This window comes from Cervus canadensis, chromosome 8, assembly GCF_019320065.1.
Source record: "Cervus canadensis isolate Bull #8, Minnesota chromosome 8, ASM1932006v1, whole genome shotgun sequence".
In the NCBI taxonomy this organism is placed as follows: domain Eukaryota; kingdom Metazoa; phylum Chordata; class Mammalia; order Artiodactyla; family Cervidae; genus Cervus; species Cervus canadensis.
Window position 1 is genome coordinate 10,583,286 of NC_057393.1, and position 144,179 is coordinate 10,727,464.

General features: G+C 42.8%; 2 long non-coding RNA genes across 2 annotated transcripts; both read left to right on the forward strand.

Annotated features, from left to right (window-relative positions):
• Positions 1–40,552: 40,552 nt before the first annotated feature.
• On the forward strand, positions 40,553–71,580 carry LOC122445863. Its single transcript, XR_006270709.1, has 5 exons — positions 40,553–40,746; positions 41,505–41,612; positions 44,950–45,056; positions 59,558–59,763; positions 71,521–71,580. It is a non-coding gene; the product is annotated as an uncharacterized LOC122445863 (long non-coding RNA).
• A 24-nt stretch (positions 71,581–71,604) lies between these two features.
• LOC122445862 lies at positions 71,605–100,502 on the forward strand. The gene is made up of 3 exons (XR_006270708.1): positions 71,605–71,656; positions 92,018–92,117; positions 98,586–100,502. It is a non-coding gene; the product is annotated as an uncharacterized LOC122445862 (long non-coding RNA).
• The last annotated feature ends 43,677 nt before the right edge of the window (positions 100,503–144,179 follow it).

The window sequence follows — 144,179 nt, forward strand, 5'->3', positions numbered from 1 at the left end:
ATAGGTAAGAAAAGACCACCCCCATTCTAAGAAAGCAGGGAGGGATTCAGTTGCCTGCTTTGTGGCATTCCATATTATGCTTAAATTTATGATGCTGGACTGATAGACTTAGCACTAACTTCATAAGTTTTTTTCTGAATCTACATGTCTGCAATTACACACTGAAAAAAAATTAACGTGTTTTTGCACTTAGAATCCTAATAATTGTCTATTGAATTTAGCCTGTGCATAGATATGATACTATAGTAATTTTGAAAAGACCTGGATTATCAGTATTATGCCTTTATTGAAAAATTGTAGTAAAACTCTTTCTTGTTACCTACCTTCTAATATTGAATAACTTATTGTTATATCTGCTTGGTGGGCACTTTCAAGACAAGTGATAGGTTAGAATAATATCAATTCTATCAAATTCAAAATGAGTGTCCTTAGAGTTGGGTTTTTTTTTTTTTTTTTTGGTATCCCACTTTATAGACCCATCAGCTTGATCCTCCCTGTGAGTATGTTTTGCTTGGTCTCTATACTGTTTAAATATTTTCTGAGTCAATATAGAGGAGATTTTAAAAATAAAATCTGGATTTCCAGCTTCTCTGAAAATAGCAAAAGATCTATCACATAGGGTTTATCCAGGACCAGTGCTTACCCCTAATTCACAGTCCCCACCACTTCCTATTATTCCTGCCCCTGAGGCTGAATGTCACTCTGTAATTTGTTATTACACTCTTTTTTTTTTCCCCTTAAGAGTAGAGAAATATTGAATCGCCTCAAAAATTTCGTTTGGGTTTTCTGTACAATGGCATGGAAATACCCGAATGAACTTTTTGGCCAACCCCATGTTTCTCTGTATTTGTGTCTGTATCCAAAATGGAAATTTAGAAAATTTACCCTTGGGAATTCCCTGGCAGTACGGTGGCTAGCCGGCTTCCCAGGTGGCTCAGTGATAAAGAATCTGCCTGCCAATGTAGGAGACACAGGAGAAGTAGGTTTGCTCCTGGAGTGGGGAAGATCCCCTGGAGCAGGAAATGGCAACCCACTCCAGTATTCTTGCCTTGATAATCCCATAGACAGAGGAGGCTGGCGGGCTGCAGTTCATAGGGAAGGAGTTGGATGCGGCTTAGCCACTGAGCACACAGATGCACACAGTGGTTAGCAAGCCACTCTTCCACTCCAGGGGGCACAGGTTTGATCCCTGGGCAGGGAACTAAAAACCCACGTGCTGCACAGAGTGGCCAAAAAAAAAAAAAAAAAAGAAAACAAAATTACCCAGATGGCTGTATGCCTGATGAAATGTGGAGTGCTTTGCGTTTCTTATGTCGATAGATGTCTGGTGACCAGGCTCATCTACAGGGCTTGCTGGGACCTTCAATTCATTTGTCAACTTCACACTTTTATTTCCTCTACAAGGAAAAGGCAACCTTCCCGACCTTTTCCTTGAGTTCTCAATTTAAATGTCACCTCTCCTTCCCCACCTTCCCTGATTCCTGTGTCAGATTAGGTGGCCCTGCTCCGTGTCTGGTATGGGTTGACCAAAAAGTTTGAATGAACTTTCTAGCCAACCCAATCCTTTCCCCAACCTTTGCTAGGCTTTCTTGTAATAATATTTTAGACATCATACTTTAAGTTTTATGAGGTTGAGAATTGTCTTTTCATTGTCAAAACCCCAATTCTAGGACATAGTAGGCATGCAAAAAATAAAAATATTTTTTAAAGTATGAATGATGTCACTACCATCTGCAGTTTGAATAAAAACGAAATGTAGCCTCATTTCATTTGAGTCCTTGTCACAAGCTTTTAAACCTATTCATCATAGTTTCAACATACAGAGTCTGCTTCTGAGAAGAGAATTTTTTCCTCTTCTAAGTCTACAGCAGAAAGTTATTTAAACAACTGTTATAGCAATAATGCTATTCATGTGATAAGTATTAATTGATCACCTATTATGTACCTTGTGCTATTCTCATTGTTGCAGATTCCTTGATCTCTTGTGAAGCTTTTACTCTTGTAGAGGTGGTGATGTGCATGCAATAAACGTGTAAAACAGATGAGATAAGCTCAGAACTGCAGTTGATAAACACTGCAAAGAAGTTAAAATAGGCAAGTGGACTAGACAGAAACTGAGGTGGGGACAGCTGGAGATGAAGCTCCGGCTGCTGATATTGTCAGGGAATGGCTTTTCCTTCATTTGTGTTTGAACTCAATTTGAATAATAAGAAAATGCCAGCTTTAGGAAGACCTGGGAAAAGAGTGCTCTAGTTGCAGCAGGGAGCAAGTGCAAAGGCCCTGGGGATGGGGAGGAAGCTTTGTGTGTCTGAGGGATGCACAGGGCTAATGAGGCTGGAACTTGAATGAGGAGCTTGGTGTGAGATGAGGTCAGAAAAGAAGGCAGGATCTTAATAGACACATTGTTGTTCTTCAGTCACTAAGTCATGTCCAACTCTTTGCATAAGCGCATGAATTTTAATTCTAAAGATTGGTGAGCCTCTCATAGACTTGCAGACTCTAGATTTCTCTTGGCAGACAGACTGGTGACCTGGAGACACCGTGGGCTTGAGAACGAAATGGACTTTGGTTTGAATCTCCTCTCTGCCTTTTACCAAACGTGACCTTCAACAGGTCTTTCCTTCCTCTGAGCTCAGATCCTAGCTGTGAAAAAAGATTAATGCTTTCAGTGTAATTGATTCATGTCTTTGTCCATTCATCCCACAAACACTTATTGCACTTCTGTTGTGTGTTAGGCCCTGGAGGGGTGTGTGTGTGTGTGTGTGTGAGTTGCTCAGTCGTGTCTGACTCTTTGCAACCCCAGGAACTATTATCCACCAGGCTCCTCTGCCCATGAGATTTCCCAGGCAAGAATGTTGGAATGGATGGCCATTTCTCCTCCAGGAGATCTCTTGACCCAGGGATCGAACCTACTTATCCTGTGTCTCCTGAATTGGCAGGTGGATTGTTTACCACTGAGCCACGTGGGAAGCTCATCAAGCCCAGAAGGTAGATCCATTAATAGAACAGATGGGATTTTCCTATCTTCATGGAACTTATGATGTACTTAGAAGTGACAGTAGATTGATAATAAGCAATATAAGTCAACTTGAGGTAGTGGCCAGTGCGATGAAGGAAGGGCACAGAATAACAATAAACAAGACTGGGGAAGAGTTACTTGGCCTAATAAGTTGTCCTCATTTTACTTGTGAGGACACTAGGGTCAGAGAAGTTAAGGGACTTGCTCAAGGTCACTATGACCTTAAGAGGCAGAAGCAGAAATTGAAGCCTGTCCTTCTGGTTCCACAGTCTTTGTTCTTTCAAGACACTACATAGTTGTTGGTTTTACTCCTAAGACAGCTGAATCATAAATTACCTTTTTTTTTTTTTTGGATGACTTATATCAGGTAATTGAGGACTGAGCTCTCCATCTCCACCCTAGATCTAGTTCAGCCCCCTTTTAGTGCCCATGTAGTTCTGGTAGGTACATAGTTCTCTCCATTTCTGTCACTAGCACCCTGGTCCAAGCTGCTCTAGCCAGAACACATCCTCCCCACCTTTCCATTACTATCACCACCATCATCACTACCACCAGCACCACCATCATGACCATCATGTTGCTCTTAGCTCTGGTGTCAGAGTTAGACAGTTGTTATTTTCCTATTATGGGACAAAACCAGTTGTTCATTGGTTTCTTGGGAACATCTAGAGTTGTGATGAAGTTGCCACAGATATTTATATATATTTGTTAGTTATCTTTTTAATGTAACAAAAGTAGTGCTTTTGCTTTAGGTTTTAGAGAACTTAGGCATCTAGACTGGAAATACAAATCCTCCCAACGGTAGGAACTGGGATCTCATTTATTCATGTAACAAATATTTATTGAGTGCCTAATATGTATAAGGCACTCTATCAGGGGCTGAGAATACCAGGCCCTCAGGGAATTTATAGTAGAAGGAAATAGGCAATAAACAAGTAGATGAAATATACAACTATTAGGAATATACACTGTACTGAAAACAAGGAGGAACAGTAGAGGCCGAGGGGGCTATTTTAGATTGCAAAGTGTGGTAGCGTATTTTACAGTGTAATAAGCAGCCTTAAAATCTCAGTGGCTTATTTCAACAACAAGGGTTTATTCTGAGGTTCCTCCTCTGTTTATGGGTTCTTCATTCACCTTGGACCTGTGATTATCTAGGCATATTCTTCTTAGCAGAGGAAATGAGTGAGTGGAAACATGTAATTGATCTGAGGGCCTCAGCTCAGACCTGGCCCACAGTCACTTTCACCCACATTGCAGGACCGAAGCAAATCACATGATCAGTATCAGTGGAGAAATGTTCTCTGCCTACAGTGAGAGGCACTGGAAAGACACCTGAAGGAATGTGGATGTATAATCCTCTTACAAGGAACAAAGAGTTGGGAACCATGATCCTGTCTACCCTGGAGAGCTCAGAAGCTCTCAGTGTAGGTAATGTGCCAGTTGAGACCTACACAAAGAGAAGGAACCAGCCCTACAATCATCTCAAGAAAGAATTCCAGGCAGAGGGCCCAGTGGGGAGGAGGTCCATGGCAGGAACAAGCGTGGGGGATTGGATGAAACAGAAAGATTTAAGTATGGCCAAAGGAGGGAGGCAAGAGAGAGATTCAGAGTCTGCAGAAGCTTGATCTCAGAGGGTCTTGCAGGTCACAGTGAGGGTTTGGGTTTGCGATGAGAAGAGTGGGCATGACAAGTGTACTTATGTTTTCTAAAGAAAACTCTGGCCGTATCTGGTACCTACTGTCTGGCAGGTAGTCAAATAGCATAAATCAGCTTTGAAAACCTATAAGATGGATGACCAGAAACCCCCAAGGCTTTTTTTCAAGTGATTTGAATGCTAGCCTAGGAAACTGCAGGTTAATGTAGCCTAGATTCTGGTTCTTCACCCTGGAGATGGGCATTTGTTATTCAGTCGCTAAATCATGTCTAACTCTTTGTAACCCCATGAACTGCAGCAGACCAGACTTCCCTGTCCTTCATTATCTTCTAGAGTTTTCTCAAACTCATGTCCACTGAGTCAGTGATGCCATCCAACTGTCTCATCCTCTGCCACTGCCTTCTCCTCCTGCCCTCAATCTTTCCCAGCATCAGGGTCTTTCCCAATGAGTTGGCTCTTCGCATCAAGTGGCCAAAGTATTGGAACTTCAGCTTCAGCATCAGTCCTTCCAGTGAATATTCAGGGTTGATTTCCTTTAGGATTGACTGGAGATGGGCATGGACTCTCTGTTTCTTGGGGCTGTACCTTCCCAGGGAACCAGTGGACTTGTTAGGGAGAAAGAGAGTTCAGGGTGGGCCCCAGATATGTACACCATTCTGACACAACCTCCTAATTCAGAGCAGAAGCCTCAATAAGGAATCACTTTAGAAGAAAGGCTGAGCTTTAATTTATTGTTTTTTTTTTCCTCTAAAGTTTAAACATTCTCTGCACTTGAGTGGCTGTTGCTTATGCATCTGACTTATTTAGGCAATTTGCTATTGTGTGTGTGGTCCAATCCAGCCTGTTTCAGTAAAGCGTATGTTAGACTCTTGGAAATTGTCCAATGGGCGTTTTGTGCATTCATAGATGTGTGTATGTGTGAGACAGAGAGAGAGGTGGGGTGGGCGCGGGAGGAGAAAAGATGGCAAGAAAATTTTTGACTAGCAACCCAAGCATGATGTTCACAGATGAATAGTATACACTTAATTTGAAGAATGAATTCTTTTTTTGAAATTTTGGCTATTGTCAGTCATCTTGCAAGCACATTGACATGGTTTAAATTAGCGTTGTGGAAGCAATATACTGCAAAGGAGTGCGTGACTAAATTATTAAGAGCAAATCCATGAGGACCAAGCATAAAAACATCTTAGCAAATAGAGAAACTTTATATGGAGCTTTTCACCAGCTGCGTCTCTGGTCATTGAGCACAACATGTAACAGTTTGCCCCGGGACTATTTTGGGAAAAACAGTCATTTCATCAAGGATCCAGCTTAGGTTTGAAATTTTGTTTGGATCATTTGCCAAGAAATTGACGTCCAAAAATTCAATATGACAGACATTAAGAGAGTTGGAAACTAAGGCAGGGAACTCAGCTTACCAAGTTTTAACTCTTACTAACCTGTTGGAAAAGAATATTGCTGAGTAATTCTGTCACATTACTAATTTATAATTTGTTCCTAGCCTAGTATTATCGTATGGCTCTGATGGGTAAGTAGAAATCTTGGAAGCTTTAAAAGTAAAAGGGCTGCTATGAAATCTTGGCTTCGTGACTTATGGATGGTATGAGCATGGGCAAGTCATCACACTTTGTGCCTACATTTACCCATCTGTAAACTGGAAGGGCAATGCACACCCCACAGGCTTAGAAGAATCAATAAGTTCACGTTTGCAAGAAGCCCTTTTTAAACTTGCAAGCAGGCACAAGCATGCATTCTAACTTTTACTGATGGCAAAGATAGGGGGTGAGGGTCACTACTGAGCACTGCAGATATGAAGAGTTCAGAAGTAATCTCAACACTTTTGAAAATTCCTGGGGCTCTTTCATTGAACAATCAAAAGAAAAAGTCAGGGCAAGCATTTCAGCTCTGACTCGGGGGGCATGGACTTGGAAGATGTTGGGAAACAGATTGCAACCAAAGGCAAAGAAAAATAAAATGAGAACAAGTCTGCAAGCAGGTTTTAGTCTGATGTTTTGCTGAAGCTCATAAGCCAGTGGAGGACTGTGAGCCCCTCATCTTGTTTTCATTTCCTCGGATGATGGGCACATCAGCTTGGGATGATAACAGCTCTCTCCATGGAGAGAGAAGCATCCAATGATTAGGGGCAGCTCCAGGTGAGGGAATGGGAAGGGACTTGGGGACCTAAGGCAGGTGTGAGGTCTCTAGGATAGACACCTTCCATCTCAAACAGGGGCCCAGCAAGGCTCCTAGCATGATACAATCACTCAGGGTCTGTTTATTGCACTGATGAATGAATGGATTCTTGGAGACAAAAGCAGGAAATGGGGGCCTTGAATCAAATTCTGCTTCTTCTTGAAGTCCTAGCTGAAGTTCCATCTTGTCCGTGTGGTCTTTTCACCACGTATATATCTTTACACCTTGATTCTTATAGTCTCCCACTGGGGAGAATTTTTTGGGCCTTTCTTTACTCATCTCTTTCAGTCTGATTTTAAAATAAGAGAGTTTTTTTTCCTGGGGTGTTTGCCATTACCAGTGGCTGCTCTTTGTACTGGAGACCCAAAGAAGTCCATTGCCTAGGAGGGAGGATAAAAGTCCATAACCAAGCCAACAGAAAAGCCAATTTCTCCAAAGAAGATACGCTGTTATTGTTGTTGTTCAGTTGCTGAGTCATGTCTGACTCTTTTGAGACCTCATGGATTGTAGCCCCAGACTCCTCTGTCCATATCATTTCCTAGGCAAGAATATGGAATAGTTTGCATGTTCCTTCTCCAGAGGATCTTCCTGACCCAAGGATCGAACCCACATCTCCTGCATTGGCCAGTGGATTCTTTACCACTGGGCCACCAGGGAGCCCAAAGAAGATACACAAATGATCAATAAGCACATGAAAAGGTGTTCAGTGTCTTTAGTCATTAAGAAACTGCTTGTCAAAACCACCGTGAGATACCACTTCATACACACCAGCCTGGCTATAATTAAACAGAAAATAACAAATGTTGGTGAAGATGTGGGGAAATTGTAATGCTTATGCAATGGAGTAGGAATGTAAAATAGTGCAACCACCACCGTGGAAACCAGTTCAGAGGTTCCTCAAAAAGTTAACCATAGAGTTAGCAGGTAGGGAATTCCCTGGTGGCTCGGTGGTTAGGACTCTGCGCTTTTACTGCTGAGGATGCAATTTCCATCCCTGGCTGGGGAACTAAGATCCCACAAGTCATGTGGCACAGTCATAATAATAATAATAATAATAATAATAATAAAAGAATCAACCTGCCTGACTTCAGACTCTACTACAAAGCCACAGTCATCAAGACAGTATGGTACTGGCACAAAGACAGAAATATAGATCAATGGAACAGAATAGAAAGCCCAGAGATAAATCCACGAACCTATGGACACCTTATCTTTGACAAAGGAGGCAAGGATATACAATGGAAAAAAGACAACCTCTTTAACAAGTGGTGCTGGGAAAACTGGTCAACCACTTGTAAAAGAATGAAACTAGAACACTTTCTAACACCATACACAAAAATAAACTCAAAATGGATTAAAGATCTAAATGTAAGACCAGAAACTATAAAACTCCTAGAGGAGAACATAGGCAAAACACTCTCCGACATAAATCACAGCAAGATCCTCTATGACCCACCTCCCAGAATATTGGAAATAAAAGCAAAAATAAACAAATGGGACCTAATGAAACTTAAAAGCTTTTGCACTACAAAGGAAACTATAAGTAAGGTGAAAAGACAGCCCTCAGATTGGGAGAAAATAATAGCAAATGAAGAAACAGACAAAGGATTAATCTCAAAAATATACAAGCAACTCCTGCAGCTCAATTCCAGAAAAATAAATGACCCAATCAAAAAATGGGCCAAAGAACTAAACAGACATTTCTCCAAAGAAGACATACAGATGGCTAACAAACACATGAAAAGATGCTCAACATCACTCATTATCAGAGAAATGCAAATCAAAACCACAATGAGGTACCATTACACGCCAGTCAGGATGGCTGCTATCCAAAAGTCTACAAGCAATAAATGCTGGAGAGGGTGTGGAGAAAAGGGAACCCTCTTACACTGTTGGTGGGAATGCAAACTAGTACAGCCGCTATGGAAAACAGTGTGGAGATTTCTTAAAAAACTGGAAATAGAACTGCCATATGACCCAGCAATCCCACTTCTGGGCATACACACTGAGGAAACCAGATCTGAAAGAGACACGTGCACCCCAATGTTCATCGCAGCACTGTTTATAATAGCCAGGACATGGAAGCAACCTAGATGCCCATCAGCAGATGAATGGATAAGGAAGCTGTGGTACATATACACCATGGAATATTACTCAGCCATTAAAAAGAATTCATTTGAACCAGTCCTAATGAGATGGATGAAGCTGGAGCCCATTATACAGAGTGAAGTAAGCCAGAAAGATAAAGAACATTACAGCATACTAACACATATATATGGAATTTAGAAAGATGGTAACGATAACCCTATATGCAAAACAGAAAAAGAGACACAGAAGTACAGAACAGACTTTTGAACTCTGTGGGAGAATGTGAGGGTGGGATATTTCAAAAGAACAGCATGTATACTATCTATGGTGAAACAGATCACCAGCCCAGGTGGGATGCATGAGACAAGTGCTCCGGCCTGGTGCACTGGGAAGACCCAGAGGAATCGGGTGGAGAGGGAGGTGGGAGGGGGGATCGGGATTGGGAATACATGTAAATCCATGGCTGATTCATATCAATGTATGACAAAACCCACTGGAAAAAAAAAAAAAAAGAATTAGCAGATGACCTAGCAATTCCACTTTTAAGTATGTACAATAAAGAATTGAAACAGGTGTTAAAAACTTGTACGTGAATGTTCATAGCAGCACTATTGATGATAGCCAAAAAATGGAAACATCCCAAATGCCTATCAACTGATGAATGGATAAAACAAAAATGACTAAAGGTGTTGAACATCTTTTCATGTGCTTGTTGATCATTTGTGTATCTCCAAAAAATTGGTACATATCCGTACAGTGGACTATAATTCAGTCATAAAAAGGAACGGAGAACTGATACTTACCACAACACAGATGAACCTCAAAAAACATTAGGTTAGGTGAAAGATTTAAGACACGAAATCTACCTATTGAGTATTGATAATTCTACTTCCTTGAAATATCAAGACTAGACAAATCCATAGAGACAGAGTCATTAGTGATTACCAGGGGCTGAGGGGAGGACGGAAGGGGGAGTGACTGCCTCATGGGTACAGGGTTTCATTTCAGAGATGAAAATATCTAGTACTGATGAGTGCACTGTATTGTGAATGTTCTCAATGGCACCAAATTATGCACTTTAAGTGGTTAATTTTATGTGATGTGAATTTTACCCCAATAAAAATAAGTTAGCTAAACAGAACTTCAGTAACTATACATGGCCTAATGAGGGCTATAAGAGATGTGTGGTCCTTGTACAGTGGGAGCATGGGTAGAGAGAAACTGCCTCTCTCTGGGGGTGTTGAATGGGACAGTGGTGTGGGAGGAGGCATCCTCATTTGGCTAGCATCTTGTAGAGAAAGGGAGCGTGCTCCAGGTAGATGGAGTGATGCAGGTAAGATATGGAAGTCTGAACAAGTAAGATTTGTTTTGGGAACATGAAACTTCTTGCAGACTTGATGAGTAGGACAGGCTGGAAACTGTAACGGAAAGAAAGCAAGCACACACTTACTGAGCACTTACTTTGTGCCAGGCAGCAAAGCTAAGGGCTTTGCCATGAGGTCATTTAATCCTCCCAACAACTCTGATATTTTTTTCACTCTTACCTGGAATGAAACTGAGTGTTAGAGGAGGTAATTTGCCCAGTGTTGTATAGAACCTCCACCTGCACACCTACACACAGAAAATACACACAGTCAGGAGTTTGTAAGAAAGAGTAGCTTGACACTCTATTCCTCCTAGCTAATGCCGTTTTATTAGATGTTCAAAGATGGATTCAGGGATAGCAGGAGAAGCTTTGTTCTTGGAACCAAACGTAAACTCACATTGTAATAGTCAGCATTCTCCAGTGAAACAAGACAAATAGGTGATATGTGTGTGTGTGTTTGTGTGTTAGTCACTCAGTCGTGTCTGACTCTGAGACCCTATGGACTGTAGCCTACCAGGCTTCTCTGTCCACGGGATTCTCCAGGTAGGAAGAAATTTAGTATAAGGCTCATGAAATTATGAAGGATGAGAAATCCCCTGATCTTCCATCTACAGCTGGAGATCCAGGAAGGATGAGGGTATAATAAAGTCTGAGTCCCAAGGGCTGAGAACCAGGAGCATCAGGGCAGGAAAGATCCATGCCACAGCTGGGGCATTTGGGCAGGAGGGACCAGATTCTGCCCCACCCCTCCTTTCTGTTCTGTTCAATCCCTCAGCAGATTGCATGATGCCCACCCACATGGGAAGGCAAATTGCTTTCCCGAGTCCACTGATTCAAAGGCTAATTTTATCCAAAAACAGTCGTAACACATCCAGAAATAATGTTTGGCCAAATATCTGGTTACCCCATGATCCTGTCAAGTTGACACATAAAATTAATCATCACATGTGTGTTATAGATCTCTTGAGTATTAGATTCTGGAAAAGAGTCGTGATATTGTGTTGCTTTTCATTGCAGTTTTTAAAATAGTTAAAATACATTTAAGCAGATCTAGACCAGACTCTTGTGGGTCACTTGCTTTCAACAGAACACAGTTTGAAAACCACTGCTTGTCTGATCAGAAACCATTTAGCTCTATTTAGTCATATCATGTGTGCCTTTATGCCTTTGAATAGAATTCTGTCTCCTTGTGGCCCATTTTTTTTACATGTTATATGTAATATGTGGTCAAAAAAGTGCCAAATCAGTAACAGGACTGATAGAACTGCTGTGACTCAGACTTGATGAATGATCATTTTTCCAGTGATTATATATTTCTGTAAAGTCTCTATATGAGCAATTTCATTTTTGACTTTTGTAACCACTGGAAAATTCTTTAGAGTTCTCCTATATCCCCATCTCAATTTTTAAAGAAATAAATATCTTATTTCAGAATACTTTTAGATTCACAGAAACATTGCAAAGATAACATATATGTATCTATGTATATATATTTATATTTATATATATATCCCACACCCAGTTTTCTCTTCTATTCACATCTTACACTGGTGTGGTACATTTGCCACAATGAATGAATTGATACAAATACAGCATTATTAAACAAGTCATGTTTTGTTCAGGTTGCCTTTGTTTTTATTGAATGTCCTATTTCCATTCCAGAATCCCATCTGGGACACCACATTCCGTTGGTTGTCATGTCCCCTTAGGCTCCTCTTGGCTGTGACAGTTTCTCAGACTTTCCTTCTTTTTGATAACCTTGACAGGTTTGGGTTTTTTTTTTTTTTCTTCCATATTTATTTTTTTGGCTGGACCAGGCCTTAGTTGCAGCACTTGGGAATCTTCACTCTTCATTGTGGCATGTAGGGTCTTTAGTTGTGGCATGTAGGATCTTTAGTTGTGGCTTGTGGAAACTAATTCCATAACCAGGGATCAACCCAGGCCCCGTGTATTGGGAATTCAGAGTCTTAGCCTCTGGACCAGCAGGGAAGCCTCACCTTGACAGTTTTGAGGGATTCTGGTCAGGTGTTTTGTAGAATGTCCCTCAACTGGGATTTTTCAGATATTTTCCTCTTGGCAAGACTGGGGTAATGGGCTTTGGGAGGTGGTGTCATTTTTATTGTGTCTTATCAGAAGTGGAAAAAAGTGAAAGTGTTAGTTGCTCAGCCATGTCTGACTCTTTGGGACCCCAAGGACTGTAGTTTGCCAGGCTCCTCTGTTCATAGAATTCTCCAAGCAATAATACTGGAGCGAGTAGCCATTCCCTTCTCTAGGGGATCTCCCCGACCCAGGGATCGAACTCAGGTCTCCTGCATTGCAGGCAGATTCTTTACTGCCTGAACTACCAGGGAGGCGTCTTCTCAGGGTCCGTGGTAAAGAACCACCTGTCAGTGCAGGAGACGCAGGAGACCCAGGTTCAGTCCCACGGGGGAAGATCCTCTGGAGGAGGGCACGGCAACCCACTCCAGTGCTCTTGCCTGGAGAATCCTATGAACAGAGGATCCTGGCAGGTTCCAGTCCATGGCGTTGCAAAAATCTGAGCAACCGAGTGACTCAGCATGCATGCACCAAGGTCCATACTGTCAACATAGCTTCATCACTGTGGGCGCTGAACTCGACCACCTGGCTGAGGCTGCGTTTGCCAGGGCTGTCTGCCGTAAAGGTACTCTCTCCTCCTTTCCATCTTGTACTCTCAGGAAGGAAATCACTATGTGATCTGCTCTGAAGGAGTGAAAGGTTACATTCCTCCTCTGAGAGCTCCACACCACCTTCTACTGCTCTCCTTTCTGTTCTCGGTGAAGGAGTAGAAAGTGGAAATTACCTACATGGGGATGACTGTGTTTCTCTCCAGCCTTCCATGAGGGCAACGGTTCCCCACACTGGTCCTACTGACATTCGGGGAAAGATATTTCTTTGTGGTACCATTTACCCCACCTGGTGGGCTTCCCTGGTGTCTCAGATGGTAAAGCGTCTGCCTACAATTTGGGAGACCCAGGTTTGATCCCTGGGTCAGGAAGATCCTCTGGAGAAGGAAATGGCAACCCACTCCAGTATTCTGGCCTGGAAAATTCCATGGATGGAGGAGCCTGGTAGGCTACAGTCTGTGGGGTCGCAAAGAGTTGGACACGATCGAACAGCTTCACTCTCACTTGCCCTAGTGAGGGTGTTTACCAGCCTCCCCGCCTGCTGTGCAGTAGATCCAAGCAGCAAGCCATTTGCAACCACCAAAAATGTTTCCGCACGTTTCCAAGTGTCACTTTGGCATGGGGCAAAATTCCTCACTACTCCTGGCCCCATTTGAGAACTACTGCCTCAACACTCTGATGGCACTGTGAAGATCTTCCAAAAAGAAAAGAGAAAATATAATAATATAAAATATTCCTTCTCTAGGCACAAAACTATTATACCCCAGGAAGAATGCCCCCATTCATAAGTTTAAAGAACTCAGGAAATACATGCATTTTTTTCAGTGCCAAAGTACTGCCTCATTCCAGGGGCAGAACGTAGAAGACAGAGTGAATGGTTGTGCTCTCTGCATGCAATGCCCATAGAATGCAGCTTAAATGGTGCCCCGCCCCCCGCCACCAGAGTTGAGAAAGGCAAAGGCCCTGAATTTACAGACCCTGAAGAGATCTAGTGTGTGCCCCTCTTTATGTTAGACAGGATGGGCAAGGTTATGCTGTGGTAACAAACATCCTGAAAAATCTCTGTGGCTTAAAACATTGAAGCTTTATTTTTTATTCACAGCACATTTCCTATGTGGGTCAGAGATGACCTGCTCTTTGGTGTCACTCAGGAACCCAAGATGCTAGGGTCTCAACATATGCTTCCCCAATCCTCATGGCAGAGAGAAGTGGGCATTGCCACTCCTCACACTGGCAATCATGTTTCTGGAATTGACAGTCATCATTTCTGCATACTTTTTACTGGCCAGACCAAGTCATGAGGCCATGCCTAACCTCAGGGACTTAGGAAAGGACAATTTTACTTTGCACCTGGGAGGAAGCATGTGAGAATATTTGTGAGCAGTCCTAATGACCACCATGGGCTTCCCTCATAGTTCAGTTGGTAAAGGATCTGCCTGCAATGTAGGACACCCCGGTGTGATTCCTGGATAGGGAAGATCTGCTGGAGAAGGGAAAGGCTACCCACTCCAGTATTCTGACCTGGAGAATTCCATGTACTGTATAGCCCATGGGGTCCCAAAGAGTCAGACATGACTGAGTGACTTTCACTTTCACTTTAAATGACCACCATAGCTTTGAAGTACAAAGCATGGTACTATTATGGCCAAACTGTCACTGAAGAATCAATACATAAATGATTCATCCATGCCTTGCTACTTTATGACAGGGCCTCAAAAATATTTGTTGGATAAAATGAGTATTTCCAAACATCCAGGTTTTTTTTTTAGGAAGATAAAGTTACACAGGAGTCATCTGTGTAGAAGATGTTCCAACCAAGTTTAAACCAAGATAAAGATCTGGTTGTGTATGAACTGTGCCTTGTCCATGTCTCTTACCAGAACCTACTAATGTCTGTCTGTGTTAACAGAGGGCGAGGCAATCAGTGTTTTTGTTTTGATTTTTTTTTTTTTTGGCTGTGCTCTGTAGCATGTGGGATCTTAGTTCCCTGACTAGGCATCAAACTCATGCCATGCCCCCTGCATAGGAAGCATGGTGTTTTCACCACCAGACCACCAGGGAAGTCCCACAATGAGTTTTGTGTAAAGAATTTTGTATGTTCGTCTCTGGAAGATTGTAGTGACCTGTCCCCTATTTCCCAGCCTGGCTCTGTGGATCAAAAGATCTGAGCCTGCGGGAAGAGAACAAGCTATAAACGGAGAACTGAAGGAGCGGGTTTGATTTTGAAAGATTGTGGATCTAAGTAGTATAGTGTGGGTGACTTGATGATGATGGAACATTGTGGAGTAGGAAAGAGGAGATGCCTCTTCACGCCTCATGGATATCCAGTGGGGTCCCACCAACAGTGGAGTGACATCTTCCTGGCAGCGAAGAAGGAAGAGTGATATGGCTTTTTCAGGTGGCTTAGTGTACAGTGGACAATGATAAGGAGGCTGGGGTGGGGAAATAGTTGAGCTGCTCCTGTGGTCTCCCAGGAGTAAGACCAAGGCAGAAGGCTGACCTCTTGCAAATAAGCAGCTGAAGTTTTGGAACCAGTAGAGTCTGGGCATTAACTTAATATAATCTCCTTCATATCCAAAGTCTTGTGAAGCCTGGGGGAAATTCTAATTATGTGAGGATTTACAGACGATTTTAAAGATCTGTGAAATTGCAGTCTCTGAAAAGATTATAGACCTTTGATTTAAATATTGGTTCTCACTGAGCAAAACAGCTTTTGTGTGTCAGTAAAGCAATAACATGGACAGTTATGTTTAAAAAAATGAATATTGAATAGCTTGGTTTGGTCACTGTTTTCTGAAAGTGTTGCTGTGTGTGTGTGTGTGTGTGTGTATGTGTGTGTGTGCAGAAACTAATGTGTGTGCAGAGCTACTAATGAGGTATATCTATATGTGAGCTTCCCTGGTGGCTCAGTAGTAAAGAACCCACCTGCCAATGCAGGAGATGCACATTGGGTTGGGAAGATCCCCTGGAGAAGAGAATGGCAACCCCCTCCAGTATTCTTGCCTGGGAAGTCCCATGGACAGAGGAGTCTGACAATCTATAGTCCACGGGGTCACAAAGAGTCGGACATGGCTCAGCGACTTAAAACAGCAACAGTGATATCTGTATGTGGTATACATGTGTGAAATTATTTATTATGGGCACATCTTGGCTTATATACATTTGCTTAATGTGTACCTTCCATAATACTTAGAATCCTTTATGGTCACAAGTGCCCTGCTATTTAAAAAAGTGTGGTTTGGGAGTTGGGTCAAGTAGCACTCTTGGCTATCATTAAGCAATGAAATGGGATCGCTTATTCCCTGGGAATGGTGAAACATTCCCTTCTCACCCATGAGGTGTCCAAGGCTAACGTATTATTTATGATGATTTGATGTTCATCCACGTGGTAAAGTTTATTTTTGTTAATTGCCTGTGAATCAACAACTATACCACGCTTTTCCAGGAGAAAGTAGCTCATTTTCTAGTGTACACACTTTCAAGATCTTTAAGAAGGAGGAGCTAGAGAAGTGTTTTTGAAGTCATCAACCTCCAGCAGAGAGACTGATACATGTTCCTAGGACCCCCATCGTTGACTTGCTTAACAAGACAGAATTATAATTTGATATTTAATGAACCTAGAGAAGATGGGCTGGGGGAGGAAGGTGAGAACAGAGGCAAGTGAAGGCATTCCATGGCACTTGTTTTGTTCAGGATAAGATGTAAATATTGATAAGGTTAAGCAGTGATTGGGAAAAATGTGATGGTGAATCTTCGTAATTTAGGAACAACTATCAGAAAACAAAAATGGGTCATGTAGTTTTCAAACAGTCCAAGAGTTTGATCTATCTAATGGAAGTCAGGAAAGGAGAAGTAAAAAAAAAATGTTGAGTAATTAAGATAAAATTAAAGTTAGATGGCAGAAATAAATCCTAATGTAGAAGTAATTACAGTAAATAGTAACTCACCAATTAAAAGGCAGAATAACTCAGGTTAGATGTAGAACATAAAGTCTGGCAATATTTTGTCAATAAGAGAGTACTGAAGGAAAGAAATTGGTTAGACTAATAACAAAAGGATGAAAGAATATATATCCCAGACAAATGTGAACCAAAGGAAAGTTGGAAGAGTAATATATATATCTGATGAAACAGAAATAAGGGCAAAGAGGGATGTGATATACTTGCAAATACAACCATAGAGTAAGAATGTGTATATATATATATATATATATATATATATATATTTGTGTGTGTGTGTATGTATATATATATATTATATATATATAAAATGAACATAAACTCACCTGATAATATCATCTTGAAATACATAAATGACAACTGATAAAACTATGAGAAGGAATAAATAAGTCAACAAAATTACTGATGGTAGAAGTTTTAAAGCAGCTCTCTCAAACTACTTAAGCAAGCCAAATATAAGCAAAGAAATGGCAACCTGTTCCAGTATTCTTGCCTGGAGAATCCCATGGACAGAGGAGCCTGGCAGGCTACATTCTGTGGGGTTGTAAGAGTTGGACACAACTTAGCGACTAAACCATAATAGGTGTGAATAATCATTAAGGTGAGGAACTAGAGATATGTGTAGAATTCTATATCCAACAAACAGTAAAGGCATTTTTTTCAGACTGGATTATTTTTTAAAAAATGACAATCCATCAAGGAAGGCTTCTGATTACAAAGCAGTCTATTTAATGGAGAGTTATGTTGTTTAATAAAAATGCAATAAAATGAGAAATCAATATCAAGAGAAAGCTAAAATATAAGCTCATATCTGTAGTCTAACTAACTCAGAAGTCATAGGGAAGTAATGAAATACTTAAAACTAAATAGAGCTAAAAAAACTGCTTATCAAAATTAGTTAGCTAAAGTAGCACTTAGAGGAAAATAGAGCTTTAGATATGTTTATTTGAAAACAAGAAAGATTGAAAACACAGTATCTAAGACTTCAAGAGGAGAATTGGAAAAAGAATAAACACAAAGAAATGATAAAGACAGCTATAATAAGTTTAAGATAAGAAATCTAAAGAATACTAAAAAATAATAGAGAAGATTAATGAAACCAAAATCTTGTACTTAACAACAACAAAAACTACAGTAGAGACACTCTTTGGCTGGACTGATCAGGATAAGTAGAGAATGAACAAATAATAAACTTACAGAATGAAAAACAGGGAAATAAAGCAGAGATAGCTGAAAAAGTATGAAAAATTATTATGAATAACTATCAATATACTTGAAAACTACATGTATAGACAAATATAAAATACCAAAATAGTGTAAGAGAAACTAACAATATTGAATAGACCAATAATCAATAATGAAATTAAAATGATATTCAGACTCTTTTCTCTCACTACAGCTCTAGATCCGGTGGTTTTATTAGTAAGTTCTACCAAAATAAACATAAATAAAAATAAATAGCTCTGGGAAATAGAAAAATGTAAAAGCATTTGAAATGACTTTATAAGACTAGCACATTATTGATTCCAAATTCTGTAAGAGTCAATACACAAGGTCATTTGGCTTTTACACATAGATATAAGAATGCACAGAGAAATATTAGCTATAAAACAAAAGGATAAAAGTAGCAGGTGATCATGGAGAGTTTAGCCCAGAAAAGCAAAGATGGCTCAACCTCAGAAAATGCACTGCTACATAAATCCAAGGGAGAAAAACCACTCAATCATCTCAGATATAAAAAGCCATCTTAATAAAATTCAACATCAATTTGTGATAAAAAATATCTTGCAAACTATGTCTAGAAGGGAACTTCCTTGATGTGATAAAGATTTATGCCTCCAACCTACAGCAGACAACATACTTCAGAGAAACTCTGGACCAGTCCCCTTTATGATTAGAAACATATGCTGCTGTTTAACACAGTGCCAAAGGTCCTGGCCAACTCTATAAGAAAAAACCAAGTCAAAACAAAACAATACAGTCTAATGATTTGAAGGGAGGGTACTAAATTGTCATTTGTTGATGATATGATCTAAATAAAAATCTATAAGAATCAACAGGAAAAGATTAGAATAGAGAGTTGAGGAAATTTGCAACACATAGATAAACTTAGGAAAATCAATTGTGGTGGTATGGTTGCTCTCCGTACCACCAGCAAACAACTGGAAAATGAAATAGAAAACAAGATGCCTTCAAAATGGCAATAATTATCTAGCAATGAACAAAGAATATACATCATATCTATGGATAAAGTTTTAAGAAAATATGAAATGGTGAGCTTCTCCATGCTTATGAATGTTGTGCTTTAACATTATAAAGATATCAGTTTTCTTTGAATTCACATACAATTTGAGTGTGATCCAAAACAAAGTTCTAATTGGTTTTTTAAGGGATGTGACAAAGTTATTCTATATACAGAAGAATGTAAATCCATGAATAAATATGTTAGTTTGGAAAAGAAGAGGAAGAAAGCAGACTTCCACTACTAGATATTAAGACACAGTACAAAGAAAGAAAGAGAGAGAAAGAAAAACAGTGTGCTATTGGTAGAAGAACAGAGAAATAGACCAAATGAACAGACATAATTTACATTGGTATGATAAAGGTCAGTGAGCTATCAGACAATCATTTAATAGAAGGTGTTGAGAAAACTGGCTCGTTATACAGAGAAAGACAAAGCTAAATCCCTACCTCACACCATATAGAAAGTGCATCTCAGATAGATGAAAATGTTTAATGTGAAAAGTAAAACTAGTATGTTAATAGAAGATGTAGGACTGATGGGACCTAGGGGGAATGAGGGACTTCTTCAACATGGCCTAAAGAACAAATCATTAGATGATAATTAATGTTTCTGATTATATGCAAAAAGAGTTCTGCTTAGAAAAGACAACATAGACAAAATTTGTAGATGAGAGATTAGGAAAACAAATCTGCAATGTGTAAGACCAATGAGAAACCAATATGTAGAATACAAGAAACTCTTCCAATAAACAAGAAAGAGAAAAGTCTATAGAAAAAAATGGACAAAGGATGTGAATAGCAATTCATAGAAGGGGTAAACCTAAATAACTAGCAAACATATAAAGAGATGCTCAAACTCAGCAATATTCAGAGAAATGCAACTTAAAATAAGAATAGAATAACCTTCTATTCCCATTTTAATTGCAAAATTTATAATCAATTTAATTGGCTAATGGATGGGTTGGATATGGGATGCTAGGAACCCTCCTAACCTATTGGTGGGAATGGAAACTGGCCAGTCACCCAGGAGAGTAACTGGGCAGGGCTGACTTAAATGATTTGTGTGGAAGGATGTAGAGACTCAAAAACCCACTTGTGAGTGATTTCAGAAAAAAGTCTTTGCATGAATCCAGAGGAAGACACAGATGCAAATGCTCAGTACATGGTGTTTGTGTCATCCTACACGTCAGAGCGGAAATAATTCAGCACAGCACGGTGAGCAGATAATGAAATGCCATGCAGTAGCTACAGGACACAAAATCGATGTGCTCTCAGCAACAGGGACCAAACTTGAATACACAAAACTCAACTGAAAAAGGAGAAGTATGTGGTTCATAGCCCAATGCTATTTATGTAAATTGCAAAATGCATATACACACAATAAACAATTGTACACCTTACAGAGCTATAAGAATAGAATAACCTTCTATTCCCATTTTAATTGCAAAATTAAATGGTCCTATTTTTCCAATAGTCATGTATGGATGTGAGAGTTGGACCATAAAGAAAGCTGAGCCCCAAAGAATTGATGCTTTTGAACTGTGGTGTTGGAGAAGACTCTTGAGAGTCCCTTGGACTGCAAGGAGATCCAACCAGTTCATCCTAAAAGGAAATCAATCCTGCATATTCATTGGAAGGACTGATGCTGAAGTTGAACTCTGATACTATGGCCACCTGATGCAAAGGGCCAACTCACTGGAAAAGACCCTGATGCTGGGAAGGATTGAAGGCTAGAGGAGAAGGGGATGACAGAGGGCGAGATAGTTGGATGGCATCACTGACTTGATGGACATGAGTTTGAGCAAGCTCCGGGAGCTAGTAATGAACAGGGAGGTTTGGCATGTTGTAGTCCATGGGGTCACAAAGAGTTGGACACGAATGAACGACTGAACTGAATTGAAAATTTTACAGGGATACCTACAAATTTGTGGATACATATAAAATGCATTTGAACTGTTGCCTGTGAGCAATAATGGGAGTGGGAACTTTTTTTAAGGAAGTCAATAAGTAAATAAAATAAGAGAGCAGACTTGCCTGGATTGATGAAGAAAATAGACCATGAATGAGATGTAAGATAAATTCAACCGTCTGTCTCTGAAATCCAGAATGCCAGGAGAAATAACTCTATGTGCACACATTTCTGCCCACATATATTTTCTTTGTTTCCTCGTTTGCCACTAAATACAGACAACCTAATATGAGAGGTTTTAAAACTAAGTCACCTTTGAAAGGAAGAACTAAATTTCCGGCTCCTGCAATTTGGAGGAAACAAGTGGTCTCCATCCTTAATTTAGAGGGGTTCAGTCCAGTGTTCATCACCTGTTCCTCACACCTGGTTTTACTTGGCCTCTTGTTGTAGCCTACAGAAGAATTCCAGGGAGACCTTCTGTTTTCAAAATCAAGGCTTTAGAGCAGGCATCTCCGCCTGCCCTCCTATTTTGCCTACACAGACTTTCTAATTGATTGATGCTTTCCCTTCCATCAAGCTGCATCAGTTATATTAGCGGCTTTATGGTCTGATATCTGATCCCTTGGCAATCCCACAAGGCGAACGTAGGTTGTTACAGGCAACCAAGTCCTCAGACAATGTCCAGGTTTCCCAGATAATAACTTCTCAAGATTTATTTTTTTTCATTAAGAGTCTGTTAGATTCCCTAAATTTTATTTGTAACACGGTACAAAGGAGAATTAATTGAACGTCAGGGACTTTTCCTTCTGAGGTGGCCTTTATGCTTGCCTAAAAGTAAAAAAATAAACCATTACAGGGCCCCAGATAGACCAGCTCAACTAACTCCTGCCTTCAGCTTTGGTTACAGCTATCTTGGTTTATTGGTCCTATTTTCAGAAAACTCTTGGATGTAATATTTTCCCACCTCCATTTGGCCTCCTCGTGAGGGAATTCCCCTTTATAGTGATTCCCACATCCTCCACGAGGCTGGTTTCAGCTTCAGTTATTATTTTGTCCAATGAAGACAGAGCATCTGGAAAATATCCTTTGTTCAATAAATGTTCATGAATCTAAGCCTCTTAATAGCTCCCCAAGCAGTCTTTATTTCTCTCCCTAATCAATTTCTGTTATAGCAACCTTTCTAATGGTGATAATTCTGAGGGAGGCTGTAATTCTAGGTATTTAGCAGATTTCCTATTAATAACAGATTTCATTATTATGGGCATACATGGAATCTGTCTCAATATAGAGCTTATCAGAAGAACCCAATGTTCTTCCTATAGATTTGGTGTTGACTTAGTCTGTCATTCAAGTAAGGTTAGTAGATGGCTGTTTCTCCACAAATTACCAGTCTCTTGAGTAGTAGAAACATGTCATTAATGTAGAATACTCCATTTATTAAAAGTATTAAATTTTGCTATTTCTCGGTATGACAAGTTCAGGGGTCACAGAGATCAAGGCCTTTAGTGTGCACACCTGTGCTGCAGGGACTCTGGGTAGAATAATTGGGAATCTTGACAGTTTCCAATTCCCTTGATCTTGAGCACATCTCTGTGTCTAATTAAACTTACAGAAACATATCTGTGTTTGGAAGGCAATTTTACCTCTAATTAGTCGGATGGCCTTGAATATATTAATTCCCCTCCTTAGCCTCAGTGTCCTCACCAATGAGATGAGAATTCCTTCATTCATTTAGCAAGCACTTATTTTGTTAGTTTTGTTTTGAATTTATTTATTTTGAACTGGAGGGTAATTGTTTAACAATGCTGTGTTGGTTTCTGCCATACGTCAACATGAGTCAGCCTTAGGTATACACATGTCCCCTCTCACTCATACCTCCCTCCCAGCCGTCTAGGTTGTCACAGAGCACCAGGCTGAGCTCCCTGCATCACACAGCAACGTCCCATTAGCTATCTGTTTTACGCATGGTAATGATACGTTTCAATGCTACTCTCTCAATGCGTCCCACCCTCTCCTTCCTCTGTTGTATCCATAAGTCTGTTCTCTAAGTCTCTATTCCTATCCTGCAAATAGGTTCATCAGTACCATTTTTTCTAGATTCCATATATATATGTGTGTGTGTGTGTGTTGATATACTATATTTGTTTTGTTGTTGTTCAGTTACTCAGTTGTGTCCGATTCTTTGTGACCCCATGAACTACAGCACACCAGGCATCCCTGTCCTTCACTAACTCCCAGAATTTGCTCAAACTCAGGTCCATTGAGTCGATGATGCCATCCAACCATCTCATCCTCTGTCACTCCCTTCTCCTTTTGCCCTCAATCTGCCCCAGCATCAGAGTCTTTTTCAATGAGCTGGCTGTTTGCATCAGGTGGCCGAAGTATTGGAAATTCAGTTTCAGCACCAGTCCTTCCAATGAATATTAAGGGTTGATTTCCTTTAGGATGACTGGTTTGTTCTCCTTGCAGTCCAAGGGACTCTCAAGAGCCTTCTCCAGTGCCACAATTCAAAAGCATGAATTCTTTGGCACTCAGCCTTCTTTATGGTCCAACTCTAGCATCCGTACATGACTACTGGAAAAACCATAACTTTGACTATTCTGACCTTTGTCAGTAATGTGATGTCTCTGCTTTTTAATACACTATCTAGGTTTGTCGTAGCGTTTCTTCCAAGGAGCAAGCATTTTTAATTTCATGGCTGCAGTCACCATCCGCAGTGATTTTGGAGCCCAAGATAATAAAGTCTGTCACTGTTTGCATTATTTCCCTATCTATTTGCTATGAAGTGGTGGGACCAGATGCCATGATCTAAGTTTCTTTAAATGTTGAGTTTTAAACCAGCTTTTTCACTCTCCTCTTTCACCTTCATCAAGAGGCTCTTTAGCTCTTTGCTTTCTGCCATAAGTGTGGTGTTGTCTGCCTGCATGAGGTTATTGATATTTTCCCTGCAGTCTTAATTCCAGCTTGTGCTTCATCCAGTCTGGCATTTCTCATGATATACTCTGCATATAAGTTAAATAAGCAGGGTGACAGTATACAACCTTGACATACTCCTTTCCCAGTTTGGAACCAGTCTGTTGTTCTGTGTCTGGTTCTAACTGTTGCTTCTTGACCTGTATACAGATTTCTTAGGAGGCAGGTAAGGTGTTCTGGTATTCCCCTCTCTTTAAAAATTTCCCACAGTTTGCTGTGATCTACCAGTCAAAGGGTTTAGCATAGTCAATGAAACAGAAGTAGATGTTTTTCTGGAATTCCCTTGCTTTTTCTATGAACCAATGGATGTTTGCAATTTGATCTCTGGTTTGTTTTAGCAAGCACTTATTAAATACCTACTGTGTGTGAAGCAATGTTTCAGAAGCTGTGTAAAGAAGTGCAAACAAGGCAGGCAAGGTTGCCCTTTTGTGGAGTTCACATTCTGGTTGAAACTTAAAGCACCAACAAAATACGAACAAAAAATACAATAGTGACATAGTACAAATATAATATGTACAGTTAACCCTTGGGCAATTCAGGGATTAGGGGCACCAACCACAAGCATATTTGAAAATCCATGTACAACTTTGATTCCCCCCAAATTAGCTACAAATAGCCTAATGGCAACCCACTCCAGTACTCTGGCCTGGAAAATCCCATGGAGGGAGGAGCCTGGTAGGCTACAGTCCATGGGGTCGTGAAGAGTTGGACATGACTGAACGACTTCACTTTCACTTTTCACTTTCATGCATTGGAGAAGGAAATGGCAACCCAATCCAGTGTTCTTGCCTGGAGAATCCCAAGGACAGGGGAACCTGGTGGGCTGCCGTCTGTGGGGTCGCACAGAGTCGGACACAACTGAAGCAACTTAGCAGCAGCAGCAGCAGCCTAATCTTTTATTTAAAGATTTTTTTTATGTAGACCATTTAAAAGTCTTTACTGAATTTGTTACAATATTGCTTCTGTTGTTTATGTTCTGGTTTTTTGGCTGTGACACATGTGGGATCTTCATTCCCCAACCAGGGATTGAACCCACACCCCCTGTACCTACACTTGGGACAGCCAGGGAAACCCCTAGCCTATCGTTGACTGGAAACTTTACTGATAATAGAAACAGTTGCTTAACACACATTTTGTATGTTTTGTGTACTATATATTATATTCTTCAAAGTAAACTAGGGAAAAAATGTTATTAAGAAAATCATAAGGAAAAGAAAATACATTTGTAGTATTATACTGCATTTTTTAACTTATTTTTTTGTATTTTTTACTAGTATTTATCGATACTGTAAGTTTATTTTGTTCCTCTACAAAATGAATCATCTGTCAGTACTTACATCAATACTGCTTTATAATATACAAAACATTAAGATGTTATACATATTACTATCACTAGACATCAAAAATGAAAAGATAATGTGAGAGAGAAATTCATATTTACAGGTATGACTATTCATGCATTGAGAATGAAGGAGTAGCAATACGATTATTTCATAGTAGCCTAGTGTAATCCATATAATTGCTTCACAGTAGCCTAGCCTGTACACTAATAAAGGAATTGATATACAACTTTTATGACATACAGTATTGCAGTCATATTCACAATACAGAATTGGAAACATTATTACATTAAATATCCCCACTCAATGTGATCATAGGCTGATATGCAGTTTTTCTAATTACAATCTGATTATGCGAGAGAGGCACACTGTATGATGATGTAGTTCTTTGAAAGCAAAGTTATAAAATAGTAAGAAAACTACACATTATTAGTTTTATATTAAATATCACTCATCTTATGCCTTTGTAAGGATAGTCTAGCCCCTCTCTACCTCTATTTTACCTTCATGACATAACTAAATTTTCTTAATTTTTTTTGGTATTTCTAGGCAGCAGGGTTTGTCTGAAATTTTTTTTTTCAAGTTGCCACAAATCTCCAAGAAATTTTTCATACATTTATTGAAAAAAGTCCACATATAAGTGGAATCACTCAGTTCAAACCCATGTTGTTCAAGGGTCAGCCGTACTTACCTTATAGAGCAATAGAGCTACTTATTCAAGGGACATGTTACAAGGACTAAATGAGGAAACACACTTGTGTAACCAATGGTATTGGGTTGGCCAAAAAGTTTGGGGTTTTTTGTAACAACTTACAGAAAAGCCAGAATGAGCATTTTGACCAACCCAACAGTCAGCTGAGCAGAATAACAGTAGTTTAAAGGCCATTGCTTTTTCTGTCCTCTTGGAGAGACCAGTGGGTGTGTTGGTGAAGATGCAGCAAATACTCTTGAAATGGGGCTAACATGCCCATGGAAACTTTTTTCATGGAAAAAATTGTTGCAAAAGAAACACTAGTGTCCCTTGGTTTCCTAAAACAGAGAGTGTGGGGGATGCATATGGAGGTGGGTATAAACTCCAGTCTGTGTAGCAAATCTCCTGCCTGGCACCTCCCTTCCCACCCCATGCACTTCACTCTACCCAGAGAAGGCATTAGAATTATTTCCCGGCAAGCATCAGAGCAGACAGACCTTATCTGATTTGAGGCTCACTTATAATTAAGTTGCAGCACCCATGCGTGCATGCAGTTGGGTGGGTGGGAGGGAGAGGGGGGCAGCCTCCCCAGGCCAGTGTTCTTCCTCTGTTGTCTTCCCTGTATAATCATTGAGGATTTTTTTTTTTAAGTCTCTAGTGAATTTGTTACAATATTGCTTCTGTTTTATGCTTTGTTTTTTTGGCCCTGAAACATGCGGGATCCTAGCTCCCAGAGGAGGAATTGAACACTCGCCCTCTGCACTGGAAGGTAATGTCTTAACTACTGGCCTACCAGGGAAGTCCCTTCTCACTGAGGATCTTGCAATTTTTTTTTTTTTAAATATCATGGCCCAGCCTCTGTTTCCTTGGACCAAATAGGGGATGTCCTAGGACCTCTCCAATTGAGACATGTTCTAAATTCTAGGTGGTTCTTTTCTTCTTCATCCCTGTAGAACTCAAGCTTGGAGAAGAAGTTACTCTATCTGTTGAGACTGAGCTGGGCTTGGCTGTGCAGAGTGGCCTGTCTTTGTGGAGCCCAGACTGCTCCTCGGCATTGTTCAGAAGCCTGGCTGAGGCTCCGGCTTCATAAAACCACTTAATATATAATCACTTGACAGACTGAGAATATCTCTGGTGCTATACTTCGTGGTCCTTCTGGAAGGGACTGTGAAATATGATTGAAAGGCACTTCGGAGGAAGGAAAAGAGAAGTGAGGTGGCTAAACAAGTCAGCAGAAATCAAGTTTGAATTTGTGAACCACTCAGCGGGGCACAATCCAGGACATTGGAAATAAATCAAAATGAGCCAATACATTTTTATATTATTCTTATTCAAATATTTGTTACATCCATTACAGCACTGAGGCCTACTGACCTTTCCTTGGGGATGTTGATTCTCGGGTTGTTGGCTTTTGTTTCCCTAAAGTAAGTAATAATCGCTTGAACTCCCTGGCATTGCCATTGACCATGAAGCCAGTGGGATATATGTGGAGAAACAAACGCTTTCTCTGACTGCCCATCTCTGCCTGAACTGGCTAAAGCTCTGAGCCTTGAAGGCTTAACAAGCCAACACAAACATGCTGATTCCCCCAATCTGGTCAAAAGGAGTCTGATCGGGTTACAGTGAATTCCACTTCTTGCTCCTGGAAAATGCAGCCAGGTCGAACAGGTTCAGATATGTTACAACAGACTGGATGTGAGTGTCCCTTTTAAAAGACAAAATGCTGACTTGCTTGTAGGAATTTGACACGATACAGATTTGAAAATATTCTGTGCAAAGATTTTCATGTTGGGTATCCTGACTGGTACCTGGTAAGGTAAATTCATTAACCAGATTGTATTTCAAGCCCAAAGAGGTATGTCCTAAGTGAACATGATTTAAGAGCCCAGGGCCACGTGGACTTCTTGAAGGAGCTGTGTTAGACATTCAAGTTAAGTTGGGGCATGAGTGACCTCTAACATCTAAAGGAGCATTTATTCCTTGTAAGTTTATCTTCCAATTTTTAAAAAATAGTGTTTGCTGACATACAGCCTTCATTAAGCTACCAGAGACTTAAGATAATAGCAGGAAGTTGTATACAGATAAACCCAATGTGGTTGTCAGGGAAGAATGGGACTTAGTCAATTAAAATCATTAAAGGATATTTGAAATGCCTTTCTAATAGGGTGCCTAAGCAGTCCACACATTCAAATAAAGGAGAAACATCTTATCTCGTTCCACACTTCTTCTTGGGGCCAAAAGATTCTCCCTGAACTTACTCTGTTTATAGATGGCAAGGAAGGAGGTTTATTTGAACTGATTTTGTTTTGAGTTTGTGTGGGTTTTTCCTCTCAACTGCAGAATGTATTCTTTCAGTTCCTGAGTCTCTGAGCCTGGTTTTTTTTTTTTTTTTTTTTTTTTTTTTTTTTTTTTTTGTAGCAGTGCCAGAGTTTATCACCACTCACTTCTGGATAGTGTTAATGCAACAGTCACTTCCTGTCTGCAAAACAATCGTAACATTCACCAGAGTTCTGGGTGTTAGGGCCACGTGGGGGATTGTTACCTGAAATGGCTAAAAACAAGTTTTTAAGAAGTTAGTGCAAGATGCTGACACTGTTTAGGGAGAAATATTGTTCTAGGTTCAACACGTGCCCATCAAACACATGGCAAGGATAAAGCAGACCCAAGAACAGACCAGAGGGGACCACTTTGTCAGTGTTTACTTAAGAGTGCCTTGTGGAGCCATTGCTCTGGGCGTCACTGCATCGAGAGTTTGTCTGTAAGTAGCGGGAATTCCAAGGAAGGGGGTCTGTTAATGTAGAGCAGGGGTTCTCATTCTTCAGCCAGTGTCAGCGTCCCGGCGTCACTGGGAACATTGATGAAAACGTGCACTGGAGGGCCCATTTCCAGAGTCTACGATCAGTCAGTCACAGCTGGTGGGGGGTGCGGTGGAGGGGGTGGTGGGAGTGTTCTTGAGAACAAGCATTTCTAACAAGTCCCCAGGTGATGCTAATGCTGCTGGTCCAGTGAGCACATGTAGAGAACCACTGCTGTGGAACCACAGGGAGGTCAAAGGGGGATGAAACTCCACGCTGGACTGAATGTTGGCTTGGCTCCAAAATTCTTTTGGGTGTTTCCAGAATATCTTGTGGAAAAACCCGAACAAACCCTTTGGTCAACCCCATACTTCAATTCTTTGTCCCCTTTAAAGGCGATAACATCTTACAAAAGATAATTTTGTCGTGGCTTGAAAGGTGAATACAGTCATTCCTGGCTTCATAGAGTAGATGTATTGTAACAAAGCAGCATACAAACAAATGAACAAATGCACGAAGTATAGATGAATCCTATTCGCTTGCTGATCTTGTCAGTCAAGTCAGGGACAGAGTCTCTTACGCGGGATTTCCCTGGGAGCAGTAAGTAGGAGCGCTTAGTTAAGGAAGGGGCTCCGGGGCTCATGGCATCCTGGGTGTAGGATTCTGGGTTGATACTGTACCATTTTCTCAATTCTGCAAGCGTTCCGGCCAGCCTCTTTGCTACTTATCATTCTACCTTAACTCTTGGCACTCCCCTCATCTGCAGAAAATTCTCCTTTTCCTGTAGATTGATTGATTATATATTTCATACTCTTGGAATTTAGCTTTCCAATTGTCACCTGAGCATTTTCATATCCGATGTTAGCAGACATTTCAGAAACTGTCACCTAAACCTTCCACTGTACCCTGAGACTGCCTTCAGCTGAAGTCTTCAGGGTTATGGAAAGTAAACCACACACCCAAAATGAAATCATATGAAATCAAGGTGAAACGTGTCAGGTCTTCCACTTTGTAGTATTTTTAAGTGGGAACAAGTAGCAAAATTGACTCGTCATGAATGCAATAGAGAATTTCACTGCTTCGTCTTTCTCAATTGAAACCCTGTTTTTACTGGGGAGAAGTAGAAACAGGAGTGGTCTGTGCTTCCCAAAGTGGGGGCAGCACTCAGGAATGATTTCTTTGGGAAAATTCAAAAGGAATTTGCAGACTGTGAATGATCCATTATCTTCATGATCCAAAACATGGCAGCAGTGTCAGGCATACGTATTATATGCTAGGCTTGTAGTTCAGTATCAGATTAGCTACAGATAAAATCACATGTGTTGCTGCCTGAGGCTTAGAAATTGGAAAGAAAGAGGAGAGGTGGTTTTAGGAGGGGAATAACTCTTCGTGTACAAGGACAGGGGTGGTGGGGGAGAAGGGAGGGGGGAAAAAAAAAAAGACTGTTCCATCTCTTCCGAGTTATCATTTTGGCCTCCCAGGCTTATCCATTTTTGGAAGCCGCTGGCACTTCTAAAGAAGTCAGGATTGTCTTTGCCTTCCTCCTTTACTGTCTCCTTTTTCATCTCGTTTCATCCCTGCCTCTGCTCTGCTCTATCCCTTTTATAGCAGAGCTTCCATGGAACTGGCCTTCTGGCTCCTTCTCCCTTCCCTGCGGGGAACCACATGCGACAATCCCGCTCATTGCCCCAGTCCACCTGCTCTGAATGGTCTCACCCATAACGCCTTGGGCGCCCCATGCTTCCTCATAAATGTGCTCCAAAGGATAATTGTGGTTTCTCAGTTACAGGCTCGATATGAGGCGACAGTTTAGTGGTCAGTCCAGCTGTATTGGGAGTTAAAATTATCCACGCTTGTCTGCACTCTGCTTACCGAACTGTACGATTCCACCTTTTTCCGGTTGATTTAGCCTTCTCTCCCCTGTGGCGTGTACAGCCTGGATCCTTTTGCCTGCTCAGAAATTGGCTCCCGGGGTCTTTAGGAGTTTGTCAGACCGAGGGGATAATGAAGAGGTCTGGTGTGTGCAGATTTCTCCCTTTGATGAGTTGCAAGAGACCATTGTTTTTAATGTGGCGAAATGACTAGTTGCTCCCCTCCCAGGAGGAAAAGGATTACTAAATTATATTCTTTCCCCTGTGCTGGTTCCTTCTCTATTTTGTCTCTGAATTTTGCTCCAGGTAAAATTTCCATCTTTGAGGAGCCTTGTTGTATAGCCGTCATCTAGTTAAGAAGTGGAAATACCACATGAAGGGTCCATGGATCGCTTGGTTTCAAACTTTGTGGTTTCAAACACCATCCTATGGATTTCAAGAGAAGCTGTGCTTAGGATCGACATGCACTTTTCTCTAAAAGACTCATCCAGGAGGCATATTTTCAGAAGTTAGTCAAGTCCACCTTTAAGCGCCTTCCTTGTGTGCCATCTGAATGGTTTTCCCTTACCTTCCTCGTTCATCTGTCCTGCCTGTGTTTTCCTTCTTGAAATCCCGTGTGCACTTTAATCAGGAAAAGAGAAGGGGCAGAAGAAATAGCCCATCGATTAAAGCTATGCCTTCATTAGCTTCCTGGGTAGGGGAATGTTTATGATTTTACAGAGTGTATTTTTTCTCTGGCTTTATCAGAGCTTTGTGTACAATATTCTGGAGTCTCTAGATGAAATGCTTCCGAATGTTTTTCAAGGCAGCACTCCTCCAGTGTTTTCTCACTTTCTCAAGTTAAGAAATCAAGTCACCTCCTATAATATTCATTCCTTTAGTCATAAAATGTACTGGAAGTTCAATATTGTGCTAGAGACAGAAATGAGTCAGACAGCTTCTACTCACCAAGGAATTTGCTTTCTAGTGTTGTGGGTAGAAGGAGGTCCAGGGTACAGTGAAAATACTAGTTAAAAGAAAAAAGGTGGTGGTGGGGGACAAGTCAAGTTCCAAGTGGAAGAGTTTGAGTGGAAAATTTCCTAGAGAAGATGCTCCACAAGCTGTGTTACAAAAGATGAGGTCCTGCTGACCTGGAGACAAGAAGAGGAACAGGTATCTTGGTGGGTGGGAGGGCAGAGCCAGGATGAGCAGACGCATGGGATCATGAACCCAGCTGGTGAGCTTAGAGGCAGCCTGGGATGCCATATGCATGAATCTTTCCTGCTATTTAGGTTTGGGCAGCTTCAATCATGAGCAATTTTGTGTGCACTTAAGGGCAGATCTTCCTCCCAGTAGAGATTTGTATCCTCTTTCTCGTAATGAAACCCAGAGTCTCTTTTGGGCTCATCTGTAAACTAGAGAAAACACAAAGTCAGGACTCATCTCATCCTCCTCCACACACCCTGGAACTCCAACATAGAAACCACTCTCTGCTGGATTCTCTGTACTCCCAACACCACCAGCATGTGGGGTGAGAACTGTGTGCAGCTGAAGCAGGGGCTGCAATTATGATGAAAGTTGATGACTCCTTCGTGACCTTGATCTCAGCATGCCTTGATGGAGCCCAAGTTGGTCTGTCTCTCCACAGTTGGAGCCTGGCCCCGATTCTAGCAGATTTAATAGCTCCTCATTTATTTTTCCAGTCTTCATCAACATGCTTCTAAGTAATTGTCTTCACATCCCATTACCATTTTCTAGAATCTTCCCTGCAGAGGAAAACCAACACACCAACCCGCCTCTCTAGTTAAACGTTGGCAGATGCCTTGTAAAGTTTTCATAAAACACACATTAAGCAATTCAGAGAAAGCCTGTTGTAACAAGCCATTTGATTTTCATGAGCTATCTGCACTGAAAGTGTGTTGTCATATTTACACTATGTCTTTCACTTACTAGTTTCCTTTTAAGCTAAAAAAGAAAAAGAGAGAGAGAGGAGAAATAAAAAAGGTGAGTTCCTTTTCAGGGTAAAGACAGAAATTTTCTTGTTCACAAAGTCTTCCTGTAGCCATGTGGCCTATGCCATATATAACGGACACATGAGCCCTGAAAGACAAACCCTTCTCTGCCCCTCAGGAGTACTTCCTCTTTTTTTGTATAACAAGATGTTATTAAGATAAATAAATAAGAGCATTTCTTTTTTTTTTTTTAAAGTAGCTACTTTTGTGGAGGTTGAGGATTGGCCAAACCTTGGCACCCAACGAGAGGTGAAACCAGAAATGGTTGGTGCTTACCACAGGTTGCTGTCTCGTCAGTATGGACTTGAAACTACTTGGTAACTCCCTGCCCAAGGAAAATAAAATAGTCATTCAAAAGCGAAAATCACAAGTTTTAAGCTCTTTTTAGATAAGATAGATGCTTCCTGGAAGACCTGTTCACCCATGGATCATCCGGTTGTCAGTCAGTGGCAGCAAAACCAATGGTACAACTCAGTGACCCGACAGTTCTGGGGTTGAACGTAGTCCAGGGATGGGTTTCTTATTTATGTGGAAAGGCAGTGGTTCTGATGTGGGCGTTGGGTCATAATTCTTGTCATGTTTCCTATCAAGGTGTGTATCTCAGCAAGAGCCATCGATCTCTCTCTAGTTTATACGAGGGACAGCATTCCAGGCAAGCAGCCAGTTGAATAAGGGGTCTGTGTTATACAAAGTTGCAGCACCCAGGGAAGCGTTTGTGTATGTAGGTGCATATTTCTGTGCGTATATATTCACAAGCCTTGTTCAGCCTCAGGTCCCCTGAAAACAGAGCCTGAGACGAAGGCTTGCACACAGATGGTTTGTTTAAAAAGTGATCCTTCATGGCAAATTGATAGGGGAAAAGTGAAAACAGTGACAGATTTTATTTTCTTGGGCTCCAAAATCACTATGGACAGTGACTGCAGTCATAAAATTAAAAGATGCTTCCTGGAAGAATAGCTATGACAAACCTAGATAGCGTATTAAAAAGCAGAGACATCACTTTGCTGACAAAGGTCCATCTAGTCAAAGCTATGCTTCTCCAGTAGTCATGTATGGATGTGAGAGTTGGACCATAAAGAAGGCTGAGTGCCAAAGAATTGATGCTTTTGAATTGTGGTGTTGGAGAGAGTCCCTTGGACAGCAAGGAGATCAAACCAGCCGATCCTAAAGGAAATCAACCCTGAATATTCATTGGAAGGACTGATGCTGAAGCTGAAGCTCCAGTACTTTGGCCACCTGATGCTAAGAGCTGATGCTGGAAATGATTGAGGACAGGAGGAGAAGGGGGAGACAAAGGATGAGGTGGTTGGATGGCATCACTGACTCAGTGATCATGAGTTTGAGCAAACACCAGGAGACAGTGAAGGACAGGGAAGCCTGGCGTGCTGCAGTCCATGGGGTTGCAAAGAGTTGGACACGATTGAGTGACTGAACACCAACAAGGCAGCAGGAGTGAAGGATGGAGGGTTCAGTAAAGAGATGTCTAACTGAGTTGACCACTGTATGGACAACTGGTGCTGCCTCCTGAGGGGCCTTTTGAGGAGCTTAGGAAATGCATTGCAGGTGTGTCTATACAGGCAATGCAGAGGGATGCAGTGGCATGCCAGCTCCCACCCGGCACTGGTCAGGGTGGCCCTGAGAACTCCAGCTCATCCGTACCTCCTGGATGTACTTGCGAGTCCTAGATCAGACCCCAGGGCCTTGGAGAAGCTCCGGGGCAGAAAGTGGAAGCTGTGAGGTGTAGGGCATGATTCTGCAGATGTTGAGTGTTTAGTTTTATCAGTTTTGATAAATGCATAAGCCTGTGTATGAGATCCCCACCCCTAGCAAGATGTAGTCTACTTCCATCTTCCCAGAAGTATCCTTGGATGCCTTCCTAATCAATCCCTTGCAACTCCAGAAGCAATCACTGGTTTGATTTCTATTAGCATATATTAATTTTCTCATCTAAAACTCCATACAGATGTGATCATCTGCTGTATACTATCTTATATGTGGTTCCTTTCACTCAACATGATGTTCTGGACATTCACCCATATTGTTTCATGTCTCTGCATTTTGTACCTTTTTATTCCCATGTAGTAGTCCAGTGTATAAATCTATCACCATTTGTTTAGCCATCCTTCTATTGATTGACACTTTAGTGGTTTCCAGTACATCACTGTTATGAATAAAGTTGCTATAAACAAGTCTTTTTCTTGACATGTGTTTCTATTTCCCTTGGGTAAATACCTCGGAGACTGCTGGGTCATCAGATAGCTGTATACTTAACTATATAACAAAAATGGTTGTAACTTGTTACACTCCCACCAGCAATGTATTGGAGATCTGATAGCTCCATAGCCTTGCCAATATCTGGTGTTTTCAGCCTTTTTCACTTTAGCCATTCTAGTGAGTAGGTACCATGATTTCGTTGCAGTTTAATTTATATTTCCCTGAAGACTAATGACGCCGTGTGCTCTTTCAAGTGTGTATTGGCCATTTGAATATTTTCTTTGGTGAATGTCTGTTCAAATCTTTTGCTCATTTTTTATTGGGTTGTTTGTCTTTTTATTATGGAGTTCTATGAATTCTTTACATATCCCAGAATCAAGTCCTTTATCAGATATATGTGTTGCAAATGTTCTTTCTCAGTTCCTGGCTTGCCTTTTTATTTTCTTAACAGCGTCTATTGACAAGCAGAATTGTAAAATTTGACTTCGTTCAATAATTGTTTTTTTCTTTGAAGTTTAGGGCTTTCTGGGCCCTCTCTAAATCATCTTTGCCTATTCCAAGGTCGTAAAAAGGTAGTCCTAGGTTTTCTTGTAGAAGCTTTGTAGTTTTACAAGGAACATGCGGAATTGTTCTCCGTAGTGTAGGCCAACTTGTATTTCTTACCAAAAAAAGTTGGTAGTCAGTACTTTTTATGAGGGCTTCCCAGGTGGCTCAGTGGTAAAGAATCTGCCAGCCAATGCAAGGCACAAAGGAAACATCGGGAAGATCCCCTGGAGGAGGAAATGACAACACACTCCAGTATTCTTGCTTGGGGAATGCCAAGGACAAAGGAACCTGGCAGGATCTAGCCCTTGGGGTCGCCATGAGTTGGCCATGACTAAGCAATTGAGCATATGCACTTTGTATAACTTCTGAATATGGATGGAGGCATCACCTTGCAGACTGATGGATTACAGAGAGCTTTAAAAATCCCCACGAAGTTCCCCATGTTTACATCCTGATCTGCCCTTGTGATGGTATGCGAGTCGGGTTGGGGATGGAGGGATGATTTCTGTATGGTCCTTGAATTTACTCTGGGTGATGCTGTTTGCCTTATCCCAGCCCATATGTGCCTGTCACCATACACAGGGTCACTCTGCTGTTGAAACCTGACATATGTTAAATGCCCGTGTTGACACTTCTTTTTTTAAATGAATGGGCTTTTTATTTAACTGGTGGCTGCTGAATTTGTGGGGGCTGCCAGGTCATTAAAATGATGTTTGTTTGAATTTGGCAGAATGAAAAATTGGACTTATATTTACTTTTTTTTTTGTTCCCAAGGCTGTTCTCACCATTCACCACTAACAATACTCTTTTGATTTTATGAAGAAGCCTTTACAGAAAAAAAATGAAGTGCAGAAGAGGTTCATGACATGTTCTAGGCTTCATTGGTATGTGGGGCCTCTCTTCTCCAGTCCCTACAAGTAAAGAAGTGAAGAGGCCCTGGATTATACAAACAAATTAGGGAAGGAACTGTCTTTTCTGAAATTGCATATTAATTGTACAGATTGTCATTGGATCCCAGATGGTCAGTAATTTATGCATTCAGGGAACATCTTCATTTGGGTCTTAGGGGGAAAAAGGCTGGAATCAGAATGCTTGAATTATATTCTGGGTCCTGCTACTTGTTATCAATGTGATCTTCAATGGCTTGTCTTCTCTGTGGGTCTGGATCTTCTTACCTGTAAGATGGAAACAATAACTGCTAGTGTGTCCATCAGAACAGGCTAAACTCTGCTGAGGTCACCAATACCCCTCCAAACATTTGTGCTTTTGTCATAAAACCTTAATTTTTTTTCTTGAGTAAAATTTACGTATTTAATTCTTGAGCGTTCCCTGCTGGTCTTTAGGGTCTCTTCCATGTGGTGACTTAGAGATTAAGATCTCTTTGTATTTTCTTTGTCATCTCACCAAAGGGCTCCCAAAGTCACAACAGTGCAAAAAGGGTTATGGAAGAATATCACTGCCTGGCACCTGCCTTGCCTTGGAAGTGATATTCATCACCTGTCACAGGAGCAAGTCACACTCCCCTGCCCCCACCAATGGGAGGCTGGGAAATGCAAGAGGCCTCACAATGCACTGCTGGCCGAGTACTTCCTGTTTTTGCTGTGACTGTCATGTATGTTCTGTGATGCTCAAATGAAATCACAGATTAAAATACTTTATCAATTTTTCACAGTATTTATAACAGGATTATATTACTTTGTATTTCATTCAGGTTGTGCTGATTTTGATATGTTTGTTGCCACTTGTATACACTCCCCCCCACCCCGCACCGCCCCAGTTGCCTCTCTTCAAAGTAGAAACAGCAGCCCTGAGGTTTCTTAAAGGTTGGTTGGCAAACAGCTTCTTCCACTCTCTACCTTTTTGCACCTAAACACTTGGTCACCCATCACTTGATTAGAGTAACAGAGTGAAAACACATTGGAATGAGTGGAAGATTTGAATTTTAGAAGAAATAAAAAAGACCTGTAGAAATTTGAACTAGCTGCTGACAACCCTGCCAATTTTGTTTTAATGGCAAAGACACCTCTACAATGAGACGCTGGCATGGCATGCAAATCACACGTGGAGACCTTCCTTGAGTAGCTTCAATAGGACCCCTATCAATCTTGTTTGTGTTACTGATTTGCTTAGGGAAGCCACTTCTCAAAAAGAGTACAAAGGCAGGCTTCAATGCAGCTTGAGCCAAATTATAATTCTGGAATGAGTGGAATCTGAAATAATGAGGTTTTATTTTCCTTTGCCCTGGGGGTTTCTATGTAGTATTGGAAGAGGAAGAAATATTTGTTTTATTTGAAAGACACACAACTTTCATTGTGTTCAAAGCGGAGTTAGAAAACAAGTCAATAAAACAGCTTCCTAGTACAATGGGACTTGTTCTGGTATTAATTTCATTGTTCAAGGCATTTAACTCAAAAGATCTGGGGTTTTTCCCCTTCACTATTTGGCTCATTTAATTTTGAACTCGGGGCTCATAAACATAACTGCAAAGTCACTGTCTTTGTTATGAGTTTTTTTTTTTGTTTATTTGTTTGATTTTCTAAAGTTCTGAGCCACGGATTCTGTGTGTGGTGGATATACTCAAAGTCTTTTCTCAGGAGGGGTGACCCACACATATGGCCGTAATCCAGAGAAGCTTCCATAGACCTGATAATAACTCTTGCTCTTGTTTTCTTTCTGCACCACATCTGTATAAAACACTGCACGTGCAACATGTGTTCTTAGGCTTGGAATAAAGAAGGGCTATTGATTATCTTCCCACCTTGGATCCATTCCCCCTCTTCGGTGACATCCTTTCTTCATTATATGCAATCTTGGTGGGACTTTCACTTGAGATGCTCTCCCCTTGCTCAACCAGGATAGGAACACATGACCAACCTAAGCCAATCAGAATTCTCTCTCCTGGGAATCTGCATATTGACTTTAAGGATGGAAGCCATTAGAATGGATTCTTCTTGAAAGTTGCTTCCTGAAGAGGTTATCATTACTTCCTGCTACCTGAACTCCCAAAGGTCCTCTGAATCTTTGGTTTCTGACACTTGATACTTCATCCTTTTCTTTAGTTCTGTGTGCTCCCCAAACCTTCCCAGTAGTTTTTTTCTTTTTTTTTTAAATTATGCTTAAATTAATTCTGGTTGGCTTCTACTGCCTGCAAAAACAAATTGTTTCAGCATATTATTTATTTGCCTTTGCCATAGAATCACAGAATTTCAGCAGGATGGAAACTTAAGCTCAAAATGCATTGAAGTGGAGTCTGAAAGGTTGGCCAAGCTCCTTCGTGACATTATAATTTCACTTATTAAAAGTGCTCAAATGAAAGTTATCTGAAGACTGAAAATATTTTTCTCTCCTGGATTGTCCGCTGGTCATAAGAGTTAAAGTTGAAAGAATCCTCTTTATTGTAGACTTACAGTCTCAATCACTCACTTGGTGTTGCTACTTGTGACTCTCATAGGCACCTCAGTCACAGAATGTCTAAAACCAGATGCAATTTCCTCCAAACCTGCTCCCCAGGGAGCCAAACAGAGGGGAGATCAGGATAAGAAACGAGTTCTCATTTTCTTTCCATTGCAACTTCTCATCTGGTGTCCTTACTAGAAGGGTGATATCTCATAGAATAATTTAGGATTGTATTTTTTCCAGAAGCTTCTAAAAACTCTTGTCTATCTACCTATATTCTTCATTTTAAGTACATTACTAAATTTGGAATATAGAGAACAAAAAAGATGGCATCCAATCCTAGCATGCAAAAAAAACTCTTATTAACATTTTGATCTGGTTCCTTTCCTGTGGATTTTAATGCCATGTGGCTAATAGAAAAAAAATGCATTTTTCATCTTGCTTTTCACTTAGCATTGTATAATAAGCAGTCTCTGTAAGGCAATACGGCTTTCATAACCATCTTCCAAAGGGGGCTACATATTATTCTAATAAGTGGCTATTCTGTATTTACTCAGCTTTTTCTCTTCTGGACATTTAAACATGTCGCATAAATATAGAACACTCAGGTTTTGTACTTACACTTGCCCTGGTTGAAGAACAATTCAGACAGCTCCAAAGTTTGCCATGGTGGGGGATTTGTAAAACATTTTCAATTCATTTGGTTCCTTTACCACTAGAGACTGGACTGCTCAGATATGATTGCTTATCACAACATAAGTATCTGTAGTCACAGAACAGTGTATAATTCACATTTGTTGCTTACCCATGAAAGTTTGAAAGCACAAAGGACTCTTTTTACTCCTAGGCACTAGCATTGGTAAAATTTTAATAATTTGTATTTAATTTCTCCCATTGAGTTTATTGGGTTTAAGTTTTGGATCTCAACCACTTTGGATTTACTTCTGCTCCCTCCCCTATATTTCAGCAGCGAGTGATTATGTTTGGGTTTCCACTCTTGGAGGGCAATCCTTGGTCTGAACTGTTTTCATTTATTTTATTTTAAAATTACAAAGACATTTCCAGTTATATTTGGTTTTGCAATTCATTCCTCCTCTGTTTCACAAAAACCATAAAACCCACATTGTCTGAAAATGCTGTGTTGAGCAAAATGGATTCAGTCCTCCTTGGAGAACAGAGAAGGATGGAGCCAGTATGTGTTATAAACATTTCCAGGGAGATAGTCTCTTTCCCAGAATTGGTTTTAGTCAAAGGCTGCTGACCAGTTGTGTGATTTCATTTGGGGTTGCTGACCCTGGACCCTACTTGAACTTGACTCTGGATGTCATGTAGGCATCTACCCACATCGTATCTGTGTCCTCAATCTCCATTCCTGCTGGTTCAGCCCCTGCTGTTATTTTTTAAGGGCCCGAGCCATGTAAAACCAAGACTTTGGATTTCTGAATGAACGCTTCTAATGTTAAACTTGGTGGTTTCCTGTCACAGAAGCAAAGACTCAGTGAATTCTGATCGTTCTGCAATGCGGAGCTTTCTTTTCCGGTTAGATTAAACATCCTCATTCCCTTCGATTGCAACATTTGATCTTCCATGCTCAGAATCTGCAAATTCTTTGAACAGTTTACTTTCAGTAGATTACAACTGGCCTTTCATTTTCCAATCTGAGGAAAACCAAGTGGAAAGTGTGGGTTTGCTGGGGGATTGTTTTTCCTGTCTGCCCTCATATTTAGTTGAGACTGTGATAGATGGAACTCAGATGGAGGACTTTCTCATGCAGGCCCTTGCTTCTGGTAGGCACTTATGTTCCAAACACTGTTGGATGGAATCCTACTTGTCCTGGGTCCGATCACAGGTATGAGTATGTGGCCATTGTGGTGGTGCTAGTGGTAAAGAACCCATCGGCCAGTGCAGGAGACATAAGACACATGGGTTTGATCCCTGGGTTGGGAAGATCCAGGAGGAGGGCACGGCAACCCACTCCAGTACTCTTGCCTGGAGAATCCCCGTGGACAGAGCAGCCTGGCAGGCTCTAGTCCACGGGCAGGCAGAGAGTCGGACACAACTGAAGTGACTTGGCATGCAGGCGTGCATTGTGTCAATGGCAGTTGCAGTCTCAATCCAAGACTTGAAAGAGACTTTTGAGAGAATGTGAGACTTGCCCCCTCCACAGAGACCACTTCATGGTCTTCCCTGTGGCCCCCAGCCCTCTTTCCCTTCCCTGAGTGAGGAAGGAAGAAGAGGGAGGAATATCTGGGAGGAACATTGCTCATCATGCTGGAATTCTTGGTTGTTACTGTTGTGCAGTCTCTAAGTCGTGTCTGACTCTTTGCGATATTCTCATCCCATTCCTGATGGGACTTGAGGGGACAAGTGTGCCTGCTCTTCCTTTTGGCGCACCTTTGAAATCTGAGCATCCCACAGTAGTCTCCCATACATTTTGTATCCCCCCTGGTGCTTACTCACACCACTCTTGTTATTTTCACAAAGCCTCTGATCTCTGTTAGACCATGAACTAGTTGAGAGTAGAGAGACAATTGATCAGCAAATGCTTGCTGAGTGAATAAATAAAAGTCATTTCTTGGGGTCTCCCTGGGCCTCTCTGCTGAGCAGAATCCTAGTTGGACTTGAGGAGGTTCACAGATGCTCCCTGGACCTTCTTTCCCAGCAGCGGCCTATGTCGGTTTCCTGTGGCTGCCGTGACAGATTATCATAAACCAGGTGAGTTAAAACAACAGAAACGAATTCTCTTACACATCTGGAGGCTGGAAGTTAAAAATCAAGATGTTAGTGGGGCCCCTCTCTCTCTGAAAGTTCTAGGGGAGAATCTTTCTGTGCTTCTTCCAGGTTCTGGTGGCTCAAGTGTTCCTTGGCTTAGAGCTGCCTAACTTCAATCTCTGCCTCCATCTTCACACAGCTTCTCCTCTCCTCATGTCTTCTCCTTTTCTGTCTCTATTGAGGACACTTGTCATTGGATTTAGGAGCCACCTATGTAATCCAGGAGGACATTATCTTGAGATCCTTGACTCAACTACATCTACAAAGATGCCTTTCCCTAATAAGACTGCATTCACCAGTTCTGAGGATAAGGATGTGGATATAATGCAATATATGGATATAATGTAATGTAAGATGTGATATCTTCTGGGGGACCACTGTTGAACCTAATACAGCCCCAGTCTGAGCCATGCAGAAGGGGATGACTGTCTCATGTCCCCCCCTTCAATTCCACCCAAGCTTCCCCACTTTAAAGAGCAGATGGACACCTTTGAAGTTTTCTCTGCTTTTACTTCCTAGGCTGTGCCACTTGTATAAACATGGAGCCTCTTCCTTGAGCAAAAGGGCCAAACATCTACATTAATTACCTGTGAATATGCAACTGAAAAATGCATTCTTAGAAAATGCCATTTCATTACTTAATAATATGTTAATCATTTCTGAAAGACTGTTTGGAAGATGTCCTTTTGACGTCAGTCAGCATTTGAACTTCCTAAGCACTGATGAAAGAAAGAAATCCCTCCCTGTTTCAAGGATGGTTCTTATTTGTTCTGTGTCAAGTCACAGTCTTTTCAGCAGTGAGATTCTAAGTCCAGCTCAGATGTAAGGCAGGCAGCTTCTTGAGAGAAGCTATTACCTTTTGTTTATTTCTCTCATCACTTGACTTAGTGATTTTTGTTTGGCTTCAGTCAAGTCCTGACAGTATAGAATCAACCATTAAATGGGTTTTCAAAGGCATAGTTCTCGAAGGATCCCCTAGAACCACCAGAGGCTGGCTTTAGAAATAAACAGAGGTGAGTCGACCATCTCACTTTCACTGAAGCATCTAGGCTTTAGTCCTTGAGTCTAGGAAGGGAGAGGATAGACGTGATTAGGGTCAGAAAATAAGAGCTGCTGGCCCCTTTGCTCCCCAGGGAGTGACCTCAGACATGTCACTTTAACTTCTCTTGTCTCTGCTTCCATACATTGGCCTAACACTGTCATCCTTTCTTAGTTCTGAAAATCCAATGCTCCTTCTGACTCTCAGACTCATTTTGAGCTCTAAAATAAAGTTTTTACAACTGATATCTTTATTTAAATTATTTTGCAAAACTAGTTTGGAATTTGGAAATTCATAATCGACAAAGTAAGCCATTACTTTCTGTGTGTAAGCAAATATATATGCTTACACACACACACACACACACACACACACATGATGTTGGGTCTTCCCTGGTGATTCAGTGGTAAAGAATCCAACAGCCAATGCAGGAGATACAGGTTCAATCCCTGGGTCTGAAAGATCCCCTGGAGAATGAAATGGCAACCCACTCCAGTATTCTTGCCTGAGAAATTCCATGGACAGAGGAGCCTACAGTCCATGGAGTTGCAAAAGAGTTGGACAAGACTTAGCAACTAAACAACAACAACATGTTTGATGTTACAGAAAAGCCCAAATGAACGTTTTGGCCGACCCATTATATACAGATTGCAGCTTAGAGTTCCAAGTTGCTTTAGGAGGGGAAAATCTTGGATGTCCTTACTCAGGTCTTAGCTAATACCATCTATACAGCCTTGTCTTTCATAACTGAGATGGTTTTCTTAAATAGCAAGTTGTCTAAAATTTTAGTGGAAAAATAGCTATATTAACCAGTATATGTCATGCCAACAGCAGTCCCCATCTCAATGACTTAACACAATATAATTGTATGACTTGTTCACACAAAGTGTAATGTCGATCAATGGTCCTGATCTGGAAGCTCTCCTGGGAGGAAAGCTGCTCCTCCAAACTGTGACCCAGATTTCCCCCATCGTTTGATTTCATTTCAGAGCCCATGCCTATGGCCTGGAAGCAAGAGGGGCGGGGGTGCGGGGGAAGCCAAATCGAAGGCACCAGAAATCATGTGATCCCAACCGACCTGCAAAGGATGCTGGGAATGCCATCTTCCTGTGTGGCCAGAGAGAGGAAGGAGGTTTGGCGAGCACACGGTAGTCCCTCTGCCATAGTAATTCTATGTCCTACTTTGGAGTGATGAAGAGGCAGAGGCTGAATGATTAGCATGAGCTCTCATGATATAGCAGGGTAGATCTCAGAAGAAAATTTGTAATTTCCATTGCACTCCTGAGACATTGATCCAAGCTTGCCTTGTCATCATTTTCTACCACAGAAACATTATTTAACCCAAGACTGTGATTTTATTCTTTAATTTGCATCATATGCACCCAATGCCTCATGGGAATAAAATGGGAGGTCCTGTGGGTGACTGACAGCCTCTATTCACTGAGGTTGATACTTCCTTGTAAAAGGGCATCCAACCACATCTTAAGAGGTCAGAAGGGTAATAATCATAATAATAGCCAACATCTATTAAGTGCCTACTATATACTTAGCACCATGATGGGCATGCTTTAGATCTATCTTCTTTAATCTTCTCATTTAATCTCTAAGTCTTACTTTTACCCAATGACGTGGAAACTGACTAATTTCTAAGGATGCATCTCTAAGTGATTTTGAGGAGAAGAACAATTCTAATTCCTTTTAAGGTGATCCCTTTGAGAACAGCAATCGTTTGGATGCATAAGTTCTGACAAGTTTGCGAAAACGTCAGTCACATGACCATGGGGTCCCATCTTGAGTGGCTTGCTGGGGGCTCAGTGCTGGCCTGTCATCAATCTTGCTAGTGATGAGGCTGCCCATCTGCTCTTCATTTTCGATGTTGCCTGCTCACCTGGCAAGCTTGCAGTCAGAATGTTGGAGAGATCGCCTTGTCCATCTAACTGGACAAAATTGCCTGTCAAAAGTGGAGAGTGTCAGTATTGTCTTGGGGGTCTCATGTTTTGGGGAGCTGTGTTTCAGGGGACACTGATTGAAGAATAACTGGAGTGGTTGGGAAAGGTGATATTAATGGGTTCAGACACCTTTATAGATAAAATTAACATCTCTAGACAATCCTTCTTTCCCCTAGAGGTAGAGGCTCTTTGTCCGGCAAAAATTTGGACTCCCTCTGCTTTATTCAGATTTATCCTATACAAAGGTATGAGGTTGAGGGGGTGTCTGAGTCCTTCCTTCTTTCCTCCACAGCTCCAGAGATGTCCCTGAAGACAAATTTCACAAGGACTTGCATGGGAGTGGAGCAGAGTTGAAGGCCAGCAAACTATTAGAATGAGCACCTAGTCTTTAGACAAGAGGTATCTCTAGCACAAAGGATGTTTTTACTTGACATGGACACTCAAAAAGAATTTCAGAACAGGTTTTCAAGGGAATTTCATGCCACCAAGACAATGGGAGACATTTTTTCACACTGTAAGAACTAGGTCTAGTGACCTTTGCCCTGCTGTGCAAAGGTAATCGGAATCTGGGCCAATAGGTTGGTAAGTCACAGCCTCTGCTTCAATAAGTCATAAGGATTTCAGATGAAAATCAGTTCAGTTCAGTCGCTCAGTTGTGTCTGACTCTTTGCGACCCCATGAACTGCAGCATGCCAGGCCTCCCTGTCCATCACCAGCTCCCGGAGTCCACCCAAACCCATGTCGATCGAGTTGGTGATGACATCCAACCATCTCATCCTCTGTCGTCCCCTTCTCTTCCTGCCCTCAATCTTTCCCAGCATCAGGGTCTTTTCAAATGAGTCAGTTCTTTGCATCAGGTGGCCAAAGTATTGGAGTTTCAGCTTCAACATCAGTCCTTCCAATGAACACCCAGGACTGATCTCATTTAGGATGGACTGGTTGGATCTCCTTGCAGTCCAAGGGACTCTCAAGAGTCTTCTCCAACACCACAGTTCAAAAGCATCAATTCTTCAGCACTCAGCTTTCTTTATAGTGCAACTCTCACATCCATACACGACCACTGGAAAAACCATAGCCTTAACTAGACAGACCTTTGTTGGCAAAGTAATGTCTCTGCTTTTTAATATGCTATCTAGGTTGGTCATAACTTTCCTTCCAAGGAGTACGCGTCTTTTAATTTCATGGCTGCAGTTACCATCTGCAGTGATTTTGGAGCCCCCCAAAATAAAGTCAGCCATTGTTTCCACTGTTTCCCCATCTATTTGCCATGAAATGATGGGACCAGATGCCATGATTTTAGTTTTCTGAATGTTGAGCTTTAAGCCAACTTTTTCACTCTCCTCTTTCACTTTCATCAGGAGGCTCTTTAGTTCTTCTTCACTTTCTGCCATAAGGGTGGTGTCATCTGCATATCTGAGGTTATTGATATTTCTCCCAGCAATCTTGATTCCAGCATGTGCTTCCTCCAGCCCAGTGTTTCTCATGATGTACTCTGCATATAAATTAAATAAGCAAGGTGACAATATACAGCTTTGACGTACTCCTTTTCCTATTTGGAACCAGTCTGTTGTTCCATGTCCAGTTCTAACTATTGCTTCCTGAACTGGATACGGGTTTCTCAAGAGGCAGGTCAGGTGGTCTGGTATTCCCATCTCTTTCAGAATTTTCCACAGTTTATTGTGGTCCACACAGTCAAAGGCTTTGGCATAGTCAATAAAGCAGAAATGGATGTTTTTCTGGAACTCTCTTGCTTTTTTCAATGATCCAGCAGATGTTGGCAATTTGATCTCTGGCTCCTCTTCCTTTTCTAAAACCAGCTCAAACGTCTGGAAGGTCACAGTTCATGTATTGCTGAAGCCTGGCTTGGAGAATTTTGAGCATTACTTTACTAATGTGTGAGATGAGTGCAATTGTGCAGTAGTTTAAATATTCTTTGGCATTGCCTTTCTTTGGGATTGGAATGAAAACTGACCTTTTCCAGTCCTGTGGCCACTGCTGAGTTTTCCAAATTTGCTGGCATATTGAGTACAGCACTTTCACAGCATCATCTTTCAGGATTTGAAAAAGCTCAACTGGAATTCCATCACCTCCACTAGCTTTGTTTGTAGTGATGTTTCCTAAGGCCCACTTGACTTCACATTCCAGGATGTCTGGCTCTAGGTGAGTGATCACACCATTGTGATTATCTGGGTCCTGAAGATCTTTTGTGTACAGTTCTTCTGTGTGTTCTTGCCACCTCTTCTTAATATCTGCTGCTTCTGTTAGGTCCATGCCATTTCTGTCCTTTATCGAGTCCAGCTTTTCATGAAATGTTCCCTTGGTATCTCTAATTTTCTTGATGAGATCTCTAGTTTTTCCCATTCTGTTGTTTTCCTCTATTTCTTTGCATTGATCGCTGGGGGAGGCTTTCTTATCTCTCCTTGCTATTCTTTGGAACTCTGCATTCAAATGGGTATATCTTTCCTTTTCTCCTTTGCCTTTTGCTTCTCTTCTTTTCACAGCTATTTGTAAGACCTCCTCAGACAGCCATTTTGCTTTTTTGCATTTGTTTTTCTTGGAGATGGTCTTGATCCCTGTCTCCTGTACAATGTCACGTACCTCCATCCATAGTTCATCAGGCACTCTGTCTATCAGATCTAGTCCCTTAAATCTATTTCTCACTTCCACTGTATAATCATAAGGGATTTGATTTAGATCATACCTGAATGGTCTACTGGTTTTCTGCACTTTCTTCAATTTCAGTCTGAATTTGGCAATAAGGAGTTCATGATCTGAGCCACAGTCACCTCCTGGTCTTGTTTTTGCTGACTGCATAGAGCTTCTCCATCTTTGGCTGCAAAGAATATAATCAATCTGATTTCGATGTCGACCATCTGGTGATGTCCACGTGTAGAATCTTCTCATGTGTTGCTGGAAGAGGGTGTTTGCTATGACAGGTGCGTTCTCTTGGCAGAACTCTATTAGCCTTTGCCCTGCTTCATGCTGTACTCCAAGGCCAAATTTGCCTGTTACTCCAGGTGTTTCTTGACTTCCTACTTTTCCATTCCAGTCCCCTATAATGAAAAGGACATCTTTTTTGGGTTTTAGTTTTAGAAGGTCTTGTAGGTCTTCATAGAACTGTTCAACTTCAGCTTCTTCGCATTACTGGTCAGGGCATAGACTTGGATTACCATGATATTGAATGGTTTGCCTTGCAAACGAACAGAGATCATTCTGTCATTTTTGAGATTGCATCCAACTACTGCATTTCAGACTCTTTTGTTGACTATGATGGCTACTCCATTTCTTCTAAGGGACTCCTGCCCACAGTAGTAGATATAATGGTCATCAGATGAAAATAGGCTAAAGCAAAAATGTCTTTAATATGTAAAATTGTAGCTTTCAGTTTCTGAAATACAGGTTAAAAATTTGTTTCATTCACCTGTCTAATGGGAGGAGGGAAGAGGCAACAGTTCTCTTGGGATTAAACAGTGCGTTTGAAAGCCAGCCCCTAACTGCATACTTTCATCCTGTTCCATGGCCTTTTACTCAGATGTGTGAATTTGGCCATGATGACTATAATGCGCCTGAAAAATGGAGCTGCCATAGGAGGTGAGTGTCCTCTTCCATCCATTTGTGAGTTGGGCTGCTCAGCTGGAGGTTGTGAACATCTAGTAGATGATTAAATAATACAAGATTAAAGAAATACCAGAGCAATTGATATTCACTCTTAAAGAAGGGACTTGGTCAGTGACCTTGGCTTTTTAGGAACATGCTCTCCGTGAGAGTAACATAGATCTTTCTCTCTGTTTTATGGTCAGGGATTGTCTTTGTCTTTGCTCTCAGGCCTTGCACTCCTCTGCTCTGATAGGGCCAACAACGCCCTACCCTCTCCATATGTATATCCTGGGCATGATATTTATAGGATAATCAAATTTTTGTGGTTGTTCAATCTCTAAGTCATGTCTGACTCTTTGCAACCTCATGGACTGCAGCACACCAGGCTCCTCTGTCCTCCACTATCTCCCAGAGTTTGCTCAGATTCATGCCTATTGAGTCAGTGATGTTATCTAACTATCTCATTCTCTGCTGCCCCCTTCTCCTTTTGCCTTCAATCTTTCCCAGCATCAGGGTCTTTTCCAAGTGAGTTGGTTCTTTGCATCAGGAGGCCAAGGTATTGGAGCTTTGGCTTCAGCATCAGTCCTTCCAATGAATATTCAGGGTTGTTTTCCTTTAGGATTGACTGCTTTGATCTCCTTGCAGTCCAAGGGACTCTCAAGAGTCTTCTCCAGTACCACAATTCAAAGACATCAATTCTTTGCTGCTCAACCTTCTTTATGATCCATCTCTCACAGTGACTACTGGAAAAAACCAAAGTTTTGGCTAAATGGACCTTTGTTGGCAATGTGATGTCTCTGCTTTTTAATACCCTATCTAGATTTGTCCTAGCTTTCCTTCCAAGGAGCAAGTGTCTTTCAATTTCATGGCTGTAGTCACCATCCACAGTGATTTTGGAGTCCAAGAAAATAAAGTATCTCACTGTTTCCATTGTTTCCCCATCTATTTGCCATGAAGCATTGGGACTGTATGCCATGATCTTTGTGTTTTTTTTAATGTTGAGTTTTAAGTCAGCTTTTTCAACCTTCTATTTCACCTTCATCAAGAGACTTTTTAGTTCCTCTTCACCTTTGCCATTAGAGTGGTATCATTTGCATATCTGAGGTTGTTGATATTTCTCCTAGCAATCTTGATTCCAGCTTGTGATTCATCTAGTCCTGCATTTTGCATTATGTACTCTGCATATAAGTTAAATAAGCAGGGTGACAATATACAGCCTTGTCATACTCCTTTTCCAATTTGGAACAAGTCAGTTGTCCTATTGTAAGGTTGTAACTGTTCTTTCTTGACCCACATACAGATTTCTCAGGAGACAGGTAAGGTGGTCTGGTATTCCTATCTCTTTAAGAATTTTCCACTGTTTGTTGTGATCCACACAGTGAAAGTCTTCAGCATAGTCAGTGAAGCATAAGTTAATGTTTTCCTGGAATTTTCTTTCTTTCTTTATGATCCAATGAATGTTGGCAATTTGATCTCTGGTTCCTCTGCCTTTTCTAAACCCAGGTTGCACATCTAGAAGTTCTTGGTTCATATACTACTGAAGCCTAGCTTGAAGGATTTTGAGCATAACCTTACTAGTGTGCGAAATGAGTGCAACTGTATGGTAGTTTGAACATTCCTTGGCATTGCCCTTCTTTGGGATTAGAATGAAAACTGACTTTTTGCAGTCCCATGGCCATTGTTGAGTTTTCCAAATTTGTTGACATACTGAGTGTAGCACTTTAACAGGATAATCAGATAGAACCACCAAACAAGTATGCAGTCTATCAATAGGGTCTGATTTGAAAGTCTTTCTTTAAATAGCCATAACAGCCATAAACTTCAGGAAATAGGCTAGTGATGATTATAAAATTTACTATTGAAAGTATCTATTATTTTCCTGAGAGATGACCTCTCTTATCCCAGTTGGGCTGATTACATTTCCATAGTTAACATTTCATTATGGCCTGTGTTTTGCTCAGGGTCTCTTAACTTGCTGAGAGCTGAAGCCTGTCAGCTGGGAGCTCTTTTGGGGAATTTGATTTTATTAATACTTTACAGTTAGTGGCCTTTAATTAATGTTACATGAAAATAGGATTCTAAAAGCGTTACAGAGGGCTTTTCACTGGGGTGTCAAAATAATTTACAGTGATTAATAAGCTTTAAATGACCATCACCAGAAATCATTTGAATTCCATTTTTATGGTAAGGCTTTGCCAGGAAGATGTTTATAATTTTTTTAAAAAATGTGTCCTTGGGAAAAATTTCTATCTTACTAGTAAGATATTACTAGTAAGAAATGTAGCATTTCTCCTGAGCAAGGAGTATGTCCTTAGTGGGGTGGGTGGGGGGCTGTTAGATCAACATGCAAGAGCTATGTTGGTGGCCTGCCCTGTGCTATTATGGGATGCCTAAGCCAGATTTATTTATTCACCACTGTTTCCTTCTACCCACCCTGCTCAAAACACACACACACCACACACACACACTCACACTTCTATTCTGGAGAAAGGTGGAGTGTAAACAAATAAAAGCTAACATTTACAGAGAGCTTGTTACGTGTCAGATGGTGTGGTATTTATAGGCAGTGTCTCATTTAAATCTTATAGTAACTCCCTGAGGCCTTATTATTCTCCCCATTTCATGGATGAATATACCAAGGCTCACAGTGATTAATGACTTTTCAAGGTCCTCAGCCAGGAAGTGGCAGAGTAGGATTTAAATGAGGCCATTTTCAGAACTCAGAACCAGTCTATTATAATTTTTCATGGATAAGTAGGTGAGATGTCAAACCCCTGCTCACCTGTGGACAGGCCTGGAACTCAGGATGGGTCTCCACCTTTACAAGGAAATAGGGCAGGTCAGAGGACCAGAGCAGAGGCTCTGTGATGCATACTAGGCACACTCGATGGAGGGAGAGGCTACATCACGGTGGCTACCATGGTACCCAGGGCCGGCGGGTGCCCCCTCCTACCTGGGTCTGCTAGCCAAGCAGCTTCAAGGGGGATGGTAGCTGCTGGCAGAGGGTTTTATAGAGAAAAGATAGAGGCTTGACTCCACTCAATTTCGTAAGAATTGTTCAACATGTTTATTGTAATGGTCTCCTTTCCATGTTTTTATATAGTGCATTAAAAATGAGCCCAAAGAGTTCCCTAGAAGACTCAAGTCAGTCCTGGATCATCCAGTGCCAGATTTTAGCTCAGCCTGTTCTGTCCCAACTCTAAGCCCTCCCTGGGGGAGCTTGGCCCCTCTCCCACCTTCACCGTGAGTTCTTCTCTCTCTAAGGAATACAAACGTCTTTGCTGGAGACCTGGAGCGTAACGAGGACACTGAGTGATCACGTGGCCCTGAGCCGGCTACTTTTATCAGGCAGCTTCCAGGTTCAGGCACCGTGTGTGGTTTGCGCCTTCAGCATCTGGTATATCCCTCACAGCAACCTGTTTCTCCTGTATTGGCTTCTCCTGGGATAACCATGCGAAGGTGTCTGCAGCCACACACACACACACACACACACACACACACACTCCCTCCCTGAGTGGGAGTCTTCAGATGATTTGAGTCTGTTTCTCTCCAGGATCCTGGGTATTGGAGAGCTCGGTGGCTGTAATAAGGAAGCTAATGTGACTGAGTCCCTGGGTGGTTGGACTGTCTGTAGGTCGACTTTGATGTCCATTCTGTGTCACCCTGGTTGTTGCCCAGCAAGGGGACTGGGGCCCTTATCACAGTTGTCGTTTCCCATCCCTGTGTGTGAGTTTCGGATCACTGTCTGCCTCCACCCACAGCTGGAAGGACAGGGCCCTTTCTCCTTGCGTCACTAAGTGCCCCAGGGCTAGGGGCACCTTGGGTCCTGCCTGGCCCTCGGGGAGTGGGGTCTGAGTGAGTGAAGGGGAATGGGATGGTGGGCCCCCGCGACAGGCTTGGAGGGGTCCTGGCTGACCTCTCAGGTGCTCTGGGTCAGCGGATGCCGTCTCATCCCCTTGTTTAGAAGAGACGCTGACTGCTCACCTGTGGACAGGAGTCTGGGAGTCTGCGGGGCCTTCAGCTGGCCACGAGCTGACCACAACTTGCACTCCAGTCCTATCTGCCGGGACATGGGAGCTGCCGAACTTCAGAGCTGAGAAAAGTAAACGTCGCCATAGAAACTGTCTGCTTAATTGGTTGAACTTTATAATGGGCCCTCCTGGAGAGGCCTTGTGATCAGGAGCTGTTTTCTCTCAGGTCCTGGGGGTGGGGAGTCCGCTATGACAGCTCAGCCTCTGATATTCCTGCCCTTCCTGCAGGGCGGACCCGGCCTCCTGCTTTTCCCTTTCGTGTGTGTGTGTGTGTGTGTGTGTGTGTGTGCATGTGCAACCATGTTTGTGTTGTGAGGGTGTGTGTCTCTATGACTGTGTGTGTTGGAAGTGAATAAATGCATCTGTTCCTAGCTGATTGTAGGTCTGTGTGTGCATGGATGATTGTGCGTTTGGTGTGTGTTCGTGACTGTGTGTTTGCAGAATATCCATGTGTGCACGTGGATGTCTGTACATGTGAGTGTGTGTCTGTGTGCACACATAGCTGTGTGTTGGGGAGAGTGTGTTGGTCAGTGTATGCCCATGTGTGTGTGCCTCTGTCAGTGTGTGTTTGTGTGTGTATTCCTGACTGTGTGTGCACTTGAGTGCTTGCAGAAGTGTCTGCATCAGTGTGTGCCCACGAACGTCGGTACATGTGAGTGTGTGCGTCTGCGTGTACACATAGATGTATGTTGTAGGCAGGGTATTGATCAGCGTGTGTCTGCATGTGTCTCTGTGTGTGCATCTCTGTGTGTAAGTGTGCTTGTGTGACCCCCCCCACCCCCGCCCACAGAGGAGATGATGGTGTGTTGCACTCCCCACCACTCCGCATGTTGATATTATCACTTCTGCTTCCCAAGTCTGGCAGGAGACGCAGAATTAAACACAGACGCTCTGGTGCCAAAACAAAATCGTGAAAAGATTTGAAGCCCTCGTTCCCTAAACTTGCAGCCTATCAAACTGGGAACAAGCCTGGCTTTGTTTTATTTCCTGCATTGAACGGGGGTAGAACAGTCTGGAGCCACATTGGTTCTGATAGAAGAGCTGACTCAAAGCCAGGGAATTTAAAATTACTGAAACCCAAGGCAGCATGGAGACAGCAAAATGTGATGAAGGGAAAAAAGCTTATATGGGAGGCGGGGGGGTGGGGGAAGACATTCTTACCTCGGGGTAGGAATGAGGAGAAGTGGCAGCCCGGTTTTTGAGAAACATAGAAGTACAAAGAGGAAAAAAAAAGTTGGTTCAGGCGAAGAAACCCGGCGAAGGTCGGCGACTCTGATCTCGATTTGCCCTGCATCCAGGGCCAGCTCAGTGGGTGGTACTGACAGTGAAAGCCGGCAGAAGGAACTGGGTCCATTTAAAATTGTTCTCTTGTCCAACCCTTCATCTCACCTCTGGGGAGACGACATCTAGCTGGGAAGCCATGTCCTTGGGTCACAGAAGTCTGGGGTCTCTGGCTCCCAGCCCAGTGCCCCCTGCCCCTTGGGGTCCTAAATGGAAGGTGAGAGCCGGCTTCACCCAGGATCTCTCCCAGCTTGCTTTGCTGGCTCATTGCTTCTCTTTCTGGAAACAAGTTTTTCTCTTTTATTTGGAGCCTCTAATCTTGCACTGGCCTCACCTGAGTTTTCTGGTTTTTATCTTAATCATGAGGTTCTGCAGTACTGTATCAACCAAGTTGTGTTCTCACCAATGACTAGAGAGTCTTTTTAATCCCTTTATCCTCCCCAAGGGAATTGATGACAATGGTTCCCCAAACCTATGGATCCCAAGGTGGCTGACCTCCAGGTCAGTGAGAAGGAAAGAAGTTTGTGGGAGGGTCAGGAAAGGCCGCAAGAACAGAGTGTGGTGGGGGAGGTCAGGGGTTAAGGGAGAATAATTCTATTGCAGGGGGGGTGGGCGTATGGGCCCGCTGGAAGAACTTGTCAAAGGCTCATCATCAACCCGTGTGTCGCAGATGGTTACCCCTGAGGCTTCACTGAGGTGACTCAGCTGGTAAATAATCCACCTGCCAATGCAGGAGATGCAGGTTCAATCCCTGGTTGGGAAGATCCCCTAGAGAAGGAAATGACAACTTGCTCCTGTATTCTTGCCTGGAAAATCGCATGGACTGAGGAGCCAGACAGGCTACAGTCCATGGGGGCACACAGACTTGTATACACTGAGCACACACACCTAAGGGAGTATCTCTGAGACCATGTCTGGCCCAGAGCCAGGTTCCTGCTCTTGGACTGGGCCTCTCTCCCTAGAGGTCATCAGGCCAGGGGCATGGGATTTCTCCCACTCTGCTCCATCCCTTCCTCCAGGCTCACCCTCCTGGAGCAGCCAGCTCTGTATAGAAGCCTAGCCCTTCCCAAGAAGAGGCCCTTGCTCTGTTCTGAGAGCTGCAGGCTGTGGGTGTTTTAGCCATGACCACATCAGCTGCTGACATCATCACCCAGACTCCATCCCATGGGCACCCCCGACAGTTGTTAAAGCCCAGTGTCTAATCTGTCCTGGTTCAAATGATAACTCTTCCCTCTGTTATCTTTTGCCAAGAAAACTTTAAATTATAAATCTCCTTTATTGGGGCTTGTAAAATGAATTGGGATATGTTCATGGAGGAGAATACTCTGTAGCTGCTAAAAAGAAGGGGGTGGATTTATGTAAAGGAATGACATCCACAATATTATTTCTGATTCTTTTCCTTTGATAAGTGAAAAAAGCCAGCTGTAGACAAGCAGGGATTGCTTGATCCTGTTTTTTTTTTTTTTTAATTACATAATGAGTATATGTAGACAGGAAGCCTAAATTGTTGGCAATAGTGATTTTGGGGAGGTGGGGCTTGGGAACTTGTAATTTTTACTTCATGTATCTGTTCTCTTCTTCCCCCTCGCTGTTTCAATAGATTCTATTGAGGATAAATAGTTTTTAAATTAAAAAAAAGTCTCAGTCCGAGATGGCTGGAGTTCATGGTAAGCCCACCCCTTCCCCCTTTTTTTTGGGTGGCAACATCACAAGGGTAAAGATTGAGGAGACCTGGCTTTTCTCTTAGCCAGGGCTTTTAAGTCTTTTTTTGTGTGTGTGCCATGGACCTTTCTGACAGCCTGATGAAGAAAGAGGATTCCCTTCTTAGGACTATGCTTTAAATACCTAAAATCAAATAGAACTACAAAGGAAGTCAAATATACTGAGATATAGTTATCAAAAATGTTTGAATTTAGGATATCATAATATATGTGCTCCTTCTTACATTGAAATACAAGATCTAGCTGCAGGTCTCATAACCATTATAACTTAGAATTAGCAAGAGAATACATGATATTTTGAGAAATCTATAACCCTTGACTGTTACATGCAAGTATCTATAATTGCCATTAGTGACAGAGTCAGATATGCTAACACTACTCTGGCCTGGAGTTTTCCTTCTTAAGTGAAGGAAATACTAAATTATTGTTGAAGTGAAGTGAAATCGCTCGGTCTTGTCTGACTCTTTGCGACCCGTGGACCCACCAGGCTCCTCTGTCCGTGGGATTCTCCAGGCAAGAATACTGGAGTGGATTGCCATTCCCTCTCCAGAGGATCTTCCCGACCCAGGGATTGAATCCAGGTCTCCCGCATTGCAGGCAGATGCTTTAACCTCTGAGCCACCAGGGAAGCCCAAATTACTGTTAGGGGTGCTAAAAATGAAGGTATAAAATGAAATGTTTTCCCATCCTGTATCACAAACCCCTATTTGAATTTCCCAGGCTGAGAACACCTATCCTTAATTGGCTGTGAGACACTAAATCACATTATTCCCTCTCTGAGAGTCTCAGTCTCTCTATCTGGGAAATGAGGACTTAGCTATGGCCAATGTGTATTGTCTTCTGCGTCGCCTGTAATTGATTGATAGTGACTTGGTTAGGCGCGTGGAAAACGCTATCAAGATTGCCTCTGAGATCAGTTGGAAAGAAGGCTGGGAGTACTCGGTGATGTCTGCCACGGGCGCTAGATGGGAGAAGGGGAAAAACATGCTCAGCACAGATTTCCATCCCTGGGCCTGAGGAGGCTATGGTCCCTTCCAGCTCTGATACTCTACATTCAGTCTGAAATGAACTATTCTCTTCTGACTCTAGTTAACAGTATCTCCTGTCCAAGAACACTAACAACATCAGCGATTGTTGTTAGTAGTCCTTCCTGAGGATTCTGTGTGTGTGTTTGTGTGTGTGTGTGTGTGGCATGGTCTCCCCCAGTCCACGCGCCCCGCCTCCACATCTTCTGATAGACTTTCCATGAAATGAAATTGTAAGCATTACCTCAAATTTCAGTGATAGAATGGTTACTGGGAACAGATTGTCTAGAAAGAAAACAAGAATTAGTAAACACTGTCTTACAAATGAGCCATCTGGAGATTTATTTACATAAGAAAAGAGGGAAGACTTGGTATTTTCATGCTGGGGTTTGTTTCCTCTACAAGTAGCCACAGGGGTGTATTTGTCATGAACACACATTGAGCTTTTTAGCAGAGATTGCTGAAAGCATGAAAAAGCAATGCTCATTTGGTTGGTTATTTGGAGAATGGGAAGGAGAAGAGAGAGAGAGTGGGAAAACCACCAAAAAACCCGCCACAAAAACCCCATGCTTTTTGAATGAAACTTAGTATATGGGATTTCAAAATGCTTTTAATGCATTCACACCTTAGTTTTAAAATTACGTATTATCACCAAAGTGTCAAATAAGAATGATTTTTGTGTAACAGGGTCAAATTTGGAGGCATTGAACAATCCTGCCAATGCAGAAAGACCGAAGAATAATGCTAAGGGATCAAAACCTTGACACAGTTTGAATCAGTGTGAAGAGTGATCCTAGACCCCAGAGAGACCCCTGGGTGTCAGCCCAGCTTTGCAGAACTACTTAACCCCCTCCTCTAGCTTGTCTGTTTACCACTGTTCCTCAGGAATCACACATTGAAATAGTCATCTCTTCCTAGGAGACCAGGCACGGGCTTCGCAAGTGGTTCAGTGGTAAAGAATCCGCCTGCAATGCAGGAGATGCAGGAGACTCTGGTCTTAGCCCTGGGTCGGGAAGATTCCCTGGAAGAGAAAATGGCAACCCACTCCAATATTCTTGCCAGGATAATCCCGTGGTCAGAGGAGCCTGTCAGGCTATAGTCCACGGAATCACAAAAGAGATGGACAAGACAGAAGGGCCTGAGCCTGCATGCCTAGGAGACCAGCCTCAGAAACTCTTCTCCCATTCACTCAGGAGTTCATCCTTGCAGGGTGGACAATACAGAGTAGATAAGGGATGGGTGGGGAGGATCCCATGGGTGATGCACTTTCTAAGCCCTCAATCCCCCAGTTGGATGACACCAAAGAGAACAGGGTTGCATTGCACACGACACCTGCAAAGTGATAGTCTTGGTAAAAATAGCCCACTATGTCTGGACAAGCACTGTTTGGCCAATAAAATACAAGTTAATAAGACAACAGTTGGACTGACTTTATAGAAAGATAGCTTTCTGCTCCTGGACTGGGCTGGGTTGTAAAGTCTCTTACATTTTTGCTCTGGAAATTGTATAGCTCAGGGCAGCAGCTCTTTAGAGGGGCAAGAAGAGGCAAGATTAAAAGAGCTGAGCAGGTCCATCGCTGCCCTGGGGCTCCTGGAGTCAGAAACAGATGCAAGGAGGACGGGAAGTGAAGCTTGGAGAGTGAACACAGCTGGAAGGCACCCAGCAATTCAGAGCCATCAGCGTGGAAGATAATTACCTGCTGACAGGTTTCTGATATGTACCTGAATGGGTGTGTTTGTCTGTACGTGTATCTCTTCAGGGTACTTAGGGGCATATTCCATCCTCCATACCTGGGCAAGAGGGGGAAAGGCTCATAAATAAAGACTCAGAACCCCTAAGCATTGTATTGTGAACAAATCTGCAATTAAGCTTGAAAATGTGGGAGATGTAAGGAAAAACAAAATTTGAAAAATGGGAAGGTTCTGAGAGAGGAAGAGCCAGAGCAGAGCTTGGGGTCAGTGTCTGGCCTGGAGATGTTTCAGAAATGGTTTGAAGGAGTGTATGATAAATTGGCCACCTTGATTGAAGGGAATTCTAAGAAGAAAAGCAGTCAGTATGGATGGCACACCCTTGGCCTGGCTATGGGATTTGGACCCTTCATGGCCCATCTCGCTGTAGACACTTTTTGTGGATCCATTTTCCAGAAGAGCATCCTGAGGCTGTGAGAGGGTAAGTGAGTTGCCCAAGGGTATACAACTAGCAAGAGGAAGGGTAGGGCTTTAAAGCTATATAACCTGACCCCTGGGCTTCCCTGATGGCTCAGCTGGTAAAGAATCCACCTGCAATGCAGGAGACACAGGTTTGATTGCTGGGTCAGGAAGATGCCTTGGAGGAGGGCATAGAAATCCACTCTAGTATTCTTACTGGGAGAATCACATGGACAGAGGAACCTGGCAGGCTATATTCCATGGGGTTGCAAAGAGTCCGAGATGACTGAAGCAACCTAGCATGCACTGCAAACTCAGCCTGACCGCTAAACCTGCCTTCTTAGCTATTACTTTCAGTTCAGTTTAGTCACTCACTTTAGCAAAGGTAAACTTGACCTTCTGGAAGCGACAAATGGGAGCCAAGTGAAGTGGGAGGAGCATTGGAGTAGGAGAAGACTCCAGCTTATGAACCTAAGACTCTTCAAAATGTTGGGCAAAGTCATCATTATTTTGGTATGTTCCTCCTGCAGGATATCATTATTTTGGTATCCTCAGTATAATATCACCACCAATATGTGGAATAGGACAATACAGTTGTAGCATATTGGATTTTATTCTTCAGACTCTTAAAAGGATGTTTATGGGGCTCTGAAAGTGATGCCAGACCGTAGTGATATTGGATAGTTTTCCAGTTCAGTGATTCCAAACATGGAGGAACTACTTGTGATATCTAAAAGTTGTGCAGATTCTCACAGACTGTACTTGTATATTTAGTATCCAATGTTGATGAAATGCATACTATCAAAAACTACTGTAAATTTAGAAATGCCTATAAGTGAATTTATTTGTTATTGTTATGACACCACCTACACATATTTGAAAACATCATGTATGCATGGAAGAGACAAAAAGATTGCTTAGAACACAGACCAGGCTTCCTGAGCAAGGATGGTTAGGAAGGTATGTTTCTATCCTAAAATGAGAAATGAAGGGGTCCTTTTCAAGTAGCACAAAAGTAGTGTTCATGTCTTTTTTTTTAATTAAAAAAATTTTTTTTGTGTGTGTTTTTTGTTTGTTTTTTTGTGTTCATGTCTTTAGCACCAAATGGACCTCTTGACTTTCTGTAAAATCCAACATGATGCCATGCATCCTGAATGATTTGTTCAAGAATGAAAGTTGATTTTGAGGAAACAGTGGCCTAATTTGACCATTAAGGATGTCAGGCTGAGTCTGACTCTTAGATGAAGTAAAGGGTGTGACTTGTTCCATCAAAGTCATCCCAGAAGGCTTGATCTCCAAGTCAGGTAAGGAAAGCCATAAAGACCCATTTTCCACTTCTGGTTCCTATTGTTAAGAGCCTCTGCTGATTCCTTGGTGGTAGCAATTGGGGGAAGTGTGACCTATGGAATAATGAAGCCTTCAGCTCTACTGATAGAGTCTGTAGATATCCCTCCCCCACTCTGCCATTTCCAATGGCAGAACTGGCTCTATATAATTCATCCTTTTTCAGTCCTGATGCCAGAAGCAGCACATTCCACAGGCACTTGGTAGAGTTTTATCTGATTGTCCCTTCCAGGGACTGACAGTGGAACTCATTGCTGATGGAAAGGGAAGGTAACATAATACCGATATTATGCTACTTTTCCATGGAGGCCCATAAGGAAGAATCAGGCTTGTTATCCATTCATCTTTTTCCCTTTCTGAAGTTTTCAAAATTTAACCAGCCAGAACAAATTTGTGTCATCATTTTCGAACTCATGGTACTGGAATTTTCCTAACATACCTGGTATTTTCAACTTGAGTGCCAAATAGACTGCTTTTTCCTTAGAAATGAATGATCTTTTCAATTTGCAGATATGGAGACAGGAGTCCTTATGTCTTCCTCTGTCTTGACACATAAATACCCACCCAGAGAGGATGGAGGTGTTAGTGGTTTCCTCTCACTTCTGCTATTATACAAACTAGCATGAGATTGCATTGTGAGTGGCAACTCTGTCTTCCGTTGCAAGGACAATATTATGCATTTTGCTAAGCTTTCAGAGAGAACACAAGTGGTGAGGATTCAACAGTTATTATGAGGAGAATCTAGTAGGCTTATAGTTCCAACTTGTTTGGGGGCTCAACTTCTGGAAGACAGCCTACAAAAATAGCAATTTACAGGAAGAAAAAAAAAAAGCAGGTCCTGAGGCATTGGGTCGGGGCAGACATTAGTTCTATTTAGGGCTTAAACCAGCCCACAGTTAATTGTAGGTCTCTTGCATTAGCTTGTAGGAGCAGTAAAAGCATGTAATTCAAGCTAATCTGATGGGCAAATGAACTGGGTACTTGGTGCCAAGTGAGACCGTGAAACAAAAGGACACATGTGTTTTCAGGAAAACACACACACACACACAACATAGTTTCAACTGTTGCACACGTGAAACTTTGGAGAATTTTTCGGAAGTTTTGTCATTTTAGGATAGGACCTTGAGGGTACAGTGGATGTACTTCTGAAGCCCAGAGCTCTCAGTTACCTGGACAGTGAGGCCTGTGGCCTGGAATAATGGGGAGGGGGATAGCTTTCAGAGAAGATTTCTTTCAACTGATAGTCAAAGCTTTCTTTAGACAGCACCCTTGTCTGGTCAGTCTTTGCATTCATTTTCCCTGACTGCGCACTAGAATCAGCCCGGGTCCCCTCCTTGAAAATTCTGATTTAATTGGTCTGGAGTGGGACTCAGGGACCGTTTCTTTCTAAAAGTCACCCTGGAGGAGTGTGATGTGATGATAGGGGTTAGAATTCAAAATACTTGTGTGTGCGTGAGTACTCAGTCGTGTCCAACTCTTTGCCACGCCATGGACTGTAACACACCAGGCTCCTCTGTCCATGGGGTTCCCCAGGCAAGAATACTGGAGTGGGTTACCATGCCCTTCTTTAGGGGGTCTTCCCGACCCAGGTATCAAACCCACCTCTCCTGCATTGGCAGGTGGATTCTTTACCACTGTGCTACCTGGGAAGCCTCAGAACCACTGATCTAGTGGCAGATAGGGCTGAAGGAGGGTGAGCTGGTGGTTGAGGTTAATGGCTTTTCTTTTAGCTCCTGCAAGGGAAGTGAGAAACAGCCAACTGTGAGGTTTTAAATAAGTTTTTGACACTGCGATGATGCCATCTTGTTGTCCAAGTTGTGGGATTAGTGTTACTGGGGAATTACGGCACAGGTGATTTTTCTAATGTCATTTGTCCAGAGACTGACTTCTTTAAGCAGAGATGTAACGTGACCCAGGATAAGACCGGTTCTAATGTGCTGCCTGCCAGAGCAAGTCCTCCCAGGATGTGGCCCTGACCTTCTTCCTTTGAACCTGAGCCTCAAACCAGGCTTTAGTACATCCTTTCCCTGGCAGGGCTACCCTCCTGGGGTCCAAGATGTGAATATCTGTTGGTGAGGTACCTTTAGGAGAGTGAAACAAGCAGGTAGTTTAATCATTTAAGTCAGAAATCGTCCCTTTCAGCAAACATGTGTCAAGCCAGTAGTTTAAGAAAAATATGTTAAAACAGTAGGCAGTGTGCTTTGAATACATTTTGCTAATTTAAACTAATTATATAAAAGTTTGTGTTAAAATCAGTTTGGTTTTTACCATTGAAAGAAAAACTTTAGAAGGCAAAAAAAAATTTCATACCAAAAATGCATAATTTGGACTAAACTCCAGGATTAGAATCCTCAAAAGCTGGAGGCAGAAAGTTAAATAGTAACTCAAACATAAGCTATTAAATGGCTTGAAAATGAGATTTTGTGAAAAACATACTACTGATTAATAGGGTTCATCAGAAAGGACACTACAAAGAAAAAGCAGTCTTGTCTGTTGCAGACTAAATATTAACTCCACATTAGGGAAACAATGGATATATTGTTTTTATCCTCTAGGTGTTTATATATATACTCCAGAGTATAAAACAATGGCTATAGTGTTCTATACTCTAGATGTTATAAGTGGAAATTGATGTAATTACTGTGACTTCATATTGGGTTAGCAAGTCAACATAAAAATCGTAAGCATAAAATTGTGATCTCACTGGAGGGCATAACAAGCAACATCATTTGTGTCCTCAGGTGTGCAGGTAAGATTTTATTAGATCAGGTAAACCAAGTATGGGAAGGTGGATTGGCAAAAATGACTTCTTCACAAACATTTAAAACAGGAACAAAACATTCACATATAGACAGGAGCTGATGAGTGGGTAACTTTGATGATTTTGCTAGAATTTTAATGTACGTGAATTTCCCAGAAGGATCTGAACAACAGACCTGAAAAGGCTCCATTGCAGGGTCCAAGATTAGTTCACTCCTCCCTTCATTATCCCATCACTATCCTACAACGTGTACTCTGTGCCAGGTAACTCCACAAGGAACATTTATGGATGTGGGATTCTAAGTCAGCATTGTCCATAGGATGTATGTCTATCTCTGTCTCCATATCTCTTGCTATCATCAAGTATATTTATGTATATAACACTATATATTTGTGTGTGTGTGTATGTATATATATATGAGAGATTTTAAAGAATTGACTCTTGCAGTTGTAGAGATTAGCATGTCTAAAACACTCAGGGTAGGTCAACAGGTTGGAAATCAAGGAAAGAACTGATGTTGTAGCTCAAGTTTGAAGGTCATCTGCTGGCAGAATTTCCTCTTCCTTAGGGATATCAGTCTTTCTTCTGTTAAGACCTTTGACTGATTGGATGAGGTTCACTCACATTGTGGGGGGGTAATCTGTTTTATTCAACGTCTGCTGGTTTCAGTCTTGTGTGTTTGTTGTGGTTAGTCACTCAGTTTTGTCTGACTCTTTGTGACCCTTTGAACTATAGCCCACCATTCTCCTCTGTCCATGGGATTTTTTTAGACAAGAATACTGGAGTGGATTGCTGTTTTCCTCGCCCAGGGTTTTTTCCTGACCCAGGGATCAAACCTGCATCTCCTGTGTCTCTTGCATTGCAGGCAGATTCCTTACCTGCTGAGCCATCGGGGAAGCCTGGTTTCAGTGTTAATGTCATCTGAAAAATACCTTCACAGAAATGTCTACAATGATGTTTGATCAAATATCTGGGTACCCTGATCTAGACAAGTTGACACATCAGATTAACCATCACAGACGGACTCCTTGTGTGTAGGATGAAAGAATCAGGATTCTGAGTGGTGGACTCCTAGGTCTATCTCTGGAGTCCTTGCTTACTCCCCTCTCTGTGTCATTCCCAGGGAATATTTAATGATGCTCCCTGAGGTCCTGTCAGCTTGCTGGATGGATGTTACAAAACGAGGTTCAGTAGGCAAGGAAAGAGGCTGATCTATCTTACACACAATTACCTCCCAAGAGATAGAATGGAAATCTAATGAGAAAAATTTAGCTGTACATGTATGGAGTTCAGAAAGCAGGAGGAATCTCTTCTGTTACTTCTCTCCCATAAAATTTTCCTCATCACTAAGTTTATAATGCAAACATATTTTGACCGTCAGCTGAAACACTGTGTTTCCTTCCCCTGCTTCTTGAGTCTGGTGGACATTTGCTGTTGTTGTTTAGTTGCTAAGTAGTGTCCAACTCTTTGTAACTCCATGGACTATAGTCCACCAGTCTCCTCTGTCCTTGAGACTTCCCAGGCAAGAACACTGGAGTGGGCTTTTTGCTATTTCCTTCTCCACTGGTGGCCATTATTTTAGCATAAATAGGACAAGTAAAAGTGTAGCTGGAGGTGCAAGTTGGTTAATGAAATTGTTTACCATAATAGTTGTATGATGGACTTAATTTTTCTCATCTTTTTTATATGATAACATTTCAGCAACTTGGGAATATGGGGAAAAAAATAAGTGGGCCCACCATAACAGCATAATGATTTATATTTTTGTGTGTTCCCTTTTAGTCCTTTTTCAGATACGTACATTTGCTTGCATGATTATTATAGAGTCCGTATATTTTTATCCTTTCCCCATTAACATTTTATCATATGTACATTTCCATGTCTTTTGTAGCTAGTCTTTTTGGAGCCATAACATTACATCAAAGTGATGTAGAATAATTTAATTAACCAACCCTTATTGTTGCTTATTGAAGTTGCCTCAAGTCTTTTCCTGTTACAAATCATATTGCTATGGTTTGCTTTTATTTTCTTTAGGATAAATTCCTAAAAACAAGATCCCGGAGCCAAAGGACATGAACATTTTATAGCACTCAATGAGTACTGCTTTTGTTTGATTTAATTGGACTGTGTGCATTTTTCTAGGTTTTTGTTTTGTTGTTGTTTGTTTCTTCCCTGTTTCTTTGGTAATGACCTTACATTACCACCTCTGGTTTCCACCAGTGACCTTTGTAAACAAGGCAACACGCAGACGGCCATCCCAACTTCCTGATTCCTTCACTCATATCTTTCTGACAAAAATAGCCTTTGAGGCTAAAAATGTCCATACCTTGTCCTAGCTCAAGAGAGATTTATAGCTTGGAAAATCTGAGTACAGTCTCTGCAGCCATTTTTTAACTGAGAGTGGAAAAAAACTACATTTCACACTTAAAAGCAATTTGGGATTTATTTTTGGTTCTTTGATAATTCAAGGAGTCTTGGAAATGCTTCATGTCTCATTGCTTCTAATATAATTGAAGACGAGCCCCAGGTTGAGAAGTTTAAGGAGCAGTAGTTAGAATTTGGAGCAAACATTTTACAAGACAGAAGTTAATGGTGCTACTATCTTTGTAAAGAGTTTACTTTTTGTTGCAGTCTTTGGAGCTTCGTGTTAAACATCAGTGTTAGTTCTACTTTCTTTGGTGTAGGTCTCATTTTAGTATACCCTGGAGGAGGAAATGGCAACCCACTCCGGTATTCTTGCCTGAAAAATTCCATGGCCAGAGGAGCCTGGCAGGCTGCAGTCCATGGGGTTGCAAAGAGTTGGACACAGCCAAGTGATTAAGTGCTCATACATCTTGGTACAAGGAAGTAATGTGTTTAAAGCAGTCAATTTAAAAATTGGTGTTAGGCATGGCATGAAACTTAAGTACAAGGAATGAATTACTTGTATTGTGGGAAAACTATTTATACTGAAACCCATGTCTTTTTTTCACATCTTATATAAATGGAATCATACATGAGGTGGCCTTTTGGGACTGGCTTCTTTCATTTAGCTTAGTGTTTCTGAGACTCGCCCATGTTGTAACACGTAACAGATCTTTGTTCCTTTTGATAGATAAATAGTACTCCATTATATAGATAAGCCACATTTTATTTATCTACCCATCAGCTGATGGACTGCTTTTGCTTTTTGACTATTATGAATCATGTTGCTATAAATATTCACGTCCAAGTCTGGGGTGAATCTATGCTTTCATTTTTCTTGGATACATATCTAGAGGTGGAATTGCTGAGTCCAGTGGTAAGTCCATGTTATCTTTTTAAGAAACTGCCCATTTGCTTTTAAGAAACTGCCCCATATATGGAGCTGGACGAGGTAAATTGGAGACCTGTTACTGTCAGCTTGGGTGAAGGGAATGATCCAGGCTGAGGGTAAGAAGGTGAAGTGGTAGAGGACGGCCTGAGACCATGGAAATTTTAATGAGGCTGATTATCCGTAATAACAGTTCATTCAGAACAACCTTCTATTCAGTTTTTAAGCATATTTATATGTGTAATAGTGAAGTTGTAGGATACTAATGATCTGGAAGAGTTGATTTGATCCCTGTATAAAACTTCCTAATTTTAAATGTGTAATTCCCTGGCAGGTAAGACAGTAAACAGTCCACCTGCCATGTGGAAGACCTGGTTCAATCCCTGGATGGGGAAGATGCCCTGGAGAAGGAAGTGGCAACCTGCTCCAGTGTTCTTGCCTGAAATATCCCATGGACAGAGGAGCCGGGTGGGCTATAGTTCAGAGAGTCACAAAGAGTTGGACATGACTGAATGACTTCGCTTTCAATTCACTTTTCAGGAATTGAAAAACAAATATCACTCCCCAAGTTTTTCTCAATGAATATCCTGTTTGGGCCTTCTACTAAAAACAGTCTGTGTGCTTGCCTTCGGTTAATACACTAATGTTGATTTCTTGACACTTAACGAGGGAAACCAACAGTTCACCAAATGTTTGAACTCTCCCTGAATTCCTATGTGTTTGTGAAGGTTGTAGTAAAATTGGTTTATTTTACACAAAATCCCTTTAACAACATGGGAGACAGTGTTTGGGGAATGTTCTGAAATGGCCATTCTATACGTTTAAGAAGATATACTCTAAGTATGTTAATGTTACTTCTGTCAGATGCTTCGTTTTTCACTTATAAACATCTGAATATGAATACCTTAGGAATTTGATATTAACCTCAGCATTAAACCCAAGATGGTTGATTCACATGAACGTCTGGCCATGAAGATCCCTTTTCCTCTTCTTTAGTAGAAAGATGATATTTGTGTAATTATATCCCTAGGTGGCATTAACGACAGAATTGAAGGTTTGGCTTCCTTCTGGCAAACAAACCTCGGTTTTTGACTTGACGCCCGTACCGCTTGCTTGTATAATCACACTACATGTGAAGGGTGGAAATTAGGGTGTAGGGTTGCTGATTTATATTCCACAAACTGAGTTTTCCTGTGCCAACCCAGAAAAATCTTACCATTGCTGAAGTGTTCAGTTTTCTTGTGGCTTCTCCAGGCTCTGTAAGTGATTCAGGAGGCAAATTTTGGTACATTCCAGCACAAGGTCTAATTATGGATATAATGATTGGTGAACATTTAAAGCAAAAACCTGAATACTAAACCTGGACCTTCTTGTTCTTAGACGAAAAGGTCAGTAACCCGGTGTCAACAGTTTGAGACAGCTTGGGTTATAACTCGAAGAAATAATCGAAGTCAGCAAGAAAAAACAAACCCAGACCATTCTGTTGCTTGTAAGTGAAGGAATTCAGTTGTCTTATGTGTTGTAACTGACACGATTTGACATGCTCATTTTTTTTTTTTTTTAAGTCTTTGGGTTTTGAATAATTGCTTCTTGCCGAAAGCCTATATTTTCTGTACTCTGTGGTTGCCAAGCTGTACTCGACTTTTAAAAGAGAGTCAAAGGAACGTATCCTTGTGAGAAATTGCTGCTTTGTGGAGTGCAAATGAGAGGTTCCATGATCTTTGAAGCTAGGAAGGCCAAATCTGGCTTAGAAACCCCATTGCCAGGCTGCATTTTATATTCTTCATTGCTTTACTAAACTGAACTGTCCTTTTGTTGGAAGTGGGGGAAAGAAAGAGGTAGTGGAGAACTGGGGTTTAGATAAGTGATTCTTCCCATCTGGCTCTGAAAGCAGAAAGTTCTTCTTGACCATTCCAGTCTAGAAGTCAGAATGTCAGAGTATTCTCACTCTAGACCAGTGCTTCTCAACTAGGGAAGCTTGTGTCCCCAGGGGCCAGAAGGCAAAGTCTGGAGAGATTCTTGGTTGTCATAACTGCAGGGGAGTGTGCTTCTGACATGTAGTGGCTAGAGACCAGTGAAAGTGAAAGTGTTAGTTGCTCAGTCAGGTCTGACTCTTTGTGACCCCATGAACTGTAGCCCGTCATGGGATTCTCCATCTGTGGGATTTTCTAGGCAAGAATACTGGAGTGGGTTGCCGTTTCCTTCTCCAGGGGATCTTCCCCACCCAGAGATCAAACCCAGGTCTCCTGCATTGCATGTGGATTCTTTACCGTCTGAGCCACCAGGGACACCCCGGCTCGAGACCAGAGATGCTGTTAAACATCCCACATCGCACAGGACAGCCCCCGACAGCCAAAGGTATTCAGGTGGGCAGATGCTGACTTGGAGAGATCACTCTTAATGCCGGGTGTGAAGTCTCCTGTTCTGCTGTTCACAGTGTAGATCCAGTGTCTTTTTTCCAATAAAATGTTTGCTTTCATTTGGCACTTTATTTCTTGAGACTGTTCTTAAGGAGAGCGCTGGAATAAGAAATTGAAGCAAGCTCCCCAAGTGCAGAATGAAGTGCTGCAGAGCTGCAGGACACACAGACACACGGCTGGTGTCACGTGACTTCAGCCTCCCCCTCCACTGCGCAGGGAGCCATTGGCAAGATGCTACAGGCCTGGATTTGTTTTATGCTTTTATTTGCAAATGTTTCATAAAATGCCTTTGCCTCAGGTTAACTCTCTTCTTTGTTGAAAAAAAAAAAGAAGTTTGTTTTTCTTTTTTTTGGTGAAGAATTACTCTTTAAGCTTTCACCTTTCTTGGATGGAAGCACTTTGACAAACAGATCATAAAGCCATCCAAAGTCACCATAACCTCTAGGCTGTTGGGAACTTCCCTGAGCCGTGTCTGCAGGGAAACAAAACCTCTTTTGCCAGTTTTCTAGAGTCAAAATGTCCAGGTATTCTGGGGGCCAGTTGTGGTCTGTGAACAAACATGGAACCCAGGTTGGCCTCCTCCCCAGTTTCCGAGCCCTGATCCCACTGTACAAACACGACCGATTCTTGGGGTTACTCCAGGCAGGAGAAATGTGAATGAAGCACGTTCAAACTTAGAGGTTCATTTCTCATTGACTTCCCTCCTCTACTTTTATTTTTCTTTTTTAATTTTTAGTAAAAAAAAGTTTTTGGCCATGCCACATGGCATTCAGGATCTTAATTCCCCAGCCTGGGGTCAAAGCCATGCCCCATGCAGTGGAAGTACCACTGGAGCATCAGGAAATTTCCACCTCCTCCACTTTTAAATGAAAGGCTTAAGGAGAATGATATAAGCTAAAAAGCTGATTGTCTGCCACAGTTGTTTCAGAAATTGTTGTTGCTGGTTGGGTGAGGGGTTCTGCATCTCCTTAATATTCCTAAATCAAGCTAACTCTACTGAGCATTGTCTTTATCAGCAAATACATACCCTACTACCCAGTGCCAACACTATGAAAAATGGGAAAATGAATTGTGTTTTCTACCATGTGCTTTGTTAGGATTATTACCTTATTTAATTTTCAAAGAAAGCCTTATGAATGGAGGACTTTTATTATTTTTTGTTTTGCAGATGAGGACACTGAGGCTTAAGAAATTGAGTAATCTGTTGATGTTTATAGAACTTCTAAGTAACTAGGTTAGGATTAGAAGTCAGGCAGACAACTTTGTATTTCCTAGATTCTGCCGAAGAGTAGGAGTTCAAGGGATGTCCTCTGAGCTGAAATTTTGTCCACATACCAAGTGAAAGCATATCATTGTTCAGTCACTCAGTCGTGTCCGACTCTTTGCAACCCCATGGACTGCAGCACGCTAGGCTTCCCTGTCCTTCACTATCTCCCAGAGCTTGCTCAAACTATTGTCCGTTGAGTCAGTGAGGACATCCAACCATTTCATTCTCTGTGGTCCCCTTCTTCTCCTGCCTTCAGTCTTCCTACTATCAGGGTCTTTACTAATGAGTTGGCTCTTTGCATCAGGTGGCCTAAGTATTGGAGCTTCAGCTTTGGCATCAGTCCCTCCAATGAGTATTCAGGGTTGATTTCCTATATATATGTGCATTTAACTTACAATTTCAACTACATATGCTGAGGAAACTAATGATCAAGTCTCAAGGATCTACAGAGGGTCTTAGATGGCCAAGGAGACACTGTCCTTCTCCTTTCTGTCCAGAGATGTGTCTTGGAAGTGAGAACATCTTGCTCAATGAATGATTCTGATCCTTAAGGATGATTTTTCATCTTGGACCCTAAATGCAAACCTTCTACTTTACTGTGCTTCTCAATAAGAGAATTAGGAACCTGACTTGGGTCAACACTGGATGAAATCCTGGTTGGGCTGCCCTTCTGAAGACATGACCTGTCTGTCTCCAGTAGACACAAGGATGCTTCAGAGCCATGTTGCCTAGTAGTTCAGTTGTCTACTGGCCACTTGAAATGTGGCGAGTCTGAGTGAAGATGTGCCGTAGGTATAAAGTACACACTGGACTGTGAGTGCTGAGCTGTGCTTAGGCGCTGAGTTGGGTCCGACTCTTTGTGACCCTATGGACTGTAGCCCACCAGGCTCCTCTGTCCCTGGGGATTCTCCAGGCAACAATACTGGAATGGATTTCCTTGCCTTTCTCCAGGGGATCTTCCCAACCCAGGGGTAGAACCCAGGTCTCCCGCATTGCAGGCAGATTCTTTACCATCTGAGCCACCAGGGAAGCCCAAGAATGCTGGAGTGGGTAGTCTGTCCCTCCTCCAGGGGAACTTTCTGAGCCAGGAATTGAACTGGGATCTTCTGCATTGCAGGCAGATTCTTTACTAGTTGAGCTACCCAGGAAGCCCTGTATTGTGAGTACCTAGTACCAAAAAAAAAAAAAGTATACATATATGTCAAATCATTATGTTGTATACTTAAAGCTAATGTAATGTTATTTGTCAGTAATATCTCAATAAAACAGGGGGAAGATCGCCCATTTTTAAAGCTGCCATTTCTTTTATGCTCCCTAAACTTCATGAAGAAATGAGAAACTGAAATTTTTCATGAAATCTGGGTTAACTGAAGACCAACTAACTGAAACCCTCAGTTCACTGGAATTTGTACCCCTTTTGCATTTAAGTAAGCAGCAGTGATAAGAAAACTATCAGGAAACTGGTAGCCACATTCCCTCCCTTTTTACTCTAGGTTCATTTCTCACAAACTACAAGGGAAAGAGACCAGGGCTGAATTCAAAGACAAGAATTCAACTCCCAATACAACCACTGCCAGTTGTAAGAATTTGCCTTAATAACCTAATCTCACTGAAACACTGAATTTTCATTTATTTAATAGTCTCTATCACCTCTGATGTTGCTGTTCGGTCATTCAGTCATGTCTGACTCTTTGCAATCCCATAGACTGTAGCATGCCAGGCTTCTGTCTTCACTGTCTCCTGGAGCTTGCTCAAACTCATGTCCATTGAGTTAGTGATGCCATCTAACCATCCCATCCTCCCCTTCTCCTTCTGCCTTCAATCTTTCCCAGAATCAGGGTCTTTTCTAATGAGTCATCTCTTCATATTAAGGTGGCCAAAGTATTGCAGTGTCAGCTTCAGCATTAGTCCTTCCAATGCATATTCAGGGCTGATAATACTTTAGGATTGACTGGTTTGATCTCCTTGCTGTCCTAGGCTCTCAAGAGTTTTCTCCAGTACCACAGTTGGAAAGCATCAATTCTTTGGTACTCAGCCTTCTTTATGATCCAACTCTCACATCTACGTGTGATTATTGGAAAAACCATAGCTTTGACTCTGTGGACCTTTGTTGGTAAGTGAAGTCTTTGTTTTTGAATATGCTGTCTAGTTTTGTCATAGCTTTTCTTTCAAGGAGCAAGCATCTTTTAATTTTGTAACTGCAGTCACCATCCACAGTGATTTTGGAACCCAAGAAAATAAAATCTGTCACTGTTTCCACTTTTTCCCCCATTTATTTGCCATGAAATGATGGGACCAGATGCCATGAGCTTATATCTGCAATTCATCCTCTGTGTATACTTTAAACTTCGTCAGAGAGGACTCTGTTTTAGGAACTGTGGATCAATCTCTGTTTTGTTCCTGGGGCATTTGGAAGTGAAGCGGGATGTTCAGCTGACTTGGTCATTCTGCCACCATACCCTGCTTCAGGTGTGTGTCTACATGGCACAAAGGACCGCTGAGATTAGGCGGCTATCACTTTCAATGATATGGACCAAGCAGGTGGCCCTTCTTTTTGTTTATTTGTTGTTTCTAACCTCCAGCTAACTGTGAATGGACACTAGCATTTTGTTCTATCTCATTTTGGAATCTTGACCCCCAACTGGAAGATACCCACCCAGCAGCCCCGTTCTGTCAGTGCTCGGTTTATTTTATTGCTATCCACTGCTCCGATTAAGAACTGTGTTCTCTACCCAGGTTATCGGAGCATGGGGATGGTAGAAGCAAAGCCTTCTCATCCCTTCAGGATATGCACATTTTTTATTTTAGAACCATCAAAATTAAAGACTGGAGAACACGTCTGAGCATGAGTAGCTGAATTCTTAGTATAAGAGGTGAGAGAAGGCCATGGAAGCAGCTGGCAGCAGACGAGGGACCAGATCCCAGGGCCTACTGCTTTCTACACTGTCCGTGTTGGCGCCACTTACAGAACAGGTGGTTCCCGGTTGGCCAGCTTACAGCTGGGGCTGACATGTAGGCATGATGCCTTTATCTTGGTATCCGTGTCTGTGGCAATACAAAGTAAATAATGCTTGTCACCCTTGCATATGTCGCTTAGCTACAAACTTCTAAGGACAGATGATTGCATAAGAAAGAGTAAGAATAAACTCTGTATCTCTAGTCTTGCCTGACTTCCTCAGCCCCAGACTGACATTTTCAGCCAATTGACCTTCCTGTCTAAAAGTTTGGTAATGAGAGAAGCACTGAATATATGCCAGGTATGGCTCTAAATGTTTCATGTATATGAACTTATATCATTCTCAGAATGGCCCCATGAAGTGTCTCTATCAGTATCCCCATTTTATAGATGGAGAGTTGAGGCATCAATTCAGTTCAGTCACTCCGTTGTGTCTGAAGCTTTGCGACCCCATGGACTGCAGCACACCAGGCCTCCCTGTCCATCACCAACTCCCGGAGTTTACTCAAATTCATGTCCATTGAGTCAGTGATGACATCCAACCATCTCATCCTCTGTCATCCCCTTCTCCTCCCACCTTCAATCTTTTCCAGCATCAGGGTCTTTTCAAATGAGTCAATTCTTCACATCAGGTGGCCAAAGCTTTGGAGTTTCAGCTTCAGCATCAGTCCTTCCAATGAATATTCAGGACTGATTTCCTTTAGGATGGACTGGTTGGATCTCCTTGCAGTCCAAGGGACTCTCAAGAGTCTTCTCCAATACCACAGTTCAAAAGCATCAATTCTTTGGCGCTCAGCTTTTTATAGTCCAACTCTCACATCCATACATGACTACTGGAAAAACCATAGGTTTGACTAGACGGACCTTTGTTGGCAAAGTAATGTCTCTTCTTTTTAATATGCTGTCTTGTCTGATTGTAATTTTTCTCCAAGAAGCAAGCATCTTTTAATTTCATGGCTGCAATCACCATCTGCAATGATTTTGGAGCCCAGAAAAATAAAGTCTGTCACTGTTTCCATTGCTTCCCCATCTATTTGCCATGAAGTGATGGGACCAGATGCCATGATCTTAGTTTTCTGAATGTTGAGCTTTAAGCCAACCTTTTCACTCTCCTCTTTCACTTTCATCAAGAGGCTCTTCAGTTCCTTTTCTCTTTTTGCCCTAAGGGGTGGTGTCATCTGCATATCTGAGGTTATTGATATTTCTCCCAGCAATCTTGATTCCAGCTTGTGCTTCCTTCAGCCCAGTGTTTCTCATGATGTACTCTGCATATAAGTTAAATAAGCAGGGTGACAATATACAGCCTTGACATACTCCTTTCCTGATTTGAAACCAGTCTGTTATTCCATGTCCAGTTCTAACTATTACTTCCTGACCTGCATACAGATTTCTTAGGAAGCAGGTCAGGTGGTTTGGTATTCCCATCTCTTTCAGAATTTTCCACAGTTTGTTGTGATCCACACAGTCAAAGGCTTTGGCATAGTCAGTAGCAGAAGTAGATGTTTTTCTGGAATTCTCTTGCTTTTTGATGATCCAACGGATGTTGGCAATTTGATCTCTGATTCCTCTGCCTTTTCTAAATTCAGCTTGAACATCTGGAAGTTTGCAGTTGACTTACTGTTGTAGGCTGGCTTGGAGAATTTTGAGCATTACTTTGCTAGCGTGTGAGATGAGTGCAATTGTGTAGTAGTTTGAGCATTCGTTGGGATTGCCTTTCTTTGGGATTGGAATGAAAACTGACTTACAAAAGTAGAAGACATTAAGAAGAAGAGACAAGAATACACAGAAGAACTATACAAAAAAGATCTTCATGACCCAGATAATCACAGTGGTATGATCACTCACCTAGAGCCAGACATCCTGGAATGTGAAGTCAAGTGGGCCTTAAGAAGCATCACTACAAATAAAGCTAGTGGAGGCGATAGAATTCCAGTTGAGCTATTTCAAATCCTAAAAGATGATGCTGTGAAAGTGCTGCACTAAATATGCCAGCAAATTTGGAAAATTCAGCAGTCAGGACTGGAAAAGGTCAGTGTTCATTCCAATCCCAAAGAAAGGCAATGTCAAAGTTAAGGCATGGAGAAGTGAAAATTGCCCAAAGTGACACAGGGAAATATCAAAGCCAGAACTGTGAGTGCAGGCAGAGGCTGGTGTGTGTTTTAACCACTACTCTGTGCTACCCAGTCCAGGAAACCCTCCAGTGTATTGGGTGAAACTAAACACCGGTCTGTACACCCCATTGACTCCATTTCTTTGAATGGTTTTGTCTCTGTCCTTGCCAGGGAGACGCTAGGGGCTGAAGGGAAGACCTCCTGCTACCTACATGTACTCGAAATGTTGTCAAGTCTAGTGGATTTGCCCCTTAGAGTTTTCCAGTTCTTTCTGTCCCTTCCCTTCACATCAATGCAGCCCTGGAGCTCAGGAGCTGGTTATGGCTCTGGATTTTAGAGGATTAAGGAGGAGGTGCTTACAAGGGCATCCAAGCTCTGTCTCTCCCTTCCCTGCTGAGAGATCTGGTCTCCAACCCTGTGAGAGCCTCCTGTCCAACCTGCCAGCCTCCTGTCTCTTTTCACCCCAGTCCCTCCTATTCTAGGCAAAGAACTGGCTGTGTGAGGCACACCCCATAGTGCTTATGTAAAGGCAGACTGTGGGTCCCACTCCAGCCATGCAGAAGCAAAACTCCTCAGTGAAGCCTCAAGTCTCCATTTTTAACAAGTTCCCCAGGTATTCTGAAAGGCAGCTTGGTTTGGGGACTACTTCGCATTTACTCTCCCATCAGGCCATTTCTGTCTTGCGTCGACACCCTTAATGTCTCTCTCTTACCGTGTAATTAACATACCCCTTTGCTTACCTGCCTGGCGCTGTTTCCCTTGTGGCCTGGGCAGCTTTTCCAGTGTCATTTCCAGCTGCTACCCCACTTTGTAGCTTCTACTCCAGCTGCATCAGATCATACACCTGGAAGGATGCGCAAGGTGATGGTTAGCAGTTGGAATCATTCAGTGACAGGGGACCTTCGCCAAGCTTGGGAGCTTCCAAGCAGAGACCTCGTGAATGAGTGAGGGAGAGGTCTCCTTGGTCAGGCTAAATGCTGTCTGGGAGCTCTCCAGGGCTCACGAAAGCTTGTGCTGAGCATAACCCCCTCTCAAGTAGTGTTTAGACGCTGATTTTGATGACTGTCTGTGTTGTTTTTGCTCAGGGCCCAACTCCCGAAGTGGAGGGCAGAGTTTGTTTTAAATTCCATAACTGCAACATTGGGGTGCTACACTCATAGGCTCGGAATCTCCAAGGAACAACATTCCTCTCTGTTAAGCCCTGTTCCTCGTCCTCATAATTGGACTTGTCTCTGCCCTGGATGTTGGCTGCCCATGGTGATCTCCCTGCTTCTGGAGCGCAAGTGAGATTGGCTCCTGGGTGCTTCCTGCAGCCTGTTCTTCAGTCTCTGCTGTTGTTGTTTAGTCGCTAAATCGCGTCCGACTCTTTGGTGACCCCATGGATGTAAACTGCCAGGCTCCTCCATCCATGGGATTTCCCAGGCAAGAATACTGGAGTGGGTTGCCATTTTCCTCTCCAGGGGATCTTCCCAACCCAGGGATCAAACCCGTGTCCCCTGCATTGGCAGGCAAGATTCTTTACTGCTGAGGCACCAGGGAAGCCCACGTGTCAGTTACTCTGGTATTTAAGTATAATAATCCATTGAAACAGATATTATTGTGCCCATTTGACCAGGCAGGAAATTGAGGCTCAAATATTGAGCAATCCCCCTTGAGTCATATTCCTGTTAACCAGCCAAACTAGGATTTGAATCCATGTCAGTCTGACTCTAAATCTCTTACTCTTTACTGAACACTTGGCTACAAAACAAGTTAATCCTGTAAACAATATTGCAAAAAGAATGCTTAATCTGCTAAAGAAAGCAAATGCTTCGGCAGCACAGAAACAAAATTTACCACTGGCCGATTGATATATTAGTTACAAATCAGATTACGTTGTCCATAAAGCATTTCCTAAAGGAGCTCTATGTGGCAGTGATGTTAGCAAAGTATGAATTATTTTAGTACTTGAGAGTTACTTAACTATTTGTCATTAAAAATAATTACTTATTCAGACTTTCTTCTAACTCAGACTGGCAGTTTCCTGGAAGTAGACTGACTTAGCATTTCCTACCATTTGCTAATTCACTGGGCCACAAAAACAATCAGTTTGACTTGCCAATGTACTTAGTCCTGGCTCTGTTTATCAAATATGCTGCTGTCTTTAGCTGTCCCCACCACTTCCCCACAATCAAAATTAAACCCTTCTCCTTCCAGCTTAATCTCATGCACTGGTTTGCTAAATTTTGTCTCCTAGGTGTCTGGCACAGAGTTATGTGCTCAGTGAGTATTTGTTGAAGGGATGAAGTAATGTGCTTCTTTGTTGCATTAATCAAATTGTTGAACAGGACAGGGCTAAAATGTGCATCCCAGTTATGTCTTGGGTCTGCATCGTTAGCTACCCACAGGCTTTGCTGCAGTGACCAATGGCTTCCTGATGGCTAAACCCAGCTCTTTTCACCCCACCAACCTTTCTCATTGATTAACTTCCAGGACAAAGCTGTCACTTTCTTTTTAAACCATGTCATCTTTTTTTGCTGTCTGTCTCCTCTGTCTATCCCATAAATGCTAGTGTTCTTCCCAGCTCCAGTCTTAGCCCCCTTCTCTCCATGGGGTCTGATCCACTCACGTGACTTCTGGAACTACATTTAGGGTGATGACTTCCAAATTCATCTCTCTTCCAAGTCTTGGAAACACAGATCCAACGACTTATTGAATGTCTTCTCCTGATTGGAAAGCCCTGCAAAAAAATATATATATTTTTTTCTTTTCGAAATCAGTTTAGGATTTCTCCCCCACCCCAAACTTGAGCTTCTGTATTTTTTTTTTTTTTTAAGCTTTTTAACTTACTGGGTGATATCACTCTTTTCTAATCTAGAAGCTTCATATTATTCCTCTCTGCTCTCCCATCATCTTCAAGTTAGTCACTGAATCCCAGAAGTGTCCCACAAAGCCAGCCTTCATCATCCTGGACTCTGCCTCCATTTCCTTCATAGTCAAGTTCATCTTCACACAGGCTGCTAGACTAGAGCCTCATGTAACAGCAGAGCCAGCCATCTCAGACTTCTCCTGACTGTAGGCAGACAGTGGTTGACTCTGGATGTCCTCCAAACTCGTTAGAGATTGGAGGAGTTACTGCATCACACATGCAGACTGACCGGTCAGGAAGAGGCTTCCAGCTGGCCAGAAACAGCCCAAGACACAGACATAGGTTGGTATCCCTGGGCTGGCTTCTCACCTTCCTTATGTGCTGTGGTCCTCAGGTCAGCATCCAATAAACACTGTGGACAGAGGAGGGTCCTAGCGATGCTTGCAACCTGCCACATGGAACCTGTTATTGCCGGTTGTGCAAATGGTCTTCCTGGTGTAGCATTGTTTTCTCTTTGGTAAAAAGTACTGTATTTGGCCACCTGATGAGAACGGCTGACGCCTTTGAAAAGACCCTGATGCTGGGAAAGATTAAAGGCAGGAGGAGAAGGGGACAACAGAGGAAGAGATGGTTAAATGGCATCACCGATTCAATGGACTTGAGTTTGGGTAAGCTCTGGGAGTTGGTGATGGACAGGGAGGCCTGGCATGCTGCGGTTCATGGGGTCACAAAGAGTCAGACACGACTGAATGACTGAACTGAACTGAACTGATTGCCACTGTGTGCGTGTATGTGTGTGTGTGCAAGCTGGCATATATCAGTATGAGAGTGTGTGTGCATGTCTGACTGTGGGTGAGGATGTGTTTTAATCAGCAAATTCATACTAAGGAATCTCTAACCCACATGGCCTGGAAGAAAAAGACTAGGTCAGAACAAGACCAGGATTGAATCTATTAGCAAAACCTTGTGCTTTTAAACTAGAACCACTGGAAAAAAAAAAAACCAAAACACTCTGCTTAAAAAAGCCTCGGTTGCCTTAGTGTTGTCTGTAGGGTTGAGTGTGACCTTTTGTCCTGGGGTCCAAATCTCTGACACTGGACCTCACCCCCCACCCCCTACACCCGCCCAGCCTGCCCTGCCCCCACTCCACCCCTGCAGCCACAGCGCCTCTTGGACAAGGAAGGGCTCTCGGACTCCATGCTGTGTACACACTTCATCCTGCCCTTTGTCCCCTCTGCCCTTCTTTCTGGCATCCTTGTTCACCTTCCCACCAACATCCACCCTGTTGGGCATATCCCCAGCAGGTTTCTTGTCAGAAAAAATGTAGGATGTCATTTAAATTCAAATTTCAGATAAGCGACTAATAATTTCTCAGTATATGCTCCAAATAACTTAGCCACTGTTTATCTGAAATTTAAAATGAACTCTGTGTCCTGTATTTCCATTTGCTCCATCTGGCACTCTGACATTCCTTCTCCCTCCATAGAACATTGTGCACAGATCTCCCATAGCTCTTCTTATAGTATGATGATTTGTTATTATTATTATTGAATCAGCCATAGGCATACATATATCCCCTCCCTCCTGAACCTCCCTCCAATCTCCCTCCCCATCCCACCCTTCCAGGTTGATACAGAGCCCCTGTTTGAGTTTCTTAGCCATACAACCAATTCCCATTGCCTATCTATTTTACATATGGAAATGTAAGTTTCCACGTTACTCTCTCCATACATCTCACCCTCTCCTCCCTCTCCCCATGTCCACAAGTTTATTTTCTATGTCTGTTTCTCCACTGCTGCCCTGTAAATAAATTCTTCAGTACCATTTTTCTAGATTCCGTATCAATGCGTTAGAATACGATGTTTATCTTTCTCTTTCTTACTTACTTCACTCTGTATAATAGGTTCTAGGTTCATCCACCCCATTAGACCTGACTGAAAGGCATTCCTTTTTATGGCTGAGTAATATTCCATTGTGTATATGTACCACAACTTCTTTATCCATTCATCTGTTGATGGATGCTTCCAAGGTTGCTTCCATGTTCTAACTATTATAAGTAGTGCTGCAGTGAACAATGGGATGCATGTGTCTTTTTCAGTTTTGGTTTCCTCAGGGTAGATGCCTGGGAGTGGGATTGCTGCAATGCAATCCCTATGAAATTACCAATGTTATTTTTATTTTTATTAATTAATTTATTTTAGTTTGGATGTCCTGGGTCTTCATTGCTGCACAGGTTTTTCTCTAGTTGTGATGAGCTGGGGCTACTCTCCGGTTTTGGTGCTTGGGTTTTTCACTGTGGTGGCTTCTCTTGTTGCAGAGCATGGGCTCTAGGATGTTTGGGCTTCAGTAGTTGTGGTTTCCGGGCTCTAAAGCACAGGCTCAGTAGTTCTGGCACACGGGCTTAGTTGCTCCACCGCATGTGGGATCCTCCCAGACCAGGGATCAGACTCAAGTCTCTTGCATTGGCAAGTGGGTTCTTCACTACTGAGCCACCAGGGAAGCCCATGATGATTTCTTATTTTGCCAACTGTTGTCCCTTGCTGTTGTTCTATTGCTAAGTTGTCTCCAACTCTTTGTGACCCCATGGACTGAAGCACGTCAAGCTTCCCTGTCCTTCACTGTCTCCCTGAGTTTGCTCAAACTCATGTCCATTGAGTTGGTGATGTCATCCAACCAGCTCATCCTCTGTCATCCCCTTCTTCTCCTGCCCTCAATCTTTCCCAGCTTTAGGATTTTCTCAATGAGTTGGCTCTTGACATCAGGTGGCCAAAGTATTGGAGCTTTAGTTTCAGCATCAGTCCTCCCAATGCATATTCATGGTTGATTTCCTTTAGGATTGACTGGATTGATTTCCTTGGGACTGGATTGATTTCCAAGGGACTCTCAGGAGCCTTCTCCAGCATCCCAATTCGAAAGCATCAGTTCTTCAGCACTCAGCCTTCTTTGTGGTCCATCTCTCACATCCATACATGACTTTTGGAAAAACCATAGCTTTGACTAGATGGACCGTTGTGGGCAAAGTGATGTCTCTGTTTTTTAATACACTGTCTAGGTTTGTCATGGCACTAGTGGTAATGAATCCACCTGCCAATGCAGGTGATGCAAGGCACACAGGTTTGATTCCTGGGTCAAGAAGATCCTGGAGGAGGGCATGGTGGCCCACTCTAATATTCTTGCCTGGAGAATCCCAAGGACAGAAGAGCCTGGTGGGGTATAGTCTACAGGGTCTCAAAGAGTCAGACATGACTTAAGAGACTTAGCATGCACACACACATATATGCTGTCATCCCTACCAACATACATATCCTTGAGTCAAGACTATGACCATCGACTTACTCAATAAACATTTCTCAGTCATGTCCCATCTGTGAAGTACTGTGATAGGTGTGAGTTCCAGGACCACTGAGATCAGTCCTTGAGCTGGAACAAGGATTAGCAAACTGCTGCCCTAGCCTGGACCCAGCCCACCGCCTGTTCTACAAGGGCCATGGAACCTGCCAGACTCACTCAAGTATGTATTGTCTGCAGTTACTTTTACGCTACAATGGCAGCGTATGTGGCCTCTTGGCCTGCAAAGCCTTTAATGTTTACATTTTCAGGCGCTTTACAGAAAAAAATTGCCAACCTCTGGTCTAAGGATCTTACCATCTAGAGGAGAGAGACAGACATAAACAAGTAAAAGCAAATTCATCTTTCATCTCTGAAGCCTCATATACATCAATGTGTGGTCCGGGACCACCTATCTTAGAGTCACCTGGAGCCTCACCCAGTTGATGCTGATTTCTGAGCCTGGTGATTCTGCCCTTTTAACAAGGCTTCCTGGTGATTCTTCATACCAAAGTCCGAACATCACTGTCTTTGTGCCTGATCCCGTCTGCTGTGTGGTCAGCCCTGATGAATGGGTTGGCAGAAAGTATTTGTCTGTTGATTACATCTCAATTCTGTTAAGGAAAAAAAAAAAAAGGCCCTTGGCATTGTTTGTTACATAAAGTAATCATTTCAGCCTGTACTGTTGTAAGTTAACTTAGCACAATTATACCATCGATTCAGGTGTGGTGTGGCTGGTCTTCCTCCAGAGAAAATGCATGTCCAGACCATCCTCCTCGACTGTTCTGTGCAACATCTTACTCATCCCAAGGGGTGGTGGCTGCTGTCTGCTCCTGAGCAGTGCAGGAGAGCATCCTTTACTATGACCACCGTCTTCTGCCTCAGGGTCCCTTGCCGGGAACCGACATGGACAACATCATTCACAGTCAAGTAATCAAAATAAACTAAATGGTTCCTTCATGTCCCGAAGCTCAGAAAATGCTCTGTCTCCTTCTGGTGCCATGTGAGGGGCTGACAGAAGATAAATAAGAGTGAATTCAGCCCATTAGCATTTGGAAGGCAAATGTTTCCGAGTGAAAATAAAGTCTGTGACTATATGTTGAGACAGATGTTCACACTTGCTACTCTTGTTAGAGTCCTTAAGAAAATAAATTCCAGATAAGAGAGTCAGCCACGGGCATTCCTGAGGCCTGCATGTTCCTGGTTCTTCTAGCTCCTACAAGCAGCATGCGAGCACAAAGGGAATAAAGGATGAAAGTAATCTTCCTGGTAATCCCACTTAAGTTTTCTTGTGATAGCCAAATAATTGGGGCAAATGCATTTAAAAGAAAAACTTGGATTATCTGTATAATGAACAACTTTAATGACTCGTTATTTCACAAAGAAAAATCCAAACTAAATGTTCTGATGTGTTGGTGAGAGTGAAAGTATTTCAACCACACCTTACATGGATGGCAACGTGGAACGTAAACTGAACCAGTTCACACTTGTTTCTGCTGTTTGTGTTGAGTGCAGCCACACAGAGGTTTAACTTCAGTCATCCTAAGATAATGGAAATGTCTGGGTCTCACTGAATGCTTCATTCCCTGGGATGGACATCAACCTTCCTCCTCCATTCTTTTTGCTTGACACATGAAGTTATCAGTGGTAGACATGTTTATGTGAATGATTGTTTAGACATATTTTAAATAAAATACCATTGTCTGAACAATTTGGTTTTTGAGGGTTCAAATAAATGAGAACTGCTTTCTCTCTGACAAGGATTTAGACTAAAAAACAACCCCTCAAATATCACTCTATTTACAATCTTTGGATCTTTTTTAAAAATCCAAACAACCTAGGTCATTCTGAGCTTTATGATTTCTTTGCTTGATGTATCCCGTGTTTGTTAAATTTATTATATTCCAAACAGTTTATGCTATACTACATCCTGTACAGGATTTAGTTTGATGTAAAAATGCTTCTATGAGGACTTCCTTGGTGGGGCAGCAGTTAAGACTCCATACTTCCACTGCAGGGGCACATGTTCCATCCCTGACCAGGGAACTAAGATCCCACAAGCTGGGAGTTGCAGCCAAAAAAAAAAAAAAAAAAAATAAGAACTCTTCTATGCTTAGTTATATTTTCACATTCAAGGGCCCGAGGTGATTTTTTTTCTTTTAATATATTCTTAATAACTTAATACTTTTTTTTTTTCTGTGCTTCAGTCATTTATAGGGAGTCATTTACAGAAATACACCAGGGAGGGAAACTTGAGTTAAAAACTGTCTTCTCACATTTTTTTAGAAAGGAGTCTTAGAATTGGTTACTAATTGCACCAGCATGGGGCTTATTAGCTGGTTGAAACCCTATGGACGTAAATCATTAAAGGAGGCCAAATAAATTTTATGTGCAAATCTGAGGTTTACCAAGAAAAAAAAAAAATCCTCACTTATGTAATCATGCCGAGAAGGGATCAGGTGTTGTTATACATCGAGGACACAAAATAAATATAAAAAGTAAGTCCCCCACCATTCAGCTGTTTTTTATTAATAAACCTCCATCCATCATAAGTTGCTGGGAAAGGTGGCCAGATGTTAGAAACCCACTCCACTTGTCACCTAGGTCACTCCTGCAGGAGTTGTAATTTAGTTAATTTCACTACTACAGTAGCTTGATATAATTAAAGACTCTGTCGGGTGTGTTTTAAACGCTATTAAGTCATTATGGGTTTTTTCGGGGACCAGGAATGTTCCTTCATTGCAGAAAAGAGGGCCACGTTCTCAAACAAAGCAGTCAACAATCTCTATTTCTCTATTTTAAGAGGTTGAAGTTAAAGTACTGAGGGGTGAAATGTGATTCTCTGACATCAATTATGGAAATCAATAAAGAAGCTGCAACATACACGTGTCTTCTTTGCCCTCCCTTGATTGAAGGAGAGACCGTGGAGGGCCAATGAGACTGTGCTTGGTTAATAATCAAAGCAATAAATTCTCTATGTCAGAATTGCATTTTTTAAGTTGCTCTAAAATTTCTCTCGCTTTTTTGTTTTTTGGTGCTGAAGACTGTGTCTGAACCCAATTTACCTAATTCTTGAGAACAAGAAAGACATAGGAGAAAAAGTTTCCCACTGAACCAGTTTAAAATAACATAGGTATTGCTCCACAGATCTTTCAACAGGTCCAATCCATGAGCAAAACAGGAGGCAATTGGAGAAAATCAGGGGCTGAACAGGAATCTAGGAGCAGTCAAGTGCTAAAGAAGCTAAAATAATTGATAATAGCACCAAATGCATCTAAATGGATTGAGTAGATGAGCTGGTGGATCATTCTGAACCTCCTTTGCTGAGAATAAACCCCTTTCAAGTAAGTCTCTTTTGGTTCAAACAACCTGTGACCTGGATGCTTTCCACCCTGCTGAGTGGGCCTGACATCATCTCAGAGCTCCCCGGGTGCCAAGAACCCTTTCAACAACCCCTCTGGGGCACCAGGGAAGAGTGTCCGTGAAATCTTCCACGTGCTTTGTGATCATTTATTTGAGTTTGGTTTTACTGTGTAAGCACTACAGCAGTTAGCAATCAGATTCCCAGACAAGTCTCATAAATCAGGACAACAACCTCGAAATCCTCCTCACCTCCCCCCCGACCCCCGCCCCTGCCCCGTTCGTTCTGGAAACAGGAAGACAGGGCATCAAAAGAAGGTGCTGGGTTACTCTCTGGAACTGCCCGGGGACCCCTAGAGTTGCCTCTGAGGCATTACAGTGAGGTGTTGACGAGGGGTGAGAGTGAGGTGGTTGTCAGAGAGTTTGGAGTTGGTCTATTGTGGGTGTCGAATGACGCCAGATTATCCTGGGCAACAAAACACTTGTTTTGCCCAGATCTGCAATGTTTGGGGCACTTTGAGAAAGTCCCAAGGGGAGAAAAAGGTCCAAAAGAGAGTCACCAAACTGTTCTGAAGGCTTCAAGAGCAATAGGGCTGTGCTCCTTCAAGGTCAAGGATGTGTACTAGTATGACTTGGCCAAAGACTGGCTTATAGTCACCGTTGGCGGGGAGCATCAGAGGGTCCAGGTCATTTGGTTTTGACCCAGGGGAGGGGAGTGGTGAATACTATGAATTACCTCATTAGACCTAGGAGGCTTTGGCATAACAACCCCCAAACATATCTGAATGAAAATTCAACTGGACCTCAGACTGGCTTAGCCAGAATAAGGAAATCGTGTCCCACGGGAGCTGATCTAACATTAACTCCTCCTCATGGATATGCCTGTTGGAGGCTGTCATGAAGAAGAGAGGCCTGATCTAATTGGAATCTTGATTTCCAACTTGATCCAATTAGCATGCCTAGTTCGCTGAGGTCCTTTGGGGACTGAAAGGAGTCCAGTGACCAGCGGCAATGGAAAGTTCCTGTTTGGAGCTGGAAGTAAACCAGATGTTGCATGTGTGACTGGCTGTCAGTGTTGATCTTGGTTCACATGAGGATGGCTCCTTTAAGATGTGTGGGCTAATCAAAGCCAACTGGTTGTCTGGTTTTAAATAGATCTGGCCCACTTGCCTGATCCCCAACCCCCCACCATAACTGATTCAGCCTTTACACAAGTAAAGCTCAAGTTAAGGATTCGTCCATCTTTTACTGAGCACTTACAATGTGCCAGGCATCCTGCCAGGCACTGGGGACACACAGACACAGACTCCACCCTAGCAAGGACTTCAAGGCATGATCTGGCCTTGACCTGCTTCTCCAATGAGACGGGGGGCCACATCACACCTTTTGTGCTGCAGTTACACTGGCCTCAGGGCCTTTGCACATGCTGCCCCTCTTGGAATGTTCTTCATCCTCCCATCACGTGTCCCTTCTTTCAGGCCACAAATGTCTTTCCTGACCACTCCTTCTAAGGAGTAGACTTTCTACCCAGTGATCCAACAGATAGCCATAGTAATAGTAGCCATCACTTATTAACTGTATTCATCTTATTCTTTTTCTTTATAGCCTTTACTGCAATTTTAAATTATTTTATGTTTGTTTGCCAAGCAGAGCATTGTAGCTTTTGTTCAGTTGCTAAGTCAGGTCCAACTCTGCAACTCCATGAACTGCGGCCACACCAGGCTTCCCTGTCTTCACTATATCCCGGAGCTTGCTCAGATTCATGTCCATTGAGTCGGTGATGCCATCCAACCATCTTATCCTCTGCTGCCCTCTTCTCCTCCTGCCCTCAATCTTTCCCACCATCAGAGTCTTTTCCAGTGAGTTGGCTCTTTGCATTAGCTGGCCAAAATATTGGAGCTTCAACTTTAGCATCAGTCCTTCCAATGAATATTCAGGGTTGATTTCCTTTAGGATTGACTGGTTTGATCTCTTTTATGTCCAAGGGACTCCCAAGAGTCTTCTTCAGCACCCAATTTGGAGCATATTGGATAAGAATGTGCCCTGGGTAAGACTACCTGGGTTCAAATCTTGACTTTGCTACTCCATGACACTGTGTCTTCACCTCAGTGCCTGAATTTCTTAATCTGTAAAATGATAATAATTTTTTTAAAAGGTCAGTTTAATTAAATCTTTTAGCTAGTGGTACCACATTTCCCTGTTTTACTTTGGACTATTTGCTTAATAAAACATTAATATAGTGATGGGATAGAGACAGACTACATTCATGCACAGACGACATTGAACTAAAAAACTTGTATTTTTAGACTATGATTATTAAAATAACTATATATCTTTATTAAGTGGAGCACTTGACACCTATAAAATTTGAGGAGGAGATTTTGCTTGCCTGTAAAATATATAAAAATAGTTCTGAATTAGGAAAAGACAGTTACCTTCCAAGCTCACAAAGTGTAGCCTGAGATTTCTGTGGTCAGTGGATCCATAAGCGTAAAACAACTGAACTCAGATGGTTCAACTTAATCTCAAAAAAACTGGCCATTTCTAGGTTTTAATCATTTGCTATTAATAGCTCAACATAATGAGAAGAGATGAGGTAGTTAACACATCTAAAATATAGTAGGTGTTAATGACATGCATAGATTATTGTAAACTGTAACGGGAAGTATGATGAGTAACTTAAAACAAAAGAAAATAATATTTAAAGCATTACAAAAGAAGTGTAACAAGTTGTTGGTGATAGGTAATGTTTTACAAGAGAAGGTATATGTTTTGGAGCATTTTTGAAAGGTGGATCTTGTGGTGAAAAGAAGCCTGTTAGTTTTAGAGTCAAGTACTAATTGATGTGGTTAACATGTGATAATATGGAAGCTGTGATCATGGGAATGATATGACATATTTCCAGTACTTTAACTAGCAATCTAGAACTTCTTTTGTTTTCTAACAAGAGCGCTTTAAATAATCCACGAATGGTGTGACTCCTGAGTGGTGTATGTATCATCACAGTGTCGATAACGAAGAATTGCTAGCATTCTACCTCCATCACACCATGAACTCTCTGATAGCTGATACCATTGGCAACTGGTGTCCTGCTGAATTAAGGGGTTTGGTTAACTGAATTACTGTATGTAGCCTGTATAAATTCTGAATATTCAGGCTTGCACCCAATAAAATTCACGGGACATTAATGTGCTGCTGAATAGAATTTCATTTTTCATTCAAAAATTATGTAAGATGATTATAATGTTTTATATTCACCATTCTGAGCACCAGTGATTATTCTGATGGTGTCAAACTGGTTGGTAGGTCATTTCAGCTGACGTCTCAGACAAACATATTGTTTCTAGACTGGATTTAGATTTAAGTGATAGAGTAGTTCACACTTAGAGCTTTTTGTGGGTCAAGGCTTGGCGTGGTGTGGCATGCATGCCCAGTCATGTCTGACTCTTTGTGACCCCATGGACTGTAGCCCACCAGGCTCCTCTGTCCCTGGAATTTTCCAGGCAGGAATACTGGAGTGGGTTGCCATTTCCTATTACAGGGAATCTTCCCCACCCAGGGGTGGAACCCACGTGTCCTGCATTGGCAGGCAGATTCTTTACCACTGTGCCACCTGGGAAGCCCCTTCATGGGTCAGGTACTGACCTAGGTCCTTTAGAGTTTAATTCCGTTAGTCGGCACAGCAACCCATTGGAATAAGTACTACTACTAATCTCATTTTATGCATGATGAGGCCGGGGCCCCCAGCAGTGAACTTGTGTAATGTTTCTCTTAATAAGTGGAGGTGCTAGGATTGGAATCCAGGCAGTCTGGCTCCAGAATTCATGTTTTGGAACCTTTACACAATACCAGTCTTTGGTTGGTGTGGCCGTTTCTGTGGCGGGCGGGCGGGGGAGGGGGGGTGGGTATGTGCATGGGAAGGAGCCTGATAAATTACTTAAACATTGAAAAATGTGATGATGATGTCTGTGTATTCCTATTTTTACATGATATCTACATGTATATGTGTATGGTTTGCATAGGCCAGATTTTCACCTCAAATGGATAAGATTATTCTTTTACTTTCTGGCTGGAAATCTCATATTAGTTATCAGAGTCTTGGGTTAAGATTTTCTCTCCTCTGGTAATCTTTTTAAATGAAAATACTGTTGGCAGAGAAATAGTTTGTTGGGAATTAAAACATCAAATGCCCCAAGATAATTAGGTTCTGAATGGAATTTTTTCCATCTGTGAAGCACTCTCTAAAGCAGTGGTATCTTGAGGCCTTAGAGAAACACTTCTTAACTCATTAGACTGACTCTCATTGTGAACTTTAGAACTATAATTTAAAAATTAAAACAAGTATAAGTTATTTAACTCTCGTGAGCTATAGCATATATATTGCAAAATAAAGGAATAAAAAAAATCTATTCTCAAATGCTGGTTTGCAAATGTTTGAGAAATTATAATGTTTATAGATTGTTAGCACAGATTAAAAGTATTATTATTTCATAAATGAGGGCTATTTGTTTATATTTCTTGGAGTGTTTTTAAGTACATTTTTACTGAGGTAGAACATATACAAAAAGTGAATAAATATTAAGTATATAATTTGATCAAACTTTACAAAATAAAGACATCTGTAAATGAGCACAGCTATAAATAGCATGCAGACTGAAACATAGATTACTGAACCCACAGAAGACCCCCCTTTTGCCTCCTTACAGGCATACCCTCCAAAGGTCAACTACCCTGACTGCTGCCAGACCCAGTTAATTTTACCTGCTTTTAAGCTTTCTATAATGAGATTCACACAGTGTATGTTATTTTGTGTATGACTTCATTCTGATTGTGAAGTTTATTCCTGCACTTGAATATAGCAATATCTTTTTGTCGCAGTAATGTAGTCCATTTGGGGATTCATTTTATAAATGTCATTTAATGGGCTTCCCTGATTGCTCACATGGTGAAGAATCTGCCTATAATGCAGGAGACCTGGGTTCCATCCCTGGGTCTCGAAGATCCTCAGGAGAAGGGAATGGCTACCCACTCCAGTATCCTTGCCTGGAGAATGCCATGGACAGGGGAGCCTGGCAGAGGGACACTGTCCATGGGATCACAAAGAGGTGGACACGACTGAGTGGTCAACGCTTACAATTTAAATGAGGACTTTCTCTCCTCCAGGCAATTCTAGAATCTTTGAACTTTTCTACACTCTGTTTATCCCTTTCCCTCCTTTTTATTGTTGTCATGCATGTTACTTTCCGATTTTTATATTTTTATAGATTTATTTGAACATATAAAATATTTTTATAGGTTTTTGTATTTACTTAGGACTATCCACGTGACACCAATGACCTTTTTCCATTTCTCTTTATTTCGTCCTGCATTGCTGGCTTCCACCTGGGATCATTTTTCTTCTGTCTAAAAGCAAAACAAAATGAAACAAAATTCCCTTCAGTATTTCCTTTAATACAGGTCTGTGAGGGATTAATTCTCTTAGTTTTTGTTATTCTAGAAATGTCTCTATTTGCTTCCAGTTTTTGTTTTCCATTTTTAAATCTTTTTATTGAGACATAACTTACGTACAGTAAAGAGCACACATCTTAAATTTATAGCTTAATTCATTTTTATATATGTACACGCCTGTGTAACTACCACCAAGATCAAGATATGAAACATTTACAGCATCCCAGGATACTTTTGTGCCATTCCAAGCCCAAGCCTGCCCAGAGGTAATCACTACTCTGACCTCTAGATTAGTGGGTCAGATTAGTTTTACCTATTTAAAAAAATTAATGCAAATTGAAATCATATCAGGTACTCTTTTATTTCTCCTCTCTTTTGCCTAACATTATATCTTTGAGTTTCATCTATGTTGTGTGTATAGTGTATAGTATATTATAGTATAATAGTATAGTATAGTATAATACTATAATACTATAGTATTATGCTGTATAGTATTCCATTGTAGGACGTTACCATATTTGATCTGTTCGTGATCATTTGGTTTGTTCGCAGTTTTTGGCTATTGTAAAGAGTGCTACTTCCAACATTCTTGCTTAACTCTTTGGAGGACATAGTGCAATATTTTTTAATACATGCCTGGAAATGAAGGTGCTGAGTCATATATATATATATATGTGAGTGTATATATATTTAGCAAAAAAAAAAAAAAAGGTAATGTGTATTTTTTTCCCCTGTATGCTCTAAGAGTTTTGTCTTTGGCTTCAGCTATTTTACTGTAATGTGCCCAGAAGTAATTTTTCTTTGTTTGTCTGTAGTTTGATGTTATTTTTCAATTTTGGAAAATTCTCAGCCATTTCTCTTCAAATATTGCTTCTGCCCCATCCCTTTCTTCTCCCATTCTGGGACACTAGTCACATATATTTTAGACTTTCTTGTCACCCCCTGTATGCCTCTGATGCTGTTTTCTATGCTTCCCAACTCCTTCTCTCTTTGTTCTTCAGTCTTGACTGTTTTCTACTATGTTCCTCAGTGGTCTGTGTCTCTCTTCAGCTGTGTCTACTTTTCTGTTAAAGTGCTCTGTGGAGTGCTTAGTTTCAGCTATTCTGTTTTTCTAAAACTTCCATTTATTTCTGTTCTAGAATTTCTACATTTTTATACATTTCAGTTCTATTTTCTTGAATGTATTAATTGTAGTTATATTTTAAAGCCTGATAACTCTAGTATCTGGGTTAACTGCAGTTTGTTTTCATTGCAAATGTTTTGTCTTGGTTCTTGGTATGATCAGGTAATTTTGCACCTTAAGCTAGGTACTTCTGTATGAATTTTGCAGGAACTTGGCATAATGTTTTCCTCCTGCAGAGAGAACACACCCTATCCTTGGGCAAGCAGCAGAGAGGCAGATCATTTCAGTCCTGTAAGGGACCAAGGGGCCCCAAGCCTAGTTGAGCGCTTTTGCGGTGTCTAGTCCTGTCCTGTTTGCTTTTCCTCCTAGGATGGCATTCTCTCATATTTCCTGGAGCCCCAACTCTTTGGTGGGTCTAGAACTCTTTTTTTTCTGCCTTTCCATCACTCTGAGATAGCCACAAATTCTGTTGCATTCTCAAGCCCCTTTCTGCTTGGCTTCTTAGCTTCTCTTTCTGTGCTACTTGCGAGAAGAAGCTTCTAGGAGAAATCCGAGTGTTGGGCTCAGTGCTCTCTACCTTGCTTTTCTCTATATCTTGCCCTTCAAATTCTGGCTGCTTGGCAACTCTGAACTCCAAGTTCTGTCTCTCCAACTTGAGGGGTTGCCTAACTTCTGCTGGCTCCTCTGCATCTTAGTAGCCTCTTTCCACTTTGCCTCTCAGATTTTTGCTTCATGCCAAACACTGGCAAATGCTCCAAGGAGAAAAGAGGTGTGCAGAAACTTGTGCTCACCTCAGTGAACTTTCCTCCTCTGGGACGTGCCTTCTCAAGTCCTAGATACCTTGGCAGTTCTCTGATGCCTTTAGATGGACGGTTTCGCTATTTTATTCAGCCTCTCTCCTGCTGAGATCTACCACAAGTTACTCCATCACAGTGGTGAAAAGCTTTTTACCACTTTTAAATTTGAATAAACACATGCTACAGTCTCCAACCAACCTGAAGTTAGACAATAAAATAGAACATGGTGTGACTATTTTTATAATTTCTTCACTATTTGCTGTGATGCATAATAGCTTCTGGAACGCCTTAAAATAAAATCACTGAGAGTACAGATTTTGGTTTTATTATTGTTTAGGTTAAGATAGAAGAGGAAAGGTTACAATGTGACTCAAGTATTTATCTGGTGAAAGATCCCTGGCATCTTGGGATCCTGGTGTAACTACAGTGAGGTCACTGGATGCAGGAAGGGTTAGCACTAAATAAATGGCTGGTCTAAATAACTAAATAACATCTCTGTCTCAGTTTCCCGTAGGAAAGTCTCCTGAGGTGCAGACACTGATGTCATTTATAGGCTGAGGTGAGCTCCATTGCTTGGAATTAGCATCGGCCTTCTTCCCGGGATGTGAGTATCTCAGTGGCCCAGGAAGGCTACAGCTGTCAATCACTCCTGCTGTCATCAGAAAGAGAAGCCCCCTTTTAAATGGACAGCATTTTAAAGGCTGTCAAATAAGAGCAAGAAGGCCAGGAGTCAACTCTGTCTTGCTCAGAGGGTACCTCATCTTTAGAAAAATGCGTACTTCAGGTTTTGCAAAGGAAAAATAAGTGGCCGTTTCCCCACCCTTCATTCTTTTGGTAAATATTACGTCCTTACTATGTGTCCAGGTGCTGTGGGGAACACATAGGGATATAAAACATTATCCATGGCAATTCCAGCAACTTCACACTCTAGGGAGTAGCCAAGATTTGGCTCACAAGTCAAAGCAGCCTGCTGTGTAGGGTGAGCATAATTTCTATGGAAGGTGAATGCGGTCGGAAGTTGCCCGAGGGGATCTATGAGACACAGAGGGATCCAGGAGGGCTTCCTGAAGGAGGCAACTCTCACTGATGCCACTGCTCAGCAGCTCTTAGCCACTGCTTCCTGAGATGACATGATGCCCAGCTCTGCTTCATGCTTTCCACTGGCTCTTTCTTCCTTTTTTGGTTCTGTGGTCTAAACAAGATTTGACAACAACTGCCACTTTAGCATTCTGTGGTTTATTCCCGGGCAAGTCCCTCTCCAGGGCAATTGGTGTCATGGGACGTCTTCCCAGGCTTTCTTCTTTGAACCTTTGCCATCCGGATTGAACACTCCCCTGCCGAACACTACACCGTGGCTTCTCCTTCACCGTCAGCAGTTGCCAGGGGGTGAATGAAAATGCTGGGCGATCAGAGAGAGAACCAGAACCCGGCCTGCTCAGGCTCCATGGCTAGAGCTTGGAAGGGGCTTCAACAAATTAGTGGCATTGAGAGAAAACTCTTTGTAATCATTTCCTCCCTTTTGCTTGTTGGCTCCATGAATTTTCCAAAAGGCTATGGCCAGAACTTTATGGAAACCAAATGATATGGTATTTGAGAGGCATAAAAGATAATTGGTTCAGAGTATCAATTCATCTCTTCCCTGTAGCTCAGGAGAGAGGGTTTCCCAGCCCTCATGTCCTTGGAATCCAAAAGGGGTTTATTATTCAAGGCTGATGTAAATTTGTCAAGTCATTTAGCCTCAGAAGTAGTTTTTGTAAAAATAGGTTCAGGCTCCAGCATGGAGGCATCCTAGTCATAGAGGGGGAGCAGTGAACAGGATATGGAGGAGAAAGGATGCTGAGCCCACGTGGAAGGCAGAGACCAGGTGGGGCCCCACACTGCAGATGGGATTCTCCGAGGTCAAGTACATTACTGAGTACCCAGCAGGGATTCATGTGGTTCAGTCGAATTGATTATTGGAATTGAGTTGCATCCTTGCGCGTGCTGGTCCTATACTCTCACTTAGACGTCTCACTTGCCTGAGAGTGAATGTCTCCTGGGCTATTCCCTGCCTTGGGGAGTGGTTAGAATGAGGGCTGCAGCACTCAGGAAATTCTCAGACCCCATCACCTTGACCTCCTGGGTTTCAGCAGCCTCCCATGCGGCCTTTGTGGACGTGATGGAAAACAGAGCCCAGTGCGGTCTGAGCGTCCAAATCCAGTTGAAGGAGGCCCAGTGGTTGGTAAAAGTGGGCTGAAGTCTACTGCAACAAGGCCTCCAAAGTATATACACACCGCTCAAACGTTAGTCCTTGCCTTTGTTCTGTTTAACATTCTATTTTTTAAATTGATTTTTATTGGGGGCATAGTTGCTTTATAATGCTTTATTACGTCCACTGTATAGCAAAGTGAATCAGCTATACATATATCCCTCTTTTGGGGTATTTCCTTTGCATTTAGGTCACCAGAGGGCACTGAGTAGGTTTCTGTGAGAAGGTTCTCATTATTTATCTGTTCTACATCTAGTAGTGTACAGATGTCAATCTCAATGTCTCAGGTCATCCCACCCCTTCCCCATCCCCCTTTGTGTTTTTTTAAATAAAGGTTAAAAGGAGGATAGTATGGTGTGAATGGACTAGAGGTGCTCAAACTTAGTCTTTAAAGGGCCTCATGGTGAATATATCAGATTTTCTTGTCTCCATGGCCTCAGCTGCATCTTCTCAACTCTGTTGGAGCTGTTGTATAACCCTGTTGTAGTTTAGCCACGGATAACGTGTAAAGAAGGAGCGTGGCTGTGTTCCAGTACAATTTAGCTTTGGAAGCTAAAATTTGACTTCCACATCATTTTCAACTGTCATGAAATATTGTTCTATGGGTCGTCCCCTCCAACTAAGTAAAAATGTTAAAGTCATTCTTAGCTCGTGGGTTGTACAAAAGAAAGTAGTGGCTGGACTCAATCTGTGGATGTAGTTTGCTGTCCCCTACAGCAGTGTAGACAGTAGGATGCTTGGAGTCAAGATCCCCAGGAACTGTGAACTAGTTAAGTGATGGACCAAATATACCATAAAGTGTGATGGACTCATGGACTCGGTGTTCATTCAACAAGTATTCATTGGATGTCTACTGTGTCAGTCAGTGTTCTTGTTACTGGCAACACAATAGTAAACCATATAGCTAAGATCCTGCCCTCAGGAGCTTACTTGTGCATGCGTGCATGTGTGTGTGTGTGCACTCTGAGGATAACTGGTGATCACAGTCATTCCTAAAGGAAATCAGTCCTGAATATACATTAGAAGGACTGATGTTGAAACTGAAGCTCCAACACTTTGGCCACCTAATGTGAAGAATGAACTCATTTGAAAAGACCCTGTTGCTGGGCAAGATTGAAGGTGGGAGGAGAAGGGGATGACAGAGGATGAGATGGTTGGATGGCATCACCAACTCGATGGACGTGAGTTTGAGCAGGCTCTGGGAGTTGGTGATGGACAGGGAAGCCTGGTGTGCTGCAGTCCATGGGGTCACAAAGAGTCAGACATGACTGAGTGACTGAACTGAACTGAACTGAACTGAGTGATCACAGATCAGCCTGGGCCTCTAAGAGCTAAGCACCTATTCCCTTAGGAGACATGGATAGTGTTCTACTCTTAGGTTCAGAGGACCAAATCCACAAATACAGGACTATGGCTACATCTTGTCTGGAGTCTCTGTTGACTCAATGTGAAGTCAGTAATGTGTTGTGGCAGAATTAAAGGTATAGAAGAATGAGAAGTAGAATGTTTGAAGTCAAGACTGGATCTTCCATCTTTTCTCAGGCTAGTCAGGTCCTGCTTTGACTGTTGGTTTAGACATGATGCAGTCCCTTATCCAACAGCTATTTATCTGTGCCAGGGGCTTCCCTGGTGGCTCAGCCGGTAAGGAACCTACCTGCAATGCAGGAGACCCAGGTTCAAGCCCTGTGTGCAGAAGATCCCCGGGAGAAGGGAATGGCAACCCACTCCAGCATTCTTGCTTGGAGAATTCCATGGACAGAGGAGCCTGGTAGGCTATACAGTCCATGGGGTTGCAAAAAGTTGGACATGACTGACTAACACTTATCTGTGTCAGACATGAGTTTGAGCAATAATTTCTCAGGAATGCTGGAGTGAGTGAGGTGGGGCTGGGCTAGAGGACTGTTAATGCCCCTCCCTTTATTAAGGGTGAGTTGTGCAGCTTTGAGGAAAAAGTGAATTCATAGAGATCTGGAAAGACGTATGGGTTCTGAAATGGTAAATAACTGCTAAAGATATCCATGCTGTGCCTCTGTGATCAAGGCTGATAGAAGGGCAGAGCTGGGTCTTCCCACCAGGAATATCTCAGGGCTAATGCTGGCAACAGGATATTGAGCTGAAAGATCCTGGGTCTACCAATTTTGGCAATTTCTATTTTCTGATGAGAACTTCATTGAAATAGCATAGGGTCTCAATTATCCTCTAATAAAAATATTATTTAATATTATATATGTGATAATATATAATTATATACTATTTAATAATTCTTACTTTTAATTTTCACTATGTAGTGAAATAGTATTCATGATTGTGACTTTGAGGCATTAAATTTTCCATTAAAGATATATAACAAAAAAGAAACAGACTCACAGATATAGAAAACAAACAAGTGGGTACCAGTGTGGAGAAGGAAGTGAGGAGAGGCAATATGGGGTAGGGGTCTAGCAGATATAAACTCTCAGGTATAAAATAAGCCAAAAAGATACATTGAACAGCATGGGAATATAGCCAATAGTTTATAATAACTATAAATGGAGTATAACCTTTAAAATGTGAGTCGCTATATTTTATACACCATAATTTATATAATATTATACATTAACTATACTTTAATTAAGCAAGTAAATATATTATTAAAGAGTAAATAGGGTAAAGATCATATCGATATTAAATACTAGGTACTGTTTCAATTGTTTGATAAACACAACTCTTTATTGACCAGAATGTTTAATCACCGAGTACCCATTTAGTCTCCAACCAATTCAGGTCCACTTTGTACAGCTGTAGAAAAAAAGTTACTAGTAAGTAAGAAGACAACCATTGCTTGTCTTGGAAGATCTGAGATACAACATTTCCAAATTAAAAGTTTTCTGAAGGAACTGGTGAAGTGTAGGTGACTTTGGAATATCTTTCATTTGAAAAATCTATTTTATTAATTCTGAGATATGCTCCCCCACTCCACTTTTTAACATTTTTGGAATTATAATGTATCTGGTCATCAGTGGCATCTTTAATTTTCATAATTGTCTTTCTTCCTTCCTTTTCCTTCCATCTTTCCTTCCCCTCTTCTTCCATTCCTCCTGCCTCTCTCTTTCTTCTTTCACATAAAAGTATATCTTTCAGTTCATAGCATTCTACATTGTTGCAACATTTTTAAGTAAAAGATCCTAATCTCATTGTTGGTAACTTGGGGTGACTTGGGAGGTGAGGTCTGATGTCCACAATCTCTATCACCCTCTTCCCAAAGCTACTGTGTGCTGTGCTGTGCTTAGTCACTCAGACGTGTCCAGCTCTTTGCAGCCCCATGGACTGCAGCCTACCAGGCTCCTTTGTCCAGGGGGATTCTCCAGGCAAGAATACTGGAGTGGGTTGCCATGCCCTCCTCCAGAGGACCTTCCCAACCCAGGGAACAAACCTAGGTCTCCTGCATTCTTTACCGACTGAGCCACCAGGAAAGTCCCTAAGCTACCTTAAGTAAAAATAATAATATTCCTTAACACAGAAAATGAGTGTTTTCTCTTGATTTTATGTAAAATGCAAATGAAAGCTTCTTTATTTTTATTTATTTGTAATGAACGCTTCAGTTAAAAAGCAAAACACTATGTTTGCTGTTGCAGATACAGCTTTAAGAAAAGTTTCTGTCCCAATCACAGCCAAATTGCTGACCCAATGCTTCTCATGTATTGGAAAATCAATGGTGTCACTCTCAAAGGGAGGCAATTTTATTTCAAGTGTGTCTTTGCATTTTATAATGAAACAGCCTCTAAATCCCTTTTTCTTCATCATCACACTTCCTTGCAATGCCTAAAAGAGGCTAAAAGCAAGTTATATATATATATATATATATATATTTATATATATATTTCAAGATGAAGGTTATTTTTTTGGTCAATTGCAAACCCAGGGACTCAGTGGACAAGAGTTCCCTGCTACTCTTTTCATCTAAATCGAGACCAGGAGACTCACTGATGTGCCTGAACTTGTTAGTAAGAAGATTATTCTGCACTTGGGCTGGAGGTGGAGACCTCATTTCCCGTGTTAGATCTCTGGGAGTGAACAGTGTGGATGGTGTGACTGGCGATTTAAATGCTTTTGACACTTCTTTCTTCTGGTTTTCATTCTGGGTAGTTCTTTTCAGAGTTCAAAGACTCTCTCTTCCAGGACTAGAAACTTGGTGATATATGACTGTCTCTAAGTTTGTCCTACTTTCTGCTTTTAACAGTAATCAAACCTCATTTCTCAATTTAACTTGGCTAAAAGGGCTTGGAGTCTAGCTTTCAGAGATTTCTTGTGATGTCAGGGAACACAACTGTGGGTTTCTTAGCCTTCACAATGGATAGAATAAAGAAGTTGACAGGCTTTTATAGAAAAGATTCTTTTGTCTTTATGTTTGAGGTTATTTTGTGCAATTTAATAATCATCTGCTTTCTTTTCTTCATCCTTGGTCAAAAGTTTTGGTAGGAGTAAATAGAAAATAAAAGTATACCCATGGACAGTTCTGCTAACTATGTAGGCCTCAACCATCCATCAATTTACTATACAGCATTTCAATGTCCAGTCTGGGGAAAATGGCAAAAATCTATATTTTTAATAGACTAAAAATCTATTAAATCAGTTTGTCAGTTCTTCTAGCTCCAGTTTTGTTATTAGGTAGTCCTGCACAATCACAAACACAGCAAAAATGTGCAAGGAATTCAAATGGAGACTCTAGCTTTGGTTTTGATGTTGTTTTACTAAGCATTCCAGGAAAAAAAGATATTTGTTTAATACTTAAAAGAGGTTTTGGGGATATCTGATTTTTTTTTTTTCTTTTCAAAACCCAAAAAGAACACTCTTGTTCACCCTTTCCAAGAATCTTCAAGGTTACCCTAATCTGAGAATATCTCCAGCCTGGAGAGCAGTGAGAAGTCAGCTCACAGACCTTTACTTCCATCACCTCCATGAGAAGGTCCTGCTCATGTACGTGGGACATCTTCTCCTGAAAACGTTCGCTCAGAAAATATTTCATCTCTACTGGAAACTGAAATGGCATTTGTAGTAAGCAGAGAACCATATATCCTAGGTCTTTCTCCATTCTTTCCTCCCTCTTTCCCTTCCTTCTTTTCTCTTCTTCCTTCCTCCTTTCCTCCCTCCCCCTTTCTGTTTTAATTTGGCAGCTAATGGCTCAGCAATAAGATTATTTTATCTCAAGAACAACTTCTCCCACTAGAATATATAGTTTATGAACTCTTAACTTAATTCTTATTCTTAAAATAAATGTTTTTCTTTTCACAAAAGTAATATTTATTGTTGAAATGGCCTTTAAAAACCCTAAAAGTATAATGAAGAAAAGAAAAAAATGTGATCCAAATTCCCACCCTAATGTTTGGGTGTGTTTTCATCTGGTGATTTTTCTCTGTAAAACAAATTTTCTTTCTTTCTTTCCTTCCTTCTTTCTTTTCCTTTTTTGCTTAGTAATATGTTTTGTATTCTGCACATTTCACTTAAAATATTATGCCTTCTATATGCTGTTAAAAGATTTATAAATGTGATTATTGATGGCTGCATACTGTTTGACCCAATGTTGACCACATTGCCCCAGCCATTCCACTACTGTTAATTTTCTAGGGTGAATCTAATTTTTACTTTAGTTTATGAATGAATACAACGACCACCTCTGGGAATAAGTCATTGTCAGTATTTTACCTCTATCTCTTACCCTGTGCAGAAGTCTGAAAAATTTATGGTAAAGGTCTAGGTAGTTAATTTATAATTTCTTTACTCTCCCATTGCAAAACAAAAGCACCCGTGACAATATGCAGATACCTGGACATGGCTGGTTTCAATAAAACTTTACTAAAATATGATTCAGCTCTTGAGCCTGTGGTTTGCCAACTCCTGCTCCAGTGTATACAATTTTAGGCTTACAAGTCTCAAAACTTTTTTTAGAATCAAGTATATAATTAATCACAAATCAATTGCACTATTCTCTTGCACTGCGGCCTTTAAAGTTAATATTTAGATCCAGCCCAGCTCACTGGCAACAGTCCATTGCCCGTCTCCAGGGCAGAGGAGCGGTTTGCTGACGGCAGCTCTCCTGGCAGGTCCAATGGGCCATCTCCCAGACTGGGAAGCCCGAGGGAAACCATCAGCTGGCCTGGTGCAATGACACTGTGACATTATTTACCCACATGTCAACTCTGTTTACAGAGTGACTCCAAAGGGCTTAGCCTCTGTTTGTACCTGCACTTGCCAGACCATCACTGGTTCTAGCCTCCAGCCAGCCAGGTTACAAGCCAGAAAAGTCAACTGAAAGGAAAAATGCAGTGAAACTAGTCTTCACAGGGCTCAATCCTCCCATACTCCGTGGCTAGATGCACTTCCCTAAACCCAGCTCCTTGGAAAGTTTGAAATAAAACCAGCTGAATGTGGGAGTCACTGAAACACTCTCTCGGATCTGGTCATTTCAAGCCTCTCTGTAGCTGTTGTGTAGAGTGTGGCCTCAAAGGGAAAGGATTCTGTTATGTCTCTAGGCAGTGTCAAAAATACATATGTGTGTGCAGCATTGTGGGCGATTCTCTTGCTCTGGGAATACTCAAAAGGGAGGTCAAGAATAATGGTGTCTGTATATTTCCATGGAATCAAGAAGTGTATATAGCTGGCATTAAAACATCAATCAGCTTGCTTCCTTCCCTGAATCAACCCTAAATATCCATTGGAGACACTGATGCTGAAGCTTCAGTACTTTGGACACCTGATGCAGAGCCGACTCATTGGAAAAGACCCTGATGCTGGGAAACATTGAAGGCAGGAGTAGAAGGGGGCGATAGAGGATAAGACGGTTGGATGGCATCATTGACTCAATGGACGCGAGTCTGAGCAAACACCGGTAGATAGTGAAGGACAACCAAGCCTGGCAGCCCACGGGGTTGCAAAGAGTCAGATACAATCGAGCACCTGAACAATAACAGAATAAGAACTTTTGTGTGACCACCCTCTCAGTTAAGGTCGAGTGCAATGTTTCTTGAAGCACTAGGAGGTAGTCTCTGAACACATACTGAAACTAAACCAACCATAATATTGAGTAAAAAGTAAGACTAGGCTTTCATTTTGTAACTTGAGATGTGATTTTTTTTTTTTTAAGCCAGTATCAGGGTTGTCTCAAGTTCTCTGGCTGTGAACTCTAACTTCTTTATAATTTATTGCTAATTTGGGGGGGTTATTATATTTTGTCTCAAAACTGATATTTGAAGGAGCAGTGTATAGAATCATGGCCCACCCACTCTAGGGTTTGCCAGCAACAGATTAGCTTCTTTATCCTTCAAGTCAGTGGAGGAATTTTAGAGCAGAGAGAAGACAAATGCCGGTAGAAAAATGTTAACTTAATAAAACGAACTAAGATCAGATTTCCCTCCCCCTGGCCGCCTCCCTCCTGGAATCTTTTTGTTGACTTCTTGAAACTTCCTGTGATTTATGGGACCCCTTTCCTGTAGGCTGAATACCTTTTGATTAAGAAGTGAACCACAGTTCCAAAACCACAGGGACAGCTGTTGTTTGAATTAACCAGAACACTTACTGCCGTTGTCCACTTTATTGTGCAAAGACAGCATCTCAGTGACAGCAGTTGCCCCCAGTGCAAGCAGGCACTGCATTGCTGTAGAACACGATTGCGTCTCCTCCTTTTTTAAACTCCTTTTGATCAACAGAGGTCTTAAAGGAAAGAGTCTTTGGATGTCATAAATAGATGGTGGGAGGGATGTGTGCTAGGTCGCTTCAGTTGTGTCTGACCCCCTGCAATCCCATGGACTGCAGCCCGCCAGGGTCCTCTGTCCATGGGGATTCTCCAGGCAAGAATACTGGAGTGGGTTGCCATGCCCTCCTCCAGGGGATCTTTCTGACTCAGGGATCAAATCTGCATCTCATGTTCAACTCTGTATGTCCTGGATTCCTTCCCACCCTAAAATGTTGGGTGTATTTAAGGCTCTGGGATCCTGTGAGTAACATCTCAATGACCCAGAACAGTGATTCTGGGGGAGAGGTGGGGGAGAGCTCTCTCCCTAGAGGGTGCTATCACCCTAGAGGGTCTGGAGTGGTTGGGGGGCGGGTGGAGAGGATATATATTATGTGAAAGCAAAGCACGATGACTCCTGTTGGTCAGATGTTTGATGTAGTTTTAATTTCAAATAGCAAGACAAGAGAGCATGGAGTTTTCATTTGTCAAATGGGAAGCAGAGATGAAGATGAGAGGAAAAGCTGTCATGTGGATGATGATGGACAAGGTCCTACAGGCTGGGAAAAGAGATGGTTAGCTGTGACTGTGACTGAGCGTCTGTGCCCCCGGCCTCACTTAGGTCTCTAACGTGCCTAGAACTGCCAGGATGGGAGCCCTTCAGATGGGCTGGACAATCAGAAAGACCCTATACCTGTGGCACCTGGGAGGGGAGACAGATTGCTTCACTCAAGAAGGCGAGAAAGGCATCATTACCACTGGGCTTAGAACACAGATCTCAGTCACCAGGGACACAGGGCAGGCGGGTTTGATGAAGAGGGAAGAGGTTGTCTAGAGTAGCAGTTAGCAAGCTAGAGCCTGTGGGCTGATCTGGCCCACTGCCTGTTTTTGTAAATAAAATTTTATTGGAGCACAGCCATCCGTTCATTTACACATCATCGTCGACCGCTTCTGCTTTCCAAGGGCAGAGTTGAGTTGTTGTGACAGAGACTATGTGTGCTAGTCACACAGTCGTGTCCCACTCTTTGCGACCCCATAGACTGTAGCCCACCAGGCTCCTCTGTCCATGGGATTCTCCAGGCGAGAATACTGGAGTGGGTGGCCATTCCCTTCTCCAGGGGACCTTCTCAACCCAGGGGTCGAGATTCTTTACCATCTGAGCCACCAGGACAGAGGCTATTCTGACCTGCAAAACTGAAAATAGAACCTCCTTGGCCCTTTGTGGGAAAGACTTGTCATCTCCTGCTCTAGGGTGTGGGTCCCTCAGAGGAGGATACCCCCAAGTAGTCCTTAAGTGGGAAGACCAGGCCAGGCATAGAGGGATGAAAGCACTGTGTCCAGGGGCAGGTGGAATGAAAGAAGGAAGCAGGAGGAGCCTGCTGTCGTGGCTGCTGATTTTCACTCCTTTGAATTCTTCCCCTGGAGCTTTCCTAGTTGCATTTTGTCCAGTTTGTGGGCTGAGTGATGGTGGGCAGATTCGCCCCCTGTCTCCTTATTGCTACTTGCACATCTTTGGTCAAGGAAGGTGGAATCCAGTTTGGTTATGTGCATATAACCCTATGATTAACTTGACCTCGGTGGAGTGTAGAGACACATGCTCGGGTGATTCACGTGCTGACGTCATCGTCCTGTCCGCAGAGAAACAGAAGGGAAGGCGCACCTGAGTAAGGGTGTCCTCTGCAGCTTCCATCCAAGCCAAGAGCCCCGGTCAGGAGCCGCACACAGGTGCTCACCTGCCCGGCCCTGTCCGCAGCTGGAGGCCGCCGTGGGGTGCCCGTCGGCTCCAGCCGGCATCGGGCGGAGAGGCAGGTTCACAGAGAATTGTGGCCTGGAGAGGGCGTTGCTCACCTGTTGGAGCTGAACGGAAGGCTTCTGGAATGTTCCTGGACCTGGTGTGCCGAGTGCTCAGAGACTCTCTTCCCACGACGCCAGCAGTGTGATCAGCTCAGAAGATGCGCTTTCCTGGGGAGGGCTCTTGGTGGGGTACAGCACAGCCAGCAGAAGCCTGTTTGCCAAGCCTACCTCCTTTTCATTTATCTTCCGATCTCTTGACACTTGGCAAATCTCCGCAAGCGAGAGGCAGTCATTCTTCTCTTGCTCCCACGGCAGGTGAAGTAACTTGGCACTCCTATGCCAATGGCAGTGAGTTTGCTGGGGGCTCCTCCTTCCTGACAAAACCCGGGGGCCCGAGGGATGGGGGTGAGGGTGTAATTTAGAGCGCTTCAGGGTTGAGCTAGCCAACAGACATTTTCCAACCCAAAAGTCTGGGGCGAGGGGAATTTATTGGTAAAACGTAATTTTGCCAGTAGCTAGCCCTCCCAACTCCACAAAGTGTAAGTTTGGTTTTCTGTAACACAGAGGCTGTGCTATCCATCCAGTCACAGGCGATTCCTTGAGGTCGCCTTGTAAAGTCTGAGACCGTATCATCATCTTTACAGCGTCATCTTCCCTGCTTTCCTTCTGACAAATTCTCTTTGGGGATGTCATGATCCTGACTTTTTTTTTTTTTTCTGTTAGAATTTGCATGCTGCTCTGTGTAATCTATGTTATCTGGCTGCATTAAAAAAAATAATTCTATTTATTTATTTTTTGACTCTGCTGGGTCTTTGTGGCTGCGTGGGCTTTTCTCTAGCTGTGACAAGTCGGGGCTACTCTCTAGTTGTGGTGAGTGGGCTTCTCATCGCAGTGGCCTCTCTTGCTGCAGTGCCTGGGCTCTGGGGCACGCAGGCTTGGCACGTGGGCTCAATAGTTGCAGCTTCCGGGCTCTAGAGCACAGGTCAACGGTTGTGGTGCCCCAGCTTAGATGCTCCCAGGCTTGTGGGGTCTTCCCAAATCAGGGATCGAAACTGTGTCTCATAAATTGGCAGGCAGATCTTTTTTTTTTTTTTTTAACCACTGAACCACCAGGGAAACCCTGGCTGCATTTTAAAAGCATGATTTTGCAGACATTGTATTCTCCTGGGATTCATTCTCAGGCTGGTTTCTGGGCCATTTGGGGAACATATCAACCATCAGTGAGGCTCTGCTTGGTCCCGGCGTGACTGACTCCATGCAGATCCTGCTACTTTGCTTCCCCCACTTCTTCTGTGGTGAGCCCTCGTGGAGTGGAATATAGGTCCTCTGATCCAATAGCTCACAAACCAAGGCGAGTTCCTAGGACACAGGTCCAATCACTAGGGCACCATGGTGGGCTGAGGAGTTCCTTATGGCCTAGAGAGAAGCAACTCGTATTCTCTGAGATCCCCCTTCTAACCGTTAGAATTTAGAATGAGTTATATTTTTCTCGTCTGCCAAATGGAGATGTGGGTGCCCCCCTGGCCTATTCCACAAGATTTTCAGGCAATAAACTTTCTTGGAAAACACATTGGTGATGGAATAAACTAAAGGGAAACATGGGAAGATGCATAGAGAGTTTCATGGTAATGATAAAGGAAGTTAATTCCATGTGAGCCTCAAAGAAGGATCCATAAAGGGAGACATACGTCAAGAGCCAGATGCTGCTCTATCTGCGTGAGATTATCACTCCTTGAAATAAGTGGGCAATATAGTTAAGCACAGTTGGGGCAGAACAGGTAACAGGTGCTCGTTGGCGCTTTTATTGTTTTGTTATGTGTGTAAGACTCTTCATCCAGAGCAAAATAAACATATATCCTGGTTATTTAATAACAAGGAAAAGGCCACACACTGAATCAGGGTGAAAAGACAAATAAACGGAGAACGAATCCTCTCCTTTGACAGGTGGCATGTACCAAAGAGGGTGGGGCCCAGAAGGGTTTTAAGGTGAGGGTTTGAAGGGCAATAAGGAACTTTCCAAAATCGAGGTCTGGAGGCAAGGGTGTTGCTAGGTGTAGAACCCAATCCTGGAGGTTGGGGGGACTGGCAAGCCCACCCTTGAAGGGATGGTGGACCTGACCATCCTGTGGGTGGGTGGTGGTCAGGTCTGCCGGAAGGAGGGGAAGTTCGAATGAACTTCAAATGGAGGGGACTGTCAAATGCGAAGGGGTCAGAGGGCACCTCCAAGTTAGGGCGTTACAGGTTACAGAGCAGAGCTCTTAGTTCCAGGGAGTTGGGGTGAGTCAGGAGAAAATGGGGGTGGAGCTGGGGAAGAAGGCAGCTGAGAAGAAGGTGACTGCTGCCTTGAGCCTCCGCCAGATTCCTGACCTCCTTTTATGAGCCAGCTGGGCAGGGAGCAAGGGTCGCTGGGCACAGCCTTGGGGGCCGGGCTGAGCGGACCCGAGGTCTTGAGAACCCTCTGCGTTTCTGTGCGTTTGCTTGAGCATCACCAATGATTATTGGCCTGAGAAAGGGCTGCCTTCTTTAGGGAACTTGTTTCAAAAATGGTTTGGTTGGATTTTTTTTTCCTCTGTGATTTGAATGATTATGAAAATAGATAGCCTTTTATACTTCCACAGACCCCAAAGCCCATGCAAGTAGGGAATGGATGAAAACCCTACAAGTCTGTCTTTCTTTTGCACTTATTTGTCAAGGAGCTGATAAAATCACTTCCACTCGCAGATGGATCTCTATTTTTCTTTGGCCTTTATATTTCCTTTTGATGCAAATCTTTAGAACAGTTTACACTGAGGGTGTGAATTGTTTGAAAGCTTGGTAGGAATGCAAGCTCTTTCAGGTGTTTGCCCCCAACCTTTGTCTTTGGAGTAACTGGAAACAGTTTCTAGAGACTCATGGAGAGAAACGATAAGTGGGAGCTTCCATCCCGTTTAAATACACAGAGGCCGAGGCTCAGGGAAGTCTGTGCCTTGCCCCCTCACACACAGGGATATGGGGCACGTTTGAATCAGTTCCCGCTGCTGTGGGGTTTTCCAGGCTGCACAGTGATAGGTGGAAACGTGATCTAGAAACTTCTGAAGGGCAGAGAGCTATCCTCCATGAAGGATCATAGACTGAGGAAGGACAGAGCCTCCCTGGCTATCGGAACCCAGATATTTACTGACTTTCACAGAAGGTGAAATTGGAAAGCAAGGCAGAGCCTCTGCATGACCTGATTAATAACCAACCAACTGAACTATCTCCTGACTACTTTGCTTCCCCTCAGAGGAGGGGATCTGAGAGGTCGGGTATTTAGATAACTTCTAATCCAGTCTGGGTATAAAATCAGGATCAGATTAAGTTGCTGCTAATTTGATAATGAAGATGGGCAACAGTTAAGGATTAGTAAAATAGATACCAAATCGTACTCAAGGATCAGTCTTTCTTCAAAAGTTATTGCAAATCACCTGGTGTTTTTGCTTAAAATACAGTTTATTTTTTTCTTTTCTGAGTTTTAACACTGAAATAGAAAATAACAGCAGTTATTATACACAAACTGGTGGAAAACGCACAAATTACAAGTATGGTCCAGGGTGACAAAACTGCCCATCTTGCTCCACCACGTGTATTCGCAAACATTTGTTTCTTTATGTAAGAGTTTGTCAGGAGTAGCAGGCAAGCCAGAACATTTTCTTGTTCTATTTCCCATTCCTACTTTTTGGAAGTAGATTTCTGTCTGGAGTTTAACTTCTTGAGGCTCTGTAACAACATGTTCTTTTATGCTTTGGATCACTAAAAGGAGCCAGTTAACAGTTCATTAAAAATGACATATTATTCTTTTTTACTTCAGAACAATGACTATAAAAAATTAGGGATGTAGATTGATTTACCTTTATATAAAATAGCTTCCAAAGTTAGTGAAAGAAGCTGGCAGAGTATGTTTTAGATCATAGAAATGGACAATAATTTCTCGTATGATCAGATGCTGGTTTTGTCCATGTTCAGTCGCTTCAGTGGTGTCTGACTCTTTGCGACCCCATGGCCTGTAGCTCACCAGGCTCCTCTGTCCAAAGTAAGAATATTGGAGTTGGTTGTCATTTCTTTCTCCAGGGGATCTTCCTTACCCAGGGATGGAACCCGTATCTCAGGCTTCCTGCATTGGCGGGTGAGTTCTTTACCACTAGTTCCACCTGGGAAGCCTAGATGCCAGTTTCAAGAAAGCTCTAATGTTTCCACCATAGATAGGTACTCTGATTTTGATCCTTTAAAAACTGAGTTTGGGAATCTGTCCTTTGGAGTGTAAGTGTGGTTAGGAGGTGACAGAAGTTCTGGTCAGTTTTGCATGCTATTGCATGATGCTCAGGCAGAATCCAACACAGAATCCCCATCTCCACCTTTCAACATCCATGGTCCTCCCACTGGCCTCAATGCTTAGATCACAGACCTGACGAGCCCTGCTCTGGGACCCATCTCCTACCCATCCCTCCTGAGTATGAGCTTACCTGTGCTTATTTGGTCTTTATCATAAGCCTGGCTTTTTCACCTTTGAACATTATTTCCTCCTGCCATCCACAACCTCAGCTCCTTGTTGGATTCTGAAAACCCTCTTACCTTGATACAATCCTAATGATTAATCTGACCCTCATATGAATTATGGTTCTATCAAAAGAATCCCCTGCTCCCCAGGCATGCCTTTGTGCCTGATGGGAGTGGGGCTTTTTTCTTGTCCTCCTGTCTCTGTGGGTTGGACGGGGAGAGATGGACTCAGGCCAGATGGTGTGCGCTGGGCTAGGGGCCGTCCTCTGAAGGTGCGGCAGTTAGTGGCTTTGAGAGCCATCACAGAGAGGTTAACCTAAGAAACTGAACACTTTATCCCTTGGCTGGTTCCTCTTCCTTTCTGAGCCTCCCGTCCCTGCCACTGTCCCACCCTTATGGCTGGGAGCTATAGACCTTGACCAAGTCCCAGCCTTGTGTTTGGGTAGATGGGTGGCTGTGGAGGTGAGGTCCAGGTTCCAACCTCAGGACCCCACTTCTCCAGGAGACGCTTTCTGCCTTATTTCCCTACTAATGTACGGCCCCCATGGGAATAGTCATCCGACCTTTGACCTGAAATATTCAAATGAACCATTCCCCTCTGCTTCTATACCTGCTTGAATGACTGACCTTCTCGAATAGACCCTCTGAGACAGAGTTTGGATGTAGGCTAGTAATACACTGTGTCTGGTTATTAGTAATAAAAGTGAACTCTAGTTTACATATAAATACAAAGTAGTTTGTGCATGATTTTAATATCTACGGAACTTTCAAGAAATGCAGTTAACTAATAAAATGAGAGGTAATGGTACTTTGCTTTGTTCAGGACTCTCCCAAGGGTTGTTCACCCTTTCTAAAAATCACATCATCCAAGGCTACACTGTCTACAGTATCTGAGGCCCCCAGACCACACCCTGCATAAGTCTTGCATCCAGGCCAGTTCATTATATATTTATGAATATATTTGTTAAGCTCTTATTTTTAGATGCTAAATATTAATATAAAGGAAGCCTATTAGCAACTTCTCTTAAATCCAAATACATTCATCATGTAAGCCATTGGTTACTCATTACATCTTGAGGGTAGAAGCACTCAGCACTTACATATTAAAATACAGGTTACTTTGTTATAAATTATGCAACTTTTGATTTCTCTTTATATTGTAGTTAGAGCATTATATTGATTTGATTTGTTGAAACTGTGTGTGTGGTTATGTTATATAAGCAATGAAGTTTATTACAGGCCCACAAGGAGAATGTTATAAAGTATTTATTTTTCTAGTTAGGCTTCAGCGTTTATTTATTATTGCAGTATAATTGCTTTACAGTATTGTGTTTCTGCTGTACAACGTGAGTCACCTGTATGTACACATATGTCCCCTCCCTCTTGGACCCGTGGCCCTCCACCCCCATCCCACCCCTTTAGGTCATCACAGAGCACAAAACGGTGCTTCTTGCACCATATAGCAGCTTCCAGATCGCTATTTATTTTACACGTGGTAGTACATATACGTCAACCTCAGTCTCCCAATTCACCGCCCCTCCCCACTCCGTCATGTCCACACGTCTGTTCTCTGGGTCTGACCTTGACATTTGTCTGGCCTTCCCCTGTCTGGCCTTTCAACTGTAGCAACCTGGCATCTGACTACCCCCTTGAAAGAAAGCCCTATTCTAACTGAGACCTTTTGGAAACCCAGTGTCTTCAATCTGATTTAAAACACACACTTTTTCTTCTATTTTTTTAAAAAATAAATTCTTTCCAGTGGTGGTCCACTATCGTAGGTTGCTAATCATTGACTGTAGTCCTAAAAAAGTCTTGTGAAAATGTTATGCCCTATGTAACAGCAAGGTAACATAAAATAAAATTACATTTTATGGAACCAAATAAATAAATTAAATAAATTCTTTTCAGAAGCATACTTTCTTCGACATAGCATGCCTGTGGAGTCTTTACAGAACTCTAGGCTGACCTTTGACCTTGGCATCCTGGGATGAGACGTGATCTCTCCTAGCCGATGGACAGGAACACGCCCCCCTCATTGGTCCTCTTGGTGGCCCCCTGGCTGGGGAGGTCAAGGGGGTCTGCCCTGCTTCTTGCCAGATTCCCGCATCTGCCAGACCTTCTGCTCACGTAACACTGTGGGAACTTGGAGACATCTCAGCACCTCTGACACTGGGGAGAATAATGGGGCCCTTGATCATTTGAAAAAGGCTGTAGATTATCTCTTGCCAAAATTACCTCGTGAGAGGCCACCCTCTAGAATACACTGTTCTCTCAACCCTCTAAGTGCTGCCCCCTTTGACCTCACATCCTAGTGGCAACGTGCCACCCCTTGTCCCTTCCCACCACAACCCTGCAATGTTGCTGGGAGTCCTGGTCTCCCAAGAGAGGCAGAAGGACAGGACTGAACAGAAGGAAGGATGGGGCAGGTGGAAGCCAGGGCCACGTTATGGCTCCATCCTCGACGGATGGCTCCAAGCCCTGTGTCCGGGGCACTTACACCAAGTGGACGGTGAAAACCTCTCTGTACCTTTCACCAGCCTGCCTTGCTTTTCTGATACAGAATCCAAGCATGAGGCAGCAGCTGTAACTTGTCAATTGCACTGAGGCTCAATGTCCCTCCCAGCGGTGGCACGTCATGAGTTTATGCGCCCAGTTCGCAACTGGCATCTCTGCGTGTGTGTTCAGAGATGATACATTTGTTTGTTCGTTTTCTTGCTCAACCAAGGTTTGTACAGAGCCTGTTCTGTGCCAAGGACTTTTCTAGCCTCTGGAGGTACTGTGGTGAGTAAAATCATCATTTTCTTCCCTGGCAGCTTTAAAAAATGAAAAAAATAAAGCAAATGATTTAAAACGTCGACCAACAATAAAAGGGGAAATATAGGAAGCCATGAAAGAAAAATAACAGGTGACTTGCTTAGATTGGGCCAGGTGAAGAGGTGACATTTGGCCTGAGATTTAGGGACTGGGGAGGGCCCGGGCAGGTAAGAATTTGAGGAGCATGTTGCAAGCAGAGGGAACAGAAGGTACAGAAGTGCACGATATGTCTGAGCTTGAGGAGAACCAGTGGGCCTGGCGCGTGGCTTATCCAGGAGACAAGTGAGGTCAGGTGAGGTCAGAAATGTGGGTATACTTCACATCATGCAAAGCCTTATGGGAACTTAAATATGTCCCCACAAGCTCTTTGCTACTCATCCTTTCCAAACCTGAACCCTAATTCCCCTCCCTCCAGCACAGTGTATCCTTAATGACTAAAATGTGGTGGAAGGGATGGTGTATGATGCTTGATATTAGGGCAGAAACACACACTGGGCTTCTTCCTCACTCTCACTTGGATCATTTGCTCTAGCAGAAGCCAGTCAAACAGCCCTAACAGATCTACGTGGCTGAAATCTCCTGCTAGCAGCCATGGGGAGTGCCATTTCGGAAGCAGATCCTCCAGTCTCAGTCAAGTCTCCTCGGCATCTTGAGTAACCTTAGGAGACACTCTGAGCCAACACCTCCCAGCTAAGTCACTCCTGAATTCTTGATCTGCAGAAATTGCAATATAATAAAGATTTGTTGTAAGCTAATACATTTGGGAGTAGTTTGTTATGCAGCTATTGATAACAGATACAGCTTAGTAGATCAGATTAAGGGACTTAAATTTTTGTAAGTGGAAAGAGAAGTCACTGAAGAGTTCTGAGCAGGACAATTGTGATCATTCTGGTTGCTGCATGAAGAATGGCTTGGAGATGACCAAAAGAAGGAGTAATAAACACTCCTGAGGCTGAAATAGTCAAAATGCATTTGGCAGCAAGTATCTGAAATTCCCAACCCCAAATAACTTAAACAATAAGGACATTTATTATCTTATTGTTTAAGAAGCCCAGGTGCAGGGTGATGATCGGGATATGTGATCATCAGCTCACCAATATCATCAGGACCTCAGCTCTTTTTGTCGCTGTTCTGCCTGTGCTAGAGTGTTGGCTTGTCTCCATACTCACTTCTCTCATGGGAACCAGATGACTGTCAGGATTCTTGATGTCATGTCTAGAAATGACAAAGATCAGTTGAAGCAGAGGCTATTTCTTTTAAAGTGTTGCTTAGGAATGTGGGAACCTTTCCCAGAAGTTCTCACATGTCGTTGATAGGAATTTCATCACAGGCTTCCAGCTAATCAATTACCAGCAAAGCCATCATGGACCACCATGATTGGCTCAGGCTACACGTGACAGTCCAAATCACTGTGGACGGTGACTGCAGCCATGAAATTAAGACGCTTGCTCCTTGGAAGAAAAGCTATGATGAACCTAGAGAGAGTGTTAAAAAGCAGAGACATTACTTTGTCTACAAAGGTCCGTATAGTTACAGCTAAGGTTTTTCCAGTAGTCATGTACGGATGTGAGAGCTGGACAATAAAAAAGGCTGAATGCCAAAGAAGTGATGCCTTTGGACTGTGGTGCTGGAGAAGACTCTTGAGAGTCCTTTGGACTGCAAGGAGGTCCAGCCAGTCAATCCTAAAGGAAATCAACCCTGAATATTCATTAGAAGGACTGATGCTAGAGCTGATGCTACAATAGTTTGGCCACCTAATGTGAAGAGCTGACTCTTTGGGAAAGACCCTGATGCTGGGAAAGATTGAAGGTAGGAGGAGAAGGGGGTGGCAGAGGATGAGATGGTAGGGTGGCATCACCAATTCAATGGACATGAGTTTGAACAAACTCAGCGAGATGGTGGGGGAGCAAGGAAGCTTGGCATGCTGCAGTCCATGGGGTCGAAAAGAGTCAGACATGACTGAGCGACTGGACAACACATGAAGGTGACCTGGAGTAGGAGTGTAGCGGGGGGATGGGAGGAAACAGATGGATTTGAAATGTATTCCGTAGAAACCAGGAGAGAGAAAATAATTATGTCTGGCCCTCAGGCTTTTGGCATGAGCAACCAGGGGTATAGAAATACCAGTTTCTAGGATAAGAAGCCTAGAGGAGGCAGCTCTCTGTTCAATAAGGGAAATAAAGTATTTGCTACTTCTATGGGCAGGGCTCAGCAGGCTCATCAGATCCTCAGGGATACTACTTTTGCTTCCAAGATGGATTCATTGTTGTGTAGTCACTAAGTTGTGTCCCATGTCTTGTGATCCCATGGACTGTAACCCACCAGGCTTCTCTGTCCATGGGATTTCCCAGGCAAGAACCCAGGAGTGGGTTGCCATTTCCTCCTCCAGGGGATCTTCTTGATCCAGGGATCAAACCCATGTCTCCTGCATTCGCAGGCAGATTCTTTACCACTAAGCCACTTGGGAAACTCTAAAGATAGATTCACCAAGGATAAATGTCTAGCACCATAGCAGACTGGTTTAAGGAGTACATTTAGTGCGAGAGGGCTTTCTAACTAAACTACAAAGGCTATAGCAATTTCCTTTTATTACTAAGGTTTGCTTTAATGATCATTGTTAAAGATATTAATTGATACTGTAAATGGTAACACGGACTTCAATGGTGTCCTTGGATCATTTTCTCTGCAGTGGACACTTTCATTAGTTCTCTTGGCAGCCAGATGCATTACCTTACAACTTCCATGAATAATAATGACATGAGCATTTGCCTCTAGGTTGTACTTTCTATTTTTAAAGCTCTTTGCCACATTAATGGATTGTTCCATAAATGTATAAAAGTTCTAGAAGAGAAACATTCTTATCACGTTTTCATACCCTGCATGTGTGCTCAGTTGCTAAGTCATGTCCAACTCTTTGCAACCCCATAGACTGCGGCCCATCAGGCTCTTCTGTCCACGGGATTTCCTAAGCAAGAATACTGGAGTGGGTTGCCATTTTCTTCTCCAGAGAATCTTCCTGATGCAAAGATTGAATGAACATGCATCTCCTGCATTGTAGGTGGATTCTTTATCACCAAGCCACCAGGGAAGCCTTTTTCCTATCCTGTATTAGTTGAAATACAGTTAAGACCAAAACTTTTTGTGACAAGTTAGTTTGACAAACATCTCTGGACTCTCTCTTGTTCCAGGCACTGTCCTAGGTGCTGAGAGGGCAATTATGATAGGTGTTCAGTCAATATTGTTCACTGTTCAATGAATAGACTTAGATGCAGTTAGCCAAGGAAGAGATAAGAGAAGCCTACCAACCATGAAAAGCTGGCATTTTTTTTTCTCTTAGGTAGAATTTCTGCTTTCTAGAAATGATGACAAAAACATCACCCTGGCCCTTGAGTCTTGGGATTTTAAAAGAAACTGCCAGAGCTGAAATCTGGTTGGATCTTATTGGGCTCATGTCATGCTTCTGTGTAGGACTGAAACATGGTCTCTACAAAAATACAGAATCTTTAAAACAATTTAAGATTTGGGTTCCTAAGGAGGAATTCCTAAAACCTAAACATAAGTTATAGTGACATTGGATTTTCTTGTCTGGAAGTTTCATCTTAGGTCTGACGATCAAATATACTCTCCCAATCTTTTTTTAAAAATCAAGTTAAACTATAATTTATTTATTGTATTTGAAATTAATTTGTTTATCCATTTGTTTTAATTTTTATTATCTTTTTCCTATTGAGAGACTAGCACTTAGAATAGTGCCTAGCACAGACAATGGAATTAAATATTTATTGTATGAATGAATGAAGCTTCTCTCCCTCTTGAAGTTTTTCTGGTTATTTATCTCTCCTTTCCCTGTATTCCAGGCTTCCCAGGTGGTGATAGTGGTAAAGAACCCACCTGACAATGCAGGAGATGCAAGAGACATGGGTTTGATCCCTGGGTTGGGAAGATCCCCTAGATTAGGAAGTGGCAACTCACTCCAGTATTCTTGAATGGGAAATTCCAGGGACAGAGGAGCCTGGCAGGCTACAGTCCCTAGGGTCACAAAGAGTCAGACACAACAGAGCAACTGAGCACTCCCTGTATTCCAATTACTCTACATGTTATAGAGTACATTTTTGTTGCTCAGAACTTGACTTTAAAATTGGCAGTTTAAATTAATACCTGACTGTAAGATCCTTGAGGCCAAGGACCAAGTCTCGTATTGATACTTCTCAGAAAGCCAGCCTCCCAAGCTCAGAGTCCATAGATACTGGTTGGTCACCCGGCCAAGGTATGAGGCAGGTGTAATTCAAGGACAGCCCTTCCTTTATCTCTCAAGTTCCCACTAGCAGCAGAGACTCGTGGCTCACGATGAGTTGCAAGTCTAGTTTTCAAAAGAAAACTCAGCAGCGTCAGGAGGTTAATTCGCTCCCAGGCAGAGGCACTGAGCTCTGAGCTCTGTGGCTTTGTGTGAGACTGAACAGTGTCATGAAACTGTCAGTTGTGTATGTGGCTTGGAACTGAAATCTGCTGCCAGTTCACACCCTCAGGAAATGCATAACAGAGCTAGACTTGGGTATTTTTAAGAAAAACCAACAACCAAAAAAAGACACAAGAAACATTAAGTTATAACATGTGCTCTCCACCCATTAAAGATGAGAACAGACACTGTGACAAAGAAATTACAGGGTGGACACAGTTGGAGTCAGGAAGTAAGGACAGATTTTACCATGGCAGAATTCTGGTTGTTTTGCTCTTGAAGTTGTGTGAGAAGAATCAGAAGAAATGTGACCAAAATTAGGAAGATGCTTTTGTTACTAAATATCTCTGGGGCTATTTGGCTCACTCTTCCTGCATTCAGTAAAGACAGAGCTCACATTGTCTCCAAGGAGACATTGAGTTCATCTGTATTTGCCATTGATGAGTGGTCCAGAGTGCAGAATGGTTTCTAATAGCCGGATTGTCAGCAAACTGGCAAGGTCAAAACGTGGTTTTGGGGCCCCTTGGATCTCACTTTTTTAGAGAGACACACTTTGCATCAAGAGCCAGGATGGATTTTACAATTACTCTGGCTATCTTGGGACAGTTCATTTACTTTTTGACATGGATGCTCAGAAAACTGTCAGAATGGCTTCTGAGGTGTCATTAAGTGGTTTCAACTGATTTTAGACTTTCAGAAAAGTTGCAAAAAAAAAAAACCCAAAAGAGTGAGTTTCCATATATCCCTCATCCAGTTTCCCCTAACATCAGCATGAAGTGAACTGTTAGTCACTCAATTGTGTCTAACTCTTTTATGACCCCATGGACTGTAGCCCACCAGGCTCCTCTGTCCATGGAACTCTCCAGGCAAGAATATTGCAGTGGGCAACCATTCCCTTCTCCAGGGAATCTTCCTGACCCAGGGATTGAACCTGGGTCTCCTGCACTGCCGGCAGATGCCATCTGAGCTACTAGATCTGCTGGTTTTATCCACCATCTTTTCCCTTGAAGTTAATACACGTCTTAGGGGAGATACTATGAGACTAAGCAAATTCTGTTTCTCCTCCTACTTTCACCCTCCAATTTTAGCATTCATAAGAGTCTATTGTCTGCAACAATTATGACTGTGGAGTGTGTCTTTTATTGTCATGATGTTTTCTATTTCCCTTTGTCCTTCTATATTTATTAATTGGAATTTTATTCTAAGAAAAAGCCGCCTTTTCTCCCCTAATCAACTGATTAATAAGTTAGCATGGACTCAAGTTATTTATTTTATTCAAGAGTTATAATCCAGTGCTGTTATTATTGGGTTTCCCCAGTGGCTCAGACAGTAAAGAATCTGCCTGTAATGCAGGAGACCTGAGTTTGGTCTCTGGGATGGGAAGATCCCCTTTGTGCATCAGAGTGTTTCAGCTTAGACCATTAGGAGCTCCCCTGATCTGGCTTTTCTGTTCCATCAACAAGCCCTTATCATTTTTGAGCATTCCTTTATTTTCTGGCAACAGAAGATGTTCCTGGCTGCTCCAGCCCTATCATCCCTGGGTAACTGGGAGTGACTATGGAGTCATCATTCTGGCCTTGAATGATGATTGGATATGAATATCCAATTTAGGTATCTAATTAGAAATCATGAATGATCAAGAAACTTGATGGTCTATCATATGGCACCTGAAATCTGTCAAGGCGTCCCAAAGATACTCCTAATAATGTGTGCTAAATCCTGGTTGTGGGCTTCCCTGGTGCTCAGACTGTAAAGAAACTGCCCGCAATGTGGGAGACCTGGGTTTGATCCCTGGCTTGGGAAGATCCCCTGGAGGAGGGCATGGCAACCCATTCCAGTGTACTTGTCTGGAGAATCCCCATGGACAGAGGCGGGCTACAGTCCAAGGGGTCACAAAGAGTCAGACCCGACTGAGTGACTTAGCACAGCAAACCTTGAATGCAGTTATGAAGGGGGGAGAATTATTTCACATCACAGATAAAGGGGGGAGTTTGTGGCATGGGGAGACTTGGTTTGGGGGCATCTCTGCCACTCCATCTATGACCCCCCACGTGTCACATCCACAAAAGGCCCAAGTCTGACAAGCGCACTACTCACAGATTTCCTGTGCATATTAAATAAGCCATGCCTAAAAATGTTTATGAACTGCACAACGTTATAAAAATGTAAGGTGTGAGTGCTATTGCTTCTATAAACACTTATTCATCACAATTGTGGTGGAACTAGAAAAATCCTGAAAGATCATCCTGTCCAACACCTGTGTTTTACAGGCATAGACACAGAGCTCGGGCAAGTGATTTGTCCAAGGCTCCAGGGTGGTAGAGCTGAGGCTGAAACCCAGGTCTTCTAACCCCTCATTGCATGTTCTCTCCATTACAACATCTGCTATGTAAACAATTTTTTCATCACCCACACTGGGAGGAGCTACCATGCTTTTTTTCTTTTTAATACCTCCTTCTGAAATAGAATTCAAGTAGACTAGAGAAACAGAGTGCCAGTTTTACCTTGGGGAATGTTGTTACTTTAAAATGGTCTCATCAAGTGCTCGGGCCTGGTGCACTGGGAAGACCCAGAGGAATCGGGTGGAGAGGGAGGTGGGAGGGGGGATCGGGATGGGGAATACATGTAAATCCATGGCTGATTCATGTCAATGTATGACAAAAACCACTACAATATTGTAAAGTAATTAGCCTCCAACTAATAAAAATAAATGGAAAAAAAAAATAAAATGGTCTCATATTTATTTTCATCCTTTATTCTTGGCTATCTAGTTAGGGCAGGGTCAATTCTTTTCTGTAGGCAACAGTACAAGATAAGCTATCTCCGTTCTCAGAAAACTACTATCTGAACCTGGTTCTGGGAAGTGATTCCAGTTCTTCTGCTGAAAAAGACTCCGACACACTGTGGCAATGACTAAGTGATGCCAGACATCTGAATATTTAGAAACACATAGATGATTGTCTACACGTTTTCTCTGTGTTTACCCTAGATGTTTGGAATCATGAGACAAAGTCTCTGTGTCCAGAATGTCAGGGAAGAAAAGGTTTTATTTTTAAAATTATATATATTCTCAGAGTATCTCAGAACAGGGCTTTATGTATTTTTTTCTTTCCTGGAATATTTGTTGAGCAGGAACTTGGAACTTCAGAAATGTATGCACCACAAAGTCCCAATTCTTTAAAAATTTCCTGTTAAAATCAATAGCAGACACTTGCAATTTGGTGCCCAGTACCGTTCTTTCCTTTGGGCAATTGCTTTCTCATCCCACATGCATCTGGATAATTGTTTGTTGGGATATCCTGCCTGCTCTTCAGCTGCAGATATAAATATGTGAACAGATCTTGCTAATCCTGGGTTTCATCTCTGTCTATGGTAATTGTGCAAACTGACCATCATATTTATATTTCTGGATCCAACTCTACTTGAGCCAGACTCTAGGACTTCATGGTCCAGTGAACCCACAAATCCCTTCTTACCTTAAACTAATGGAGTTGGGTTTCTGTCTCTTGCAACCACAAGGGTTCAGATGAATTCCAAGTCCTTGTCTCAGGGATGTTCCATTCTACGTGCCCATGGCAGGCAATCAAGAGATGCGTATTGAGTAAGTGAGCACATTGGGGATAAATATAGTGAGTATGTGAGTTTGTCATTTTGACCTCTTCTTCCAACAACCATTTATCAGGGTACAAAAGAAAAATGGGGAAGGAACATTATTTTTGAATTATCAGTGAGTAGGGACATAACTCAAAGGACAAGAAGAAAGACAACCAAGGTATCTGAATAATTCACAGCCTGGATAATTAGCTGGAATGCTTAGCATTACCAGAAATTCCACTGCACAGGATCCCTTTGTTCAGCCAATAGTCACAATCTGTCTCATTTCATTACATCAGATTTTTTAATGAGAAGGGAAGGAGAAAGAAAGACCCTCACTTGTTAGAGCTCTAATACATGCCAGACTCCAGGCTGGGTGGCAGGGCTGACTCCCTGGGTGCAAGTTGTGTGGTCCCACTGGGCCCCATGCTCAGAAAGGTCCTGTATTTGGTTTACTGCCTTACTGTCAACAGTGTGAAGTTCTTAGTAGCTTTTGAACGAGGGGTTCCGTGGCTTCACTTCTCCTGGGGCTTTGCAATCTCTCTGCTTTCCTGGTGGCTCAGATGGTAAAGAATCTGCCTGCACTGTGGGAGACTGGAGTTCAATCCCTGGGTGGGGAAGAGCCCCAGGAGAAATGGCAACCCACTCCAGTATTCTTGCCTGGAGAATCCCAAGGACAGAGGAGCCTGGTGGGCTACAGTTCACGGGGCACAAAGAGTCCAACATGACTGAATGGCTAACACTTGGAAAACACAGCCAGTCCTGCTACAGAGTTAATTTTCCCTCTATTAATCCTCATACCAGCTCAGGGATGTTATGCCATTTACCCCCTCTTTCTAGAAGGAGGACCTAGATATATGTCCAGCCCAAGATCATATTGCAAAGCCAGAATCTGCCCATGTCTGAGAGCCTCTGAGCTTTCCTCTGCCTCTTCTCTTCACCTACAGGTAATAAGGATGAGTCCTGCTTCCAAGGGTCCTAATCTAATCTTCAGCAGGTAACATGGAAAGCATGAGACTGGGTGAATTCGAGGATTCTCCAAACATCATATATGTGATTCGACTAGAAATTTCTCAAGTTCTTTTTATTTGTTTGTTTGATGTTTCTTAAAGGCCAAATATTGGTCAAGCGCTTTACATGCATTTGTTCATTCAACAGCAGACATTCACTGAGCTCCTGATCTGTGTGACGTCCTTGTTTGAGGCTCTAATGCTCAGTCACTGCAGTTGTGTCCGACTCTGCAACCCCATGGACTATAGCCCGCCAGGCTCCTCTGTCCATGGGATTCTCCAAGCAAGAATACTAGGCTGGGTTGCCATGCCCTCCTGAAGGGGATCTTCCCAACCCAGGGATCTGGAACCGCTGTCTCTTATGTCTCCTGCATTGGCAGGTGGTTTCTTTACCACTAGTGCCACCTGGAAAGCCCAACAGAGGAAGAAGCTCTAACAGCTGTTAGGGAATAAGCAGTTTATCTTTTCGGGTATTATTCTTGGGTGGATATTAATGAAAATGTCCTTTACAAAACGTCGTGTGTCTACAAATATGTGATTCAGTTTGGACTTTTGAAAGATAGAAGAGGTTTGTGGGTAGATAACCCCCAGTTGATTATCTTTTTATTGAGTTCAATCAGTGGTCTGTCTTTGGGAATGAAGATTTCTTCTTTTTGGCCACATCTCATGGCATCTGGAACTTGTGGGATCGAACCCACACCCCTTGCAGTGGAAGCGCAGAGTCTTAACCACTGGATCCCCAGGGAAGCCCAGGAATGAAGATTTCTTGAAGTTGTGTTGTGGATGAGGTCCTCTCTACAACTCTTCTAGGGGGAGTGGCATGGGTAGATGCTCAGAAGTAAATTTGTTATTCTTTTACAATCCCCTCCTATCCCCACTGATACATTATTACTGTTTTTTTTTTTAATTTTTATATATTTTCTTATTTTTATTTTGGCTGTGCTGGGTCTTTGTTGCAGCACACAGGCTTAGTTGCCCTGCGGCATGTGGGAATCTTAGTTCCATGATCAGGGATCGAACCCCTTGCATTGGAAGGCAGATTCTTAAGCTCTGGACCACCAGTAAAGTCCCCATTATTACTATTAGATCCTTTGCTGTGCAAGCGGAGGCCTGAAGAAAGATTATGTAGAACTCGCTCTTCAGTGAAGTTATCTGGGCACCTGCTCTCAGCGTGATACTGGCCAGTTCAGGAGTGATGCCTCCAGATACATAGCAATCTTATTATTTCCCTTCCTTCCTGCCTCCTGTGGGTCCCTTTAAGCCCTTCCAACTTTACCCTTACTGCAGCCTATGTATTCAGTATTTAGATGCGACACTACTTTTACTTTCCTCCGTGTTGATAATGCCACAGTGACCTTCTTGCAAATTAGCACTCCCCACTTGACTCAAGCGTCAAGTAGTTGTACTTAGTTTAGCTACAGTCCTGGGCGCACTGCAGATTTAATGCCTTACCCGAGCTGTCTGGAAGCACTCAGATTCGTGAGGGGTCTACTTGCTGGGTTTCACGTGTGAGAAGAGGCTCACCCCACCCCCAGCACCCCCCAAGGATCACTGCTAAGGTATCATAAACAACAGGCAACCAGAGGGCAGCGTCCTCTCAGCAGTCTGCAGCGCGCGGCCACGCTCTGAGACCGGACCATTCTGCTGAGTTTGCCCAATGAGCCGCTTCGGGAGGCCAGTTGGCAATAACAACAAATTGGGTCAAAAATAATTCCCCGCCTGTTTCTTGAGTTTCTTTTCTTTCCCAGAGAGATGGAGGCGGTACGTGCACTTAAAAATGAGGCATCTTCTTTCTGTGAGCACATAAAAACACACTGAACTTCAGGGGCCGTGAAAAACGCTGGGCTCAGCACCCTGACCACAGATCCGGAATACCTACGCGCTCCATGCCTTTGTAGAATATCCCAGCTCATTCTTTTCAGATAATCCCAGCCTGAATCTGATTCATACCCCGAGGGATTCTTTCCCATGGACTCTGCTATTATTGGGGGAGCCCTGGTTCAGCCACCCGGCAGTCAGATCTAAGGTCATTCTGTGGTGTTGGCATACACACATCCATAGTACCCAGCGTGCTTTCTGCTCCAAAGACAACAGTTTTCTCTGGTTGAATCCTGTTCCTTTTGTTTCACAAGTTAATGGTGGGGGAAGCAGCCCCACTCCAGGCAGCGGAGGGATTTGAGTTTCTGGGTCAGCGGGTGATGACTCCCCTTTGCCATGCCTGGCAGGCAGCCTTTGGAGGAGGCTGCCTTAACACTGACATGTTTGGTAACTTGAGGAGGGGATGGAGCAATCCGTTATCTGTTTGCATATCGCTGAGCAAGCCTCAGACTCAGAGTGGCCATCTTGAATTGATTGCTCTAGCGACACAAGTCAGAGGCGAGTTCTGTGCCAATCCTGCCTGTCAGCAGATGGCTCCAAATGAGGTCATTGTTTTGACAGTTTCACAAAAGAACCTCAAACAGTCTGGACAAACCCTTACACATGTTGGATCATCCGGAACAGTTGTGAGATTAAAAAATGAACTTGGACCATAACCTTGGGAAGTGGTGAAACGTCACCGAAGTTTCTCTCTTGACTTCTCACAGGCAGGGAACCCCTGAGCTGGGCTGGAAAAGATTGGTCTCATTCCTCTCCCAGCCTCCTCCAGTTTTGGGTGTTAGAACTGCTTGGGTGGCAGGGATGATCTGATTAGAGGAGGACAATTATCTCAAACCTCAGTGATTGTAAGCTCCATTGAAAAGCATCTTGGCAGCCTGGACGCTGATATTCTTGGAACGCTCTGTATTTTTCACCGGTTCCAAGAGTGTATGTGTAGCACATCATGTGACCCCAAAGTAACATTGGAAATTCATAGAGTTGGAAGCCTCCACTGGGACTACTTATCATTTAGGTTGGGAAACTGGGCAGGCATATATCTTTCTGAGTTTTTTTGCGGGAGTGACCACTATTACCTGGCTTCTACATTCTGCAGCCCTTGACAGCAACATTTGAATCCTTAGCACCGATCTAGCTTAACTTAGTCCGTCAAGCTTGCACCTGAGGGAGGGACATTACCCTGTTTTAGATTTGTGTGCTCATCAGAACTGCAGTCAAAAGTGATCACACTGCCTCCCCCTTGATCTGGCAGAAAGAGCCCTGGGTTTGAAGGATGTCTCCTACCTGTAGTTTCTAGTTCTAGAAACTCACGAAGGCAAAAAGTTGTGTTCTGTGTTTGTATTGGTTTTCTGCAGCTCCCATAACAAAGCATCACAAACTAGAAGGCTAATAAAACAGAAACTTATTCACTCACAGTTCAGGAGACTAGAAGTCTGAAATTGAGGATTTCGCAGAGCTGGTTCCTTCTTGGGGGCTCTGAATGAAGGAGAATCTGATCCATACCTTCCTTCCGGTGGCTGCCAGAAATCCTTGGTGTTCCTTGGCTTCTGGGGGCATAACTCCAATCTCTGCTCCCACTTCATATGGCAATTGCTTTGTGTTACTTGATGTTCAAATTTCTCTTCTTATAAGGACACCTGTCACTGAATTAGATCCCATCATAATCCAGTATGGCCATCTGCAAAGATTCTATTTCTGAATAAGGTCACATTCACACATACTACTGGGGTTAGGACCCAAAGATGTCTTCTTGGAGGATACCATTCAATCCACTGCAGGGTCGACTCCCAAGTCCATCCCTAGTGACTCTTCTTGTCACCAGTAGGCCTTTGGCAGATCAAGGAATTTTTAGATTGGAGTTTCTTCATCTGTGGAATGAGGACCCTGAATTAGATGATCTCTAATGTCTTGCCCTCTGCTTGTATGCACATGTTCCTGGGTGTTATTGCATATGTTCTAGGGCATCTTCATCTGCATAGGGATAAATATCAACTCAGGGGGGACTCAAATTTTAAATGTGAATTTCTATGTGGAATCTAGAAAAATGATATAGATGAACCTATTTGCAGGGCAGGAATAGAGATGCAGATGTCGAGAATGGTTGTGGGGGTGTGGGTCGGAGGAAGAGGGACTGGGATGAACTGGGAGGTTGGAATGGACATGTATACACGATCATGCGTATTGACATGTATACACTACCATGTGCATTGACATGTATACACTACGATGTGTATGAACATGTACACACTACCATGTGTATGGATGTGTACACACTATGATGTGTGTGGACGTGTACACAACTACCGTGTGTATGGACATGTACACACTATGATGTGTAAAAGAGATGCCAGTGAGAACCTGCTGTCCAGCACAGGGAGCTCAGCTTGGTGCTCTGTGGTGATCTATGGGGGTGGAGTGGGGGCAATGGGAGGGAGGTCCAAGAAGGGGGGGTTATATGTACACATATAGCTGATTCACTTCATTGTACAGCAGAAACACAACATTATAAAGCAACTATTATTACTGTTTAAAAAGCAGAGACATTACTTTGCCAACAAAAGTCCATCTAGTCAAGGCTTTGGTTTTTCCAGTAGTCATGTATGGATGTGAGAGTTGGACTATAAAGAAGCTGAGCACTGAAGAATTGATGCTTCTGAACTGTGGTTGGAGAAGACTCTTGAGAGTCCCTTGGACTGCAAGGAGATCCAATCAGTCCATCTAGAGATCAATCCTGAATATTCATTGGAAGGACTGATGTTGAAGCTGAAACTCCAATACTTTGGCCACCTGATATGAAGAACGTACTCATTTGAAAAGACCCTGATGCTGGGAAAGATTGAAGGCAGGAGGAGAAGGGGATGACAGAGTATGAGATGGTTGGATGGCATCACCGACTCAATGGACATGAGTTTGGGTAAACTCCAAGAGTTGGTAATAGACAGGGGGGCCTGGAGTGCTGCGGTCCATGGGGTCGCAAAGAGTCGGATACGACTGAGTGACTGAACTGAACTGATTATTGTTTAGTAGCTAAGTTATGTCTAACTCTTTTGTGATCCCATGGACTGTAGCCCGCCAGGCTCCCCTGTCCAATTATCCCATCAAGAACACTGGAGTGGGCTGCCATTTCCTCCTCCAGGGGATCTTACTGGCCCAGGGATCGAACCTGCATCTCCTGCCCTAGCAGGCATATTCTTTACCACTGAGCCATCTGGGAAGCCCAAAGCATCTATACCCCAATTAAAAAAAAAAAAAAAAGTTTATTCCCGAACTGCTCGGTATTGGTGAAGTGAGCGTTAAAATGAAAACCACTCAAGTGTTAGGTCTTCAATGCACATGAGGAATTTCATTAGAGGCATTCACTACAACAACATTTTGTCATGGGCCAGCCAACAAATATTTTCATCTTTCTTCTTGGAGTGGAGGGCTTGTAGAAAAACTCCATGATTTTAGAGCGACGTGCTAGAGGGATGCAACACTCACAGGTGTTCTGGGCATAGGACTTGGCCTTACTGGTGTGCCTGGTGAGGAAGTCAGAACTGCAAGTTCATAACAAAGATGAACAAAGCCCAGTGGTGCAGTCACTCCAGCTTCTGCGAAGGGTGTTTCTGGTTTTTAACTCTGTATAGTGATGTTCGCTTCATCACTTTAGCTTTTTCTTACCCCCTTTCACAGCCCAAGGTGGTCAAGCCACATCTAAAATCTCTTAAAGTGACTTCTTCTCCTGCAGTCACTTCCCACTCCTACTCCCATCACTAGTGCATTACTGATCATGGGAAATGGAGCAGGACCCCATGGTCATTGTCCCTCATGTCCCCCAGCTGCATTTTTTTTCCTGTGGAAAAACCTTGGCCAAAGAAGAAGTTTCATCAGAGAAGTGAGAACATGCAGAAATAAAGGAAAACAATCAAAGGAGACCCAATGATAATAGTTTGGTCATTAAGCATAGCTCCTTCTCAAAGGCTATGGATAATATTCTCAGCCCTATCCTCTGAGCTGTCTTATAGACACTGAAACCCCCACCAGGTGGAGAAGTTAACTACATGATGACCAGGCTGTAGCCATGATATAAACTGCCACAATTCCGAGAACTGGCCCCAAGAAATGGAAACAAACTGACCCTGGAACTGAAGATTCAGCTCAGTTCAGTTCAGTCGCTCAGTCATGTCCGACTCTTTGCAACCCGATGAACTGCAGCATGCCAGGCCTCCCTGTCCATCACCAACTCCCAGAGTTTACTTAACCTCATGTCCACTGAGTCGGTAATGTGATACAGCCATCTCATCCTCTGTCGTCCCCTTCTCCTCCTACCCCCAATCCCTCTCAGCACCAGGGTCTTTTCCAATGAGTCAACTCTTCTCCTGAGGTGGCCAAAGTACTGGAGTTTCAGCTTCAGCGTCAGTCCTTCCAATGAACACCCAGGACTGATCTCATTTAGGATGGACTGGTTGGATCTCCTTGCAGTCCAAGGGACTCTCAAGAGTCTTCTCCAACACCACAGTTCAAAAGCATCAATTCTTCAGCGCTCAGCTTTCTTCACAGTCCAACTCTCACATCCATACATGACCCCTGGAAAAACCATAGCCTTGACTAGATGGACCTTTGTTGGCAAAGCAATGTCTCTGCTTTTTAATATGCTATCTAGGTTGGTCATAACTTTCCTTCCAAGGAGCAAGCATCTTTTAATTTCATGGCTGCAATCACCATCTGCAGTGATTTTGGAGCCGCCAAAAATAAAGTCTGCCACTGTTTCCACTGTTTCCCCATCTATTTCCCATGAAGTGATGGTACCGGATGCCATGATCTTAGTTTTCTGAATGTTGAGCTTTTAATCCAACTTTTTCACTCTCCTCTTTCACTTTCATCAAGAGGCTTTTTAGTTCCTCTTCACTTTTTGCCCTAAGGGATGGTGTCATCTGCATATCTGAGGTTATTGATATTTCTCCCAGCAATCTGATTCCAGCTTGTGCTTCATCCAGCCCAGTATTTCTCATGATGTACTCTGTATATAAGTTAAATAAGCAGGGTGACAATATACAGCCTTGGTGTACTCCTTTTCCAATTTGGAACCAGTCTGTTGTTCCATGTCCAGTTCTAACTATTGCTTCCTGACCTGCATATAGGTTTCTAAGGGGTAGGTCAGGTGGTCTGGTATTCCCATCTCTTTCAGAATTTTCCACAGTTTATTGTGATCCACACAGTCAAAGGCTTTGGCATAGTCAATAAAGCAGAAATAGATGTTTTCCTGGAATTCTCTTGCTTGGAACTGAAGATTAACTGGACCTAAAACAATCAAGATGATGCTGGTTAGACCACTGATGACCAATTTCAAGACGACTGTCAGAGCTGATTGTGCTGTTTCTGCATGTAGTCCTTTCCCCCAGCCTATAAAGGCTCTAGCCCACTGATTGTCGGTGGGGGGAGTCAGCCTTTGGACAGTCATCGCCACCCCTCTCCCCCCTGCCGACATACACACACTCATTGCCGGCATCCTAAACAAAGCAGACTTTCTTTTCCACCAACCTTATTGGCTTTGGAGTGGCAAGAAGCTGAAGCCCACTTCCAGTTACAGTGGTGCTTCACTTATTCTAGGAGCTACTATGTGGGGTGTACACAAGCCAGGCCCACTCATGTGGGGTGCTAGCCACTCAAAAATAATGCTTTCTTCCAGAAACTCACAGTCTAGGAGGAGAAGGCAATGACAGAGGATGGGATGGTTGGATGGCATCACCAACTCGATGGACATGAGTTTGAGCAAGCTCCAGGAGTTGGTGATGGACAGGGGAGCCTGGCGTGCTGCAGTCCATGGGGTCGCAAAGAATCAGACACAACTGAGCGACTGAACTGATAGACTGAAAAGCAGAAAGTCAGAGCACAATATTCTGGAGACAGGCTGGGGCAGCTATGGGAGCCCAGAAGACTGGCACCTAACCCGGCCCAGGACCCTGGGAGACTTCCAGGAGGCCATGGATGATTTGAGGGGACGGGGAGTCATGGATGGGTTTGTTCGGATGGGGAGGTAGCCCAACCAGAGGGGAGCCGCGCGGACGAGAGGCAGGACCACTAGCTCAGTGCGGTGTGTGGCTTGTGACACAGCTACTTCTGCACTGAGTCCACGGTTAGTGAACCTCTGGGAGAGCAGGAAAATTTGTCTTCTTTCTGCCGCACTTCCTTCAGATTAAGTGTTGTCTTAGAGCTGATTGTAAGGGGAGGCCAGGCCAACTCCCAATCCTGGTGGGATTTACTCTCTGACTCTCATGATTCTCTAAAGTGTACGTATCGCATGAGACGGTGATTCGTCCTTCTCATTCTGAAGACACTGGACACAGTGTGGGTTTGCTTCTGATCACCATCATGGGGGCGGTGGATGGGGCAGGCTGGACCTCCCGAGCGCCCCCTGGAGGTGCACTGCTTGGAAATTGCGGCAGCCAGGGGTGGGGGTTGGGGAAACCTTATAATCCTCCACCAATTAAGACTCTGCTCAAGGCCTTTGTCTGCTCAGCCAGCCTGTAGGGGTCAAGCCTGTCCTTGACCCCATCTCCTGGCAGTTAATCCCATCTGGCCAGAAGCCCCTCTCCCTTGAAGAAACTTTAGCTCTTCTATAAGGTGGTGCTCATCCCAGTCACCCTCTGTGAATCCCTCCAAAACCCTCCAGGAAAAATTAACGACCACAGGCCATGATTGATATTCTTTGGTATTTTGTTCACTGTCATAATAATAACATCTCACCATTGACAAAGCTGGTCAAACGTGCTTGATGTAACTATAACTTTCATATTAAGTCATTTATTGATCACTCCTCTGCCTTCAATGGGAAAAGGTGGGGGTAAATAAAGAATATTTATAGAGCTTAAAATTTAGCCAAGGTTGTCAAGCACATTTGCTGGACATTCACAGACTTCAGATACTGATCTCAGAACAGAATCCTTTTTTGTTTGCTTGTTTGGAGGATAATTGCTTTACAATGTTATGTTGGTTTCTGCTGGACATCAACATGAATCAGCCATAGGTATATAGATGGCCCCTCCCTCTTGGAACTCCCTCCCACCCAGGACAGAGTCCCTTGTATGGCTGGGTTCTCTCTCAGTATGGTTTTTTTTGGAAGTGGGCGGGGGGGGTGGGTGCAGAAGAAATGGAGCCAATCAAGTATTCCAGGAATGAAGGGCTTTCATCTAGGAATGAGGGCTCATTAGAGTATTGGAAGAGCTGGTACTGCCAAGGCCTGAAAAGTTACTGCAGAAAATCAAGGAGGTGGCAGCCAGACAGTTGGGGAGGTAGACACTGAGAACTGAGGCTTCTCAAAATCTTCTAGGGAAACTGCTAGAGTTCTTAAGAATTTCTGAAGAAACTGCTACCAGCTGGCTTAGTCTGCAGTAGCAAAATGGGTGATTCACAACACTGGCTGAGGAACAACCAAGAATCTCATCTCTGCCCCTGTGTCTGCAGAACTGATCTCTAGGGAAGAATGACCTGTGATCCCGGCCCCCCAGGCAGGGCTCACTGGCAAACCTGACATGGAACCATAAAGGGGGAGAGGTTCTGGGAACGACAGTTTCCTAATCCTTAGAAGGGTGTGCAGGGTGATAGCTTGTTGACAAAAAGACCATTCATTCCACGTGGTTCCCACTTGGGCTTTTGTGCCACTATTCCTTTTTTTTTATTATTTTATTTTTAATTGGAAGATAATTGATTTACATATTGCATTGGTTTCTGCCATACATCAACATGAATCAACCACAGGTATACATGGGCCCCCTCCCTCCTGAACCTCTCTCCCACCTCCCACCCCATCCCACCCTTCTAGGTTGTCATAGAGCACCAGGCTGAGCTCCCTGTGCTATATATACGGCAACTCCCCATTAGCTATCTATTTTATGTAGGTAATGTATATGTTTCAATGCTACTCTCTCAGTTCATCCCACTCTCTCCTTCCCCCACTGCATCCACAAATCTGTTCTCTGTGTCTGTGTCTCCATTGCTGCCCTGCAAACAGGTTCATCAGGGCCATCTTTCTAGATTCAGATATGTGCATTAATATACAATATGTGTTTTTCTCTTTCTGACTTACTTCACTCTGTATAATAGGCTCTAGGTTATCTCAGGTAAACGTGACTTACACACGTTCAGCACATCTAGAACATTCCTTTCACCTGTTACTTTTCTGTCTCCAGGGCCGTGATCATCCCTGAGAATTCTTCTTCCTCCTTAATCCTATCATCAGGAGTTCCTCATCTACTTGCCTTGAGTTTTGTTTAGCTCTGAGATGTGGGCCGATTCATTAAATGGTTACCCATCTCTTCTTCTATGAGGACGACAGATGCCTTGTAGAGTACATAGTGTTGGTCACATAATTAAGCCCCCAGTAAAAGTAAGTTTCTTTCTTCCTTCTACTTAGTGTTTTTGTCCTTCTATTATCCATGCATCCTTCTACAGGTCACAGCAGCTCAGTTTACCTTGGAAACCATCCCTCTCCCATTCCATATATATCTACCCATGTGATTTGGATGAGGTTGATCACTGACTGACTTCCTTTCTATCCACCCCTCCACCTACTCTCGGTGTGGGCATGTGACTTGGGTTTGACCAGTGTTTCCCATTTCTCTGGTCCTCATGAGTGGCTGAGAGGTGAACACACACTCAAATTGGTCCTGTGAGAACGTCGTTGAGTCCATAAAGTGAGTAAGTTGAATCTAAGGCTTCTGGACATTCATGCTCCAGGTTAAACTTTCATTCTTGACCCTCAACCAAAAGTGAGTCTGGAACCAAAACAAGACATTCTGAGAAAGCAAAGCAGAGAATTTCAAATCAAGGGTAATGCAGTTGCCATCTGTATTAGGAAAGAGGGCAAGGGAATGCTTACAAGTTGATTGAGACACGAAGTTCCAGCACCAAGGAGCTCTCACGCTCTTCTTGAACTTCACCAGAATCTTCCCACATTCTGTCCCTAAAACTTTAGCCACTTGCTTTGATAAAATTTTCTTTACCTCAAATATTGGAGCATAATATAAGTAAAACACATTATATTCAATATCTTTCTCTAATAATTAACAGTATAAAAAATACCAAGAAATGACTATGCATCTACTAAGACTATTTGGTGTTTTCCATGTTCAAATGGCATTTTTTTTAAAAAAATTGAGGTATCATTAACATATAACATTAAGTCAGTTTCAGGCATACAATGTAATGATTCAAGATTTGTAGTTATTGGAAAATGATCACCATAATAAGTCTAGTTAATACCTGTCACAATACAGAGTTACAAACATTTTTTTTTTGTGCCCCAAACTTTTAAGATCTATTCTGTTAGCAAATTTCAAATATGCAGTATATTATGATCAACAATAGTCACCATGCTGTATATGACAACCCCATGACTTACATAGTTTATAACAGGAAGTTTATACGTTTTGACGCCCTTCACCCATTTTGCGCACTGGACCACATGCAACCTCTGGACTTTTTTTTAAAATGTGGGTCCTGATTAATTTTTTATACATTACTTCAAGCAAAATGTATTATAATTATGGAAGGGCTATAGAAGGCTTGGTGATTTGATCTGTGAACATAATCTTCATGTCATAATATTTTTATTAAAGTTTATTTCAAATAATTAGCCTACAAATCAATTTTTAGAATGCAGGTTTTGAGAACTACTGGATTCTGTAGTTTAGCATTTGTTATCATAGAGGACTTAATGCATGCATGCTATGTACTAAAGAATGCAAGTTCATCGTTCAGGGGGGAGAAAAACTGTGCAGAAAAGCCAAAATGAGTATGCTTTTAAACTGTGATAGTAGGAGTCCAGTGTCTGGCTCAAGAAGGTGACCCTCTGTGCTGGTCAGACCACACAGAGCATCACAGGAAACAGTTAACTGCAAGGTCAAACCACAGTGAGGGGCTCAGCTACAGAGCCAAATGCTAAGGACGCTGACAAATAGGAGCAACGTGCAGAAGAGCACTGGTGCACTGAGTCCTAGGGAACTCTGACAAATAGTCGGGGGACCAAGCAGGGTTTGGCTTGGAACACAGAGGACTTGCAGAGAACATCTGGTCACTCAGTGGGCGAGGGTTCCCTTTTTCTGTGTGCTTCTGAGGGCAGAACAAAGCCAGGGAGCGGAAGGTGGACGAACACAAAGTATAGAAGGCTGGAGATGGTCATAATTGGAGAGGTCAGCCTGACCTGGCCACCAGACTTGGCCAAGCAGTTGAGAGCTCCAGCTGTGAGATTAGATATCTTGGTTGAGATTCTGTTTAATAGATGTGTGACCCTGAGAAGGTTCCTCATTGGCAAATCAGAACATGCTAGTACCTACCACATAGGGATGGTTGTGTGAGTTAACTGAATGCAAAAGGCTTCCAGGGCATAACAAACAGGAAGCTCGGGGGTCACATTTAGCACCATGCTAGGCATAGTAGGTGCAGGCGTGCAGTTAGTTGTGACTGACTGACTGAAGGAATGAATAAATGAATTAAATTGACAGATCATTCCTAAGGTCTCATCCATCTGTGAGTCTGGTGCCTCATCAAAAATAGCAGCATTTCCTTTGTCTTTGATATATATCAACTCTATTTTTATGTGTCTTAAGGGAAATGTATATACATGGTATCATATATATGATTATGTATATATGATACATAATCATATAATATATAAAATATTATATAATACATAATTATATGCATGTATATACATATATGGAGAAGGCAATGGCACCCCACTCCAGTACTCTTGCCTGGAAAATCCCATGGACGGAGGAGCCTGGTAGGCTGCAGTCCATGGGGTCGCTAAGAGTCGGACACAACTGAACGACTTCACTTTCACTTTTCACTTTCACGCATTGGAGAAGGAACTGGCAACCCACTCCAGTGTTCTTGCCTGGAGAATCCCAGGGATGGGGGAGCCTGGTGGGCTGCCGTCTATGGGGTCGCACAGAGTCGGACACGACTGAAGTGACTTAGCAGCAGCATATACATATGTATATATATAAACAATTTAAAAGAAAATCAAGAAATCAAGAAATTAGAAAATAAAGAAGCAGGAAAGAAAACACCCATGATCTTATCTACCAGAAATAATTACTAACAATTCCTTTAACTCTTTTTCAATGTATTTGTTTACATAGTTGAATCAGATTATGTGTGGTTTTATGTATATGAGGTTTTTTTTTTTTTTTTTGGCTTAACATCTCATGATAATTTGATTGCTTTTGGAGATACTTTTCAGTGTTTATTTAATACTTTGCTACTTCTCTTGAATGCTCACTGAGCACCTACAGTGTGTTCAGGTCCAGAAACAGAGATGAATGGTGGACTATTCTTGTCGGTTCGCCAACACAAGTGCTAGATGTTGGGTTCATAACAGCAAATAACTAAATTGAAATTTAAAAATCTGTCTTCACCATCTTCATGGAAACTCTTGCCCCAAATGTGTATCATCAAAAGTTAATATCTGTTTCTCTTTGCCCTTGGGCTAGAAAACCTTCCCCCAAATAACCAGTTCCCTTGCTTTCAACGATGCTGCCTCTCCCTGTTTCCTCCGGATTGCTGGGAGCTGCCAGCGTGCACACAGAGCTGTGAGACATGTTCCCAGACGATGCTTAATTAAATCCTTTAATTATTAGCCACTCACCACATTTGCAACATTCCCTAGTGCTTAGCGCCAGACTCACTTATGAAGCCAACCTCCCATTTGCCCAAATTACTGCCTCAATTAGAGTTTTATCAGATTCAGGAAACTTGGAATTCTGAAAATATTTTTTTTTTGGACTCATCAGCATTTAACTTGATATTAAGCAAGTCTTTACACCTCGAAAATGCCCTTTATCCAAATTGACAAGTTAAGCCTAGACTTCAGGTTGAATCCAAATATAGCATTAGCTTAGTCAAACTCATTGATGAGAGTAGCATTATCAAAGGTAACTGGAAAGTGATTTTTTAATAGCTTTATTTGCAGACTCAAACCTTTACCACTATGGAGCCTCCTATATTTGTGTGTGTGTGTGTGTGTGTGTGTGTGTGTGTGTGCGCGCCTGTGGAGGTGATTCAAACTGAAAAGGCAGTCATGGAGGAAAGAAGAATAGGAAAAACCTGGAACTGAATTTCTGCTTGGTCACGGGTTAGCAGATGACCTGCCATTCAGACTCCTCATCTGTAAAACAGGCCTCCTCCCTGGGGGAGTACAAGAATTAAATGAAGCAACAGAAGCAAAAGAGTGAAGGAGCATAGAGAATTGACAAGAAGTATGGTGGCCAGGAGGGGACAAGAAACCTCCACACACCTCTTGTGTAGGAAAAGAACAGTGCTGAGCATGGGCCGTGTCTCACAATCTACCTTTAAAGCATGTTTTATCCTCACGGGGTAGGACAGGGTTGGAGGGCAAGACTGGTGTTAAGATCTTCGTTTTACAGATGAGGAAACAGCCTCAGAACACCTGAGGAGCCCAAGAGGACAGCTGACTCCTCCCCAGTGTTCATGCCCCCAGTAAAATGTTTGAAAACATCGCACAGTAGGGTGGGTGAATCCTGGGTGCCCTGGCCTCCTGTTCATGAGAAACCAAGAGCTGAGACCTGTAGCTGGGGCTGCCGGAAGTGAGGGGGTAGGTTCTTCCGGGAGTCCCCTTCATGCTCCCTCCTGAATCCCCAGGTGCCATAGCAACGACAGCTGCCTGTAGGCATCAAAGTGTGGCAGAGGCAATGAAATAAAAGGTATTGCATGGGAGGGACTGCTCCCCCTCCGTCCCCCCTCCGCAGTCCAGTTGTTAAGACTGCTTCTTTCCAGGGCAGGGGTGCATAGTTGAGTCCTTGTTTGGGAAACTAAGATCCCACAGGCCTCAGAGTGTGGCCAAAAGTTATTTTACAATTTTTTTTTAAAAGCTATTTCACAGGAGCAGAGAAAGGATTTGCAATGCTAAGCGCAGATAATGTGCTCAGAAATATTTTTTAAATAATGAATTTCATCACATATGGTTCTATCTCTAAGGCCTTCCTTGATCACTGAATCTGAAACAGCAAACTCCCTGGGACTTCCCTGATGGTCCAGTGTTTAGGACTCTGTGCTTCCACTGTAGCGGGTGTGGGTTCAATCCCTGATGGGGGAACAAGGATCCTGCATGTCACATTGCCAATAAAATAAAAATTAAAAAATAAAACAGCATACTCCTTCCCTCCCACCTGGGCACTCTCCCCTAGGCCTGCCTGGTCTAATTTCTCTCTTTAGTGCCTGTTGTCCTATTAAACATTCAAAGACTTTTTGGTTTATTTGCTTATGGGCTAACTCTTCCCCATCCTCTTTGCTGGAAGGCAAGCTCAACAAGGCTGGGCTTTGCTGTTTCCTCTGCTGTATACCCAGCTCTAGCATTGAGCCCAGGGCATCATAGGTGTTCGTTAGATATTTGTTGAATAAATAAATGAGTGTGTGAGCAAGTCCTAGAATCTCCTGAAATTTGCAGGTAATGGAGTCTGCCTTAAGGCTCCTTTATTTATACAAAAATACTTCATTAGGAATCATGGTTCTCTGGATAAGATGATGCGGGAGCATTTGCCCAGGCTTGTTGTCAATTATACTCAGAGAAATGGCTCCTTCATTCTGCAGGCATTTCATGAGCACTGTATATGTGCCAGGCATGGTGCTGGGTGCTGGGATTTAAAAAAAAACAAAGTGAGTGGGACATATCTCTGATTCCAGACTCTTGTGTAGGAAAGACAAGTAAACAGGTCAAGAAGGCAGAGTGTGCAGTGATAGGGTCATTCAACCTGCTGAGGGCATGTGAGAAGAGAAGCAGCAACTTCAGCCAGGGGAGTGGGACAATGGTTTTAGAGAGTGGACAAAGAGGAGAACTGAAGACATTCCAGGCAAAGGAAAGAATGTACAAAGGCAAGACATAGTTAAAGAGAAGGACAGCTATGTATGGCTGTGTAGGTTGTGCAATGCACAACTCTGGATGTATGTATGGTGGTGGTGGGGGGGCATTCATATTGCAGTCTATGTGCGATATGGTGGCCCTGTGAGAGGACAAGGCAAATTTGGAGAATAAGGAAATGTGAAGGAGTTGGAAGTTAGAGTGGATTTAATGGAAATGTAAAAAATGGCCAGGGGTTATGATGGGAGGTGATGATGTCAGGACCCGAAGGGCCTTGTAAACAAGGGAAGGAGTTTGAAATTTCCTGTGTAAGTCACTGAGGGCTAACGGGATAAAAACCGGAGACAAGAAGGTTCAAAGGGGAAGTGTGGGATTAGGGCCTGTGGAATGTTCTTAGGCTAACGGAGCTTTCTGTACAGAGCTGGCAGCTGCACACACAGGGTGAGGGGCAGCTATCAGTCAGTGAGAGCTTTATGTGAAAAAATCCAGGGAAGAGCCCACGGACTTCCAGGCTGGGGATCAGGATTGATAGTTGGAGGCAATGTAGGAATTAGAGTAGAGTGTCCTTGGAACAGAATGAAGAGGGTTTCAGAAAGTCACTTGTGGTCAGCTGTGCCGAACACAGAAAAATGAGCTCAAATGAGCTAGAGCATGGTCGTTGGGACTGTTCATTTGGGATTTCACTCATTTGGGGGCCTGATGGGGAAGTCGGACTGGGAGAGGCCTAGCATTGGAGGAGAGCGAAGGAAGAGGAGATAGAGTCAAAGAGACCCCTCAGAACTCAGGGTCTTCCTGGCCCAGCTAGGAAGGACACCTCATCAATTGGAGTCAGAAGCCCTCAAACTTCTACCTCTCAACTGTCCTTGAGCTTGGGGATTATTGCTGATATATTAGCCAAAATTCATCCACTCGTATGTTCATTCACTCACAAAACATACCCTTGTGTCCTCTATGCTAGGCTATTGAAGGACATGGCAAAATGGGACAGGCACTGTGATTCTTGCCCTCTGCGGGGAGAAGCTGGACCATCAAGTCCCCTTCTGACCTTGCACCACGACCTTGTCCTCTGCTCTCATTTAAGCTCCCAGCTGGAGAGAAGCCTTGCATTTTACATGGAGGGGAGACTCCAGGGGCAGTTGTCTGGTTGGAAGGTGTAGCTGAGGGATTTATCTTGCCAGAGCATTTATGTAACAAATGCACATGTAAATTTTTTTCACCAAAAGTTTAGTTTGTATTTTTTACAGAAGTACTCATTTTCATTTTTACTGAATGTTGATTTGGGGAGGGGTATGATGAAGAGTAGGGCTTCCCAGATGGCTCAGTCAATAAAGAATCTACCTGCCAATGCTGGAGACCGGGTTTTGATCCCTGGATCTCGAAGATCCGTGGATAAGGAAATAGCAACCCAACTTAGTGTTCTTGCCTGATGAATTCCAACAGAGGAGCCTGTTGGGCTACAGACCATGGGATCACAAAGAGCAGGGCATGACTTAGTGACTAAACCACCCACGTGAGGGAGTGTATAGTGTTAACTTCCTCTCACTATCCCTTGGTACCTTGTCTTAAACTCATTTATTCCATCTTTGGACACCACCATTGACCATTTAGATTTTACACGCCTGTTCTCACAATTCTTGTTCTTGTATTTTACCAAAATCTCTGGATCCTTTACCCTCCATTCCCACCACTTTCTCACCTCCCTTTTGCCTGTCTTCCTTCCTTAAGTGTTGGTGTTCCATCCTTAATAGTCTTCTCTTCCATTTCATAACCTTTTCCTGCCTTCTCTCCCCCCATCCCACATCTTGTCTATATTTGAGTGACTCCCTATATCGAGGGCATCTCTCTTTCTCCTGAGTTTCAGGTCCTTGTCATCAATGGCTTCTTAATATCTCATCTGGATGGCCTGCTGCCACTTCAAACCTCATAAGATACCAACCTCTGGCCCAACCCATTGCTCTTATTGAACCTTAACTTTCTCATCAGTTCCATTCTTAGTGACCTAACTGCCAGCTCCCAAGAGCCCAAGCTGGAAACCTGGGCGAGTTCCTGACACGCCCCTTCTCTGACCTCTACCTGGGTAACCTGGTTGTCAATCCCTGTGCTTACCCTCTTTCGGCCTCCTACTGAAACCACCTTGCTTTGGGTCCTCAATTCTGGCCTGGATGGCTGGGGTGGCCTCTGCAGTGCTTTCCTGGCTCCCACCTAATTCTTCCTCTACGAGCTTCCGGAGTTGCCTGCCGTAACACTCACCGCATCTGACTCCTCTCGGCTTAAACTCCTCCCTGGGCTCAGCCGCCTTTGTCAGCCAGCCCTGCGGCTCCTCCTCAGCCTGGGCTCTCCCATCCAGTCTCTGGATGGCCACTCCATCTGCCATCCTCACGCTCTGCCATCCTCACCCTCGGCTCTGTGTTCACCCTCTGCCATCCTCACCCTCAGCTCCCCAAAGGTGTGCCACAAGCTGGGCTCTCCGCTTGGCCTTCAAGTAGCTGCTGTCCCCACCTGGGATGCGTTTTCAGCATCATTCCTCCTGAACATCCCCGCTTTCCTGCCTTCAGGAATCATTCTTCAGTATCCTGAGAAGATGATCACAACCCTCCACCTGGCCTGACTACAGGTGTCCCCCTCTTAGGTTGGGTTGCAGATACATCAAGGGCACAAGTATTGCCCTCTTCACTTTCATAGAATGTGTTTTTGGCAGTCCATTCAATAAAAATTGAATGAACAAATGTGTATTTCCTTGTTCAGGAGCCAGCTTTGTAGATAAACTTGGGTAGATGATGCCTGTCTCTAGACATCAGACTCCACATGGAAATAAACTGAATTCAAGCATCTTTCACCTCCCTTCTAGCTTTGACTGTATAGGAACTGATTCCAAAGGATTCTGTATTCAAGAAAAAGAAATATTTTTCTTTTTTAGAGGTTTGCAGTCTTAAGTTGGAGCTTAAATGGACATGAATTTAAAGTAAATATTATGGCAACCAGTAGAAAAAGACAATACCTTGAAGAGTCAATGACTTGTTTTTTAATTAAGGCATATCCCATGCTCTATTCTTCTGAGTCCTTTACTTTTAAATCATCATTTGTAAGGCGATCTTGGAAATGGATACGGTTTTCACTGGCAAGACAGTGATGGAGGAGGGGGGATGAGCAAGTGGAAAGGATGACTGTTTCCAACAGGAAGCCAGCCTTGACTATATTTTCAAAGGCCTCCTCTGATGGTTCCCCACCCTCCCACCCTTTTACCCATGGCAGTGAGTCAGCAAAGGTAGGGGCAGGGGTGTAGAGTGTTGGGACACGCCCCCTGGTGGCTGATTGACACCGCCCCTTGGAAGGTGAACAACGTGGAGATTAATTCCTGCTCCAACTCACAACCGCGTGGAATGTGCAACTCTGCCCCACGCTCTCCCTTGGCAGCAGCACTGTTCCTATTTCACTGGTGGAGGAAGACAGATGAATACCTAGACGATCGGTTGCTCCCGGCTCAGATGGAGGGAGTGGGAGTCCCGGCAACAGGCCTGATAAGGAGGCGTTATTAGTTATGTGCGAAGGACTCACAGCACCTTAAAATGATGAACTTGAGGGGAAGGTTGACAAAGCCTGAAAAGTTCCAAGGCTGAAAATCACTATTGTTCTCTTCCCAGCTGGCCTGCCCAACACATTTTCGGGCTCTTGGTCCTGGTCTAGCCTCACAGTTTATTGCACCTTACCCATGGGGTCTGTCTTCTGCCTGACACCTTCTGTAGTCTTTGGAGCTGCTGACATTAGCGTCTGAACACCCCGTATGGCCCAAAGCCTGGGTTTCAGAAGCAGGAATGCCAAATCACGCTGTGGGCCACCCTGCACTTTAAAGGGAGACTTTCCAGGGAAGCCCCCAAGTCCATGAGGTACTCTTTCCATGTAATGCCCCAGTCCATGCTGCTGTTTCTGACTGTGATTCTTTTCTCGTTGCAATGGTTTATTTTTTCTCTGTAGTGAGGGAATGATCTGAAAAGTATACATTTAAAATATTTACTTTCACATGATGATATTGCATTTTCTAAAGATTATCAGAAATCTTTTTGTTGACCAGGTACAACCGTGAGGTTTTCTGTAATCCACTCGCAGTGGACTCTTCCCTTTCTTTGGGTGGATATCAGTAACAGCTGTCTCAGGGCTCCTGTCTCAATGGGCTCACCATGCAGTTGAGGCAGGTGTGTATACATCCTCATTATCTGAGGATAATTGGTTCTAGAAAACTAAAACCGCTTTAAACCAAGACCAAAATTGTCATGTTACATAGTGGGAAATAAAGAATTTAAAAGTCAGGAAAGTAGGTTTATTTAGAGTGAGTAAAATCTAGGTTATTATGCAGCACTGTGCTGACTTTTTAGTATGAACAAGCAGTGAAATATTGGGGCATTTGAGGCATGATTTTTTTCTGACAAAACGGTCTTGTAGTTCCAACACCTTGCCCTTCATGGATGACCTTCACAGCACTAGATCACAAAGAAACTTGTTTTGGCAAAAATGTAAAAGGCCACATTTCTTTCCTCCTGGAATCCTTTTCATCCTTGGCTCTTTAAATCTCCCATTGTGTCATTACTCTAGGCTATTTTTTTCTTCATTTGTTACTGGTCCTATTCTACCCTTTCCTTACTGATCAGTTACGTTGGCTCTGGTTTGAGCTATTCTAATTTAATCATAATTTCAGCCTTCTCTATACATGATAATGCAACGATTTATTTTTCTAATTTTATAAATAGTCCATTTGTCAGCTTGTTCCTGAATATTTTTGTGTTCTGATAACTTTTCCTTACCCATAAGGAACCTCATAAGACAGAGAAACTAAATACAAAATGTCTTCCCTGCAAAATAAGTGAAACCCTAGAGGTGGCTAATTGTCAAGTGAGAGGTCCAGATGTTTGTGGCCTGAGTTTACAGAAGCAGATTTGTGTAGCATAATTCCTATCATGCTACAGTCTTCAGAACACTATGCCATGCCTTATCAACCATGCCCTCATAATTCCCTGCAAGGTCAGAGCTGATGGGCCCATTTTACAGATGAGTCACTCAAGGACACATACATGCTGGTCAAGGCTGGGGCCTCAGACTCCAAGTAGGTCTCTTCCTTTTCAGAATATTGAGAGATCCTGGGAGGAGGGAAGGAACTTAGGTGAGCAGAGAAAATTGGAGAATTCTAGGTGAGGGGCCTTTGGTGGAAATAAGCTTGGAATACATCAAATGATGAAACATTCAAACAAAATAGTAAAGGTGGAATATGTAAAAGGGACTTTGAACTTTGCATGTCAGATGACTGGGCTTGTGGTATTTCATGGAAGAACCTGGGCGAGCAGCTGAGACATTGCCTTATCTCTACTTCCCGGACTGTGGGGAGCTCCATTGTCCCTGGCTCTTATCGCTTATAACATAGGCTTGGCAAACTCTTGAAGTTAAATGGAAAATAGTCTTTTTATCCTGCAGCAACCAGCCTGCCAGATAGGATCTAGATAAGGCACCCAGGATCTTTCACAGTGCTTTGCGCACAGCAAATGGTTTTTGGTAATAAAAACCGTCAATGTAGAAAGAACTTAGGAAAAAAAAAAAAAAAAAACCTTTCAAATTGTTATTTTTCCCTGAGGTCTTAGAGGAAGAAAGAAAGTTTACTTAAAGGAGAACACTTTTCCATAGATGCTAGCAGCTAGTAATTCGGGCCTGTAAAATGGTATTCCAATGACAACCTGCCCCAAATGTCTTGAAAATCACTTTTGACCCAGGGAATAGACTCCAGGAAGCCACTGTTGATATATTTAAATGAATCCAGCTGGATCACTCTAATGTATTGATCCTGGGGATGTGGAAGGGACCCTGGGGACAAGGCTTGAAGTCGATCCAATGCATTTTGAATAAAAGTTTATTTTATTGCTACTTTTATTAAAAGCCCTAAGATCAACCTGCTGCTGTGGGAATGCACTGACGTCTGGGGTGCGTTCGGGATCCTGCTGGTGCCTCCATCAGTGGGCTGAGTAGGGACCCTCCTCAGGTGTGGGCTGCTCTCGGGCGTTTCCCTTGCAGTGCCCTGGATTGGGAAGAACTGGGCATAGCTCAAGTATGTGATCATTTTCATGAACATCCCTTAAAAGTCTGTGGCTTCTGGAAACCTCAGCGAGATCTCACAGTCACTTCATTTCTACTTGACCACAGAAGCCTGGATGGGACCCAGCCTCCTCCCCAGCTGGCCTTGCACTCTGTCGACCACCATCATTCCTCTGGCCTTCAGTGCTCCCGGGGCTCAGCCCCCAGCTGCTCCCAGTGTCCCAGAGGCGTCTAGACTTCCTTCAGGAGCCTGCAGCCGGTGCCCAGCCCAGGCAGCTGTGTTCAGCCCTCTGTTCACCAGTTCAGGGCTGGACTGGGGCCTGAACTGAGTCCTGTCCTCATGTGCCACGTGGGCCCCTCGTGATGGCTCAGGCTTTTCTCCTCTGTGGAGCACTCTCAGACTTTGGTGATGGTAGGAGCACAAGGGCAAGCCTTGTCTTTCCCAATTAGCAAAGAATAACACCCCCAAATGCAAACGATCCAACCCATGATGTACAGACCACTGAGATGTGGTGAATATGAGGGTTCTGGTGCTCATGAGCCAAGAACAAGCTGAGAAAAAGCAGAGCCAAGACAGAGGCAAATAATTGACAAAGACAAAGATGGTCTTTATGCAGCCCTGAGCAAGCCAAGTGGGAAACCATTGTTGACGAGTTGTCTAGAACAGGAACATCACCCAGATCCGTCTGCCCAAATCCTCCACTCTGGATTAATCTTTAGCAAAGGAATGAGGTCTTGATGCCACTGGGGCTCAGAAGAACTTTTTAGGCATGGTCCTACAGAGATTCCTGGAAACCAATGATTTTGTCTGTTTTTCTGATGTCTGGGCACTGGTTTGAAGGACTCTATAGTGATGGATGCCCATGGAAAGTGAGGGAGTTACCCTTAAAAATGCCTTTTGCAGTCTCAAAGGCCACCACCAAAACACAATGGAGCACAAAATATCATACTCATGCCTTCACTCGGCCACCTCATCCATGTGAAGCCCAGGTGACCTTGTGCGGTGACTGAGATAGCCTTGTCTTAACAGAGACATGTTGTAGAATTAAGAACTATCCTTTCTTCCTCAACCTTCCATTCTTGAATTTGGTGAAAGTGAAAGTCACTCAGTCATGTCCAACTCTTTGCGACCCCATGGACTTTATAGTCCATGGAATTCTCCAGGCCAGAATACCAGAGTGGGTAGCCTTTCCCTTCTCTAGGGAATCTTCCCAACCCCAGGATCAAACCCAGGTTTCCTGCATTTCAGGTGGATTCTTTACCAGCTGAGCCACAAGGGAAGCCCAGCAATACTGGAATGGGTAGCCTATCCCTTCTCCAGGGGATCTTCCTGACCCATGAATCAAACCCAGTCTCCTGCATTGCAGGCGGATTCATTACCAACTGAGGTATCAGGGAAGCCCTGAATTTGGTGACCAGAAAGGAATTTTCAGAGATTATATTGCCCGGGGTTCTTTAGTGTAAGTAGAAATCATGACTTTAGGGATAAACATTTATTGAATCTCTACCATGTGGTGAAGACTGTGCTGGATGTGAAATGGCTGCTCCTTTCTGAGGACTGAATATAGTCTATTGAAGGAGACACGTGTGAACAATTACAATGTTGTGTGCCAAAGGTTATCATAGATCTAGGACCCGTCCAAGCAGATACTGTCTCCTCTTTTTTTTCTTTTTTCAAATTCTCTAGCCAAAGAAATTGCTACACTCCTCTTGGGAATGCACACGAGTAGCAGGCCCAGAAGGTTTCATGTCTACTGGGCTAATTCCTAGGCTCTCTGCCTGTGGCTGGCAGGTCTACAGGTTGAACTTGGCTCCTCACCAGGCCAACATACCTTCCAGCTCTCTCGACATTTTCCTTGTCACACTGGACCAGATGAGAGGATATGGATGGACTTTATGGACCCACCCACTTTATGGACCCACTCGCAGCTCACCTGGGGGGATGAGGCAAAGCCGGCTTGGTCATCTGTGACCATTGTAAGACCACTGGGCCTTACAATGAAGGCCCAAGGGGCCTTGCCTCCACCTGGCATGTTGCTCTTCCTAATTCAGTGGTCACCTTTAGCTTTTTTCTTAATACCTTGAAAAAAGTTCTTGAGTCCCTCTAGTCTACAGAAGAAACTTTGTTGCTGAAGGGGAAAAATTTTTTTTTCTGGTTTCAGTGGTCTGCATGGAATTTTGTGGTCAGATTTGCTGCAGTTCATTTTTCTTTGCTTTGTGTCACTTTGAAAGCAATCCCAAGTGAAACCCTGCTAAGATACCAGTCAACACCTCCAGCCTTGACTGAAACAGGAAGGGCATTTGCCAAGCTCAGCCCCCTCTAGGAGGTAGATCTTAGGCAAAACCAGGACCTGTGCGGCGACAAAGCACAGCTCTTCCTGATTCCTGGCCGCCTCTCCATGGGTGCTCATTGATGCTTCCATAATTGTGCAGAATGGGATCAGAGTGATTCAGCACCCTTTCTCTCGTCAACCTACTGAAGGCATTTATTTGTGGTAATGCCATATTGGAAGGGGGAATCACATCTAACATTCTACAGAAAGCCTTCCAAAGATAAAGGCCAAAGAACATTCCATGGAGCACCAGCTCATTCTCTCAGCTCCCAGAGGATATGTCTGTAGTTATCCTTTAATCATGAATGACTGTGGGTAATTCAGGTCACTAGTGAGGTCTTCACATTCATTATTTCCCCTGCATCTCTTGATATTGAGTGGGGAGCAGCTCTTAA